Source organism: Amblyraja radiata, chromosome 9 (genome assembly GCF_010909765.2).
Source record: "Amblyraja radiata isolate CabotCenter1 chromosome 9, sAmbRad1.1.pri, whole genome shotgun sequence".
NCBI classification, from domain to species: Eukaryota; Metazoa; Chordata; class Chondrichthyes; order Rajiformes; family Rajidae; genus Amblyraja; species Amblyraja radiata.
The window spans coordinates 71,107,266-71,251,444 of NC_045964.1; the positions used below are offsets into that span (position 1 = coordinate 71,107,266).

Genomic DNA, 144,179 nt, shown 5'->3' on the forward strand with positions numbered 1-144,179 from the left:
AGATAACAGGATACAAGGGAGCATGCTGTGATTTTCAGCACAGGGAGAACACAGAGACTATACAAGTCTAGCTTTGTAAAAACAGATGAAGAGGAAATTCGAAGAAGCAGCAGGCTTTTAACACCGTTGAAGCTGGCAGACATAATGCAGAGTACATCAAATGAAAGGAGAAGGAAGAAGTATGATTTAGAGAATTAATAGTTAGGTAAGAGTGAACATGCAGCAATTTTCTTTTGCCAAAATTATCAAAGTATCTTGGGAAAAGGCAACAAGCTAATGGTGCAGAAGTAAAGCCAGTTTGAAGTTGGGGCTACAGCAGATCTTTTGAACATAAGAACTGTTAACTTCAGTTCCACACTGCACTATCCTACCTCAGTACCATACTACTTAGAAATTTACACTAAGACTTGAGACTTTAGAGATATAGCACAGAAACAGGCCCATTGGCTCACCGTCCGCGCGGACAAGCAATCACCCTGTAGCCCCCCCTCGGTCATGACTGACCAAGGGTGATGCATCCTGGTTGTTGGCTGCTTGCTCCAAACCTCAGCTAGAGCAGCGCCGCTTGTGGCTGAATCACCCTGTACACTAACACTATCCCTACACACTAGGGATGATTTATTATTTTACTGAAGCAAATTAATCTACAAACTTGTAAGTCTTTGGAGTGTGGGAGAAAACCTATGTGGTCATGGGGAGGTCAGGATCGAACCCAGGTCTCTGGCGCTGTAAGACAGCAACTACCGCTACGCCGTTGTGCCCGCCCCAAACGTTGTATTACATACTTTGACTTGCATTATCATTGCCTAGTTTATCTAGAATAACTGATAATTTATTTATTGTATATTTATTTGCTGCAGAGGACATTTACTGTGCTCGTAAAGCATCAGCAAGAAAGAATGTCATTGTTCTGATCCCGATGCAGGAGACAATTCAACATTCTTGACTCAGTACTCTTGGTATTCACCTGACCTGACAATACACAAGGCCAGCTCATTTCCAAAAATAAAAGTGTTTCATTCCTTAAAAATAATGTCCTTCACCTTGACTAAAACACGCACACACTCACAATAAAAAAACATGAGTCAGTAGACAAAGAAAAGAAAATTGTGTTTCTCATGCTGGCACGGTGGTGCGGGGGTAAAGTTGCTGCTTTACAGCGCCAGAGACCCAGGTTCATTCCTGGCGATGGGTGCTATCTGTACGGAGTTTGTATGTTCTCCCCGTGACTGCGTGGGTTTTCTCTGGATGCTCCGGGTTCCTCCCAGACTCCAAAGACGTATAGGTTTGTAGGTTAATTGTAAATTGTATGTAGGATAGTGTTAAGCCCCTGTCCCACTTAGGAAACCTGAACGGAAACCTGAACGGAAACCTCTGGAGACTTTGCGCCCCACACAAGGTTTCCCGAAGGTTCCCGGAGGTTTTTGTCAGTCTCCCTACCTGCTTCCACTACCTGCAACCTCCGGCAACCACCTGCAACCTCCGGGAACCGCACGGAAACCTTGGGTGGGGCGCAAAGTCTCCAGAGGTTTCCGTTCAGGTTTCCTAAATGGGACAGGGGCATAAGTGTACGGCGATCACTGGTTCGGCGCAGATTTGGTGGGCTGAAAGGCATTTTTCCATGCTGTATCTCTGAATTAAATGAACCTATATTTCCTCCTCTCAAAGCACTTTCATCCCAACAAAGGTAGACAAAAATGCTGGAGAAACACAGCGGGTGAGGCAGCATCAATGGAGTGAAGGAATAGGCGACGTTTCGGGTCAAGACCCTTCTTCAGACTAATGTGGGGGGGGGGAGGGGGGGGTGGAAAAAGAGTAAATATTTCATCCCAACAAAGCACTTTAAACGTGTTTGCCGCTGTGGTAAAGAAGACATTGCAGCAGCTAATTTACACTCTTGATGCTCCCACAAGGATTAATGCAGTAAGATGAACTTCATCCATATATGCATTCATTTAGAGAGGTGCAACAAGTCAAGTGCTGTACAATATGTATTGAAAACTGAGGAACAGTATGTATATCCACAGACCGTTAAAATCAGGACAGATCAATAGGATAGTTAAACGGGCACATGGAATGCTTTTTTTATTAGTCAAGCAGAGAATATGAAAGTAGGAAGTAATATAACACTGCACTGACCACAGTTTGAGAAGTGCGTACAAGTAACGCTAGCACATTACTGGGAAAATTGCTAGAAGGTGCAGTGAATATTTATGAAGGTCTTTCTGGGAGTGGAAAACCGTAGCTCTGAAGAAAGACTGGTTAGTCTTGCATTATTCCCACTTTGGAACAAAGTAGGCAGAGTGAAGACTTGTATAAAATCATGAAGAGTCTGCAAAACGTCAACAGGGAACCCCCAATTTTCTTCAGCAGAGGGGAGAAAACCAATGAGGCATGGATTTATAGTAAAGTTAGAAGATATAACCATATAACAATTACAGCACGGAAACAGGCCATCTCGACCCCTCTAGTCCGTGCCGAACACATATAGAGTGGATATAAGGGAGCAAAGCTTCACTGTGAGTGTGGCAGGGATTTACAACTCTTCATCAAAAAAGTTTGGTGTCGTCAGAAACCCGCATTATATTTAAACAGTACCTGTATATATATATCAAAAATAGACACGGTATGCTAGTATAACTCAGTGGGTCAAGAACCATCTCTGGAGAAAAAAGATGGGTGACGTTTCGTGTCGGCACCCTTCTTCAGACCCCTGGCTGTTGTTCTAAACATTGGTTTAGGCTTGTCCTTTCTTGCTTGTCTAGTACTTACAGAATGGTGTGAAAATCCTTCATCTTCACTGCAATATCATTTTATGGTTATGAATTAATGGACTGATAATCTGCTTTCGGTGATATTATTTCAAAGATAAATGGCCATATTGGCTATGAAAATACTGTGGGATCATTCACATTCTCCTGAATTAACAAACAATTCATTGGTTCCATTTTTGTCTGAAAGGATGGAATCTCCAACAGTGCAGCACTGACGTACTAGCCGAGATTTTGAATGCTCTAATCTATGGAGTGGGAGTCAAACACAAAACAGTTGTATTCAGAGGCAAGAGCTCCATGTACTGATATTATATATATCACAGAGAATGGCGCAGCTGTAGAGTTGCTGCCTTACAGCACCAGAGACCCGGGTTCGATCCTAACTACGGGTGCTGTCTGTACAGAGTTTATACGTTCTCCCTGTGACCTGCGTGGGATTTGTCGGGGAGCTCCGGTTTCCTCCCACACTGGAAAATGTGTAAATTGTCCCCAGTGTGTGCAGGATAGCGTTAGTGAACGTGGATCGCTGGTCATCTTGGACTCGGTGGGACGAAGGACCTGTTTCCGCGCTGTATCTCTGAACTAAACTAAACTAAACTAAATGTTGGAAGATTAGCTCACTGATTTCTCTCTGGTGAAACCAAAAGCCATTTTCTCGTAATTGTGTTTTTGATTTAACAAGATAGCACAGATGCGCGTATTACAGGGTCACAAACGCTTACAAATTGTAATTAGAAGCGTCAAATTGGATGAACTGCAACATTTGTTTCGAACTTATAATGTGCCAAATACATATATTTACGTGCCAGATTTACATGTTGCTTTTTAACATGAGTATACCATTGCTGAATGTTAATTACAATGGCAAAATTAATGTTTATCTCTGATGAAGCATTAATGTTAATGCCTTTGTGATGACGGAAGATTCAATTTAATAAAAAGACGAGTTCCAAAAATTGGAAAGTGGACAAAAAAAAGTTGGATAGAAAGTAAGAGATCCATGTAGAAAATAGATAAGGGGATCAGAAAGAATGTCAGAGGATTTGTCGAAACCGCTGCAAAGAAAGTCTATGATTTTTACCCTGTCTGGCCTGAGAAAGGTTCGAGAAATATCAGTGTTGTTGACTCTCAGATGCCTACTGATTTGAGTATAAGAGCAGGGAGGTTCTACTGCAGTTGTACAGGGTCTTGGTGAGACCACACCTGGAGTATTACGTACAGTTTTGGTCTCCAAATCTGAGGAAAGACATTCTTGCCAGAGAGGGAATACAGAGAAGGTTCACCAGACTGATTCCTGAGATGGCAGGACTTTCATATGAAGAAAGACTGGATAGACTTGGCTTGTACACACTAGAATTTAGAAGATGGAGGGGGGACCTTATAGAAACTTACACAATTCTTAAGGGGTTGGACAGGCTAGATGCAGGAAGATTATTCCCGATCCCGAATAACTGTGCATAGTTCCTTGAAGGTGGAATCTCATATAGATAGGGTGGTAAAGAAAGCTTTTGGTATGCTAGCCTTTATAAATCAGAGCATTGAGTATAGAAGCTGGGATGTAATGTTAAAATTGTACAAGGCATTGGTGAGACCAAATCTGGAGTATGGTGTACAATTTTGGTCGCCCAATTATAGGAAGGATGTCAACAAAATAGAGAGAGTACAGAGGAGATTTACTAGAATGTTGCCTGGGTTTCAACAACTAAGTTACAGAGATAGGTTGAACAAGTTAGGTCTTTATTCTCTGGAGCGCAGAAGGTTAAGGGGGGACTTGATAGAGGTCTTTAAAATGATGAGAGGGATAGACAGAGTTGATGTGATCAAGCTTTTCCCTTTGAGAATAGGGAAGATTCAAACAAGAGGACATGACTTCAGAATTAAGGGACAGAAGTTTAGGGGTAACATGAGGGGGAACTTCTTTACTCAGAGAGTGGTAGCGGTGTGGAATGAGCTTCCAGTGGAAGTGGTGGCGGCAGGTTCGTTGGTATCATTTAAAAATAAATTGGATAGGCATATGGATGAGAAGGGAATGGAGGGTTATGGTATGAGTGCAGGCACGTGGGACTAAGGGAAAAAAGTTGTTCGGCACGGACTTGTAGGGCCGAGATGGCCTGTTTCCGTGCTGTAATTGTTATATGGTTATATGATGTTGGGGAAGTCCAGAACAAGGGGTCACAGTTTAAGGATAGAGGGGAAATCCTTTAGGACCGAGATGAGAAAAACATTTTTCACATAGAGAGTGGTGAATCTGTGGAATTCTCTGCCACAGAAGGTAGTTGAGGCCAGTTAATTGGCTATATTTAAGAGGGAGTTAGATGTGGCCCTTGTGGCTAAAGGGATCAGGGGGTATGGAGAGAAGGCAGGTACAGGATACTGAGTTGGATGATCAGCCATGATCATATTGAATGGCGGTGCAGGCTCGAAGGGCCGAATGGCCTACTCCTGCACCTATTTTCTATGTTTCTATGTTTACTGAAAGGACCAAGTGAACCATTCCGTTCAGCAGCTAATTATGGATAGAAAATAAACGGCGGTCTAGTGAGCAAGGTCCATCACTCTGAAAGAATAAACAAAAAATGAACAATGTAGGGAGATAGCGACACTGAGAAAAAAAACAGAGGAGAACGCTGAGTCAAAGAGAGGTTTATGAAAAAAAAATTACAATTGGATGTAGTGGTTGAAAATGTAATTAAACCATTTTGGAAAATAAAGAAAAATGTAAGGAGAAAAATGCAAAAACAGTATATTTTGTATAAAATGTTTGTGATTCAAAAACACACAGGAATACCGGGAAACCAAGGAAATGCAAATTTAAATCAAGACATTTGCAGCCACAACGATATTAAATATCAATTATTTTTCAGCATTTATTACAGCGATGTTTTTTTGCGAAGAGTTATAGCAGGATATAAGCAGAATTCCGGCATGAGTGCTTGGAACTAGAAGAAACCACCCACCGGTTTAAACAGGGCTGGCTTCACATCCATCTGTGTTTCAAGTCAGCGGAGTAGCAGTGCATCCACACATTTACTTCCCACAGGAATGCGGTCAGACCAAAGGGGAAGCTGATCGGAGAGCCAAGAGTTCCTTTCAAACATACAGCACTGGCTGGCAGTCAACACAGGAGGAAAATCAAATTCTATTGCATTTGGCTGCAGGGAATCTCATACGCACTATTTACTCCACAATTGTTCAATGCAGCGCATCTTCAGGGGACCTGTCCAATAACCAATTGCTCTTCATCACTCCATTTTAAGATCAGGTTTAGACTGGTGCCCCAATATTAACTACTGGAATCCTGCACAGGGGGGGGGGGGGGGGGGGAGCTCTTGAGTTTTAAATTTGTTTAAGCTGTCTAGGAGACTGAAGTTCATGATCAATTAAGAAGCCATGACATGAACTAGTACGAAGTAGTGTAGCTGACAAGATAGTCTTCATGCAAGAGTCTTCAAGCTCTAAAGAAGCACCATATAATAAAACTGATCTTCCCAACTCACTGACCCGATTGAGCATTAATTTGCAAAATACATAAACTGATTAACACAGGTATTGTATGAAATATTTGTAATGAAGTGTTTTGTGAACTGAATCATTGCTGATTTTGTTTTGTTTTCCCCAAAGATGTGAATCCATGATGAGGTATAAGATTGTTGAAACAACCATTAATTGCTCTGAGATCATACTTCAAAGACTGTAATATTTGCTGGCTATTTGACCATGAAGCCGGGTTGAATCCCCTTCACACCCTAAATCCACCTCAGTCCCATTTACAACAGGAATAACAGTAGATTTGTCAGTCAATGATTTCTCTCATCATACAAAATCCGCCTAAAATTTACCTCCATATGACAGGGACAAGAAGATCAGTTTTAGCCCGTCTGCTCCGATCCCAAGTGACATTAGTTAATTCAGCACAAACCTGGATAATGGAAAGCTGAGGCTTAGTTTAGTTTAAATTAATTTAGTTTAGTTTAGTTTAGTTTAGTTTAGTTTAGTTTAGTTTAGTTTAGTTTAGTATAGTTTAGTTTAGTTTAGTTTAGTTTAGTTTAGAGATTCAGCAGGGAAACAGGCCCTTCGGCCCACCGTGTCCGCGCCGACCATCAACCCTCGCACATTAACACTATCCTATGCACACTAGGGACAATTTACAATTTTACCAAGCCAATTAACCAACAAACCTGTATGTCTTTTGGAGTGTGGGAGGAAACCTGTGCACTCAGAGAAAACCCACACAGGCCATGGGGAGAAGGTACAAACTCCGTGCAGAAATTGTGTCGAACTGGCTAATGTTTCCCTTCAAGAACTGCCTCTACCAATGGTGTCATTGCTTAACTTTGAACAGATGTAGTTAATAACTTTTTTTGGCAAATAATGGTGATGGTCATTTGTGTATGAATAGAATGCTTGTAGTTAAACAAATTAAATAACTGCTGATATATCGTAGAATAAACACAAAGCTTTGACCATTATTGGTATACGAGAAAGTCTAAATAAAACAACACTCTTAGTTGATCCTGGTCAATTCATCCACGTTTTTACCAAAGGGCAAAGGTTCTTCGGCATGTAGCAAGTCTCTAATTGATGTCGGCATCAGAAAAGCAAGTGAGACAACCTGAACAAATTAATTTACACCATTGCGGCACACACTCTCCTCTCCCAAATGACACCAAGCATTAATCAGTCTGGGCTTTGCCGACAAAACTGTTTGCAGCTATTACACCCTGAAACTGATAGCAACCTTGGGGGATATGTGCATGTGGTCAAACATGAAAATCCAGAAGCTGCTGTAAGAGATTCCCAGCTGGTCCACAGGGTGTGCTGTTCTCCAGCCTTCTCAATCGCAATCTCCTGAAACCAGAGAATGGATAAAAACCTCAGGAATGTATGAACTGAACTCACTGTAAAATGCTTTGAGTTTTAATGTATTGGAACATAGCAGGTAGAACAGTACAGCACAGGAATGGGCCCTACGGGATCACAATGTCGGTGCCTTACATTATCCAGGTTTGTGCAGGTTCATTACTCCCTTATCGTGTATCTATGCACTGTAAATTACACGATTGTAATCATGTATTGTCTTTCCGCTGACTGGTTAGCAGACGACAAAAGCTTTTCACTGTACCTCGGTACACGTGACAATAAGCTAAACTGAAACTGAACTGAACTGAACTGAGTTAACTTTCGGCCTAGTTAAACTGATCTTATTTGCCTGTACATGATCCTTATCCCTCTTTTCCTTACACTTCCATGTGCATATCAAAAAGCCTCTTAAACACCACTATCGTATCTGCCTCCTTCACAATTGCAGGCAATGTCTTCCTGGCCCCTGCCACTCTCTGTGTAAAATAATTGCCCGGCACATCTCCATTAAACTTCCCCCTCTCACCTGATACTGTAGCTATGCACTCTAACATTGGACATTTCCACCCTGAGAGAAAGTTTCTGACTGCCTACCCTATTTATCTGTCTACCCTGTTAATATTGCTATAGTTGAAATGAAAGCTGTTCAATTAAATTTTGGGCCATTTCCTTATTCCTGCCTTTATTCTGCAATCTGTAAAACATTTGTTAAAAAAGTGCTTTTTCGTGCTTTTGGTATTGGTTGTTGCGTGTACTGGGATGAAGTTAAACGCTTTGTTCGGTGTGCTATCCAGGCAAATCATACTAGACCTGAGAACAACAGCGAATGCAAAAAGGGAAAGGAAACAGAATGAAGAACATAATGTGTAGGAACGAACTGCAGATGCTGGTTTAAATCGAAGATAGACACAAAATGCTGGAGAAACTCAGTTGGACAGGCAGCACCTCTGGGGAGAAGGAATGGGTGACGTTTCGGGATGAGATCGTTCTTCAGACTTCTTCAGGACAATTTAATGTTGTTACTGTCTCTGAGAAAGTGCAGATTAGAAAAAAAGTGCAAGGGCAACAATGAGGTGAATTGGGAACCTTCAAGAGTCAGATCACTCAAGCATCTGATAACAGTAGAGGATAAGCTGTTCTAGTTACTGTGTGTGAGAATTCTTAAATGCAATTGCCCTTGCAGCTTGATGATAGCACTTGCATAAGTTCATAAGTGATTGGAGTAGAATTAGGCCATTCGGCCCATCCAGTCTACTTTGCCATTCAATCATGGCTGATCTATTTCTCCCTCCTAACCCCATTCTCCTGTCTTCTCCACATAACCCCTGACAACCGTACTAATCAAGAATCTATCTATCTCTGCCTTAAAAATATCCATTGACTTGGCCTCCACAGCCATTTGTGGCAATGAATTCCACAGATTCACCACCCTCCAACTAAAGAAATTCCTCCTCTGTTGGTACTGTTGCTGAATTGCAGTCGGCTCCCTTTGAACTAACAACTAGTAACAAATTATGTCGGAAAACTGGAGGTTCATATGCCAGACATCGCTCAGCTTTACAGCTTTACGAATTATCTCAAAATACAGGTCATTGTAGCCATTTCAGTGATCTTTCTTGAAAATCTAATACCACTTTCACTGCCTACATGTTGTCAGGATGGCCTTTCTAATACTTGCCTTTGAAAATGTGCAACAAAGATTGGTTATTTTTTGCCATTTTACAAATTTGCCATTCGAGGCAAAGTTGTACAGGCTTTACATTCTCTAGAGTTTAAGGGAATGAGAGGTGATCTCATGGAAACTTAAAGGTGGACGCTAAGAGGATATTTTGTTCTTTTGGTTTTGAAGAACTAGAGGTCTCATTATATAAAATTATGAGAATAGATAGGGTGGACAGTCTGAAGTTTTTTTCCCACGGAAGAAATGTCAAGGGCTAGAGGGCATAGCTTTAATGTGAAAGGGGCAAAGATTAAATGAGATGTGTGGGGCAAGTTATTTTTTCACACAGAAGGTGGTGGGTGCCTGGAATGCACTGACTGCCAGTGGAGGTGGTAAAGGCAGATATGATAGTGGTGTTTAATATGCTTTTAGATAGGTACATGGATATGCAGGGCATGGAGGGATATGGATTATGTGCAGGAAGAGGAGGCTATTTTAACTCAGCATCATGTTTGGCACAGGCTTCATGGGTCATAATAGGGCCTGTTCCTGTGCTGTACTTTTCTATGTTCTATGAAGCAGGGGCATCCCATTTATGGTAGAGTTGAAGAGAAATAACCATATAACCATATAACAATTACAGCACGGAAACAGGCCATCTCGACCCTTCTAGTCCGTGACGAACACGTATTCTCCCCTAGTCCCATATACCTGCGCTCAGACCATAACCCTCCATTCCTTTCCCGTCCATATAACTATCCAATTTATTTTTAAATGATAAAAACGAACCTGCCTCCACCACCTTCACTGGAAGCTCATTCCACACAGCCACCACTCTCTGAGTAAAGAAGTTCCCCCTCATGTTACCCCTAAACTTCAGTCCCTTAATTCTCAAGTCATGTCCCCTTGTTTGAATCTTCCCTACTCTCAGTGGGAAAAGCTTATCCACGTCAACTCTGTCTATCCCTCTCATCATTTTAAAGACCTCTATCAAGTCCCCCCTTAACCTTCTGCGCTCCAAAGAATAAAGCCCTAACTTGTTCAACCTATTCCGTTCTTTGTGATTCTTGGGAATTCTCTATCCTGGAAGGTTGTGGCTGTTAACTCATTGAGCTGATTCTAAGCAGAGATGGAAAGATTTTTGAATATTAAGGTTATCAAGAAATATGAGAATAATGCAGGAAAATTGAACTAAGTTAGGAAACAGCCATGATCGTAATGGTTGTTGGAACGGCCTCAATTGCCAGATCGTTTACACGCGCTCCTAATTCTTAAGCGCCTGTCCCACTTGGCGATTATTTGCACGTCATATATGCGGCATAATTTACGCGTCACGATGCACGACACAACATTATTTACGCGTGTGGTGCACGCATGGCGCGTGGTGAGACGTGGTGGCCTAGGCAGAGACGCGCGGTCGCGTGCGGCGCCCCAGGATTTTGGGCTTCACAAAATCTTCGTGCGCCACCTGTATGACGCTCAAATGACACCCAAGTGGAACACGCCCTTTAGGAAACATTACAGCCTGAGGCAATTCTGAGTATGGAATTAATTGCCACAGATGGCTGTGCAGGCCAGGTCCTTGTTCATCAGTCAATGAAAGTAAGCATGCAGGTATAGCAGGCAGTGAAGAATGCGCATGGCATGTTGGCCTTCATAACAAGAGGAGTTGAGTATAGGAGCAAAGAGGTCCTTCTGCAGTTGTACAGGGCCCTAGTGAGACCACACCTGGAGTACTGTGTACAATTTTGCCTCCAAATTTGCGGAAGGAAATTTGAAGAAGGACATTCTTGCTATTGAGGGAGTGCAGCGTAGGTTTACAAGGTTAATTCCCGGGATGGCGGGACTGTCATATGCTGAGCGAATGGAGCGGCTGGGCTTGTATACTCTGGAATTTAGAAGGATGAGAGATTTAGAAGGATGAGATTTATTGAAACATATAAGATTATTAAGGGTTTGGACACGCTAGAGGCAGGAAACATGTTCCCGATGTTGGGGGAGTCCAGAACTAGGGGCCACAGTTTAAGAATAAGGGGTAAGCCATTTAGAATGGAGAGAGTTGTGAGTTTGTGGAATTCTCTGCCTCAGCAGGCGGTGGAGGCCGGTTCTCTGGAAACTTTCAAGAGAGAGCTAGATAGGGCTCTTTAAGATAGGGGTGTCAGGGGATATGGGGAGAAGGCAGGAACGGGGTACTGATTGTGGATGATCAGCCATGATCACATTGAATGGCGGTGCTGGCTTGAAGGGCTGTATAGCCTACTCCTGCACTTATTGTCTATTGTTTATTGTCTAATGGATATTTTTAAGGCGGAGGTTGGCAGAGTCTTGATTGGTCAGGGTGTCAAGGGTCATGGATCATGGGGAGAAGGCAGGAGAATGGGGTTGAGGGAAAGATAGATCAGCCCTGATTGAATGGCGGAGAAGACTCGATGGGCCAAATGGCCTAATTCTGCTTCAATAACTTATGACATGACTTTGCTGATGCTGAGAAAATGTTTTCCATGGCGACGCAGTGTGTAAATAGGGTACATAGCTTGATAATCAGGAGTCATCCATTAAAATATAATTTTTATTCTCTGATAGTTGCGTCTTTGGAACGTTGTACCCCCAGGGAGTTGTGGAGGCCAAATCATTTAATATATCCACTGGGAAGCGGAGCTGAGGCTAAGATCAGATCAGCTGTGATGTCTAAATTCAGGTAAACATCCCCACTTCTTATCTACCCTGTCACTCCACACTCTTACACACATCTTTCTCCCACTACCCCCCTCATCCAGTTCCTTTCCCCTCCTCCTTCCACTCTTCTCCCACCTCTCCCTAAATATACAACCATATCTGCAAACAAGAGGCCATTTAATACACAATAAGGGTCCATGTTAGTTAAGTTTAGTTTATTGCCACGTGTACCGAGGTTCAGTGAAAATCTTTTGTTGCGTGCTACCCAGTCAGCGGAAAGATCATACATGATTAAAATCAAGCCATCCACAGTGTACAGATACATGATGAAGAACATTATAACGTGAATAACATTAAGTGCAAGATCAATTCCAGTAAAGTCCAATCAAAATAGTCCAAGGTTCTGCAATGAGGTAGATAGTAGCTTTGGACTGCTCTCTAGTTGTTGGTAGGATGGTTCAGTTGCCTGATAACAGCTGGGAAGTAACTGCCCCTGAATCTGGAGGTGTGTGCCAAGGGACCCGATAATGTTCACATTATTTCATTGTGATAGACACAAAAAGCTGGAGTAACTCAGCGGGGCAGGCAGCATCTCTGGAAAAAAAGGAATAGGTGAGGTTTCTGGTCGTGATTCTTCTTCAGACTGAGAGTCAGGGGAAAGGAGAACGCTGATCTAGATGGTACTTAAGAGAAATAGAAACATAGAAATATAGAAAATAGGTACAGTAGTAGGCCATTCGGCCCTTCGAGCCAGCACAGATATTCAATATGATCTTGGCAGATCATCCAAAATCAGTACCCCGTTCTTGCTCTCTCCCAATATCCCTTGATTACATTAGCCCTAAGGGCTATATCTAACTCTCTCTTGAATATATCCAGTGAATTGGCCTCCGCTGCCTTCTATGACATTGAATTCCACAGATTCACACCTCTCTGGGTGAAAACGTTTTTCCCCATCTCAGTCGTAAATAGCCTTCCCCGCATTCTGAAACTGTGACCCCTGGTTCTGGACTCCCCCAACATCGTGAACATTTTTCCTGCATCTAGCCTGTCCAAACCCTTAAGAGTTTAATTGAATATCATTGAATAGTCTGAAGAAGGGTTTCGGCCCGAAACGTTGCCTATTTCCTTCGCTCCATAGATGCTGCTGCACCCGCTGAGTTTCTCCAGCTTTTTTGTGTACCTTAAGAATTTAATATGATTCTATAAATTCCATCTCATCCTTCTAAATTCCAGTGAATTTAAGCCCAGTCTCTGGAAATGAATGGAAGACAAGCAAAATGCAAAGATGACAATTGTGATGTCGGGTGTGAAATGGTCACTATGTGGAAGTCACAAAGTGGAGATTCCTGAAAGCAGATCAGGAGACGTGAGTTTGAATCCCATTTTTGCAGCTGAGGAATTCAACTTGAAATTCATTTTAAGTTATTTATATTTCAAGATCTGGCAATTGCAACATTTATTGTTGGTCATTAATAACCCTTTTGAGAAAGTGGTGATGAGACATGCTATTGAATTTTTCAACCCTGTTTGAATGAACCAGTAATAGTATAACTGTGTGGCTCATAGGCATTTTAAAAGCCAACCGCATTAGTGATCCTAGACTTGTACTTGGTTCAGACTTAGTAGAAATGGCAGAGGTCCTCCCTGTGAACCAGATGCGTTTTTATAACAATCCATACATTTTTTGCGTTATTCATGGCAAAGACTATTTATTGAATAAATTCCAGGCTATTGACTGAATTATTATGAAACTATTAACTGCTGTGGAGACACAAGAGACTGCATGGATTCTTGAGCAAAAATTAAACTGCTGGAGGAACTCAGTGGGTCAGGCAGTTCCTGTGAAAGAAGATGGACAGATGACATTTTGTGTCTGGACCTCTTTTAGACTCATGAAGTGCCCTGACCCAAATCATCATTTCCCTCCAAAGTTCTGCTGAGTTCCTCCAGCAGTTTATTATATTTTTGCTGTTGACTGCTGCGGTGGGATTTGAACTCATGACTTTGGATTGTTGGTCCAGGTTTCTGGTTTGCTAATGAGGCCACAAAATGCTGGAGCAACTTAGCGGGTCAGGCAACATCTCTGGAGGACACAGACAGGCGACATTTCGGGTTGGAACCCTTCTTCAGACTCCAGGGTTTCTAGTTAGACAATTTTCTGGGTTGCTAGTCTGGTGGCCTATGCAATTAAATACATATTAAAACAAACGTGGCACAGCTGTAGAGTTGCTGCCTTACAACGCTAAAGACCCGGGTTTGATCCTCATTGTGGGTGCTGTCTCCATGGAGTTTGTATGTTCTCCCTGTGACTGCGTGGGTTTTCTCCGGGTGCTCAGGTTTCCCCTACACTCCGAAGACGTACGTGAAATTGCTAAAAGTAGTAATATTTGTAGCTAATACATAGGATAGTGCTAGTGTATGGGTGATCACTGGTTGGTGCGGACTCGGTGGACTGAAGGAAAGGTGTTTTCACGCTGAATCTCTAACGTAAAGTAAAGAAAAGAAAAAATAAATCTGCAATTCTTGCTCAATTTTGCTTACATGTGATTCCAGACTAAGTAAAGTAGTTGCCTCAGAAACTTTGAACAATGCAGATGTGACAACAGCTGGATGGCAACAAAAAGACAACTTAGTGATCAATGTCTATATCTGTGAAAAATAAATACAAAATTCATTAGTGAATCTTGAGGAAATTTCCCTTGTTCTTCCCTAAATCATCAAATGGGATCTAATACAGAGGTCTGCTTAAGTCTGTGCGGGACAGTGGCGCAGTGGTTGAGTTGATGCCTCATGGGCCTGTCCCACGAGTATTCGACTCCATGCGGCAAGCGCGACCTAAAGAGCCTGTCCCACGAGTATTCGACTCCATGCGGCAAGCGCGACCTAAAGAGCCTGTCCCACGAGCATGCGACTGCATGCGGCAAGCGCGACCAAACCAGAAGCGGGGGCCGCGCGGAGGTCGAGTGAGTGACATGAAGTTCGAGCGAAGTCCGCGGGAAGTTCGCGCGTGGCGTACGGCGTCGAGGCGGCTGCGGGCCGGCAGGTCGTTGCCGCGCGGAATTTTTGAACGCGGTCAGATTTTCGGAGCCCCGCGTGATGTCGCGACCAGCTCCGCACAACTCCATATGGCTCCGGCTATCGAAGTGGGACCGGCCCCGCGAGGCCGTACGGCTCAAGCGACCACGTTAGGTCGCGCTTGCCGCATGGAGTCGCATGCTGGTGGGACAGGCCCTTTACAGCGCCAAGGACTCAAGTTCTAACCTGACCACAGGTGTTGTCTGCATGGAGTTTGTACGTTCTCCCTTTGACCGTGTGGGTTTTGTCCGGATGCTCCGGTTTTCTCCCACACTCCAAAGAAGTGCAGGTTTGTCGGTTAATTGGCTTCTGTAAATTGTAAACTATCCCTAGAGTGTAGGATAGTGATATTGTACTAGTCGGCGAGGACTCCTAAATACATAAGTGATAGGAGCAGAATTATGCCATTCGGCCCATCAAGTCTACCCTGTCATTCACTCATGACTGATCTATCTTTCCTTCTCAACCCCATTCTCTCCATAACCCCTGACACTCGTACTAATCAAGAATCTATCAATCTCTGCCTTAAAAATATACAGTGGGTTGAGGGGCCTGTTGGCACTGTATCTCTAACACTCTATAAAAACTCCTCTATATTTTAGTGTGCAGGAACATTTTTCCTCAGTCATCACATTTTCTTGTAAATCATTTTGTTTTCTAGCTTCATCCCAAAATATAACTTCTCCAATAATTTGCTGCGAAGTGCAATAGTTCCTGCAGCATGCAGGGTGTAATCCTTTTGTATCCAGCAGACATTTACACTGCGCAACAACACTATGAACAAATTGAGCTGAACTCACAAGAAAACACTTTGCTAGTTTCTTGAGCAGATGGGCCTGATATTGCTGTCCTCTCCCAGTCTGTCTGCTATGGAATGTACAACCATTTCTGCAGCTATTCCCTGTCCAGGGCTGTGGCTGGAACATTTACCAGGGTATTGCATCTTTTCTCTGCTGTTTAAATTCCTTTTCTTTCAGTTGCACCTTTTCCACCCTACATTGCCACCCCTCCATTGCCAAGCTCAAGAAATAGGAACCTAAACCATGACACTTACTCCATGCACCTTTATCTCAATCAGATAACGTCTTCAGTGTTGGGAGACAATTTTTGCCTTTGATCCGCTAATTGACTGTCCGTTAACTTCAATGGAAGAGATGTAAACTAATACTGAATTGATATTGCTCATTTTATTGTGCAAAGCGAAAATCTGACCCCCATCTATCCTTCTGTCCTCTGACTGGGTCGGGCATTGTGATGTTTGAACAAGACTTAGGAAAATATCATCATAGCCCTTAGGCGGTAAACACTGATTTATTTTCTGCAGAGTGTTTTTACTCCAACATTTTATTGCATTATTTGTGTACATTCAGTGTTATTTTAGTTAGATAAACAACTTCAAAATAATATCTCACCACGGCACTTCCCAGCCACATCCTCAATCTGAGCCTAAACCTGCCTTTCACGTTGTGTTGGTTGGAACAGGCACAGCATCCTACAGGGCGACTTGTCATTAAATTACAGCAGGAAATTCACTCTGAGTAAATGTTGGAGCATTGACTAAAAGTGATATGTTAAGACCCGAGGCTAATAATGCCAAATCTGGCAGTGACTCACTCACTGAACTCACAGGTTATCAGAGATGAAACACAAAAGACACTGGAACATATTTATTCATTCTCTCGGAATTACATCTTGTCTGGATGAAGTCTTCAATATGAAACATTAACTGTTCTTGTTTTCACACGAGCTGCCTAACCACCTGAGTGATTCCAAGATTTGCTAGTTTTAGTTCAGATTTTCAGCATCTGCAGATTTGCATCTCCGATTTCTGGATTTTCTCCCCATTTAGAAAATAGTCTATGCCTTTATTCCTACTACCAAAATGTGTGACTCAGCACTTTGCTACATGATATTCCATCTGCCACTTCTCTGCCCACTCTCCAAACCTGTCCAAGTCCTTCTGCAGTGTCCCTGCTTTCTCTACACTACCTGCCCTTCCACCTATTTTCGTATCATCCACAAACTTGGCCACAAAGCCTTCAATCCCCTCATCCAAATGCTTCATTATCACCTCTTGCCCAGCCAACAAAGGGGCATGATGGACCCCACCCTTAATTGGTCATCTGTTGCCAGCCCTGATTTGTTCTGGCCTTTTCCTACCTATAGTTCCCCGCCCCCTCTCCCCCCCCCCCCCCCCCCACCCGCTCCCTACTTACAATCTGAAGAAGGGCTCTGACCCAAAATGTCACCCATCCTTTTTCTCCAGAAATGCTGCCTGACCCGCTGAGTTACTCCAGCACTTTGTGCCTATCTTTGATGTACATCTCCTCTAGACCTTTTTGTTATTCATCCACTCTTCACCACCCTCTTTTACTTGGCTCCATAATTTCATTTGCTGCCTCACAGCACCAGAAAATCCGGGTTTCAACCTGACCTCAGGTGCTGTCTGTGTGGAGTTTGCAAGTTCCTGTAACCTCATGGATTCACTCCAGTTTCTTCCCACATTCCAAAGTTGTGCAGGTTTGTAGGTTAATTGGCCTCTGTAAATTGCCTCAAATGTGTACAGAGTGGATGTGAAAGTGGAATAACATAAAACTAGTGTGAACAGGTGATCAATGGAATAGTGTGATCAATGGTTGCCAAAAGGGCTGTTTCCATCCTCTGCATCTGCCAACGATCTCTCGATTTGCAGAATGGAGTTTTGAGTGAAGAAATATGTATCTCAGATTCTGGTCCCTTGTTCTGGATTCCAGTATCTAAAGAAATTAATTGTAAAAGAAAAGAAGCATTATGATAATGATTAAAGAATCCTCGCAACATCACATAAAAAGCTGGATACGGTTTTGGGAAATTCAGAAAGTCTACGGAAAATTCACCAGGGATTTAGAACTGAACTGAGTGTCTGAAGAAGGGTCTCGTCCCGAAAAGTCACCTATTCCTTCGCTCCATAGATGTTGCCTCACCCGCAGAGCTTCTCCAGCAGTTTTGTCTACCTGAGAGTTTTATTCCCTAATATTGAGGTACAAGTAAGTTGATTAGTAAGGATCTCTGTGGATATGGGGTGAAGGCAGGAGAATGAGGTTGAGAGGGATAGATAGATCTGCCATGATTGGATGGCGGAGTAGACTTGATGGGCCAAATTGCCTTGTTCTGATCCTAGAACTTTTGAATAAGGAACTACTGATGCAGGAATCTTTCGCAAAACAAAAAGTGCAGGAGGAACTGGATGGATCAGGCAGGAGCTGAGGAGGGAATAGACAGGCAATGTTTACCTGACCCATTTTCTCCACAGATGGTGCCTGGTTCGTTGAGTTAATCCAGACCTTTGTGTTTTCCCCTGATGTTGAAGTGAGGTCCATGGCTGTGGGACTGAATTGAAACAAAGAGAATGTAACAGTAAAGGTGTATTGAACTTTTTTTACTTTATAGTGAAACCAGAACACGATAATGTTGTTTAAACTAATTAAAATCTAACACAGCGAATATATCTCCATTAAATATTGTGTTGAATTGTGGTGGCACCAGAAGTTGTGATTGCCAAGTCTGTGAAGTTATTTAAAAGAATGATAGATCATTAACAGAGAAGCATTGTTATAGACACAAAATACTGGAGTAACTCAGCGGGACGGGCAGCATCTCTGGAGAGAAGGAATGGGTGACTCAACAGGGAAGTAATAGTGGTAGTGGAAATTGGAGATATAAAGGCATAGAACAAGCAGGGAGGAGAATGAGCAACTTCAAGGAATTAATTTAAAAAAAAATTAAAGTGATTAGAATAATTCACTTCCTTGCCATTCTTTAGACGTTAAAGTTAGAGCATGGAAACAGTCCCTTTGGCCCACCGAGTCCATGCTGACCAGCAATCATCTCGTACACTAACACTATCCTATGCACGAGAGACAATTTCTACCAAAGCTAATTAACCTTTGGAGTGTGGGGGGAAGCCAGGGCACCCAGAGAAAACCCACACAGTCACAGGGAGAACGTATGAACTACAACCAGACAGCGCGTACAGTCAGGATTGAACCTGAGTCTCTAGCGCTGTAAGGCAGCAACTCTACCGCTGCGCCACCATGCCACCCTGAATATGTTAGAACTGGATACTAAAATATAATAAAACTTATTTATTGGTGTTTTAAAATTTCATTTATTTTTGGGGGGGTAACTTCGTTTTCTAAGTAAATTATAGCTTAAAAAGTACTTCGACTACGGGCAACAAAGTAGACAATATCTATCAAAACCCCAGATGCTGGAATCTTGAGCAAAGCACAAAGTGCTGGAGGAACTCAACGGGTCAGGCAGCATTTGGGGAAGTAAAGGACAGGTAACATTTTGGATGGGGACTTCAGACTGAAGAAGTCTGAAATAGCTTAGTTTAATTTAGAGATACAGCACTGAAACAAGCCCTTCGGCCCACCGAGTCCACACCGACCAGTGATCCCCCAAACATTGCCATTATCCTACACATACTAGGGACAATTTACATTCATAGTAAGCCAATTAGCCTACAAAGCTGTATGTCTTTTGAGAGTGGGAGGGAACCGAAGATTTTGGAGAAAACCCACGCAGGTCACGGGGAGAACGTACAAACTCCGGACAGACAGCACCTGCAGTCAGGATCGATCCCGGGTCTCCAGGGCTGCAAGCACTGTAAGGCAGCAACTCTACCCCTGCGCCACCATGCCTGCCATGACCCTGACCCAAAAGGTTGCCTGACAAATCCTGCCACAGATGCTGCCTTAAGGATAAGGGGGAAATCCTTTAGGACCGAGATGAGAAAAACATTTTTCACACAGAGAGTGGTAAATCTGTGGAACTCTCTGCCACAGAATGTAGTTGAGGCCAGTTCATTGGCTATATTTAAGAGGAAGTTAGATGTGGCCCTTGTGGCTAAAGAGATCAGGGGGTATGGAGAGAAGGCAGGTACGGGATACTGAGTTGGATGATCAGCCATGATCATATTGAATGGCGGTGCAGGCTCGAAGGGCTGAATGGCCTACTCCTGCACCTATTTTCTATGTTTCTATGTTTCTATGACCTGCTGAGTTCCTCTAGCACTTTGCAAAATTGGACAGAAAAAATAAATGGTTTAATTGCATGCCAATGCAAGTGGTTGTGTTGAGGTTGGCCACAAACAGGAGCGATGGGCATAGGGGAAGTGTAGTGTGATTTGAGCTGATCTATTTTCACAGGTGTCGACTGAATGGTTCAGTGTTTCCAGCACTTTCCGGTTTAATTTCCAAGCTGTTCTCAATTTCATAGTCGTGACAGTGAATGGTAATAGTTGCATCGTTAGTACCACAGAATCATGGAAAATATTTCTCAATGAAATATGTAATTAAGATATATTTTCCAAAACAATAGAGCAGAGGGCAGCACGGTGGCGCAGCGGTAGAGTTGCTGCCTTACAGTGCCAGAGACCCAGGTTCGATCCTGACCAAGGGTGCTTGTCTGTACAGAGTTTGTACATTCTCCCCGTGAATGCATGAGTTTTCTCTGGGTGCTCCGGTTTCACCTCCTACACTTCAAAGACGTACAGGTTTGTAGGTTAATTTGGCATAGATAAAAATAGTAAATAGTGAAAATAATCAATTGTCCTCGGTGTATAGGAGAGTGCTAGTGTTCGGGTGATCGCTGGTCAGCATGTACTCGGTGGGCCGAAGGGCCTGTTTCTATGTTGTACCTCTGAAGTAAACTAAAAAAAGAACAAAAATGATTGAGAGAAAATAGCTTTCAACGCCATTCCCCTTCACCATAGGATCTGCCTCGCCATAAAATCTCACTTTAAACACCCCTCGCTAAAATATTAATCTTATTTTCACTCAGAAACTCCAGAATATCTGTTTCATTCTCATTGGTTTATTCCTCTTTTTTTGTTTTGGTAACTTCAGATCATATCAAGTCAAGCATAGTATGTGAAAACTATAGAACAGAATAGAATGTACAACCAAAGTTAGCTATCCATAAGAGAGGATGCATGGTCAATAATGTGTTCAGATGATAAATTGTCCATTGATGCAGAACAGATAATTAGAAACAAGAAACAGGCATAATTGCAATGAATGATTAGACTGCAGAGAAAGGAATCATAGTTCTTGACCTGCCAAAACCAGACACAAAAATCAGCTACATATCTGTACTATATAGACACAAAAAGCTGGAGTAACTCAGCGGGACAGGCAGCATCTCTGGAGAGAAGGAATGGGTGATGTTTCGGGTCGAGACCCTTCTTCAGACCCTTTTCAGTCTCGACCCGAAACGTCACCCATTCCTTCACTCCAGAGATGCTGCCCGTCCCGTTACTCCAGCTTTTTATGTCTATCTTCGGTTTAAACCAGCATCTGCAGTTCCTTCCTAAACATATCTGCACTTCCTACTCAAATTGGCATCAAGAACTTTGAGCCACTTCAAAAGCAGCCAGTGCCGCATCCCACTTGCATGGCTTTACAATCCAAATGTATGAACATTGAATCCTCCAATTTTACAATTCTGCTCACCTTAAACCTATGTCCTCTGGTTCTCGAGTCCCCTACTCTGGGCAAATGACTGTGGGTTTACCAGATCTATTCTCATGATTTTGTACAGCTTTTTATTTTCTTTATTTTCTACCGCTGCACCACAGAGAGCATCCTAACATATGGCATCTCTGTGTGGTATCTCAGCTGCACGGAGGCGGAGAGGAGAGCTCTTCAACGCATCGTCCACAGAGTGCAGAAGATAATTGGGACACCGCTACCAGCCTTGGAGGGCATCTACAATACACGGTGCCTCAGGAAGGCCGTCAGCATTCATAAAGACTCCTCACACCCTTGTAATAGTCTGTTCGAACTTCTACCATCCGGCAGACGTTACAAGGCCTTCTACGCCTGCACCTCCAGACTTCGGAACAGCTACATCCCCAGAGCTATAGCTGCTCTGAACCGGTCCTGCTGAGCGCCCCCCACCCTATGAACTGTCTCCCTCAGATGGTCACGTTGCACATCGACCTGACACAGACCTACTGTATTTGCACGTTATACTGCTTTAACTGTTTTTTTAATCTTGGTTTTCTGGGTGTCTAAATATTTAGCTAATTAAGTTATTACATCGGATGGAAGTTGCATTCCAAATCTCGTTGTACCTCTGTGCAATGACAATAAATATATTATTATTATTATTATATCAAGCCTTGTCCTGGCCCGTGTGGGGCCCCATGCACACTGCCAGAGGAAACTCTCCTGAACGCATTTGACAAGTTCCACCCCGTCTAAAGCTTTGGCACTGACAATGACATTCCCAGTCAATATTGTAAAAGTTTAAATCCCTCTACTCCGACAACCTTATTAGACAGACAGGATCGAGTAGAGATTTACAGGCGAAAGAGAGTGATGCATGCATGTAGCGCATTTCAGAGCGTCCCAAAGTAGTTAACAGCCGCTGAAGTATTTGTAAGAAAGAGCGAGGCACCTAAAGTGCCACACACACATGCTAGACTTCATATCTGGCGTCCGGCCAATTCGGCGAGCGTGTCATCTTTCATTCACGTCAGGTGAAAATTCCTCTCACTCAGTTACTGCTGCCTCACGTTTGTTACAAAAAACTCTCCCACAAATAGCCCCATTTAACTAGAGTGAAGAACTATTATCACCCCTAGCCACACACACACACAAAGCGAACGCGCACTCTCTCGAAGCGGAGGGGCTCTGCGAATACATAGCGTTTAAAGCTACTTTGACCGGTTTGTTCGTAAACTGGCAACAAAGTGTGTTGTGTTGTGAATTCTTGGCGCGGGACCTCCTTCGCCGAAAGGAGAAAAAGGGAGGTGGGTGTTTGATGGCTTCTACTAACACGGACTGACTCGTAAGTGCTTCAAGAGCTCGGTCCTTCTGCGGAGCCGTGACATTCTCCAGCCCAGCCTGAGCGCCGGGTAACGCAATTCCACCTGCGGATTCGCCAGAGAAACACCCTCCACTCGGGGCTGGGCGAATGGCTGGGAAGAGTTAAATTGCACTCTGGAAGCCGGTGAGATCAGCAAGTGGGCGTTTTCACATTGCAGGCTCATGAGGACAGCGCTGCTTAAACTTCGCTTCCCAAGAATTCAACAGGTTACTCACACTCTTCGGAAGAGTAAAATGGATCTGTGTGTGACCGGCTTGTGCAGAACCCGCTGCCAGTCCCAAATCAGAATCGAGGTAAGTGTAAAAGGCTTGTGAATTGCAGCGAGTTGTAAATTCGTTTGACGAGTGAAAGGGGGTTGTTGAATCTGCTGAATTGCAAACTCCTCGACTGGATCAAGAGAGTCCCAATTTTTTCATTCATGCGAGATGTTTGAAATTTCTGCGATTGTTCGTTAAACAGCTTTCTCCCCTTTCCGTATTAAACGCAGGGAAAGGCGATATACACTTTGCGCGCTTCCTAATTCAACTTTGGGTTCGTTTACATCTGGCTGATCATAAGATCAGCACATGATTTTCGCTGATATCCAGAATGGAAGTGGAGGCATTGGGATCGCTAGCAGGCAGAGGAGATTTAGTTTATCTTGGCAAACGTGTTCGGCATAGAAGTTTTGGGCCGAAGGTCCTGTTCTTGTGCTGTACTGCTCGCTCTATGTTCTAATCACGTTGTATAGAGTACCTTCAATGTTACATGAGTTTTGACTAAATAATGTTGGTTTAATTAACTCCTTCGATTGATTTTCCCCTTCCCGCATGCGCCCTATCTTTCTCGCCCCATGGTTTATGTTCTCAGTGCCGTTTAATGTCCCGTCCCGATTCCTGGTTCGATTTATATTCACAATTATCGTGAATTTCAATTCTCCGGTGTCGCTTCTACGATTTATGTGGACCTTTGCAAAATCGCCACTGGCGTTTAGATGATGGGCCATTGGTGAAATGTTGGCGAGTTTTCACAGATAGTTTTATTCGTGAGCTCCTCCCGAAACCTCCGCCTTTCGCTGGAAAACATAATTTGCATTTTTTTTTCAGGTTTCAAAGCTTCGACCCTGACACACCGTTAACATAAAGCAAGGGAAATATTGTTCAGTTGCTAAGACCCGGGACAACATTTTCATTCAAATCATACTATGTAGACCAAGGACTCTGTTTAGTGGGCTTTGGCAAATTTTAAAAAATGGGTCTGAAGAAGGGTCTCCAGAGATGCTGCCTGACCCGCTGAGTTACTCCAGCCTTTTCTGTCTGTCTTCGGTTGAAAGTAAACCAGCATCTGCAGTTCCTCCCTCTACACAAAAGAAAACTGGTCAGATGACTTTTCTTCCGACTTTTACTCTACAAGGCTTTTTTTAAATTAGAATCGGATCTTCAGAATAGAGGAAGCTTTAAACTGCTACGCTGTACATTATTTTCTGAAGCATACGTTGTCAAACTGCCCTCATATTCACCCAAAGTCCCGGCATAAATAAACGAAGGATTTAATTAAGACCAAAAACATTCAATATTTTTGTGTTGATACTTTCACTTGTACATTGTTTTTCTTTATCAATGGTTAAGCTTTTCAGATCGAGGGAGAGTAAACACTGAAATAAATGCCTTTATTACCGCTCCCTGGAGATCATTGCAACACGACAGCTTTAAATAGGAGGGGAATACAAATAAGCGATGGGTTTGAAATCTGGCCCTGGTTTTTTTTTTTTCACTCTCCAAATCCCTGGCTAATACGAGTCTTTATACAGCAAGCATGTTTCTTAATTGCTGGTGAGAATGATTGCTTGGCAAAGCAAATGAGCTGATCTTGCAGTCACGGCTTGTTCAGAAGCAGACGCGGCGCTGCTGGGGTTTTAGCTGTAGGACTGACTGAGAGGCTTAATAGTCGGGAGTTTCTTCTCCCGAGACGGGGTTATGCGAGCAGGCAGGTCTTCGCATCAGGTGAGCGAGGAGAGGATCTCTCCACTTGGCGGAGTACAAAGTTCAAAGAGCCAGACCCTGAGGCCAACTCAAAAAAATGCAATAGATTCAAACGAAGCTTTGAGCTGAAAAGTGGTGAGACTCTGGCACTTGCTACCGCGAATGACAAATGCATTTAAGGGGACTGTGTGTGTGTGAGAGAGACTGGCGGTGGGAGACAGAGAAGGATGTGTTGTTGGTGTAGGAATGAACTGCAGATGCTGGTTTACACCGAATATAGACACAAAACGCTGGAGTAACTCAGCGGGACAGGCTGAGTTCTCGGGATATAATGAATGGGTGACGCTTCGGGTCGACTCGACATCCTTCTTCGGACTGAGAGGCGGCACATACTCGCTGGACCGAATAGGCTCTTTCAATGAGAGGAAGCGGTTCCCATGCAACTAACTTGATCAGACTTGGTACCGGGACATGCGGGGAACTATTTTAGACAGAAAAGAAGATGCGCGCTTTGAGAGGGACGGAAAAATAAAGACACAAACTCCCTGGTAGCGAAAAGCAAATAAACCGACTGTCTTTCACTGCCCTGGCTTAAAAAAAACAACATGTTTAAGAAAGAAATGCAGACTAATAAACAGACACAACGGGGAGGAAGTCAATCTCTCCGGCCATCATTCATTGTACAGGGGAGTTTGATTAAAGATGCAGACAAAAGATCTTCGGGTTCAAACCCAGAAACTTTCGTACCCTAATTCGACGCTGAGACAAATAGTTTACGTGCTAGTTTTAAGACCTGGGACGGGATCAATTGGCACTTTGCAATCACGGAATCAGCAAAAAAAAATCTTAATTCCCATGCTTACACTTAATTATGGATATTGAGTTGTAAAAACACTCAAGTATTTAACGAAAAGGTGTAATTTCGAGAAAGTCGATTACTTGCCCGCCTTTGCAACCCTTGCGTTCTTCAAACTAGTTTAATGGCAATCTCCCCCGCCCCGTGTACAAAGGTCTGTTAACGACTATGACGTGCTGTGTTGGTGAAATGTTCCGATTATCCCCACCTATTCAACATTAGTGCCTTATTTAGGTTCGCCCATAATTGGGGAAAGGCATTTAATTTGTCATTAGTTGTGGGTTTTTTTTTTAACAGAAGTGAGTCAAACAAACACTTCACACTCTCTCTGTGGTCATGTAGCAGATGGGGTTGTTGCAATCTGTACACGGGACAATGTGTCGGGGTGACCCCGGCTTCAGAGACGCGCTTGGGTGACGCCAAGATCTGAAGGGAAGGCGCCGGACGAGATAGACATCATTATCAGTCGGGCGCTTGGGCTGGTTTATGTGTGAGGTCCCGCGACACGTAGAAACATTTCCAAAGACAACAAGCCCGTCAGTGTGTAGAACTCGTTGATGTGTGAGCACTGTACAGAGATGCTTGTCTCTCCCCCCCTCCCGTACACTGCTGGCTTGTTTATTCACGAACCCGACACGCACTAACAGCTACGCGGCGCGCTGCACTCTTGAAACCAGAATCTCATCAGAGGTTTGTACTCCTGTCGTCCCTAAGTGTGTGGGTTTCGAGAGAGCTTGTAACGTTGGCACGTTCAACCTCGAGCAACTCTTTCCCTTCCTATCAATCTTGTTTCTTCCCTGTCAACGCCCTTATCTCGATGGCTTGCAGGCACTTGCTCACACTCAATCCCTACGGTCTCCAATTGAATTGGCAAGACTGGCTGGCGGCGCATTGCACAGAGCCGCAATTATTGCCCTTCCCAGACCAAACGCCGAAGAAGCTCGAGTGCTTTTCGGGTGACTTCTGGTGGTTTTCCGCGAGTAACTTGGTTGGCAGCAACGATTCCACCGAGAAACTGGCATTACAACCTGTAAAACCCACCCATTCTCTCCGCAGATGTTGCTTGGTCCGCTGAGTTGCTCCAGCACCTGAAGTTCCCCGTGTCTCTGTACAAACCCATGGTTGTTGCCTTCAGAAATTGCTTTTTGAGCTGCATTACTCTGTAACATGAGATGACAAGTTTAGGTGTCTGTTCAGACCAAGATTGTTCACCTCAAATTTTAATATAATGTACAAGCGTTTCCTATTTTTCCACTAATTGGACTAGTAGATATCTGATACTGTACATGCTAAACTTTAAGAAAATTAATGTTTAATAGTCATGTAAAATACATTGCTGCCGTTCAGGAAGCTACTTGTGATAAAAGATTAGGAACGTTGCTGGCTTGGTAGTCTGTTTAATGCCAGATGCAAGCAAGTTTCATTCCTTAGTTGACATCTGAGATGTTAGACATTCTTCCACAGCCAGCGTAGCCTTCCCACCCTCTGGGCTGTCCACACAGGCTGTTTTGGGTGGAGATAACACAGTTTAGAGCAATGTGAATGTAGGAGTTGCATAGAATATCAAAAATGCACAGCTCAGGAACAGGCACTTTGGTTTACAATGTGTGCTTAGAAACATAGCAAATAAGTGCAGGAGTAGGCCATTTGGCCTTTCGAGCCAACATCGCCATTCAATGTGGTCATGGCTGATCATCCAAAATCAGTACCCCATTCCTGCTTTCTCCGTTATTCCCTGATTCTGTTAACCCCAAGAGCTATATGTAACTCTCTCTTGAATACATCTGTGTGCTAGACATAATATGTTCATAAGTTCACAAGTTATATGAGTAGAATTAGACCCATTTGGCCCATCAAGTCCCATCATCAGGTCCCTCAGATCGGCTGACTTGGGGCTGCTGAATATCCCGCGGTCTAGGCATAAGCTTAGGGGCGACCGCGCCTTAGCGGTTGCAGCTCCTAGACTATGGAACAACATCCCCCTTCCCATCAGAACTGCCCCCTCCATCGACTCCTTTAAGTCAAGACTAAAATCTTATCTATACTCCCAAGCCTTTCCTGACGTCCACTGAGCGAGGGTTATATGTATATATGTATGTAGTTTGTTTGTTTATACTATTCTTATAACAAATGTAAAGCACTTTGGCCAACGAGAGTTGTTTTTTATATGTGCTATATAAATAAATGTGACTTGACTTGAATTCAATCCTGAATAATCTTTCTTTCCCTCTCATCCCCATTTTCCTGCCTCTCCCCAGAACCCTTGACACCCGTACTAATCAAGAATCTGTCAATCTTCACCTTAAACATATCCATTGACTTGGCCTCCACAGCTTTCTGTAGCAATAAATCCACAGATTCACCACCCTTTGACCAAATAAATTCTTCCTCATCTGCTTTCTAAAGTAACGTCCTTTTATTCTGATGGTTCTAGACTCACCCACTAGTCGAAATGCCCTCTCCACCTACACTAATCCGATCCCAAGGCAAACTAATCCCATCTTCCTGCACATGTTCCCTATCTCACCATTCCCTGCAGATCCAGTGTGCCTATCGAAAAGCCTCATAAACACCACTATCATATCTGCCTCTATCACTACCACTGGCAGTGTACTTCAGGCATGCACCACCCCTCAGTGTGAAAAAACCGTACCCCTGTACATCTCCTTTACACTTTGCTCCTCTTTACTTAAAGCTACGCCCTCTAGTCCTTGACATTTCTACCCGGGGGTGGGGGGGGGGGAGAAAGGTTCTGATTGTCTACCCTGTTTTGAAATGGCTCATATATGACACCGACGGTACTAAATACATTGTGAATCATGGATCAGATTTCTACTCCGAAAATTTTCCTCGGCTTATTATGTTTATGGTAAAATGTATTTAGTGTGACTTGTAGCCTTTTATTGGTATGACGTATGACTGTATAGTAAATCAAATTCCTTGTATGTTGCAAAACATACTTGGCTAATAAAGTATGATCATGATTATGACTATGACCTCATTAATGTCCTGAAAAGGATAAGTATTATTTAACAAGGTTTTGTTTGTTTTCTGACATACAGTACTGCTGGAAAATGAGATTTATCAGCACTTGTTGCAAATGATTATTATTGCCACAGGAGGTGAATGAGATCAATCCTCCTTGTGCCAGGACAGACTAGATGGGCTCAATGGCATTATTCTACATCATAAGACACAGTGGTGCAGCGGGAGAGCTGTTGCCTCACCATGCCAGAGACCGAGGTTAAATCCTGACTATGGGCGCAGTCTGTGTGGAGTTTGCACCTTTACCGTTTGCATGTGGGTTTTCTCTGGGTGCTTCAGCTACCTCCCACATCCCAAAGACGTGCAGGGTTGCAGGTTAATTGGCTTCTGTAAATTGCCCCTAGTGTGCAGGACATAGAACTAGTGTGCGGGTGATCGACGGCCTATGCGAGCACTCACTGGGCCCCGAAGGACCTGTTTCCGCACTGTGTCTCTAAACTAAACATAAAAAAGGCAATATAAGCCAATCATTCTGTGTCTCTGTTCAAATTCAATTTCCATCAGCTGGCTTCCCACCTATGAATCACCAACACTAGACTTTCGAGATACTGTGTGGAAACAGGCCCCGTCGGTTCAACGAGCTGGCACCGACCGCCGATCCCATTACACCAGCACTATCCTACACACTAGGGACAATTTACTATTTTACCGAAGCCAATTAACCAACAAACCTGCACGTCCTAGGGTTGTGGGAGAAAACCGGAGCACCCAGAGAAAACCCACATGGTTGCAAGGAGAATGTACAAACTCCATACAGACAGCACCCATGGTCAGGATCGAACCTAGTATTGTAAGGCACCAACTCTACCGCTGCCCCACTGTGCTGCCCTAAGTGCACTATGGAGTCATTGAGTCATATGCAGTATAGAAATAGGCCCTTCAGCCCATCATATCTATATCCACCATCTAGTATTCATCTATACTCATCGTATTTACTAGCACTTGCTCTGGAGCCCTCCATGCCATGGCAATTCGAGTATTCATCTATTGTGGGGGTCTCTCCCTCCATAGCCCACTCATTGTATTTCAGATTCCAACCATCATCTAGAAGAAAATCTTCCATAGATCCAGTTTAAACCATCCTTAGTCCTACGCTAAATGTATTTCCTCCCAGTTTTTTTTACAATTTTATATGTTATGGAGAAAGGTTTCCTTGCATCTACCCTGTCTGTGCCCCTGATAAATTTGGCTTTGTTGGCTTTTCCCTTTGAGAATAGGGAAGATTCAAACAAGAGGACATGACTTCAGAATTAAGGGACAGAAGTTTAGGGGTAACATGAGGGGGAACTTCTTTACTCAGAGAGTGGTAGCGGTGTGGAATGAGCTTCCAGTGGAAGTGGTGGCGGCAGGTTCGTTGGTATCATTTAAAAATAAATTGAATAGGCATACGGATGACAAGGGAATGGAGGGTTATGGTATGAGTGCAGGCAGGTGGGACTCGGGGAAAAAAGTTGTTCGGCACGGACTTGTAGGGCCGAGAAGGCCTGTTTCCGTGCTGTAATTGTTATATGGTTATATGGTATACCTCAATCACTAAGGTTTCCGTTGATACAATATGTGTTTAAATGTGGTGCATTCATCTTTCATTCCTGACTCTTTATTTTCTCTCTACCACTTTTTTTGGTCAAAATATTGGACTCAACTCAGTATTACTGGCGAAAATAGACAACAAATGCTGGATAACACAGCGGGTCAGGCAGCATTTCTGGAGAAAAGGAATATGTGACATTTCAGGTCAAGACCCTTCTTCAGACTGAGACTGTTAATGGTCATGGATAATTGAGTTTTGTGGTTACCGTGTCTGGCATTACATGGACCAACACATTCCTTAATACCTTTCTTGATCAAGTGCTTTTACATTATCGAGATGACTGTTCCACCTTTCCCCCTTTCCCCCCCCCCCTCCCCCCTTCCTGATCCCTATCAATTATCCTTGTGAAAGTGCTGACATAGTGGCAATTGATATCTAATTGCCTTACTAGCCCCTAGCAGACTGAGACTGGCTAATCTCATTTTCAAGTCATAGAGTGATACAGTGTGGAAACAGGCCCTTCAGTCCAACTTGCCCACACGAGCCAACAATGTCCCAGCTACACTAGTCCCACCTGCCTGCGCTTGGTCCATATTCCTCCAAACCTGTCCTATCCATGTACATGTCTAACTGTTTCTTAAACGATGGGATAGTCAAGAATGTTTTATTGTTATATGTTCCGAAACAGAACAATGGCATTTTTACTTAGGGGATATGGGGAGAAGGCAGGAACAGGGTACTGATTGGGGATGATCAGCCATGATCACATTGAATGGCGGTGCTGGCTCGAAGGGCCAAATGGCCTACTCCTGCGTCTATTGTCTACTTTCAGCAGCACATCGCACTCTGTATAACCCATAATAAACAACAAAAAAACTTTAGTAAATATATAAAAAAAAGAGACAGATAGATAAACAATAATTCTGCAAAGTCAAAAATAATGCCCTCAAGTCTATATAGTTCAGAGCCTATTTGGAGGTTGTAATCTTTAATAGCCTGATGGTTGTCAGGAAGAAACTTTGATGCCTTCTTCCCGATGGCAGGAGTGAAACGAGTCTGTGGCCAGGGTGGTGTAGGTTTCTGATGATGCTGACTTTCTTTATTGCGTTAGCAACTCTTGTAGATCCCTTTGATGGTGGGGAGGTCAGTACCCGTGATGGACTGGGCAGTGTTCACCACTTTTTGCAATCCTCTTTGTACCTGGGTATTCAAGTTGCTGAACCAGGCCGTGATGCAGCCAGTCAATATGCTCTCATCTGTACACGTGTAGAAGTTCAAGAAAGTATCCGTTGACATACCGAATCTCCTCAATCTTCTCAGGAAGTGAAGGTGTGTAAGTGGTGTATTAAGTTGTTTACAGATGAGGTTTTTCACTCCAAGTGAGAATGAAAGACCAGTGTCCATTTTTAGGTACTGCCGTACCCCAGCATTTTTTCTTTACTATGCTAATTTCAGGAAATTTATCATTTTCCTGGCTTCTCAGCCCAGTTTCAACATTAAGCAATCTACAATCTGCAGTGGGACGTATCACATGTAAAGTAAGACTTCCTCTATATTGTGCATTGGCCTTAACCTCAGAAAATGCTCCGTTATTCAATCAGTGTGACTTTTTCAAGCCTGCACACCATCCACCCTGTGGCCTCTGGAAAATAGTGCCAATTTATTATTAGCAGCAGAGAGAGGAGGCTTTCATCTCATGAAACCAAGTTGGATTCAATCCAAGTCCCGAGATGAAAGGGCTTTAAGTTAGTATGTTATTACTACATCATCCAATTTTAAAATTGCATTACATCTGAAGTAGATATCATCACATAATCTTGTTCAGTGTTACAAATGCAATTTAATATTTAATATTCCAATAATTTTCATGTTTATTCAGTCATAAAATAGCTAGCAATCTGCATTAGATTTTGTTGGTGTTCTTGAAGCAACGTTATAACTATGATGTATGCAATATTTAATAAATATACATGTCGGCACTTTAAGCTCTTTCTTCCTAATTGAACCTTATAAGTGCTCAATATAATTAAACAAGAAAATTAAACGTGAATATCGCTCTGAATATTTCACAAGATAACTCCAAATATTGGTCAAATGAATCTCAGCAAGTCCCACTGACAATAATAAAACTTCCTGTTAATGTTTCCACAGTTAACTCCAGCTGTAGAAATCTAACAGGAAGAAATTGTCTTTATTATACCTAGTGTGAAAGATTAACTGTAGAAGCTGTGGGGATGCAGTTTCCACAGGGCAAATGCTGGTGAAGCGGTTCATTCAGACTTCTCCATTTGGACTCCATCCAGTGAAGGAATAGAGTCTGGAACATCTTAGCTCATTATGCAGTTATTGCCCTAGTCCTGTTTGTGAGTCTTTGTGTGCAAATTAGAAGTACTTTGTCATAGATTGCCACAGTTTGTTTACTTCAGAAGTGCTTCATTTTCTGCAAAGAGCTTGACATCAGAGCCTGTTAAGTATTTAATAAAAATATTAATTTACAATCAGGCTGGTTTAACCTCTGTATTAGCTATGATCTCTTAACTATGAGATAAATTCAGACAAAAGAAGGCCTAAAGAATTAGCAGCATTAAAACGACCTGAAAACTGTTTACAATTCGGGATTATGTAAGCAGGCTTCTGCACCCTGATCTATCTTTGTTCTTTTATGCAATCTTACCAGGCAGAAATATAGGATTGATTAGGCTCAACTATCCTTTCATACTGAGCTCAGATTGTGTTATAATTACACTTTGACCATATGCCCTTCAACATGTGAAATGCTAATTCTAATTATGTTGCACATGCATAGAAAAATCAATACAATGCAGAATCAATCTGGTTTAGTTTAGGTTTTTTTTTGTTTCGGATCACCGAGTCCGCGCCGACCAGTGATCTCTTCATATTAATACCATCCTATACACGCCAGGGACAATTTACACTTAAGGGCCTGTCCCACTTGGCCGTCATTTGTACGCCATTTACGCGACCTCCAAAAATTTGGTTGTTGTGTAGTGACGCACGGGTAGCGTGTGGATAGCGCGGGACGGGCGCATGGAGAAGCGTGGAGGAGTATGGAGTTGTGCGCGGTATTGCGGGACGCTCCAGGATTTCGTGCTGCATGAAATCTACGCGCGCCACCAGCGTGGCGTATCGCTTACGCACGTGGACGTACTGCGGTCGCACGCTGACGTCCTGACCTTGTACGTGTAGTGCGTGGAGATGCATTATTACGTCACCATGTGTAATCATGCGCCGCCGCGCGCCGCCCATACGCAGTCGGCCACAATGAGAAAATAATTACGCGGTAAGCATCAATGCTTTCAGAGTAATGCCTTCAGATGAACACCTTAATAAGTATTTTTGAACCATCCTTAGTTAAGGATGTTTCAAAAGTTAACATCCAGGTAAGGATTGCAGATTTTATATCCTAAAAGAACACTAGTAACTAAATTAGTTTTTTGTTTTTTTTAAATAACCACCAACAATTTTACTAACACCATTTAAAAAAAAAAAAAAGAAAAAAAAAAATTAAAAAAATTAAAAAATTTGCAAACTAATTCTTAAGCTGGTTTCAAATCATCAAACGGCTCTAATGGAATACAATTTTGTGTTTGTTGGGAGTATTTCAGAAAGTTTAAAAATAAATACATTTTTCCAACAAACAATAATTTTATCAATGTTTCATTTAACAAATGATGTCAATACGCTGACTAAATCTACTTGCAGAGCAGATAACATATTTGAAGGCGCTTGATGACGTGCGTGACTGTCTTGCGTCAGTCACTACCGGCCTGTCGTGTAAATGATGGCCAAGTGGGACAGCCCCTTTATACCAAGCCAATTAACCTACAAGCCTCTACGTCTTTGCAGTGTGGGAGGAAACAAAAGATCTCGGACAAAACCCATGCGGTCACGGGGAGAATGCACAAACTCCGTACAGACAGTCGGGATCGAACTCGGATCTCTGGCACTGCAAACGCTGTAAGACAGCAACTCTACCGCTGCGCCACCATGCCACCCGTTGTCCAACCAACTCGCACTGGCATTTGCCCTCCACATAATCATAATAATGGTTTCATGTCACTTTATATCACATTCATAATCCCATCCAACTTTCTTACCTTCAAACACCTATCCAACATAACTTTGTGTTTTTAGTAAGGAATTATAGATGCTGATGGCTCTACCCTGCATTAAACGTTAGTCCCTTATCATGTATCTGTATGCTGTAAATGGTTCGATTGTAATCATGTATTGTCTTTCCGCTGACTGGATAGCACGCAACAAAAGCTTTTCGCTGTACCTCGGCACACGTGACAATAAACTAAACTGTAATGCTGGTTTACGATGAAGATAAACACAAAATGCCAGAGTAACTCAGCGGGACAGGCAGCATCTCTAACATTTTGTGTGAATGTTGATAGTTTCTTTTATCAGTCAAACTAACTTCATCTTGTTCGTGTACAACCTGCCAATGTTCAATTCCAGGGCTTTTGTTTGCTTCACCTCATTACTTGATCAGTTTATACGAGGGTGGGACGGTGGCGCAGTGGTAGAGTTGCTACCTTACAGCGCCAGAGACCCCGGTTCGAGCCCAACTACAGGCGCTGTGTATGGAGTTTGTGCGTTCTCCCAGTGACTCCATGGATTTTCCCTGGGTGCTCCGGTTTCCTCCTGCACTCCAAAGACGTACAGATAGTTTGTAGGTTAATTGACTTTGGTAAAAATTGTAAATTGTCCCTAGTGTGTGTTAGTGTAAGGGGTATCGCTGGTTGGCGAGGGCTCAGTGGGCCGAGGGGCCTGTTTCCGTGTTGTATCTCTAAAACTAAAATCTATAACAGACCCAGTTGTTCAAGAGAAACATTCAGGGTTGTGGCTAGTATTAAATTTGGTCCACTCTTCATTCCATGGGAGCCAAGGGCGGAGAAGATCAGTAGAGCGTCCTTGAATGCAAGATGGCTAAAGAATAACATGCCTAGCTGTAGATGCCTTTGTAATCTGTCTGCTGTCTATGACGTGTATGTCTAAAAGGTTGCGGACAAACTGAACCGATTCACCAGTGAGTTATGAATGTACATCCCTAGATGGGATTCTTCCAGCTACAAACCAGACAAAATTGTAGGTGATAATACCCTATCAATCCTAGGTAGATGGGCGACAGGTAGCTTACTGATGCCCTGTTTCAGGCACCTTTTGAGTATTGTGCAGTTGTGTTCAAGGCACTATCAATGTTGGTGGCAGTACAAACCTTGCCTTTCGTAAAAAAGGAGTCCAGGTTGTCTAAGACTCACCACATGAGATGCACCATACAGGCAGAGATTCTACATCAAATTAAGCCTGTGGAAACGTTGTCTGAGATAGATGAATGCTCCTGAGGCAACCATGGGTAAATAATGATTGTACATTTGTTTTCATCCATCAGCTCAATACAGGAAGATAAAGCCAAATACATTCATCATCTGATTTTTTGCTCACAGCTTTTCTCAAACAAAGTTGACCACAACCTGTTTCTGACTATAATTCAACCCCATGAAAACATGCATCGATGTGAGTTTATTGATGACTCGTATCACCTGGAATCCCAGTGGTTCCATTTTTTCACAGCCTCACCGTTTCCTTACCTCTGTGGTTTTGTCTATTCTACCTTGCACCAAGATCTTTTTGTTCCTGCATGTTTGTGCTTGTGTCCACACCTTTCCGTTTTGGTATGTAATTAATTGTACACTTTCACACAGAGAGTGGTGAATCTCTGGAATTCTCTGCCACAAAAGGTAGTTGAGGCCAGTTCATTGGCTACATTTAAGAGGGAGTTAGATGTGGCCCTTGTGGCTAAAGGGATCGGGGGTATGGAGAGAAGGCAGGTACGGGATACTGAGTTGGATGATCAGCCATGATCATATTGAATGGCGGTGCAGGCTCGAAGGGCCGAATGGCCTGCTCCTGCACCTATTTTCTATGTTTCTATGTTTCACCCATCTGGGGACTGTACCCACTGAATTCAGTCTAACACACTTCTTTTGATTCTAAATCTTTCTTTCCTCATTTGATAATCTGGTTAAAACCTACCCATTTGACTACAGTTTCAGTCTTTGCCTCTAAGGATCATTTTCAGAAAATCGACATCCATTTGTGTTTAATGGTGTTTATGCAAAGTGCCTTTAGGATGGATTCCTACATTACAAGGCCCTACATACACTGTTATTAAAGTGATTGGTTGTTTCAGTTAGTGATGTCAGTATTGTGTTTTTTTGCAGGCTTTGAAAATACTGTGAGGAAATCAGCTGAAGAAGTTGTATTTGCGAAGGAGTTTGATCACCATAAGAATCTTCCCGGTTCGTGGAGTGAGTCGATATTGACCGGTATTAGACTCGAGGTACGTTACTGAAATGCGATCAGAGAAGGCGGCTCTGAGAACATGTCTGAACATGGGGAAAGGGGATAGAAAGATGAAGGAATCTGAGAGATGGGCATGAAGTATATGAGTCAGCTGTAGAAAGGTGGAAAGGCAGGACAAAAGGAAGCAAAGGAGGCGAGTGAGATGAGTGAGGATATGGATGGCAATCAATGGAAGCAATTGGGCAAAGGAGTGGAAGACATTTCTAAATTAAGACAACATGGGAGCATAGACACAACTTAGGTCCGTTGATCCCTCAGGCCTGCTCTTCCATTCACCAAGATCATGCCTGATCCGATCATGGCTTCGACCCCACCTTTCCATGTTCTCCACATACCGTTACATATTTAAATTTCAAGGGAGTCAGTCAATTTCCACCTGGAATGTAACTCCACCTCCACAACCCTTTCGGTAGAGAATTCCAAAGATTAATGACAGTTTGAGAGAAAAAAATCCTCCTCATATCCAGCTGAAATGGACAACCCCTTAATCTGAACGCAAGCCCCATTGTTCTAGATGGAGTCTAGATAGTCATACAGCAGGGAAACATGTCCTTCAACCCAACTTGTCCACAACGTCCAAGATGCCCCATCTACACTGGTCCCACCTGCCCACACCGTCCAAGATGCCCCATCTACACTGGTCCCACCTGCCCACGTTTACCCCATATCCCTCTAAACATTTCCTATCCATGTGCCTGTCCAAATGCCTTTTGAACATTGTTAATAGTTCATTCCTCAACTATGTCCTCTGGCAGCTCATTCCATGTATCCACCACCAGATTTCCTAGCCAGGAAACTTATGTATTTCAATAAGACTACTTCTCATTCTTCTACATCCCAATGAGAATAGGTTCAGCCTGTTTAACATTCCTTTATCCCATAAATCAACTTAATGACCCTTCCCTGATTGTTTCCAATGCAAACACATTCTTCCCCAAATATAGAAAGCAGAAGTACTCCAACACTGGTCTCACCTGTGGCCTGCAGAGATATATTAAACTTTCCTGCACTTATACTCCATATCGTTTGCAGTAAAGATTTATTCCATTAGCCTTTCCAACTGCTGTATCTGGTTGCGGACTTTTAGCGTTTCCTGTTCCCTTTCCATCCCCTGACCACTCCCCTATCCATGTCAATATGTTACCCGAACCATATGCACTTTTATGTCCTGCATAATCTTTCACATGTCTCCTTATGAAACCACATTTGTAAATCCAAGCACAATACATGCATTGGTTCTCCTTTCTATGCTCTACCCCCTCCTCCTCATAAGAAGCCTTATGAAAGATCGCTGCTTAACATAAAAGTGCATTGGGTTCAGGTAATATATTGACATGGTAAGAAAGAAGTGAGGGGATAAAATGGGATTGTGAAGCACAGAAAATGTCAACAACGGCACTTCTTAAAAGAGTTCCACCATATTTGTCCAACATAATTTCCTTTCATAAAACCACATTGGCTATGTTTAAATTCCTGATGATATTGGATTTGGCGAGCTGGAGGTCAGAATCGACAAGTCCCCAAGCCTAGGTAATAATTTAAATAGGGATTGTGGAAGAATTTAAATTGTGTTAGACTGTTATCAGTTACCCAACCTCTAACCGATATAAAGGGATATTTGGATAAACTGAACCTGAAAGAAAAATGCTGCCTGAGCCGTTGAGTCACTTGAGCATTTTGTGTCTTCCTCTGAAAGAGAGATAGCTTAAATAGATCTGAAGAAGGGTCTGGAGAAGGATCTCGACCCGACAGGTCACCTATTTTTTTTTTTTCTCTCCAGTGATGCTGCCTGACCTGTTGAGTTACTCCACCATTTTGTGTCTATCTTTGGTACATATAACAGCTATAACAGCATCTGCAGTTCCTTCCTACACATAGCTTAAATGGAAGGTATTTTTGGTTGGAAAAGTGTACACAGGTCGATGATGCAGATAAGGATATAGAGTTATTTGGAGCCAACTATGTCCCATTTCTTAACATCAACTGAAACTGAAATGCAGATGCTAAGATCGTGCCAAATCAGGAAAGATTTTTATCGAAACTCCACACAAGGTAGATGTTTTCCTAATCTGAGGAAAGACATTCTTGCCATAGAGGGAGTACAGAGAAGGTTCACCAGACTGATTCCTGGGATGTCAGGACTTTCATATGAAGAACGACTGGATTGACTCGGCTTGTACTCGCTAGTATTTAGAAGATTGAGGGGGGATCTTTTAGAAACGTACAAAATTCTTAAGAGGTTGGACAGGCTGGATGCAGGAAGATTGTTCCCGATGTTGGGGAAGTCCAGAACAAGGGGTCACAGTTTAAGGATAAGGGGGAAATCTTTTAGGACCGAGGTGAGAAAAACATTTTTTCACACAGAGTGGTGAATCTGTGGAATTCTCTGCCACAGAAGGTAGTTGAGGCCAGTTCATTGGCTATATTTAAGAGGGAGTTAGATGTGGCCCTTGTGGCTAAAGGGATCAGGGGGTATGGAGAGAAAGCAGGTACAGGATACTGAGTTGGATGATCAGCCATGATCATATTGATGGCGGTGCAGGCTCGAAGGGCCGAATGGCCTACTCCTGCACCTTTTTCTATGTTTCTATATTTTCTTGCCAAAGTACTTATTTTCTTTTATTCCTCTGTAAACTATTTCTCCATTTCTATTGTTTCCTGTGTTAAATGGTGAACAAAGGAAGTGTCCCCTGATTTTTATTTTTGTGACAATACATAAAAGCACGTTATATTTTAGCCTGAGAGGATTTCATTCCCGGACAATAGACATGATTTGTCATGTTTAAGTTTTACCAACCTACCTATGGACTTTGAGGCTGTGGCCAATTGTGTAATCGAGAAAATGCCGCACATTAACATCTAAAACATCAATGGAATAAACAGATCACAACATTTCAATGTGAAAAGTTGGTGTGATGTTGTGGCACAATTGGAGGGTAGATGCTGCTATTCTGGAAGAGTGGAGACAGATGCCTGCAATGCAAAGCCAAACTACTTGTGTAAAATACCGCTCTGGTTAATTAGAAAGATGATTTTAGCTTTACCCAAGTTTTGTTTTTAAAGAATAGTTTTAAGTTTGGATTTATTATTGTGATAGGTACAGTGGAAAACCTTGCTTTGCATGCTATCTACTCAGATAACTATACATAAATACAACCAAGCCAACATAATCAATAACCTTTCCCAACCCAGTCATTGCACTTTCTCATTGTTCCCATCGGGCAGGAGGTACAGAAGCTTGAAAGCACTCTCCACCAGTCTCAGCATCTGCTTTTCCCCAAATTATATCAGGCTTCTGAGTGGTCCTTCTATAAGATGGCGCCCAACACAGGTGACTATTTGCCTGCTAGTTACAGAAGCAGAATAGCAAACTCCTATTACAATCGATCCTCACTCTTCAATCTGTATACCTACAGAAACATTTTTTACTTTAACTATGATCAAAAGGTACAGAAGTGTGAAAACGCCCACCACCAGATTCAGGGAGAGTTTCCTCCCACCCGTTATCAGGCAACTGAATCATCCTACCACAACCTGAGAGCAGTGACTATCTACCTCTTGACTGGACTTTGCTGGCTTTACCTTGCACTAAACGTTATTCCCTTATCATGTTTCTATATACTGTAATTTGATTGACTGTAATCATGTGTTGTCTTTCTGCTGACTGGCAGCATGCAACAAAAATCTTTTAATAAACAAATCTTTTAATAAATCTTTTAATGACAATAAAACACTCTTAACTCTTGAGAACTATATTTTGCATCCTGTTTCTTTCTTTCCTCGATCTATTGGACGAGTTTGGCTTGACCGTTTGGATATGCATTATCTGATTTGATTGGGCAGCACACAAAACAAAGCCTCCCACTGTACCTTGGTTCATGTGATGATCATAAAACAAAATCTAAACCTAAAATGAAGTGGAGCATTGATGCCCTGAGAAATGAATCTAAACACACTTTGCAGTGAGCGTTGTTTGCCTTTTATACCAGGGCAGGTTGGGTTTACAAATAGTGGCCCCATCCATTAAAATGGTAGGTGTTAGAATTATTTTCATTCAAACTCGTTAATTTTTTGTTCATATTTTCAGTTGTTTTTGATTATAATTTTCAAAGCAAATTTTCTATGTTGTTTGATGCTTTTGAATGCCTCTGCAGGTCAGACATTTGAATAACAGTTCTGAAACATTTTTATCAAGCTGTCAGCATCTGCCAGGTTACTCCAGGTGCAGAGCCTCGGGCTAGATAACTGGGGCCGATTTGCCTCTGGGGATGCCTCCTGGTATGGAAGGTTAATGGCCTGTCCCACCAGCATGCGACTCCATGCGGCAAGCGCGACCTAACGTGGTCGCTTGAACCGTACGGCCTCGCGGGGCCGGTCCCACTTCGATCGTCGGAGCCGTATGGAGTTAAGCGGGGCTGGTCCCAACATCACACGGGGCTCCGATAAACTGACACTGTCCAAAAATTCCGCGCGGCAACGTCCCGCCGGCCTGCAGCCACATTGAGGCCTTACGCACCGCCTAGACAGGCGTGCATAGCGTTTTGACGCCGTACGCAGCGTCTTGACACCGTACATCACGCGCGTATTTTCCGCGGACTTCGCTCGAACTTCAAGTCAACTCGTACGGGATCACTCGACCTCCGCGCGGTCCCCGTTTCCGGTTTGGTCGCGCTCGTCACATGCTGGTGGGACAGGCCCTGTACGGGGATCACTTGACCTCCGCGCGACCCCCGCTTCCGGTTTGGTCGCGCTTGCTGCATATAATCGCATGCTCGTGGGGCCTGTTATATCTGGCAATAGTGAAGCTGAACAACGGGCATGTTACTGCCGAGTTTGGGAGTGGCCATGTTACCGGCGAGTTTGGGCAGTGGGCTACATCCAGTTCAGTTTAGTTTATTGTCACATGTACCGAGGTACAGTGAAAAGGTTTTTGTTGCCTGCTATCCAGTCAGAAGAAAGACAATTCACGATTCCAATCGAGCGGTTTCCAGTGTATAAATACATGATATGGGAGAGAAGTTTAGTGCAAGGTTAAGCCAGTGGTAAAACAGTTACCCCGCAGGTACCTATTAAATCTTTCCTCCCCTCACAAACCTATGTCCACTGGTTCTCAATTCTCCTATTCTGGGCAAAAGACACTGTGCGTTTACCCTATTTATTCCTCTCATGATCTGATACACCTCTATAAGATCACTCCTCATCCTTCTGCACTCCAAGGAATAAAGTCCTTGCCAGCTCAACCTCTCCCTATAGTTCAGGACCAGGCAACATCCTTGTGAAGCTTCTCCGCACCCTTTCCAGCTTGAGAAGATCTTTCCAATAATGTGGTGACCAAAATTGAACACGATACTCTGAATGTGGTCTTATACAACTGTAAAGGGGCTGACCCACTGCGGCGACCTAATCCGCGAGTTAAGAAGAGTGGCTTCGACCTTTAAGCTCGAGGGCACTCGCCTGGAAAAACTCGAGCTGGATCGACCGTCCGCGTTGAAACCGCGAGCTGGATCGACCGACCGCACACAAGCAAAGGCGGGGGCCAGGGAAAGTGGGGGAGCGCTGTCTAAAATTCACACCCGCGATGAAAAGGAAGGTAAACGGCTGCCATAGTGTACAGTAAGTCCTTTAGAGAACACTGGGGAGGGGGGGTGGGGGGGGGGGAGAGAAGTAGAATAATGTTTAGCGGGCATTTTACTTACCGGTCATTTTCCTTGGTCCTGAAAACTCCAATGAGCCAATTAAAATGTCCGGTCAGCAAAGGAGATTGCCTACGGCTGCCCTCGACTGCCTGTAACTACATAGCGACCACACTCCACGGCACTACGAGTCTAAAGAACCATGCCGACCAAATTTTACTCATGGAAAATTTTTCAACATGCTGAAAATTTTTCTGCGACTTAGCTGAGGCCGCGAGTATTCGAGAACTTCCCTCGAGCATGAAGGAGAGTTCCAGTGACCTCATAGGACCTCCTAGGACCACGTGTCGACCATGCTGCGAGTTTGAATCAAGGGCAAACTTGTCTAAACTCGCAGATTAGGTCGCCGCAGTGGGACAGCCCCTTAACATGACCTCCCAACTTCTATACTTAATACTCTGACTGATGAAGGTCAAAGTGCCGAAATCTTTTTTGACCACCTATCTACCTGTGAGGCCACTTTCAAGGAACTATGTTGCTGCCCTTCTGGATTCCTTTGCTCTGCAACACTCGCCAGAGCACGATCATTCACTGGATAAGTCCTGCCTTGTTAGACTTCCCAAAATACAACACCTCACACTTCTCTATATTGAATTCCATCAACCATTCGTCAGCGCACCTGCCCAACCGACCAAGATCGTGCCGCAATTTTTGACAATCATCTTCACTATTTACAGTACCTCCCCCACCCAAGTCGCACCAGCTTCTTGTTTTCACCCAACAAACAGCTAACAATGGCCTGTTTCCTTTATCATCGTTCCATCTTTGCATATCTTTCATTCATTGTTCTTTATCTCTCTACATCATCTATCTCTCGTTTCCCTTATTCCTAACCAGTCTGAAGAAGGGTCTCGACCCGAAATGTCACCCATTCCTTCTCTCCAGAGATGCTGCCTGTCCCACTGAGTTACTCCAGCTTTTTGTGTCTATCTTCTATCAAAAGGACTACTTTATTTTGTGTATATGGGGAGTCTGTAACAAGATGCAATGGGGAAAAGCTGGTGAATGTGGTTAATATTGATGACCTGAATGGTTGCACTACCATTATTCTGTTATTGTGCCTACTTTAGGAATGCTACATGTTTATCCTTTAAGACGACATGGTTTAGCTGCAAGCTGTTGCAGAAGATTGCAAAGGAACCAAGAAATAGTATGGCACGCCTACATTTGTGGAGCCACATTGTGTGTATTTGATAAGTGATAAAAGGGGTAGACAGCTGGAGGTTACAGTTGGATGAAGAGAGGAAAATGCAGAGGAATGAGAGTTATGCATTTGCAGAGTTGTGGTGTTTGTGACCTTATCATGGGGTAACTGCTGAGGAGATGGATGAAGATGAAATGGAGTTTCAATCGAGGTTATTAGGCTGGGAATCTAATATTTGAGCTATTGAGAGCTATAAACTAGTGAGTTGCTATGCGACTAAATAGTCGATGATCAGGGAATGATGAAGGTGCAAATGAAGACATTTCTTGACACTGATATGGAGCAGATGACATATCTCTAGTCCTGGAAAATATTTGCCATTCCATTAATGTCACAAAGTAAAAGAAGAAGAATTGATCACTTTCTCGTCCATTCCAGTGGAAACTTGTGTGTAAATTAGGTGCTGTGTTTAGTCTGTGTTTTTCAGACAGATTGCATGTCCTAATGGAAGCTCAACTTGCTGATGAAACTTCAGCGACTGATTCGGCCTGCAGCACTGATTCAGGAGTAAGATAAAAACTGTGACTCAAAGTATTGGGCAGATGTTGTGCCAAAGACAGTGGATCTCTTTGATTAACTATCATAAGTGATAGGAGCAGAATTAGGCCATTTGGCCCATGAAGTCTACACCATCATTCAATCATGGCTGATCTATGTCTACCCCCTAACCCCATTCTCATGCCTTCTCCCTACAACCTCTGTCACCTGTACTAGTCAAGAATCTATCTTATCTGCTTTAAATATATCCACTGACGACCTCCACAGCCTTCTGTGGCAAAGAATTCCACAGATTCACCACCTTCTGACTAAAGAAATCCCTTCTCATCTCCTTCCTAAAAGAACATCCTTTAATTCTGAGGCTGTGTCCTAGACTCTCCCACTAGTGGAAACATCCTTTCCACATCCACTCTATCCAAGCCAGGGTGGTCTTGGAGGTTTTGGCAGATGAGAATGTGGCCCAGTAGTATTTGATGTCTTGTTGTATCATTTACTATCTTATCTGATCTGTTTGTGCTTTGTCAGTTGCTCTGTACTTGCCTTGAGTTGGAAGATTCTAGGTTTGAATCCCACTGAAGAATAAAACACAAAAACCTAGACTTGACACTTGAGTGTATTCCAAGGGAGAGCAGTCATGTTGGGGAATTGATCTTTTCGATGATGACATCCAACTAGGCCGTCATCTGCTCTTCAGTGAGCAGACCAATATCCATTCCTCAATCGACATTATTAAAAATGAATTAACTCGTCACACGCACTTATGTGCGTGGGATCACAGGCTATCATGCTTCTTTGAAACAAAATCACTTCAGGATATCATGTTAACTGTACAGATGTTATCTGCAAATCTGTTTGTGGCCTGAAACTTCTTCGAGTCCGTTGCAATCTCAGATGTCGTTCTGCCAGTATCTGGCGCAGGTCACAGCTGGTCGGGTCGGTTCAGCCAGGTCCTGGGGGCTGCACTGGGGGGCGTGGTCACACTAGGTCCAGTAGGTGGGACATTGTCTGTACTGCTCCACAGCTGCATGTGTCTTCTGCCTGGTAGTTCCATGCTTTCATAAGTGCTTTGCACCTCCCCTGCTCCACTCGTAATCTGTTGAGGGTCTTCCAGGTTGGCCATGGGAGGTCGTGCCCGCTGGCGAGGCATTCAGTCGGAGTGATTCCTCTCTCCATCCAGTCGTGGGCTCGTGTGTTGAGCTGGTTCCATTCATCTTTCCAGATGTTGGTCCTTGCTGTTTCTTTGGTTGTCTGGAGAGGTGGGACTGTCTGCAAGAAACTGGCTCTGGATTTCAGTCGGGGTGGAGGTGCTGTGTGCCCGTGCAGGGGGGGTGCCTGGTATCGATCTCCTGTGCTCTCCGCTCGTCTTGGGCGACGATGGATCGTCTGATATGGGGGGGGGGGGGGGGGGGCAATACCAGCTAGGGCGTAGAGGCACGGGACTGGCGTTGTCTTTATGCATCCCGTGATAATGCGGCAGGTGTCGTTGAGGGCTGTGTCAACCAGTTTGGTGTGGTGGGAGCGGCTCCAGCTTGAGCACGCGTATTCAGCTGTGGAGAAGCACAGGGCTAGGGCAGTTGCACGGATGGTTGGTGGATCAGCACCCCACTTTGAGTTTACCAGTTTGCGCAGGATGTTGTTGCGAGTGTTGACCTTGGCTTTGAATGAAGTGACCTCTGCCACAGCCAAGAAATGAGAAGGATTCTCATTGCACTGACTGCCAAGTAATTTGAGAGGTCCATTGGCATGGGGCTTGAAGCATGCAGTTCCTGTAGGCAGGGACTAGACACTGGCACTCAATTCCATTAAACGAATGCCAGAACTATTGGGAAGTTAACAGCTGCGTGTACAGGAGCAACTCACAGAAGGTTTTCTTCAGGCCACGAGGAGAAAATGCCAACTGGGCTTTATTTGGCCACCACGCAGAACACCAACAAACTCAATTGTTCATTCTAATTTGAAGGTCGAATACCTAAACTCCTCGACTGAATGATCTCAGCAACGAAAATATTTTTCCTGACCACCAATAATCAGAAAGTGTTGTGCACATGGCAATTAAAAAAAAATGCATTGAAAGGTTATGGGCAGCACAGTAGCACAGCTGTAGTGTTGCTGACTTTCAGCGCTAGAGACCCGGGTTCGATCCTGACCATGGGTGCAGACTGTAAGGATTTTGTACGTTTTGCCCGTGATCTGCGTGGGTTTTCTCCGGGTGCTCTGGTTTCTCCCCACACTCCAAAGACGTACAGGTTTGTGGGTTAATTGGCTTCTGTAAAATTGTAAATTGTCCCCAGCGTGTGTAGGTTATTGCTAGTGTACGGGGATCGCTGGTCGCCAAGGACCCGGAGGCCGAAGGGCTTGTTTCCACATTGTATCTCTAAACTAAATTAAAACTAAAGAGTTGGTGTACAGATGGTCTGAAATGCCTGCTTTGCAGTATCGCACGTATGTCCCGGTGCCATGCTATTCAGTTCCTAATGATGAATTGTTTAGATTTGAGATTTTGCTGTGTAAGGTTACCCATGGCCTAAAGGAAAGGTGTTCATTGACCCGTGCTTAACAATAAGATCTTGAAACGGGCATGCCGAGAAAGTTATCTGCAGTAAGAATCAGCATAAATATCAAACTAGGGTTCTCTCAAATTGTCAAGGATCCAGAAATCAAAGCTCACTGTCCCTTTGCTAATGTTCACAGTAGCTATTTCATATGGTACTTCTTCACAATTCATTAAGAATTAAGTCTATGGGTCTATATCCGCATGGATGAATGCAACTGCTAAGAGAAAACAGAGTTGCAATGCAAACTTTAACAGTGGAATTCCTCACAAGCAAGTCCCTGCTTTTCTTAATATAGATACAAATAAATATAGGTAAGTGACTTGTACGAGTGCACAGGGCACAGTTTTCAAATCTGCAGGTTCACAAAATGTAGGCATGTAGTCAACTGTGAGAACAGTGGTAGATGTAGCCAGGTTGATGAAATTGGTGGATAGCTGGCAGATTAAATTTTGACACTGAGAAACATGAAGTGTTACCATGGTTTAAAAAAAAAATAATAAGGAAAGGTAGTAGAAATGAGAGGACTTAAATGGGTAAGATACGCTAGCAGAGGGATCTAGGAGTAATTTGGAAGCAGTGAGGGAGGGTGTTAGAGAACTCTCATCGGAGAGAGGAGGAGAACTTCAAAGTCAACATACCTTGAGGAGATTTCGCAGTGGAGCAGACAAAATGTGTAGGAAGGAACTGTAGATGCTGGTTCAAATCGAAGATAGACTCAAAAAGCTGGAGTAACTCAGCGGGTCAGACAGCATCTCTGAAGAAAAGGAATAGGTGACATGACAAACTGAAACTAAAACATTTACAGGCCTAAGGCGAGAGAGTGAGTGAGTGGGATCTGTAGAGTCAGCACAATGTTAAAGATCAGATTACCCTTTGCCAACATGTAACTTTTATAATTCCCATTTGAATATTCTGCAGCCTAATCCATCTAATTTGCATTATATATCCTGGTTGAAACTAACCATTTATTTAAAAAGGCAGATGTGTAGATTATAGTTGATATCTAACCTGGAGGTTTTGCATATTAGGAATCGGACACACATTCTGTGAATTCGCCCCACTTTCCTTTTAACTATATGACCAAGTTTTAAGAACTATCTTAAATTTTAGTTTCTCAGTTGATATCTCAAGTATTGGGGATAATTTTTTGGTGGTAATATTTCTGATAATTGTGCCATTTTGATACAGCAAAGCTGTTATTTAAATGTAAGATCATGTGTGTAAAGCCTGCATGGAAACCTAATTTGTAGAGCAGTCAGCAAATTTTTTTTTCTTTAGCGTACGTCAATTATTTTAATCAAGCACATTTGGTTGGCAAATTTTAATCCTGCTCTGTTTTACTAAGCTTGCTGCATTCCAGTATTTTTAATACTTGGCAAATCTTATTTCTACATCCGCAAATCCACCTCTGAACTGCTTAATCTTCTTTTCTGCTCAGTCTGTCTGAGGGCAATGAAAACATATTTTGTCTTTCGCGCTAAACCACACATGGCATGAAAGTACAGCAAGGTGCTAATCCTCTAGATATGAACAAACGGAATAATTCTTGATCAGCAGATTACATTAAGACTTGATTTGGGTTATGGAGCCATCTGCAAGACATAAATGTTCATAACCTATCAATGCAAAGTCCAGAACGTAAGCACATCTTGGCTTCGGCTGGTGAAACTGTGGAATTCACTGCCACAGACCGGTGTGGAGGCAAAGACAATGGGTATTTTTAAAGCCAGAAATTGATAGGTAGTTGATTAGGAAGGGCATCAAAGATTATGGGGAGAAGGCAGGAGAATGGGGTTGAGAGGGAAAAATAGATCACCATGATTGAGTACCAGAGTAGACTTGATGGGCCGAATGGCCTAATTCTGCTGCTAAGACTGATGGTCTTTGGTTTTGATCCCTTAATTTAGATTCTTGGAGCCTATTGTCCTAATATTATCATTGCAGCCTGTTAGAGGTTTTGGAAGTTACATTTTTTAGCAAGGGCCATATTTTAGACCAGGGGTGGGCAACCTTGTTCTGCATAGGGGCCAGGATGCATGTCTGTGAGCGGAAGGCGGGCCACATCTGTCACGTGTACACATGAATCCTGACCCGGATGGCAGGCAACAAATCACGTGTTCACAGAAGGTAGACAAAAATGCTGCCTTGCATGTTTCACCCGCTGAGTTTCTCCAGCATTTTTGTCTACCTTCGATTTTTCTCAGCATCTGCAGTTCTTTCTTAAACGTGTTCACAGAAGGTGCATGGCCATCCCGGCGGCTTTGCGCAGGATGCAGTACAGACAGTGCTCGGCGCTCGGCGGGCTGGATGATTACGGGGAAAAAATCCGTCTGCGGGCCGGATGATTTCGGGTTATGGGCCGCATTCGGCCCGGGGGCCATAGGTTGCCGACCCCTGTTTTAGTCATAACATATAATTGGTAGCATGAAGTATTAAGTGAATAGGCTGTGGAACCACAGGTGGAATAGCTTAATAAGAGTTCTTTATTTTATTTGATGGTGGTCTTGGACATCAAATTCTTCCAAAGAAGGATCCCAGCCCAAAACGTCACCTTTCCATTCCCTTCCCAGAGTTTATCAGATCCACTGAGTTCCTCCAGCACTCTGTGCTTAGCTCAAGATTCCAGTATCTGCAGTTTCTTGAGTCATTGAATGCTACCTGATCATATTGGTTAAGGCTTGGATTGGGCGGCAGTAACTCTACCTGTTCCAGGTAGAGTTGTGGCCTTATAGCACCAGAGACCCAGGTTCGATCCTGACCATGGGTGCTTGTCTGCACAGAGTTTGTACGTTCTCACCTTGACCTGCGTGGGTTTTCTCCGGGATCTCCCACACTCCAAAGACATAAAGGTTTGTAGGCTAATTGGCTTGGTATAATTGTAAATTGTCCCTCGCCTGGGGAAGATAGTGTTAGCGTGCGGGACTCGCTGGTCGGCACAGAATCGGTGCGCCAAAGGACCTTTTTCTGTGCTGTATCTCTAAACTAAACTAAACTAAAACTAAACTGAATTCCTGCCGGCGAAGTACATCTTTGGTATTACACTGCACCTATTGAATGCAGAAGCAACAATGTTGTCAACAACAGCAGGGTGAAACCTTGAGGGTGTTTCTTGCCAAAGGGATCTGGATTGACCACAAAGAGAACCCACTGAACTGGAGATTGAAAATAATATGAGTGACCAAATCTGGAAGTACAAGGTGAATCTGTGAACCATTACATGCAGATCTGACAACCTGCTCTGCAACCAAATACAAAGAGCCCATTCATATGTTCTTATGGTATAGGAGCAGGATTAGGCCCTTCAGCCCATCGAGTCGACTGCCATTCAATCATGGCTAATCTATCTTTCCCTCTCAACCACATTCTCCTGCCTTCGCCCCATAACCCCTGACGTCTTTACTAATCAAGAATGTTCCTTTGAATGGTGTTACTGATCATGTGAAATATTGCATATGTTCAAATTATTTTATCATAAGTGATGGGAGTAGAATTAGGCCATTCGACCCATCAAGTCTATGCCATTCAATTAATGCTGATCTATCTCTCCCTCTTAACCCCATTCTCCTGTCTTCTCCCCATAACCCCTGACACCCATACTAATCAATAAATAAATTATGTTATGTTAAGTTATTTGTTAGCCTTTTAAGTTGAATATTCTTTGAATATCTATCTGGGTAGCTTTACATGTTTTTTCTGATTACAAGAAACATTTAATAAGGTCTAATCCTGCTCCTATACCATAAAAACATGAATGGGGTCTTTGTTTGGTTGCAGGGCAGGTTGTCAGATCTGAAGCCATGTTCAAAAGCTATGTTCCAGGTTGGGACCTCGGGGTTCAAGGCCCAAGCCTCGTTCAAGGGTCTTTAGGGAATGTGGACTTGTTGAGCCAGTTGTCTACATCTGGACAAAATAAGCTTGCAGATACAGTGGTCAGGTAGTGGGTTAGATCAGCCAGGTGTCCCAGGCCAGCTAGGCGAAAATGTCAAAAGTTAGAAAGAACTCTCACTGTCTATTGAATAGAACTTGTTAATATGAAAGGTGTGATTTATCAAATATTGGGATGGATCTGAGATCATGTAAGATGAAGCAACCATTATTTTGGTCCCATCTGAAAGCTCCACTGGTGGGAGAGTCTAGGGCCAAAGGGCACAGCCTCAGAATAAATGAATGTACCTATAGAAAGGAGGTGAGGAGGAATTTCATTTGGCAGAGGGTGGTAAATCTGTAGAATGCATTGCCTCCGACAGCTGGGCAGGCAAGTATATTATGTATTTTTAAAGCAGAGAAGGACATGTTATTGATTAGTAAGAGTGTCAAAGATTATGGGGAGAAGGCCGAAGAATGGGGTTCATTGGGAAAATAGATCAGCCATGATTGAATGGAGGAGTAGACTCAATGAGCCGAATGGCCTAATTCTGTTCCTATGGCTTATGAACTTATGAAAACGTCACCTGTCAATTCCCCTCCACTGATGCTGCCTGGCCCGGTGAGTTCCTCTGGCTATTTGTTATTGTTAGCTCAAGATTCCAGCATCTGTTTAGTTCAGTTCAAACTAGGATAGTAGGCTCTGTATAAAGGGAAGGCCGGAGATAGGATGGAAGACATGAGAGATTAATTGATAGAAAGCACAACGTGGAAACAGACCCTTTGGCCCACCAAGTCTATGCCAACCATTGATCACTCCTTCACACCAGTTCTATGATCTCCTGCTTTCTCATCCACTCTCTACCCACGAGTGCGAATCTACAGAAGCCAATTAACCTGAAAACCCGCAAATCTTAGGTATATGGGAAGCTCACGGGGAGAACATGCAAACTCCACACAGGCATTGTGTTTTCTTTATTTTCATGATCCACTGGTCATTGACCAGGCTGTAATTGGAATACTTGAGGCATTCAACTCTATAAAAGGGCATTGATGTGGATCCGCTGAAAGGTGTCACACAATCACAGTTGTAGCTCTGGATGCGAGATCTGCTTTAGCCTCCAATGGAGGGAAATAGTTCACTGGTTTCTAAACACCAACAGGCATTGATAATAATGCACATTTGTTTAACTTGGAATGCAGCCCTTGAAACTAAAACTATGAAGGGGATCCCAGTTTACCTCAAATCCCCCTAATAATTAGTATTCACATTCCACCGACCTCATCGCACCTCCACCTCCCCACCCCCCCCCCCCCTCCAAGAATAGTAGTGGAGTTTGTTAGTTCTGAGGTTGCAAGCGAGAGAGCTAGATAAATACTTGGCTGCAAGTACTATTAATAATATTAGCAACCTCAGGGTAGAAATGGTATTACTTTGAGATCAAAGAAATTCCACAACCTGAAAAGTAAGTCAAAGTTGAAAATGTTAAGCTTAATACCACTTTATTGCTTTCCACAATCCTGAAACCAAGGCCAATTGTGGTCACTGGGGATATATTGGGGATTTTTGAGAGTCAGGTGGGTGTAAGGCCTCAGACTCTTTCATGTTCTGCCACAAAAACATCCACTCTCAACAAAGAATGTTGCCGTTTCCTTGAGAATTCAACATTTAGCTGACGTCTACAAAGACCCCTCTTCCCCTCCTCAAACTGACTCTTCCTAACTCCACGCCTGACTTTTATCGACAAAAAGTCCTGGCGAAATGTTGCAACATTGATTTGATCTTTGGGAGACAATAGACAATAGGTGCAGGAGTAGGCCATTCAGCCCTTCGAGCACTCCAGCACCGCCATTCAATGTGATCATGGCTGATCATCCACAATCAGTACCCCGTTCCTGCCTTCTCCCCATATCCCCTGACTCCGCTATTTTTAAGAGCCCTATCTAGCTCTCTCTTGAAAGCATCCAGAGAACCTGACTCCACCGCCCTCTGAGGCAGAGAATTCCACAGATTCGGCACTCTCTGTGAGGAAAAAGTGTTTCCTCGTTTCCGTTCTAAATGGCTTACTCCTTATTCTTAAACTGTGGCCCTGGTTCTGGATCATGCAAACATAAAACTTTTGGATTGGTCGTTTCTTAACAACGTTTGCCTGAATGGAGCGGCACGGTGGCGCAGCGGTAGAGTTGCTGTCTTACAGAGCCAGAGATGTCCACTGGGTGCTGTCTGTACGGAGTTTGCACGTTCTCCCCATGACCTGCGTGGGCTTTCTCCGGGATCTCCTGTTTCCTCCCACACTCCAAAGATGTACAGGTTTATGGGTTAATTGGCTTTGATAAAATTGTAAATTGTCCCTCGTGTGTGTCGGGTAGTCAGAGAGTCATAGAATGATAGTGTGGAAACAGGCCCTTCAGCCAAACTTGCCCACACCGGCCAACATGTCCCAGCTACACTAGATCCACCTGCCTGCGCTTGGTCCATATCCCTGTAAACCTGTCCTATCCATAGTGTTATGACCCTGTCCCACTTACGTGTCCTTGGCACGCAAATTACGCGACCTCGTCATCGAGTTGAGGCGCACGGGCATCGTGTGGCCACGCGAGGTCGGTCCCACTGAGAAGCGCGGAGGGGTATGTAGTTGTGCGCGATATCGCGCGGCGTCCGGGATTGTAGCGAACAAAATCTTCGCGCGTCAACGTCCTGTCGGGTAACTGACGGCCAAAGTGGGACAGGCCCAAGACCCTGGCGCGGTGCAACGTCTCACCTCCAACAGCAGCAGAAGCAGGCAAGCGATCATCCGAGCTCGGCCTGGGGCTCACGGCCATTGCGGTCCGGATCCGCCCCCACTTCTACTCCCAGAGCGGGGCCATGAAAATTGAAGAGAGACACAAAATGCAGGAGTAACTCAGCGGGACCGGCAGCATCTCTGGAGAGAAGGAATGGATGATGTTTCGGGTCAAGAACCTTCTTTCAGACTGAAGAAGGGTCTCGACCTGAAACATCACCCATTGGTTCTCTCCAGAGATGCTGCCGGTCCCGCTGAGTTACTCCTGCATTTTGTGTCCATCTTCAAATGATGTCATGCGCTCCAGGCGGCTGTGCGGACGCATGAAGTCGCGCGCGACCTTCGCGGGACCGTCGCGCCTCAACGTGCCCACGAGGTCGTGTAATTAGCGTGCCAAGGACACGTAACTGGGACAGGGGCTTTAGAGTTGGTGTGACAGTGTTATACTCTGATAGTGTGAGGAGATCGCTGATCGGCGCGGACTTGATGGGCCGAAGGGCCTCTTTCCGTGTTGTATCTATAAACTAAACTAAACTACAGAATTATTTGCCAGTCTATACCTCTGTTTACATCCAACCTCATTGCTTAAGTTAAACCATTGTTAACGAGTTCACGGTGATTCCTTAGATGAAGATTACATAGAACTTGGAAAAGTACAGCACAAAAACATGTCGTTTAGACCTCAATGATTGTGCCAAGATAAGTTCATTTCTTCGGGCTGCATGTGATTGATATGTGTCGGACGGAACTGCTGGTTTACACTGAAGATAGACACAAAATGCTGGAGTAACTCAGCAGGATAGGCAGCATCTCTGGAGAGAAGGAATAGGTGACGTTTCAGGCCAAGACCCTTTTCAGACTATATTCCATTCTCTGCTTATACATGTGTAAAGTTAATGCCACTATCTCCACCACTACCACTGACAGAGTGTTCTAGGCACCCATCTCCAATTTGCATCCCTTTTAAACATTGCCCGTTTCACCTTATAGCTATGACCTCTGGTCTTTGACTTTTCCACCCTGGGAAAAAAAAATTCTGACTGCCTAGTCTATTTATACCTCTCATAAATGTATTTACTCAACCTCCTCTCAATCTCCGATGCTCCAGATTAAACAATCACTCCTTATAGCTAATAGCTACTAATCTGGGCACCTCCCTGGTAAACCCTCTTCTGCACCCTCTTCAAATCCTTCACATCCTTCTGTAATATGGCATCCAGAACTGCATGAAATGCTTTACCTGCAGCCTATCCAAAGACCTATAAAACGTCATTCTGTCTTGGCTTGGAATTCTTAGATGCAATCATTAGTTTGGAGTTCATCCCTACTGTTTCCAATTAGGTCCAAAGAGGGACGTTCTCAAAGTTCTACTTCTGTAATCAAAATCATTGTGGCAATGGATTATAGTGTAGAGGGAGTGATGTTTATTCAATGCTACTTCGAATGGGGAAAGTGCATTTGAATGGAGTTTTGATCACAGACTTGTATAATGCCAATTCCCGATTTCCATAGTTGTTGATTGAAGGTTTAAAATAAGAGCACCAATCTCAAAGGATTCCACTTAACATATTGCACAGTGTGATAACTATTCCCTTTCAGCTTGCTGATATAGATCTATAATCTGCAGCTCCACCACTCTTTCTGTAGGTTTAGGTCTAAATAGCAGGTTTAGAGATACAGCATGAAAACAAGGCCCTTCGGCCCATCGAGTCCACACTGACTACTTTACTGGACTTTGTCTTGCACATTGTTCCCTTGTATCTATACACTGTGCGTGATTGTAATCATGTATAGCCTTTCCGCTGACTGGATCGCATGCCACAAACAGCTCTTCTCTGTACCTTGGTCCCTGTTATAATAAACACATTAAACTAAATGAAAATAAGCCATCGATCACCTGCTTACACGTGTTCTATGTTATCACATTTTCGCATCCATGTCCTACAAACTAGGGGCAATTTACAGAGGGGAAATTAACCTACAACCACACATGGCTTTGAGATGTGGGAGAAACCAGGGCATCTGGGGGAAGCAGGGAGAATGTGCAAACTTCATACAGACAGCACACAAGGTCAGGATCAAACCCGAGTCTCTGGTGCTGTAAGGCAGTAGTTCTGCCACTGTGCCATCACTGAGTCATGACTTAATAATTATCAGTGGGAATAGGAGAAGAGGCACCAAAACAGTCTCCAAACATTCAATGACTTGCACGGAATCCAAAGCATGGACAACAGCCCGTTTAGCACGACAGGTCTGTGTCAGCCTTTATGTCCTATAAGTACATGCTTTCTTCCCCTCTTCATCTTGTCTATTGGTGTCTCCCTCCCCGCCCTTCCCTTAAGCTTATTTATGCTTTCCACTTCTCAATCTGGCAGCAAATTGCACATTATAGTCAAAGACAGGAGTAATAAGAATAATTTTCAAAATCCATATTTGGTGCTATCGAAGATTTCTAGACCCTAGTTCATCTCGCTACCATATCGGACCTTTTTGTAACCTTAAAATATTTTATACTTTTGTACTGCAAATGGTATTTTACAAAATAAATTAAAAGACAGACGTTATTAAAATAAGTTGGAAAGAACAAGGTGACTTTTGCAGAGAAGGAGTTCGCCACTTGAATCACTTTTATTCTGTGACAAGGCAAAATGTTCTTCAGTTGATCACACGGCAGATAAAACTTACACTGTATTACATTATTAGCTCCATGTGCAAAATACACGCCTTTGATATTTGATTGAAAATAAAGACCAAGAGAAAGTTGAAAACCAGAGATATCAGCAAAATATATCTACTCAAAGGTGATGTAGTTCAGTGTGAAGAAGGGTCTCGACCAGAAATGTCACCCGTTCCATCGCTCCAGAGATGCTGCCTGTCCCGCTGAGTTACTCCAGCATTATGTGTCTGTCTTCAGTGCAAACCAGCATCTGCAGTTCCTTTCTACACGTAATGTTGGCTGTGGCACATTGCCCATTGTCTCTCGGGGCAGATTTGCCTTTTGCATGCAACTCACATCATCCTCGTAATGTACAAGACTTATTCAATGCTGTTAACCTAGACAAGTGCATAAGAAAATAAGACAAAGAGCAGGTTATCTGGCCATCAAATCTGTCCCCAACATTAGATTGACTGAAAATACAGTAAAGACAAGGAGGGAAGACAGTCAGAACCTTTCCCCCCAGGATGCCAACATCAAATGCTAGAAGGCATAGCTTTAAGGTAAAAGGGGAAAAGTTTGAAGGAGATGTGCAAGACAACTTTTTATACACAGAGGGTGGTGTGGGCCTGGAATGCACTGCTGGGGTTGGTTGTTGAGACAGATACAACAGTGCCATTTAAGGCACCTTTAGATAAGCATATGGATATATAGAGAATGGAGGGATATGGATTGTGCGCAGGTAGATAAGAGATGGCCTTGGCTTCACGCTCGGCACATGCATTGTGGGCCGAAGGGCCTGTTCTTGTGATGTGCTATTCTATGTTCTATAGTAAAGAAAAGAGGCCCTTTGGCCCATCGATTCCATGCTGACCACCAATCACCCATTCACACTAGTTTAGTTTAGAAATACAGCGTGGAAAAGGCCCTTTTAGCCCACCGCGTCCCCGCCTACCAGTGATCCCCGCACATTAACACTGTCCTATACCCATTAGAGATGATTTTTACATTTACCAATCCAATTAACCTACATACCGGTACGTCTTTGGAGTGCGGGAGGAAACCAAAGATCTCGGAGAAAACCCACGTAGGTCACGGGGAGAACGTACAAATTCCGTACAGACAGCACCCGTAGTCGGGATCGAACCCGTGTCTCCGGCGCTGCATTCGTTGTAAGGCAGCAACTCTACCGCTGCACTACCATGCCGCCCAAACTATGTTACCCATTTTCTATGTTACCCCTATGTTCAATCTTACCCCATTTTTACATAATCTCCCTACACACTAGGGGAAATTTAATAACCTGTACATCTTTGGGTTTTGGGAGGAAACCGGAGCACCCAGAGGTAATGTGGAGAACATGCAAACTCCACATACACAGTGCTGGAGATCATGATTAAACCCAGGTTGCTGGTGCTGTGAGACAGCACCTCTACCAGGTGCGCTACTGTACCACCCATTTATGCTGGCCTCGGCTCTTCTTCTCTGCCCTTCCATTCCTCAATCTAGCCAACATTTGTCTACATTCGCTTCAAACACACCCAGTGATCCAGCTTCCACCACCCACCTGGGCAGAGAATTCCAGAGTTCACAACACTCTGCAAAGACACATTTCTGCGTACTTCAGTTTTAACTAGCCATTGCCTTTTCTTGCAGTTGTTTGAGACCTTCCTCCTGGTGAAATCTAGTCATTAGTTTGTGCAGAATGTTTTCGTTTTGGACGTTATCACTCTGACACTTTGTCAAAAGGTGAAAGATGAAAAAAGGAATTGTACACAATTAATGTGGTGATGAAAAGTAAAGACCTGGGTCACCAGATCATGTCGAATCAGGTCAACAGGTCCTTGCAAGTAATCCAAGGAAACCTTCATGTAACCAAGAGACACCTGAATGATGTTGACAGTAACTCTGGACTCTTTTATGTAAGCGGCGTTAATGAGTTAAACTGCTTCAGTCTTTACATGCATCCAAACAAAGAATCCTATGCAAGCAATAGCTGACTCATGAATTAACAAGCCAAGATAATTTAGCACTGTTAGCATCAAATAGTGCAAACTTGAGTTTTGGTACAGGAAGCTGTGATTGTACATTATGCCAGAGAGTGCCAGGCAACACAATTATGCACACATTTACAGACAAGAGTCCGACTCATCCTAATGAATCATCACATCCAGTTAGTATCAATGAGGAATACCCAAGAGGTTTTTTTTTTCCACCCTGATTGGGACTGAACCGAGCTTGTCTTTTTTTCTTCCCTCGGGACAATTCTAAACACAAATATTATTAGAATGAGCAAATTAATTGGGAAATGATTTAAAGCACATAATCAAAATTGGATGGTAGCATGGTGGCGCAGCAGTAGAGTTGCTGCCTTACAGCACCAGGTGACCCAGGTTCGATCCTGACTACGGGAGCTGTCTGTACGGAGTTTGTACGTTCTCCGTGTAACCTATGTGGGTTTTCTCCAGGCACTCTGGCTTCCTCCCACACTCCAAAGACGTACAGGTTTGTAGGTTAATTGGCTTGATAAAATTGTAAAAATTGTTCCTAGTGTGTAGGATAGTGTTAGTGTGCTGGCTTTTGTTGGGAATCGTGGACTCCGTGGTCCGAAGGGGCCTGTTTCCACACTGTATCTCTAATCTAAACTAAACTAAAAAGCCAATTTTGGATGTGGCAGCATTGTGTTGGAATGTCAGGTTGGCATGCTACCACCAAATCAATAACATTATTACTCGAACAATATGTTTGCACTGATCCTTTTTAAGTGAAGGCAGTGTGATTTACAAAACAGAAAATTGACTGAATATTGGTCATCCAGACAGTAAGACACATGCAATTTTCTAAAGGATTATCTGCATTGTCCACTGAGTACTCGGCTTAATGACATCAGCATAATGCTTTTATTATATGGAAGATGCTGATGCTGTAACTGCACAGCATTGGTGTCAGCAAGTGGGCTTGCAAATGGAGACACCAGGAACTGCAGATGCTGGTTTTAAAAAAAAGACACAAAGTGCTGGAGTAACCCAGCCAGTCAAGCAGATTCTCTGGATAAGCAGTGTTTTGGGTCGGGACCCAACTTCGTTGGTTGTAGTAGGGGGAAAAAGCTGGAAAGGACGTAGGCTTGTGGGGGGGGGGGGGGGGGGGGGGGGGGGGGGGGGGGGGGTGGTGATTTGAAGATCGGTGGCCAAGAAGCAGAGATGCGAAGAAAACAAAAGGGTCGGAGATAAGGAGAGAGGGGCTGCAAAATATGAAGTCAGAGGAAGGGATATAGATGGAAGAGGATGGAAAAAAGAGTTGTTGTGGGTTGGTTACCAAAGATTGGAGCATTTATTGCTAATGGCTTGTAACGATACACAATATTGTAGAATATAAAGCAAATAACCAGACAATTTGCCCTAAATGGCCTGTATTGATTTCTCTGTTTCATATGTGATGCAGGACAAACATGCTACACTTTGAGTCAAATGGCAGAGCCTCAAATATGATTGCATAAACCATGATTATTGACTATATCTCCTTTGGCGTTATACATTCCACCAACTGTAAAGAGCTAACAAAATCATTAATTACTTTGAGCCGGAAGAAATCACCAGAGAACATCTGATTTTTTCTTTCTTTGCAAAAGGTAAAATAAAGTGCACATTTTCAGCTAGCTGGCTGCATCTGCCCTGCGGCAATACCTATTGAATGCCCATTAGAAAGGGGCTTGCAAGAATCAATGGCAGTCTTGTGTCTGCATTATGTTTTATCTGATCTGAAAATGCTGGTCTGGGATGGGAGATATTTTCCATCCATGTCCTTCAGACATTATCTTTGCCCGGCTCCTGTTCATGAACTGAATCCACACTAACTAACAGTCAGATGCAGTTATGCCCAACCTTGGCTGCAGAGCAACCAAAGCCTGAGATCAGTTTAGAGATAAACTAATCTATAGCGGCCTATCGAGTCCACACCGACCAGCGATCCCTGCACATTACCTCTGCCACCGTGGCCGCCCTTAATGCCTAACTCTGTAGGAAAAAAATTTGGGGAAGTTTTCTGCAGTGCTTAGGTAGCCACATGCTGTAAATATTCAGTGCCCATGGTGACTCTAATTATTATTTATATCCTAATGATATTAATCTAACATTCACCTCATGCTTCACAGTCTTAAGAAGTGGCTGATTTAGAGGCATACCTTTTTATTGGTTTCTTTTCATTACCAATGGCTTCATGTGCCATTAATAATATTTTGTTGCCTTGTAAAAGCTTTAAATCAATTCGACATTTATCTGTGGGTCCCTTCTGCGAAACAACTGCAACTACACAGTAAGGGACTGTGAATTAAACCAGATAGAAGAGATTGAACAATAATTCCAATAAAGTGGATGGAGCTGCTCAAGATGTTAATTGGAAATCTTAATTACAGTGGAAGAAATTTGTGCGACTGGAGTCAATTATAAAAGATGAGATAGCCGCACATTTGGATAGCAGTAACAGGATCGGTCCGAGTCAGCATGGATTTACGAAGGGGAAATTCTACTTGACTCATCTTCTGGATTTTTTTGAGGATGTAACTAGGAAAATGGACAAGGGGAGAGCCAGTGGAGGTAATGTACCTGGATTTTCAGAAAGCTGTTGATAAGGTCCCACATAGGTGATTAATTGGCAAAATTAGATCACATGGTATTGGGGGTAGGGTGCTGTCATGGATAGAAAATTGGTTGGCCGACAGGAAAACAAAGAGTAGGGATTAAACAGGTGATTAGTGGGGTACCACAAGGCTCGGTGCTAGGACCACAGCTATTTACAATATACGTTAATGATTTGGATGAAGGGATTAAAAGTAACATGCAGATGACACAAAGCTGGGTGGCAGCGTGAAAGGTGAGCAAGCAGGGTGACTTGGACAGGTTGGGTGAGTGGGCAGATGCATGGCAGATGCAGTTTAATGTGGATAAATGTGAGGTTATCCACTTGGGTGGCAAGAACAGGAAAGCAGATTATTATCTGAATGGTGTCAGGTTAGGAGTGTATATCTGTCACTGAAAGTAAGCATGCAGGGACAGCAGGCAGTGAAGAAAGCTAATGGCATGTTGGCCTTCATAACAAGAAGAGTTGCGTATGGGAGCAAAGAGGTCCATTTGCCGTTGTACAGGGCCCCGATGAGACCACACCTTGAGTATTGTGTGCAGTTTTGGTCTCCAAATTTGAGGAAGGACATTCTTGCTATTGAGGGAGTGCAGCGTAGGTTCACGAGGTTAATTCCCAGGATGACGGGGCTGTCATATGTTGAAAGAATGGAGCGACTGGGCTTGTATTCACTGGAATTTAGAAGCATGAGAGGGGATCTTATTGAAACATATAAAATTATTAAAAGATTGGACATGCTAGAGGCAGGAAACATGTTCCCGATGTTGGGAGAGTCCAGAACCAGGGGCCACAGTTTAAGAATAAGGGGTAGACCATTTAGAATGGAGATGAGGATACGTTTTTCACCCAGAGAGTTGTGAATCTGTGGAATTCTCTGCCTCAGAAGGCAGTGGAGACCGATTCTCTGAATGCTTTCAAGAGAGAGCTAGATTGAGGTCTTAAGGGTAGCGGAGTCAATGCATATGGGGATAAGGCAGGAATGGGGTACTGATTGTAGATGATTATCTATGATCACAGTGAATGGCGGTGCTGGCTTGAAGGGCTGAATGGCCTACTCCTGCACCTATTGTCTATTGTCTATTGTCAGGAAGGAGTGTGGGGAATGGAACTCATTGGATAATGTTTGCTAAGAGCTGGTAGAGACACAACGGGATGAATGGCCTCCTTCTTTTCTGATTCATGGTTGCAGCCAAAGGCAGTTGCACGGAGCTTTCACATTGCCATCGTGCATCTCCTCACCTCCACAAAAAAATCCAATGAATAAAATTGAATCAGACGTCACGATTTGATGCAAATTAACGTGGTTTGTTAATTCATGAGTCTGGCACTTTTAACATTGAACTCTGAAACATTACTTGCCTCAGAATCAATTCTAATTTTGGTTGCCTCTAATATGGATGGCACGGTGGCTCAGCAGTATAGTTGCTGCCTTACAGTGCCAGAGACCATGAGCTTTGGTTCCCCCCCACACTCCAAAGGCATACACGTTTGCTAATTGGTGTGGTAAAATTATAAATTGTCCTGAGTGTGTGTAGGATAGTGTTAGTGTGCGGAGATTGCTGCTCAGTGGGACGAAGGGCCTGTTTCCACGCTGTATCTCAAAACTAAACTAAACTAAACTGAAGAAGTCGTGGGCAGGCTGCCGAACCCATTGTTATTGCAATGAGAAGGCCATTGGGACTCATCTAAAGTACCCACTTATCCAAGCTGGACACAAAAAGCTGGAATAACTCAGCTGGTCAGGCAGCATCTCTGGAGAAAAGGAGTAGGTGACGTTTCAGGTTGAGACCCTTCTTCAGACAAAGTGGTGGGTCCCTTTAAATGAGGGTTTCAAGCACTTGAAGGCAGAGGGAGGAAGGGCGATGCCATATTTGCATTGGAACTAATCACATCCCCTCAGGCCAACTCTTCATGAATCTCGGAGCTGAGGGAGCACAACAAAGATTAATTTGGAGGTTGTTTTTGCTGGTGAGAAGCCACTGCAGAAACATTGCTTTTCTTGGACCTCTGATTTTTCTGCCACAGAGGGTGGTGCAGGCAGGATCATTAAAAACATTTAAGATGGAAAGATAAATATTTGAAAGATTGAGATTTATGGGGTACTGGCACAGGAGTTGAGGCCATGATCATATTGAATGGCAGGGAAGGGTTGAGTGGTCTGATAGACAGACAAGTGGGGCAGTAGGACCTGCTTCCTTGCCTTGTGGATGCATGACTACCCCTTCTCCTCTTTCCTGGTGTTCTGTGCATCTTTACCACAGAATCACCATTCCACTGTAAATAAATAAAATAGGGAGGAATAGAAGCTTAGATTCTTGCATGCCACAAATGAGGAAAAAGATGCAAGAAAGATAGCATGGTTAGGATGCGGTAGAGTCGCTGCCTTACAGCACTTGCAGCACCAGAGATCCAGGCTCGATCCCGACTACAGGTGCTGTCTGTACAGAGTTTGTATGTTCTCCCCGTGACCGTGTGCGGTTTTCTCCAAGATCTTCAGTTTCCTCACACACTCCAAACACATACAGGATTATAGGTTAATTGGCTTGGTATAAGTGTAAATTGTCAAATTATCTCGAGTGTAAATGTGCGTGGATCACTGGTCGGTGCAGACTCAATGGGCTGAAGGGCCGGTTTCCACGTTGCATCTCAAAACTAAACTAAATGAAAAAAAATAAAGCAGAATCATAATGCGCGCAAATACTTGTATAAAAATCGTAGTGAATCGTGGAAAAGGTATTCCGTCTATTTCTAAAATGCAAAACTGGATTTGATAATTTTTTTAAAAGAGGATGTTGCCTGGGCAATACAGTTTCTCAACACTAAGCATCTCTGACCTCAGCATTAGTGTCTTGTATGCCAACACAATGAGAGATATTATTTACAGTGACACAGCACAGGAGGCCAAGGACACAAACAACATAAGATGACTGGCCTCTATTGAAGTTCTTAAAAGCTGTTGATTTTGCTCAGGGCGAGCAGCAAAATGCAGACATTTGTTGCAAGTTAGCTTCAGGCTGTTTATAAGTTTTCCCATCATCATTTTTGTAGGAAAAATGCTTGGTGTCCACCACATTAAATATTGTCTTTTATAGCTGAGAATGACTGTTATGGAAATAAAGACGTTAGTTTGGCTCAGATCTCCATGGCGACTTGGTATGTTTACTGTATGGACCTAATGAGCCTTTATTTAAACCATATAAATACTCTGGCTACAAGAGCAAAGCTGAAACCCTGAATTCAGCAATGAGTTCAAGTTCAAGTGAGTTTATTGTCATGTGTCCCTGTATAGGACAATGAAATTCTTGCTTTGCTTAAGCACACAGAAAATAGTAGGCATTTACTACAAAACAGATAAATGTGTCCATATACCATGATATAAATATATACACACATGAATAAATAAACTGGTAGTGCAAATAACAGAAAGTGGTTGCTAATAATCAGAGTTTTGTCCGAGCCAGGTTTAATAGCCTGACGGCTGAGGGGAAGTAGCTATTCCTGAACCTGGTTGTTGCAGTCTTCAGGCTCCTGTACCTTCTACCTGAAGGTAGCAGGGAGATGAGTGTGTGGCCAGGATGGTGAGGGTCTTTGATGATACTGCCAGCCTTTTTGAGGCAGCGACTGCGATAAATCCCCTCGATGGAAGGAAGGTCAGAGCCGATGATGGACTGGGCAGTGTTTACGACTTTTTGTAGTCTTTTCCTCTCCAGGGCGCTCAAATTTCCGAACCAAGCCACGATGCAACTGGTCAGCATGCTCTCGACTGTGCACCTGTAGAAGTTAGAGAGAGTCTTCCTGGACAATCCGACTCTCCGTAATCTTCTCAGGAAGTAGAGGCGCTGATGAGCTTTTTTGATAATTGCGTTAGTGTTCTCGGACCAGGAAAGATCTTCAGAGATGTGCACCCCCAGGAATTTGAAGTTCTTGACCCTTTCAACCATCGACCCGTTGATATAAATGGGGCTGTGGGTCCCCCTCCTACTCCTTCCAAAGTCCACAATCAGTTCCTTGGTTTTGCTGGTGTTGAGGGCCAGGTTATTGCGCTGGCACCATATGGACAGTTGCTCGATCTCTCTTCTGTACTCTGACTCATCCCCATCAGTGATACGCCCCACAATAGTGGTGTCGTCAGCGAACTTGATGATGGAGTTCGCACTGTGGTTCGCTACGCAGTCATGGGTATAGAGTGAGTACAGCAGGGGGCTGAGCACGCAGCCTTGAGGTGCTCCCGTGCTGATTGTTATTGAGGCTGACACATTTCCACCAATACGAACAGACTGTGGTCTGTGGACGAGGAAGTCGAGGATCCAGTTGCAGAGGGATGCGCAGAGACCCAGTTCTGCGAGTTTGGTAACCAGTTTGGAGGGGATGATTGTGTTAAATGCCGAGCTGTAATCAATGAATAACAGCCTGACATATGAGTTTTTGTTGTCCAAGTGGTCCAGTGCGGAGTGGAGGGCCAGCGAGATCGCATCCACCGTTGATCTGTTGTGGCGGTATGCGAACTGCAGTGGGTCCAGGTTTTTGTCGATGTAGGAGTTGATTTGCTCCATGATCAACCTCTCAAAGCACTTCATCACCACCGGCGTTAGTGCTACTGGTCGATAGTCATTGAGGCACGTCACCTTACTCTTCTTGGGCACCGGTATAATTGATGCCCTTTTAAAGCAGGTGGGGACCTCAGACCTCAGAAGTGAGAGGTTGAAAATGTCCGTAAAAACTCCCGCCAGTTGGTCCGCACAGGTTTTTAGAACACGGCCGGGTATACCATCAGGTCCAGGTGCTTTTCGGGGGTTCACCCCTCTGAAGGATTTCCTGACATCGGCCTCTGTGACTGAGACTGAGATGCCATCACAGCGAATGGGGGATCGGGAAGGAACATCAGTATTCTCCCTGTCAAAGCATGCGTAAAACGCATTGAGCTCGCCAGGGAGTGATGTTACACCGGCATTCGAGCTGCCTCCTGGTTTTGCCTTGTAGGAGGTGATTGCATTCAGACCCTGCCACAGCTGCCGAACATCTGTCTCGTCCTCCAGTTTGGAGCAGAAGTCCCTTTTGGCCTTTTTGATGGCCTTACCAGGGTCGTATCTGGTCTTCATGTAGGCCACTGTATCGTTGGAAGTGAATGCCCTGTGTCTGGACTTCAGGAGAGTGCGGATCTCAAAGTTCATCCAAGGTTTCTGATTGGGAAACACTCGGAAGGTTTTTGTAGGGATGCAGTCCTCCACACATATCTTTATGAAGTCTGTAACGACTGTGGCGTATTCGTTCAAGTCTGTTGCCGAGTCCTTGAACATTGCCCAGTCTACAGACTCCAAACAGTCCTGGAGTTGTTCTTCTGCCCCCCCCCCCCCGACCAGCTCTGTGCTGTCCTCACTTCTGGGGGTGCGCTCTTTAATTGCTGCCTGTAGGCAGGAAGAAGCAGCACCGCGGTATGGTCGGACTTACCGAAGTGAGGGCGAGGGATAGAACGATAGGCATTCTTGATGGTGGTGTAGCAGTGGTCGAGGGTGTTAGGTCCTCTGGTGCAGCCGGAGACATGTTGGTGGAAGTTGGGGAGTGATTTCTTGAGGTTCGCCTTATTGAAGTCCCCAGCAATGGTGGTAAATGCCTCGGGGTAAGACGTCTGGTGTTTGTTGACCACGGCGTGCAGCTCCTCCAGTGCCAGACGGACGTCTGCCTGGGGTGGGATGTAGACCGCGGTCAGGATAACGGAGGTGAATTCTCTCGGGAGGTAGAAGGGACGGCACTTCACCGCCAGATGTTCGAGGTGTGGAGAGCAGGAGTTGGACAGGACTGCCTCTGAGGCGATCAATGAATGCCTCTCCTCAAAGCCTTTCTATCAACTGCGTGAGTGACAAATGTGATAGGATTTCTTCACTTACCTGCTTCGCCACAGCTCCATCGATACAATGGCTCCCCGGTTAATGAATGACCCGATTCACGGAAATCCAACCATGCAAGTACTTCCATAGTTTTGATTGATTGATTATGTGAAAGATCGGGCATGGAAACAGGCCCTTTGGCCCACTGAGACCACGCCAGCCATCGATCACCTGTCCATACTATGTTATCCCACTTCCACATCCACTCCCCCCGCACTTGGGGCAATTTCCAGAGGCCAATTCACCCAGAAACACGCACATCTTTGGGATGAAGCAGAAAATTGGAGCACCTGGAGAAAATTCATGCTGAACCAGGGAGAGCATGCAAACTCTACACAGCCAGCACAAAAGGTCAAGGTCGAACCCTCTTTGGAGCTGTGAGGCAGCAGCTCTAATAGTATTAAAGTATTTTTTGAAATACTTTAAGCTAATAGTAATAATAATAATAATAATAATAATAATAATAATAATGTTTCATGGTAATTCATTAATGACTTAATACCGGATATATTCCATTACTTTAATCATAGGTTGTGATAGGGTGATTATTCAATGAAGTAAAATAATTATAGTAGGTGTATGTAGGGTAATGCAATATGGGTATGACTTATGAAGAAATGGTCTTAAGAACAGTCCTCAGGAACTGAACCTGGCTCAAGGAACTGCCCGCACGCACGAACATAAAGAAGTTTACTTTTGTCTGATCTTCCAAAGTAAACTTTCTTTCTTGCACCATTCCCTTCACTTCTTTATTGGTGTAAAATGGCTACAATGTGAACCGTCAACAAATTGTCAAGGCTTCTGCACCAATACTTTCCAAATCTGTAACCTCTACCACCTAAATGGGCATTGTCAATAGGACATTGATAACAACAACCAACTCGATATTTCCTCCAAGCCATGGGTCATCCTGACTTAAACATCACTTACCTGCTTAGCTACAACTTCACCCTAAAAGCTACAGCTTTGATACTTCAGTTTGAGATCCTTATGCAGGATGTCAACCCAAAATATCGACCATACCTCTGCCATTACAGATTCTGCATGACCCCCTGAGTTCCTCCAGCGTTTTGTTTTTTGATCTGAATTACAGCATCTTCAGTCTTTTGTGTGTATGTGTTGCTGTTTTATAATTGCCGTTGGTTCTAAGTCTTAAATCCAGCAGTACTGGAATAATAAAATGGATACACAAGAGGACATTCTTTTAGGAAGGAGATGAGGAGAAATTTCTTTAGCCAGAGGGCGGTGAATCTGTGGAATTCTTTGTCACAGGTGGCTGTGGAGGCCAAATCAGTGGATATTTTTAAGGCAGAGAAAGATAGATTCTTGATAGATAGATATGTGTCAGATGATATGGGGAGAAGGCATGAGAATGGGGCTTGGAGGGAGAGATAGATCAACCATGATTGAATGACGGAGTAGACTTGATGGGCTGAATGGCCTAATTCTACTCCTATTCATTATGAACTTATGGCAAGAGACTGCAGATGCTGGAATCTTGAGCAAAAGTCAAACTGCTGAAGGAACACAGTTGACTGGCTGCCTTCTGTGGAAAGAAATAGACAGATGACGTTTTGGATGTTTGGGGCTTGTCTTCTGACTGTACTTTTAAAGGTACCTTCAGCACACAGTTTGAGGAGTGGCCTGTCCCACCTTTTCATGAATGATCTCTTGAGGATCAGCATTTCTTATATCCTGTGAAAGAATCCTAAAACGAAAACAGGCCAAAAACAAGGTTTGCGATTCAGTGCATATTCCAATCAGGCTACCTATTGCTGAATCAGTTCACAAGGAATGAGGGAAGGTTCATGGTGAGTCAGACTGACTTACTAATAGTGCCTTGAATTCAGATCCGAGGATTAAAATCACTTTTTTGAAAGATTGAAACGTGGTCTGTGTAACAAAAGGTTCCCTATCTATATTTCCCAATCTTCTGTAAAATTTATGGTGGTATCATTGGATTTATTAATTGACATCGCTCCAGGTAAAATATATTAGTGTTTTCTTACATAGACACAAAGTGCTGGAGTAACTCAGCAGGGACAGGCAGCATCTCTGGAGAGAAGGAATGGGTGACGTTTCGGGTCGAGACCCTTCTTCAGACTGTAACGTCACCCATTCCTTCTCTCCAGAGATGCTGCCTGTCCCGCTGAGTTACTCCAACATTTTGTGTCTATCTTCGCTTTAAACCAGCATCTGCAGTTCCTTCCAACACATTAGCGTTTGCTTAAGCAGGTTTAAGTTTATTATTGTCATGTGTTCCGTGGTACAGTGAAAAGCTTTGTTTTATGTGCTGTCCAAATAGAGCACATATTTACTATACATAAATATAATCAAGTCAAACTCGTACAATAGATAGAGCAGAGGGGAAGATACAGAGTATCATGTATCTATACACTGTAAATGGATCGATTGTAATCATGTACTGTCTTTCTGCTGACTGGATAGCACGCAACGAAAAGCTTTTCACTGTACCTCTGTAAACGTGACATTAAACTAAACTGAAGAAGGGTCTCGACCGGAAAAGTCGCCAATTCCTTCTCTCCATAGATTCTGCCTCACCCGCTGAGTTACTCCATCATTTTGTGTCTACCCTGTCATTAAACTAAGCAGAACTACAGAATATATTTCTCAGCTTGTAGCGTATCATTTCCATCGACCAAGACCAATGTCACATGATAAGGTAGGAATAAACCATGCAGTACACCAGCTTGTGAAAAGACCGTTCGGGAACCCTGATAATAGAGGGGGAAAAGATGTTCCTAAGTCTGGTGGTTCATGCTTTCAAGTTTCTTTGCCTTCTGCCAGTTGGGTGCAGGGAGAAGACGGAATGACAGGGGTGGGACAAGTCTCTGATTATGATGGCTGGTTTTCCGAGGCAGCGTGAAGTGTAGATCGACTGAAATGTTTATTGAGATGCTGAGAAAATTGTAGGTGCAGTTCTTAGGGAATCTGTATCTCCAAAGGCTGACATTTGTTTCATTATTCTATCTCTCAATGATGACATGAACCTTCCCTGACTAAGGGCGGCACTGTGGCGCAGTGGTAGAGCTAATGCCTTACAGCGCCAGAGACCCAGGTTTGATCCTGACTACAGGTGCTGTCTCTACTGAGTTTGCATGTTCTCCCTGTGACCTGCGTGGGTTTTCCCCGGATGCTCCGGTTGCCTCCCACACTCCAAAGACGGCCAGGTTTGTAGGTTAATTGGCTTCAGTAAAATTGTAAGTTGTCCCTAGTTTGTAGGGTAATGCTAGTGTACGGGGTGATCACTGGTCAGCTGGGACTGGGCGTGCCGAAAGGCCTGTTTCCGCACTGTATCTCTAAACTAAACTAAACTAAAAGATATTTTTTAATGAACATTTTCCCTGTGGCATTACTCAGGTGATGAACTGAAAGTTAATCTTGTGTCAAGCATTTGTTAGACTAAGAACGAAATGTAAAGGTGGTCATCGAAGGAATCAGCTCTGATCAACAAAAGAGTTTGTTGCTTAATTCCTCAAAATTAGTAGAGTAACATTTTATCTATATGCACATTCACATTTTAATTGTGGAGAGTTTACTGGGAGGATTGGATAATTACAGGTGCACAGATTTTGCCTGGAGAGTAGATGCAAGACCATTTGCTGCTTTATTTCTGTTCTGAGACCTTTTGCAGGTTTGTCAGTGGAGATTTCCGGGGCTCAGGCATTTGGATCAATGCAGCACTCGCGACAGTAGAGCAAGCAAAACAAGTGGCCGGGAAGCTCTCCAAACAATTAGTTTGGAGAATCTTCTCTAAGACCTGTTTCAACACGCTGCCTCAAAAAGGCTGGCAGTATCATCAAAGACCCACACCATCCTGGCCACACACTCATCTCCCTGCTACCTTCAGGTAGAAGGTACAGGAGCCTGAAGACTGCAACAACCAGGTTCAGGAATAGTTACTTCCCCACAGCCATCAGGCTATTAAACCTGGCTCGGACAAAACTCTGATTATTAATAACCACTTTCTGTTATTTGCACTTAACCAGTTTATTTATTAATGTGTGTATATATTTATATCATGGTATATGGACACATTTATCTGTTTTGTAGTAAATGCCTACTATTTTCTGTGTGCTTAAGCAAAGCAAGAATTTCATTGTCCTATACAGGGACACATGACAATAAACTCACTTGAACTTGAACTTGAACTTGAGTCGTCTCAGGATATGTTAATTGTATTTTGAATACAGGAAATGAAACAGACATGCAAGATGAAGGGGGAGAAATGAAGGGGGCAGCACAGTGGCACAACAGTGGCATCGCTGTGTTTCAGAGCCAGAGACCCGGGCTCGATTCTGTCCTCAGGTGCTGTCTATATGGAGTTTGCGCGTTCTCCCTGTGACCACATGGGTTTTCTACGGGTGCTCCAGTTTTCTCCCACACTCCAAAGACGTGCAGGCATGTAGGATAATTGGCTTCTGTAATTGAAAATTGTCCCTAGTGTATAGGATAGTGCTAGTGTACGGGATATTGCTGGTCGGCCCGGACTCAATGGGCTGAAGGACCTGTTTTGGTGCAGTACCCCTAAAGTCAAAATTCTAAATGGAAAGTTAAAACTAGAATTTATTTTTAAGTCTGCAGTATTAATTTTCCTTTACCAGAATAAAACAACAAACCTGTAAGATTGTAGAAGCAAGGAAGTATGGATGCTGGTTAATACACAAAAGGACCGAGTGCTGGAATAACTCATCTCTGGAGAACATGGATAGGTGACATTGCAGATTGAGATGTCTGAAGAAATGCCACCTATCCATGTTCTCCAGAGATGCTGCCTGACCTGCTGACTTACCCCAGCACGTTGAATACACTTGTAAGATTATTATTTTCAGGTCACGTGAAGTTATCGAGTGATGATTATTATACTGCTTTAAAAAGCCAGTTAATCCTGATTGAGCAAGCCCTAAATCTTAACATCAGTGAGAACAAGTGTAGACTGGGTGACCACTTTACTCTTGGAGTCTGACTCCCATGTTCAGCTGGAGCTCCCACTTGTGAGCCACTTCAATTCCCCTTGTCGTTCCCATACCGACCTGTCTGTCTCGTCTTCCTCCATTGACAGTGTGATCCACATGCAAAATGCAAGAACAGCACCTCATCTTCCACTCGTGTAATCTCCCACTCAAAGGTTTGCCACAGATGGCTGTGGAGGCCAAGTCAGTGGATATTTTTAAGGCAGAAATAGATAGTTTCTTGATTAGTGCGGGCATCAGAGGTTATGGGGAGAAGGCAGGAGGATGTGGTTAAGAGGGAGAGATAGATCAGCCATGATTGAATGGCAGAGTACACTTGATGGGCTGAATGGCCTAATTCTACTCTCCCCCCTTCTCCTGATTTCCCCAGATCCTCTTTCCCACGCCTTTCCTTTCCTATTCTCTTTCTTCCAGTCATCCAGGCACTTCCCCCTGCTCCACTTCCTCCTTCTGCTCATCGCCCACCACTACCCTCTCTGGGTTCCCGATCCTCCCACCCACCTCCTGTTCCCATCAATGTTCCATCCCTAACTCTGGCTCCACATTTCACTCCCACCTTCCTTTCTTAATCAAATTCCACCATCTGCAGCCCTCCGGCTTCTCCACATCGCTTCCAGCCTTTGTGATTATATCCACTCTTCTCCCTCCTACCTAACTCAACTGCCCATCAATGCCTCCCCTCACCTTCCTTAACCTATATCCATCCAACACTCTGTAGCTCTTGCCCCACCCTTTCTCCTCACTCTTTTCTACCATGTATTCCAGTTTAGTTTAGTTTAGTTTAGAGACACAGCGCGGAAACAGGCCCTTCAGCCCCCCGGGTCGGCACCAACCAGCGATCCCCACACATTAACGCTATCCAACACACACTAGGGACAATTTTACATTCACACCAAGCCAATTAACCTACAAACCTGTACGTCTTTGGAGTGTAGGAGGAAACCGAAGATCTCAGAGAAAACCCACGCCGCTCACGGGGAGAAAGTACAAACTCCGTACAGACAAGCACCCTTAGTCAGGATCGAACACGGGTCACTGGCGAGCGCTGTAAGGCAGTTGTTCTACCTCTGCGCCACCGTGCCGCCGCAGTCGTGAAGAAAGGTTCCGAACCGAAATATCTTCTGCGTATGTCCTACCACATATGCTACCATATACGCAAGACCCAACAGCAATTTGCTGTTTGCTTAGGTCTTTTGGGATTCATTTAAAAAAGTGTGGATAATCTCGCATTATTTCCTCGTGCAACTACAAATTATTTGACTGATCTCAGGTGCTGATAGTTTCAATATTATCATTATATCAAAAATTGGGCCAGAATTACTTTTAGACATTTAAATACATAAAGAGATGGGCCTAGTATTGATGCTGATTTGTAAATGTCAGCACAAATGTGGAGTGGGACCTGTGGCTAGACCAATACTGAGACTACTATGTCTTTGATAAGTAGCAGTGACAGGACAGGGCTGCTTATCAGCATTCTTTACATAGTAAAGCACTGTGATGTGGAGGGATAAAGTCTTTACGTTTGAAGAAACAGAAATGATATGCCCTGAGAGGTTTAACTGGTTTTACTCTGGTGTTGGAACCTGTCTGTGTGTTGTATGTGACCAAAAACTTCATGCATGTATTATTCAAAGATGAAACACGAGTAAATAGATGGTATTGATTAGATGGCACAATTAATAAAGAGAGAGACATGTACTGATTGGAATCCCTTTGTCTATATTTATGAATAAACGATATTTTTGGAAATTTAAAAAAAAACTTCTGCTTCTGAGACCCAACACTATCCAGACAAGTGTGGCAATCTAGATGCTAGACATACAACAAGGCATATATAGATGAATGATGTAGTTGTAATGTTGAGGTGAATCATGTGGCCCACAGGGACTGTAGGCTAGACACAGTGCTTTGGTCAGTGGGTCAGGCAGTATCTATGGAGGGGCAGCTTACAACCCAGTGGTATGAATATTGATTTCTCTAACTTCAAGTAAGCATCTCCTCTTTCTCCGTCCCTCCCCCACCCTAGTCGTTGTACTAGTTTCACTGTTGTCCTGTTGAGTTTCACTGTCTGTCTCACCCCGCAGCTAACAATGGACTATTGTGGGCTCCACTCCTTGATCATCTTTGCTTTTTGCATATCTTTCATTCATCAATTCTTTGTACTGTCTAAATCTCTTGTTTCCTTTTCCCCTGACTCTCAGTCTGAAGAAGGGCCTAGACACGAAACGTCACCTATTCCTTTTCTCCAGAGATGCTGCCTGTCTCGCTGAGTTACTCCAGCTTTTTGTGTCTATCTAGGCTAGGTGACATTTCAGGTCGGGACCATTCTTCAGATCAGGGAGCCCTCTTCAGACCTAGTCAAATCTAGACCGTAAGACCATGAAACATAGAAGCAGAATTAGGCCATTCAGCCCAACAGACCTGGGCATATTCAGAAGCTGGTGTTCTATTAAGATGGTGTCTCTGCTTATCTGTGCTGCTCAGTCTCTTGGTTTCCCACCAATCACAGTGAATGTTAGAACACGTCAATATATTTGAATGTTCCCTTAATTTAATTGAACTTTTTGCCTTTAATTTCTCTCACTTTTAAAAATTCTCCTTAAACCCCTGTCTCACGGTGCGAGTCCACCCACGGGTGATCCCGAGTTTAAAACAAATCAAACTCGTGGTAATCACATTGAATTAACGTAGCGAGAACGTCGGAACTCGTAACGCTAACGGCAGGTACTCTGGAAGCTGTGTGTTCACTTTTTGTCAACCAGCATCTGCCAATAGTCCGATTATTGAAGCGGAATAGCAAAGACATCTCTGCTGTCCGTTTTTGCTGTTTCACATATTTGTTCTCCCCCCCCCACCTTTCCCTCCCAACTCCAGTCCCGTCCCGACCCCCTGAGAAACTGAAGAGAGCGACAATCAACTGCCACGGATACAAATAATGTCATACACAAGAAAGGGCAGATGCTGGTTGACATAAAGTGAACACACAGTGCTGGAGTAACACAAAGACGCAGCAGAATTTTGGAAACGTCATCCCGTCACCCATTCCTTCTCTCCAGAGATGCTGCCTGTCCCGCTGATTGCCCACGGTAGACTCACGAGTCACTACGGTAAACTCACGGGCTACTACGTTCTTACAACGAGTTTAAAAGTTTAAAAGTTTAAAATTTTTACTTCAAGAGTAAATTTGACTCGTGGAAAATTTTCATCATGTTGAAAGATTTTCACGAGTTAACAAGTTTCCCGAGTACCTGCCTTTAGCGTTACGTGTTCCGACGTTCCCGCTACGTTAATTCTACGTGATTACCACGAGTTTGATTTGTTTTAAACTTGGGATCACTCGTGGGTGGACTCGCATCGTGAGACAGGCCCATTAATCACCTGAATCCTTTTGAGTTGCTTTTAAACATTGGTTATCATAGATGTACATGACACTCTTTGACTGCAGCGAATGGTCAAAGGGCAGTCATTGTTCTGAAGTTTTCACTCCAGTTCATGTGATAGGAGCAGAATTAGGTCATTCGGCTAGGGTTGCCAACTGTCCCGTATTGGCCGGGACATCACGTTTTTTTGGGCTAAATCACGGTGTAGGTCACGGTGGCGCAGCGGTAGAGTTGCTGCCTTACAGCGAATGCAGTGCCGGAGACCCGGGTTCGATCCTGACTATGGGTGCTGTCTGTATGGAGTGTGTACGTTCTCCCCGTGATCTGCGTGAGTTTTCTCCGGACCTTTGGATTCCTCCCACATGCCAAAGACGTACAGATTGTAGGTTAATTGGCTTGGTAAATGCCAAAAGTGTCCCTAGTGGGTGTAGGATAGTGTTAATGTGCAGGGATCGCTGGTCGGCGCGGACCCGCTGGGCCGAAGGGCCTGTTTCCGCACTGTTATCTCTAAACTAAACTAAATTGGTTTGTCCCGTACGGGACCGCCCTTGTCTGGTATTTGGCTGCTATTACTCGGGTCGAGGGGACTGTTGGGTCAGAGCGCCGCGTTCGGCCCCGCCTCACCCGTCCCGACGTTATCCAGCCCATGGAGTGCAGCAGCAGCGCCTCTTCCATGGTCCCGTTGGTCGGCAGCTCGGTCAGTTGTCCGACCTTCGCTTACCACCGACACCACCACCCCTCTTTCTGATGGCTGATCATCAGTGACATAGCGCAGGCCAAAACTCCTTAGCTGGCCCGCCGACTGGGCTTTGTGTGGGCTTTGTCCAGCACCCGGGCCAACTCATCATTCACCCAGCCACGGCCGAGTCAGCCAACGAATTGCCGTTGGGAATTTGTCCCGTATTTTGACCTTTTGCCCCTTATTTGGGAGTGAGAAAGTTGGCAACCCTACATTCGGCCCATCAAGTCTACTCCGCCATTCAACCATGGCCGATCTATCTCCCCCTCCTAACCTCATTCTCCTGCCTTCTCCCATAACCCCTGACATCTGAAGGCCAGGTTATCAAAAAAATACTGTGGATGCTGGAAATCTGAAACTAAAGCAGGACATTCTAAAAAAACTCAGCAGGTCAGGCAGCATCTATGGAAAGAGAACCAGTTAATGTTTCAGCTCTGGGACCTTTCATCAATATTGAAAAGGAGCGAAACAAGTTAGTCTTAATAACAGAGAAGTTGGGGGGGAGGGTAATGAGTAGAACCAAGAATTTCCTGAATAGAGTGAGATAATTTGGCAGTAAAGGGGTAGTTCAAATCAAATTACGTTTCTTTGTAAGACGCTGCTAATTTAACAGTCTGTGCTACTGTTGTAAGGTATGCCAGATGATACAAAATAAAGAAAATGTGTACAGAATTATGAGAGGAATAGAGTGGGTATATGCGCGGGTATATACAGAGTATCATGCACAGAGTAGGGGAATCGTGAACCTGAGGGCATAGGTTTAGGATGAAGGGGGAAAGATTGAATAGGAATCTGAGGGGTAACATTTTTACACAAAGGGTGGTGGGTGTATGGATCTTGCTGCCAAGGGAGGTAGTTGAGGCAGGTCCTATCGCAATGTTTAGAAACTTTTGACAAGCACATGGGTAGGACAGGTTTAGAGGGATATGGGCCAAACATTGGCAGGTGGGACTAGTGTAGATGGGACATGTTGGTCGGTGTGGACATGTTGGGCCGAAGGGGCTTTTTCCACACTGTATGACTTTATGACTAAATAATGATACAAAAAATGGCCAGTTAGTTATCGAAAGTTGATGAATTCACTATAGAGTTCTGCAACCTGCTATGTGCCCAGTCAGAAGATGAAGATGAGTTGTTGCTCTAGCTTGCATCTGGCCTTGATGGAACAGTGGGACTAGGATGGCAAATTAATGTGGCGGATAAATGTAAATTCAGGGTCACTCCTGCAGACTGAGACTACAGATACTCTGGAAAGCGACCACCTATTCTATAGAACTGCAGATGCTGGTATATACCAAAGATAGACACAAAGTGCTGGAGCAACTCAGCACGTCAGGCAGCATCTCTGGTAAAAAAGGACAAGTGTTATTTCGGGTCGGGACCCTTCTTCAGACTGAAAGTAGGGGGGTGGGGGGGAGAACTGGAAGTGAGAAAAGACTAGGACCAATCAAGGTTGACAGCAGGGTAGGTACGGTGTGATCTCAAGAGGGATATAATGTGGTTGACTGTGGAACTGGTTAAATGTCTAGGGTGGAGGAAGGAGGTAAGGGGTGGGAAGTGTGAGCAGAAGTTACTTACAATTTGAGAATTCAACATTGAATTCAATGCTGCCTGACCCACTTAATTACTCCAGCGCTTTGTGTCTATTATTGATCATCCATTCTGCATTTTGTTTCACAAGCGTAGATGAGGCCACATTGTGAGGTTTAGTTTAGTGTAAGATACAGCGCGGAAACGGGCACTTTGGCCCACCGAGTCCGCGCCGACCAGCGTTCCCCGCGCACTTACACTACCCGACACACACGAGGGACAATTTACAATGATACCAAGCCATTTAACCTACAAACCTGTACGTCTTTGGAGTGTGGGAGGAAACCGGAGATCCCGGAGAAAACCAATGCAGGTCACATGGAGAATGAACAAACTCCATACATAGAAACATAGAAAATAGGTGCAGGAGTAGGCCATTCGGTCCTTCGAGCCAACAGCGCCATTCAATATGATCAATGCTGATCATTCAGAACTAGTACCCCGTTCCTGCTTTTTCCCCATATCCCTTGATTCCTTTAGCCCTAAGAGGTAAATCTAACTCTCTCTTAAAAACATCCAATAAATTAGCATCCACTGCCTTCTGTGGCAGAGAATTCCACAGATTCACAACTCTCTGGGTGAAAACGTTTTTCCTCATTTCAGTCCTAAATGGCCTACCTCTTATTCTTAAACTGTGACCCCTGGTTCTGGACTCCCCCAAAATTATGAACATTTTTCCTGCATCCAGCCTGTCCAATCCCTTAAGATTTGTATATGTTTCTATAAGATTCCCTCTCATCCTGTTGAATTCCAGTGAAAACAAGCCCAGTCGACCTATTCTTTCATCATATGTCAGTCCTGCCATCCCGAAAATTAACCTGGTGAACCTACGCAGCACTCCCTCAATAGCAAGAACATCCTTCCTCAAATTAGACCAAAACTGCCCACAATACTTCAGGTGCAGTCTCACCAGGAGTACAACTGCAGTAGCATCTCCTTGCTCCTAAACTAAAATCCTTTGCAATGAAGGCCAACATGCCATTAGTTTTCTTCACTGCCTGCTGTACCTGCACGCTTACTACAAGCTCCCGTAGTCAGGATCGAACCCTTGTCTCTGGCGCTATAAGGCAGCAATTCTACCGCTGCTCCACCGGGCCGCCCAGGTCTGGTCGTTACTTGTGTCCCATTATGCTTATAGGAGCGAGGCTTTTGTTCAATCGGACCCTTGGGGATGGAAAAATGCCGACATGAGGACACCATACTCTGCTCCAACCCGTTGATTTTCTAAGTGGCGGGTTCTGTTTTGAGTTTTGCACCTTTTGAAGTTCAAAGCCAGGCCCATCAAGTAGTAATAATGAGTCTCCATGTTCAGACAAGGGATTGCTTCTCAGGGTCAAGGAAAAATAACAGGCCAAATTGTACAACAAACAGAAAATGACACTGATTACAAAAGCTAAATACAATGTGCAACACCATCTGTGTCCTGTCACTTGAACTAGAGAGAACATAATTGGATTAGATATGAGTTCTGAGAGATTGGCGGGTGGAGTTCACCTTTTGATGCTTAAAAGATCCTTGATTGGAGAGCACTGGTTAATTTTCATGCATTTGGCTCAAATGTCGACAATGGCGTTGAATTTGCAGGAGTTTCCTCAACTCAAGGTCGAAATGGCGAACACACAAAAGGTGCGACCAATCAAAGAGTTTGTCGTTTATTGTCACGTGTACAGAAGTACAGTGAAAAGCCTTTGTTGCACACTAACCAGTCAGCCAGGATGAATTTCGCAAAGATGAATTTCTCCTCCCCTTTATAGCTTACGTAAATGTATCTATTTGTTGATTCAAGTAAATTAAAGAACATAGAACAGCATAAGGGAAGGCACAAAGTGCTGGAGTAACTCAATCTGCCAGGCAGCATCCTTGGAGAACATTGATAGGTGATGTTTCGGGTTGGGACACTTCTTCATCTGTCTGAGGAAGAGTCCCGACCCCGAAACGTCACCTATCCATATTCTCCAGGGTTGCTGCCTGATCCGCTGAGTTATTCCAGCATTTTGTGTTTTTCCTTGGTAAACCAGCATCTGTGGTTCCTTGTTTTGACATAGAACAGCACAACACATGAGCAGACGCTTCCGCCCATGGCGCATGTGCGAAAAATGATGTCCAAATTAAACAAATCTCCTCTGCCTACACATGATCATTATCCCTTCATTCCCTTCATATCTATGTGCCTATCTAAAAGGCTCTTAAATACCACTATCGTATCTGCCTCCGTCACCATCCCTGGCAAATGTGTTCCAGGCCCCAACTACTCTCTGTGCAATAACAACTAGCCCCGCACATCTCCATTAAACTTTCCCCCTCTCACCGTATGGCTGTGCCCTCTAATGTTGAAAATTTCAACCCGTAGAAAATGGTTCTGCCGGTCTACCGTATAATTTTCATACCTCTCATAATTTGATATATTTAATATTAAATATTTTTCTATATATATACATAATTATATAATATTATATTTAATTTTACATATTTAAACCTATACTTACACTTATTTAATCTCCCTAAACTGATTTTGCGTTATGTTTTGGGGTAATCGTCAATGGTTGGAGGGAGAATGGCCAAGGATGTCAGTGTGTGGCATTGATTATGCGTGATGATGGTATTACTGCAAGAGTACATAAAAAGCCTAATAAAACAGAGAGGTAACTTCCATTTAGCGAGCCATTTAGAGGAGCTATTATTCTCCCCAATCAGTTTAGTTTAGTTTAGAGATACAGCGTGAAAAAAAAGCCCTTCGGACCACCGAGTCTACACCGATAAGCGATCCCTGAACTTTAACACTATCCTACACACACTTGGGACAATTTATACATACACCAAGCCAATTAACCTACAAACCTGCACGTCTTTGGAGTGTGGGAGGAAACCGAAGATCTCGGAGAAAACCCACACGGTCATGGGGAGAACGTGCAAACTCCATATAGACAGCACCCGTAGTCCGGATCGAACTAGGATCACTGATTCTATAAGGCAGCAACTCTTACCACTGTGCCACCGTTGCCGCCCATACACATGATTCCAATGAACTATTTTGAAGAGAGCTGAAGAGAGAGATGTTATCCCAGGTATACTGGCCAGAATTTATCTTCTTATCTTGGTTTTGATGATCTGGTCACTTGCACTTTGCTCTGTTTGGGTGCTTGCTCCAAGGCAAATTAGTTGCTGAGTTTCCAACATATCATGAATTGCTCCATTTGGAAAGCAATTCATCGGCTTTTAAATGCTTAGACTGCCTTGATAGGTGCTCCGATATGCATTCATTTTGTTTTGCTGTGTGTGCACAGTTTCCAAATGTTTTCAAGAAGGTTTCACCGCCACATAATTCATTCTGGTATGTGATTGCTACTAGTCACTTGGTGACCAATTTATGTACAGCAACACTCCACTCATAAAATTAAAATGTAATTAAAATAAACAACCAGAAAATTGGTTATTCTTATATTAGTAAGGTGGTAAACATTGGCCTGAATAATAAAGGACCTTCCTGGTTTGACTTAAATCCTCTTAAGCACCATTATCTCAGTTGCCTCCACCACCACCTCTGGCAGTACGTTCCAGATTTCCATCACCCACTGTGCAAAAGAAACATCTCCTTGATGGGGGATTTCAATATGCAGGTAGACTGGGAAGATCAGGTTGGTTCAGGACCCTAAGAAAAAGAGTTTGTCGAGTGCCTCCGAGATGGATTCTTAGACCAGCTTGTAATGGAGCCGACCAGGGAGAAGGCAATTCTAGATTTAGTATTGTCCAATGAACCAGATTTGATAAGAGAACTAGAGGTAAAGGAACTGCTTGGAGGTAGTGATCATAATATGATTAGTTTTAATCTGCAATTTGAGAAGGAGAAGGTTAATTCAGAAGTGGCAGTGATGCAGTTGAACAAAGGGGACTATGAAGGCATGAGGGAGGAGCTGGCCAAGGTAGACTGTAAAGGGATCCCAGCAGGAATGACGGTGGAATGGCAGGAATTTCTGGGCATAATCCGGAAGACGCAGGATCATTTCATTCCAAAAAGGAAGAAAGATTCGAAGGGGAGTAGGAGGCAACCGTGGCTGACAAGATAAGTTAGGGATTGAATAAAACTAAAAGAAAAGATGTATAACACAGCAAAGAGTAGCTGGAAGCCAGAGGATTGGGAAACTTTCATAGGACAACAGAAGGAAACAAAACAGGCAAACCGGGCTGAAAAGATGAAGTACGAGGGGAAGCTGGCCAGGAATATAAATAAGGACAGTAAAAGCTTCTTTAGATATGTTAAGGGAAAAAGAATAGCAAAGTCAAATGTGGGTCCCTTGAAGGCCGACACGGGTGAAATTATTATGGGGAACAAGGAAATGGCAGAAGAGTTGAACAGGTACTTCGGATCTGTCTTCACTAAGGAAGACACAAACAATCTCCCAGATGTGCTGGAGGACAGAGGATCTAAGGGGGTAGAGGAACTGAAATACATTTTCATTCGGCGAGAAATAGTATTGGGTAGGCTAATGGGACTGAAGGATGATAAATCCCCTAAGCCTGACGGTAAGGTCCCGCACGGGAGACTGGTGACTAAAATTAGAGCACATGGTATTGGGGGTAGGGTGTTGATGTGGATAGAAAATTGGTTGGCAGACAGGAAGCAAAGAGTAGGAGTGAACTGGTCCTTTTCAGAATGGCAGGCAGTGGCAAGTGGAGTGCCGCAAGGCTCGGTGTTGGGGCCGCAACTGTTTACCATATATATTAATGATTTGGAAGAGGGAATTAGGAGCAACACTAGCAAGTTTGCAGATGACACAAAGCTGGGTGGCACTGTGAACTGTGAAGAGGATGTTTGGCGGTTGCAGGGTGACCTGGACAGGTTGAGTGAGTGGGCAGATGCATGGCAGATTCAGTATAATATAGATAAATGTGAGGTTATCCACTTTGGCGGCAAAAACAAGGGGGCATATTATTATCTCAATGGGGTAAGGTTATGTAAGGGGGTTAGGTAAGAAGGTTCTGACTGTCTACCCTATCATAATTGAATAGGGCACACATAAAATAGCATGACTGACCAACTGATCATAAGTTACAGGAGCAGAATTAGGCCATTCGACCCATCGAATCTACTCTGCCATTCAATCAAGGCTGATCTATCTTTCACTCTCAACCACATTCTTCTGTCTTATCCTCATAACCACTGACATCCTTACTAATCAAGAATCTTATCAATCTCCGCCTTAAAAATATCCATTGACTTGGCCTCCACAGCCTTCTGTAGCAATGAATTCCACAGATTCACCACCCTCTTATATCTTTCTTCTATGAGGCTTGGCTAGCTTTCTTGTACCAGGTCGAAGGATCTAACACTCGATTAAATTAATAGACCGGTCCTTAATTCTTTATTTTGAACATGAACAGGTTGATGGAATAAAATGGTTACTGGGGCTCACATGTTGCATTGCCTGGGCAAGTTGGAAAAACAAGTCCAAATCAGATTTCATGTTTTGATGATGAAATGTGCAATACACAATATTTAATGAATGAAATAACCAGTTACATCTGTTAATGTATACAATTGGCGAGACCATGAAATAAAACAAGAGGATTTTTGCTTTCAAAAGCTGGCTTGACTTGTTCCTCTGTTGTTGTGCTAATTTTCCATGGAATGTTGGCTCGCAAAGTGCATTTATTTTATTTGAGTCAAAACTCTATGGAAACTTCGGTGAGAACGGCTGTAGAATGCAAATCAGAACCATTTGGATAATCTTACTTGGAGCACTGGCCAGCCCATGATCAGATGGTTTAAAATCCAAAATCCCCACCCAAAGCCCTGTGTGTTCCACTGTGGTCACAACATAATGTTTGATGTAAGGTCAGGAGCTGTGCCTTCACCCCCCCCCCCCCCCCCCCCCCAAATCCCTTAAACTCAAGCTGATCTGCACCTCCTCTCCGATGCACAACTTTGCTCCATATATTTTAAGAATCCAACAAAGTAAAACATACTATTCTCTGCCTTAAATAAAACCAGCAGCTGGGGCTTTTGGGAAGAGCTGCTTCCAGATTTCCACTACGCTTTGGGCGAACATGACCAGAGGAAATGTTTTGTCTGTATGTAGTCGGTCAAGTCCTTTCATCATTTGGAACATTGCACTTGCAGCAAGTCTTGAGCCACATTTAGGCACTTTGCCATCAGTTAACGCCAAGTCCTGGTAATATTCAACCTGAGAAACCAGAGTGTCGAAGACAAGCGGAATGAATGAGCTGACATTTATATGGTGCCTTTCACTACCCAAAGTGCAAGCAAACAAGTAACTCTGCAATGTGGTCTCTACTGTAAAATTTGTAGTGATTTTTTTCAGATGTGGACATTGTTGGTAAGGCCAGCTAATGTTGCCTGCCCCTAATTACTGTTGAATCATTGAATTTCTTCTGGCAACAGTCCTGTTGAACAAAGAGCAGCAGGATATTGAACGAGCAATGATGAAGGAGTAGTGATGGTTTTAGCTTGGTTACCATGTTCCAATTGTATTGATTCCCACCAAAATGAGTCTGGTTTGGGTCAGTTTAGTTAGTTTAATTTAGTTTAGTTTAGTTTTGAGATACAGCGCAGAAACAAGCCCTTCGGCCAAGTGAGTCCACGCTGACCAGCGATCCTCGCACACTAACACTATCCTGCACGCAACAGAGACAATTTACAATTTTGCCAAAGCTAATTAACCTACAAATCTGTACGCCTTTGGAATGTGGGAGGGAACCGGGGCACATGGAGCAAACCCACACAGTCACAGGGAAAACGTGCAAACTCCATGCGGACAGTAACTGTGGTCAGGATCGAACCCGTGTCTCTGCTGCTGTAAGGCAGCAGCTCTACTGCTGCGCCATTGTGCCATACATATCACTTAAACCTAAAACTAAGTTAGGAATCACAGCCAACAATTTGAGTGCACAAGGTCCCACAATCTGTTATAGGACAAATGACTGAATAATTGATTGTATAGTCTTTGGTTGTGGGGTAAATTTTGTAATAACCCAGAGAGTGAACTTATATCTGAGGATGTATCATTGAGGTGATTAATATCCTATTTGAAGAAGAGTACATTGTGTCAGCGTCACTTACACTCAATGCTACCTTGGAGCATCAGCTCTCCATTAACTCTCCAAGTGTTGGAGTGTTGTATGAGGCACAATCTTTGACTCAGAGGCATGGATGTGACTGCTCTGCCAAGAAATTCTCCATAACGAGCAACCGATAAAATCACATCTCTATAACTATACACTGCAAAGCCATATGTTGCCTATTTGTTGTTGATTCTGTTGGTGAGTCGTTGGACAAGAAGAAAAAATGCACTTCTGTTTGCAAATTGAAATAATAACCGCATTCCCTGCTGCGATTCCATTCCAAAGGCAATTTTTTCTCATCTCACCCACGAGGTTTATTTGAGTTTGCCTCTGGCTGGTGAGGTCACAAATGAAAGAACTAAGAGCTCAAGGTTGAGACTGATGTTAGAATTATTGGTTCCCTGGTTGGCTTAGTTTAGTTTAGTTTATTGTCATAAAATATTGATTTCTCTAACTTCAAGTAACCCCAGCATTCCCTCTCTCTCCATCCCTCCCCCACCCAAGTCGCACCAGCTTCTCGTTTTCACCCAACAAACAGCTAACAATGGCCTGTTTCCTTTGTCATCGTTACTTTTTTGAATATCTTTCATTCATTGTTTTATATCTCTCCATATCACCATCTATATCTCTCTACATCTCGACCCGAAACGTCATCCATTCCTTCTCTCCAGAGACGCTGCCTGTCCTGCTGAGTTACTCCAGCATTTTGTGTCTATCTTTAGTTTGTTATTTGTACAGTGGTACAGTAAATCTTTTGTTGTGTGCTAACCAGTCAGCAGAAAGACTACATGATTACAGTCGAGCCGTCCACACTGTACAGATACATGATAAAAGGAATAATGTTTTGTGCAAGATAAAGTCCAGTAAAGTCCAATTAAAGATAGTCCAAGGGTCCCCAACGAGGTAGATAGTAGCTTAGGTCCGCTCTCTAGTTGTTAGTTAGATGGTTCAGTTGCTGATAACACCTGGGAAGGAAGGCACTATCTCTTGAGGTATGCAGAGGGAAGAAGAGGAAGTAACCAGGGAATGGTAACCTCTGGAGACTTTGCGCCCCACCCAAGGTTTCCGTGCGGTTCCCGGAGGTTGCAGGTGGTTTCCGGAGGTTGCAGGTGGTGGAAACAGGTAGGGAGACTGACAAAAACCTCCGGGAACTGCACGGAAACCTTGGGTGGGGCGCAAAGTCTCCAGAGGTTTCCGTTCAGGTTTCCTAAGTGGGACTGGGGCATTAAGGTTACTGGTTGCATGCGTGATAAAACACTGCATTTGTCCATCTTCCTCCCTTCCCCTCTACCCATTAAAGCAGGCCAAAGACTGTGCAGCCATTCTTCATTGTCGGAGCATGCGTGTTGAGCCTTAATGTAGTGAGTTAGCAGCATTGTCACATATTGTTGAGGACTGTCCTCTCTGTAAATCTCAGGGAGGTCTGATAACACTGAGCTCAACAAATAAGGAGGCCGTGGGTGGCTCAATGGCTATGTGAAAGCAAAATAATATATTGTGTACAAATGACGGGAAAATACAATAAAGAGCCAGCTCCAATACTTAAGTAAAACTACAAAATGGTCGCACTGCCAAAGTCCTTGATGATGAATTGACATTTATTTATTGCCAATGCTTTGTGCAGAGCCATGCCATGTGAGTTTTTCATGCTTGAACTTTAAATTTGTAATCGTAAAAACTTTGAGGAATAAGACTATTATTTTGTCTGATTACAAATCTGGGGTGTGCATTTGTGCTTTTAAAAAGAATCCCGGTTATCCTCAATGTCTCGTATTTTGCTCGGATACCGTTCAGTAGTTGTTGGTGAGGTGGGGAAATTGTCCGAGCGGTGATTTCCACCAGCCTTGGCACATTTCCCAGGGCATGAAGAAATTGGCCATAAATCAATACAGGCATCCACAAACATCTTGGGAAATCCTTGAACAAGCCTGTACAAATCAACAGCTTGTACAGATTTCCTGTCACACCTTCAGCCCTTACCAAATGGCTGTACTTTACATGTGAGCTAGAGCACTTTTACAAATCTAGCTGTTCAAATAGACTGTAGGTACAGGCTGCACGTTCAAGAGGTGATCGTGTCAGAACTACATTTATATTCCATTACTTCCTCATTGAATACATTGATATATATGCAGCACACATGAACTATTGCAAAGCTTTCAGATTGCGTTTTTTAACCATTTACATCTTTACGTTTAGAATCACACAGCAGTGGAAACAGGCCCTTCGGTCCACTCTGACCAACATGCTCCATCTACACTCGTAGCACCTACCTGCATTTGGCCCATATCCCCCCAAACCTATCCCATCCATGTACCTGTCTAAATGTTTCTTCAGCATTGCAATAGTCTCAACTGTCTCAACTACCTCCTTCGGCAGCTCATTCCATACACCCACCACCCTTTGTGTGAAAAAGATTCAGATTCCTATTAAATCTTTCCCCCTTCACAAACCTATGTCCTGTGGTTCTGGATTTCCCTCGACTCTGTGCCTCCACCCGACCTATTCCTCTCATGATTTTATACACCTCTATAAGATCGCCCCTCATCCTCCTGCGCTCCAAGGAATAGAGTCCCAGCCTGCTCAACCTCTCCCTATAGATCTGGCCCTCGTGTCCTGGCAACATCCTCGTAAAGTGAGTGATGTGTCTTATCTAAAGGATCGCTCTGTTATATAAATTCACACCCTGATCAACCACTCAACTTGTGAGACACAGGAGATTGATCCGTAAATCTTAATTCGTAGAGAAGGGTGAACACTCCTACATTTGACAGATATCGTGCTGGAATAGGTGGCTGATGGTGTTCCACGTGTGAGAGAGAAGGCTAGGCATCAAAAAGAAGAAATTCAGCCATTAGTGTTGTGTTGCATGAGAAAGTCATCTGTCTCATTGTGTGAGTGATGTAACTCTGGATCAATATGAGGTGTGGGCCATGTTTAGTTCAGTTTAGAGATACAGCATGGAAACAGGCTCTTCGGCCCACCGAGTCAATGCTGGCCATCGATCACCCATTCATACTTGTTCTATGTTAACCCACTTTTGCATGTACTCCTTACACACGAGGGGCAATTTACAGAGGCCAATTAACCTCCAATCCCACACTTCTTTGGGATGTGGGAGGAATTTTACACGTGGAAGGAATCACTCAGAGGAAACCCACGAGGTCACAGGAAGAACATGCAATCAACGCAGACATCGTCCATGTTCAGGATCGAACCTGGGTCTCTGGTGCTGTGTGGCAGTGGCTCTATCACTGTGCTGCCCTGGTTGATGGCAAAAGTCCAGACCTCCAGGTAATGGTGGGACTGGATATGTGGACTGTTAATAAGAGTCACTGAGTCGTACGGAACAGAAAAAGGCTCTTCAGCCCAAATCATCCATAAACTTGTCTAAGCTAGTACCATTTGCTCTCATTTTGCCCATATATCCCTTTAATCCTTTCCTATCCATGTATTTGGCCACATGTACTTTAGTTAATGCTGGGTAATTGGAGAGCGTAAAGTTTAGTTTAGTTTAGAGAAAAAAGCATGGAAACAGGCCTTTTGGCCGACCACATCCAAGTTGCCCGTCGATCACCCACTTTGGAGTTAAGAGGCAAAGGCAGAGCAAGCTGGATAGAAGGTGGCACAGTAGTATATCTTTGATGTGCCCCTTTGTAGATTACAAGGAAGCACTGCCCCCTAGTTTAGAACCCTGTGCAGGACGTGCTAACGTCATGAAGGACATGGGCTCTGAATTTTCTCAAGATTCAATGATTCAGTGATTCAATTATATTTTACTGTCACATGTGTCCAACTACAGTGAAATGCTTTGATTGGCGTACAACCCAGTAAAATCATACAGCAGACGTCACGTAGGCGATGTACCAGTGTCGCCACATGTCTGTTCATTGAACAGTCCTATCTTCTGCCTGTCTCCACACATGGCAGCAGCCATCCCCCCCATCCCGCCCCCCCCCCCCCTCATTCTCAAAGCCCCCTTCCCCCCACTGCCTGGTCCCACTTCGTTCTCGATGGCCCCCCCCGCCGGGTTCCTTTTTGTTCTCTGTGGCCCCCTACTGGGTCCCCCCCCCCCCCCCCCCCATTGTTCAAGATTCCTGAACTCCCAAAGGAAAAAACTTCAAAAGAATGCCGGATGCAAATGAGGATAATCTGCTCCAATAATACAGTATTTATGCCATTTCTTTGGGGATCCTGTTATCAGCTCCTGTAAACCCCAATGGAGGTTCCAGGGGAAGTCAACCTCTGTCGAAACAAGGAACTGCAGATGCTGGTTCTCTAATTCTCTAATTTTAAGTAACTTATACTTATACTCCCCTCCCCTCTCTTCTCCTCGCGCCCCCTTTATCCACCCTAGTCATTTTCCCAGTTCCGCAGTTCTCCACCATGTTTCTTGAGATCCCAACCTCACTAGCAAACAGTGGGTTTACCAGGCACCATCCTGCCTGAGGTCATTTGTGACCAGCCTTGATTGGTCCTGGTCTTTCCTCACCTCCACTGCTTCACACTCAGGTCAGGTCGGGGGGAGTTCTCCCCGCCACGAGTACCATGTAATCACATGCTACCTGCTCCATGGTCGGATAGTCGACGACTAAACCGTCTCCCCCACCTGGTTTGCCAGGTGAGGAGGGGGCTGTGGACCCCCAGCAGGACCAAAAACAAGACCTGTCAAAGGGCGGATGAGCTCCTAGTGAGCCAAAGGCCATCCACACTTCAGTAGAAGTTGCAATCACTGTCGTACATAGCATTGTATTCAGATTCAGATTCAACTTTAATTGTCATTGTCATGTTACAGTACAGAGACAACGAAATGCAGTAAATGTAGAGATGCTATCTGGCCCATTGAGTTGCTACTGCATTCTGTGCCTATCTCTGCAACGGGAAGTGTGCAGTGGAGATGCATCTGTATAGGAGAGTTTTTTATTACCAAAAATAAATGTAATCAATTATGTAGAATAATATATACAATACAAGATAAAACAATGGGATGTGGCTGGCCTGTCAACTTGCCCATCTCAGCGCACAGCAGTATTTTCAAAAGTTGATCAGCTCCGGGAGTAGAATTACTCCATCCTTCCCCATCAAGTCTACGTCATTCAATCATGGCTGATCTCACTTTCCCACTCAACCCCATTCTCTTGCCTTCTCCCTGTAACCCACAACACCCTTACAAATCAAGATTATATCAATCTCTGCCTTTAAAATATCCACTGACTTGGCCTCCACAGCCGTCTGTGGCAACAAATTCCACAGATTCACCACCCTCTGACTAAAGAAATTCCTCCTCATCTACTTTCTAAAGGTGCGCCCTTTTATTCTGAGGCTATGGCCTCTGGTCCTAGACTCTTCCACTAGTGGAAACATCCTCTCCACGTCCACTCTATCCAGGCCTCCCAAAATCTCCTGACCAAACTGGACACAACCTATCTGAGGAATTCCAGTTTTATTGTCCAGCTGTTCTGAAATAACAGTAAAATGACCCGCAACAATCAGATCGATATCTCGCTGAGGTTCCACACAGGCACCAAGACTCAGCGGCACATGCAGATTTATTAGTGACCTTGGTGGGAATGCTGAAAAGACCACTTCCTGAGCATTACTCTTTCTCGGTTCCAGATATCCCCCACACTCAATGACCTTTTGCTGGATTTTCACCACACTGTCTGCCCAACACTGCCTTTTTGTTCTCAGTCTAATGTTTTCACAGCTTGCTGCAGACGACCAGGATGCAATCAGCTGCAGCACTGTTCTGAATTTCTTTATGCCTTTAATTTGCTACTGACTGAATTATTTTATTAAGTAAATAACACCAAGCAACTTTGGACAAACTCCATCTATTTGGCAAAAAACAACTCCTCTATTTCTTTTGAACTATAACTATTTTGACCTCTCACTTTACATGTCATGCATGCCTTTGATACATTTTGTAGATACGTAGAACAATATTAGAACGACTAATCTAAAAAAGCAGTGTAAAAAATATATCACTTTTGTACTGGGAACTTTGCCCCTGTTGTTCTACGTTAATGATTTTTGTTGTTGTTTCTCGTTAATATTTGTTGTAATTAACAGTTCCAGTGGATCTTATTTGTCATCCAGGCCTTGCCTGTTGACTGTTTTCCACCTCCTTTGGTTATATTTCTGCTCGCTGCTTCTTTCTGATTGCTTAGTTTGCTGTTTTTGAATGAAACAAACATATCATCCAAAATAGTTTTCAAAGTTCAAATGTTCCAATCAAATTTTGCAGCATGATTTCACGCTTCCTCATGGAACAATCTTCAATCCAGAACCAGCGTGATGGTACTCAGAAATTGGATGCATGTAGAAGGCTCAACATTTTGTTTGGACACTCCACCGTTTTGTGAATTACAGACGGTGGCTACTTTGTACAACTGTACTTCACCAATTCCTACAGCTAAAGCCTGGGACTTAGAATTCTTTCCCCTCTCACCTTATATCTATCCATGCCTTCTAGTTTTAGACTCTCCTATTCTAGACAAAGGATTAGAAACATAGAAACATAGAAAATAGGTGCAGGAGTAGGACATTCGGCCCTTCGAGCCTGCACCGCCATTCAATATGATCATGGCTGATCATCCAACTCAGTAGCCTTCTCTCCATACTCCCTGATCCCTTTAGCCACAAGGGCCACATCTAACTCCCTCTTAAATATAGCCAATGAACTGGCCTCAACTACCTTCTGTGGCAGAGAATTCCACAGATTCACCACTCTCTGTGTGAAAAATGTTTTTCTCATCTCGGTCCTAAAAGACTTCCCCCTTATCCTTAAACTGTGACCCCCTTGTTCTGGATTGTTAACCATTCAACTTATCTGCGCCCCTCATAATTTTGTAAACCTCCACATGGTCATCCCTCAGCCTCCTTTGCTCCAGGTAAAACAATCCCAGTTTATTCAATGTCTTCTCATAACTCAAACCTGACATCACCCTTGTGAATGTGTCGGGAGGAATTGCGGATGTTGATTGCAACTGAAGAGTAACTCAATGGGTCAGGCATCTTTGTGAAGCTTCTCTGAACCCTATTGTGTGCCGACCTGAGCAGGAGTAATACTCCTCACTTGTACAGTTTTAGACTATAGACTTTAGAGATGCAGATAGGGTATGGAAACAGGCCCTTTGGCCCACCGAGTCTGCGCCGACCAGCGATCAGCCCGTACACCAGCACTATCCTGCACACGAGGGACAATTTACAATTTACCAAAGCCAAATAACCTACAAACCTGTACATCTTTGGAGTGTGGGAGGAAACCGGAGCACCCGGAGAAAACCCACGCGGTCGCAGGGAAAACGTAAAAACTCCGTACAGGCAGCACCTGCAGTCAGGATCAAACCCAGGTCTCTGGCGCTGTACGGCAGCAACTCTACTGCGGTGCCACTGTTCTGCCCCTGCTGCATCATGACATTCCAACTCTTGTACTCAGTGCCCTGTCTGATGAAGGCAATTGTGCCTTCTTCACCAGTTTGTCCATCAGTGTCACCTCTTGCAGAGAACGATGGGCTTGTACTCTCAGTCTTTTTTCTTCTGAAACACTCCCCAGAGGCCGGCCATATACTGTCTACATCCTGCCCGAGCTCTATCTTGCCGAAAAGCATTACTTCACACTTGTCTGAGTTAAATTCCATTTGCCATCCTTTTGCCCACTTTCTCCCTTGATCTCGATCCTGTTGCAATATTAGACCATCTGCTTCCCTGTCCACCGGACCATTACTTTTTGTAGTTGGCACAAAATTACTAATTGTGCCACCTACATTCTCATTCAAATATATATATATATTGTTATATATATATAACAAACGACAGGGTGCAGAGCACTAATCCCTGCAGCACACTGCTGCTCCTAGAACTCCAATCTGAAAAAACAACCCTCCACTACCAGCCTCTGACCTTCCAACAAGCCAATTTTGTATCAAATTGGCCAGCTCACCATGTAACCCAGGTGTTCCAAACCTCTCGACCAGCTTGCCTTGCTGGACCATGTCAAAAGTTTTGTTAAAGTCCATGTAGGCGATGTCTACAGTCTTGCCCTCGTCAATCCTCTTGGTCACCTCTTCAAAAAACTCAAATCAAAATCATAATACATTATTTCCAACACACAGGGCTATGCTATCTCTAATCAGTCCTGAGCTTGGCCCATACCTCTCTAAATCTATCATATCCATGTATCTGTCTAAATGTTTCATCAACGTTGTGATAGCAACTACCTCTTCCGGCAGCTTGTTCCATACACCTATCACCATCAGTATTAAAAAATTGCTCCTCGGGTTTCCATTAAATCATTCCCCCCTCACCTTAAACCTATGTCCTCTGGTCCTCGATTCACCTAATCTGGACAAGAGACTCTGTGCATCTACCCGATCCATTCCGCTCATGGTTTTATATACCTTTATAAGATCACGCCTCATCCTCCTGCGGAATAGGGTCCCATCCTGCCCAACCTCTCCCTATAGCTCAGACCCTCGAGTCTTGGCAAAATCCTCGCAAATCTTCTCTGTACCCTTTTCAACTTGACAGCATCCTTCCTGTGACATGGTGCCCAGAACAGTTGATCAAGCGCAAGGAACTTATCATCTTTATGCACCTCGAGACTGCCAACATTTTCTCTTCCGTAAATTTAATATGTTTCAGGACTTCACCGTACTCTTCCCTTGGTATCAACTATGCTGTTAAATTCTATGATAAAATGATGACAACTCTGAGCAGTCACTGCATACACAAGGAACGTATTTCTTTGTAGGACATCTATTCCTTGCATATATTTAAATTGTCAACCCATCTTTAGTTTAGTTTAACTTAGAGATACAGCACAGAAATAGGCCCTTCGGCCCACCGAGTCCGTGCCGACCAGCGATCCCCGCATATTAACACTATCCTACACACACTAGGGATCATTTTTACATTTACCAAGTAAATCCACCTACATACCTGTACGACTTTGGAGTGTGGGAGGAAACCGAAGATCTCGGCGAAAACCCACGTAGGTCACGGGGAGAACGTACTGAACAAAGACTTATTTTAGATTGAGACTGAGAACAGGGAGACTGAAACAGGCCACACTTGATGAAATATAAAAAGTGAAAAGACACACCAAAGACCTTTTTACCTTATTTTAATTTAGTTACACTTAAGCTACATGCTTGATGGGAGAGATGAAAAGAAAGCAGCATACATGTACAAAGTGGAAAGGGAGAGGTAAAATAATAATGACAGAGTGCAGCAGAAAGATTGGAGAAAGGGAAAGGGGGGAGAAAGGAGGAAAAACACCATGGATAGAAAATCATATTCAAAGAAAGAGTATACGTAAAGGGCAAGAGAAAACTGAAGTGCTAAAGATGTTCCAGACAGACAGGCAAATGCCATGGGAATGGAAGAAATAGAAATACACAAATTGAAACAACAGAGATGGAATGAGAAGATGGTAGGTGTGGAAATAATGTTGGCCTGGATTCATATATGGGGACACTTGAGGCAAGAAATAACCAGTTAAAGATATGAAAGAGAAATAGGGAACTTGTGGGCATAGAGACAGAAATGGAGATTAGTTTAGTTTCGTTTAATTTAGAAATACACCATGGAAACAACCCCTTCGACCTACCAAGTCCACACCAACCATAGATAATAGACAATAGACAATAGTTGCAGGAGTAGGCCATTTGGCCCTTCGAGCCAGCACCGCCATTCAATGTGATCATGGCTGATCATCCCCAATCAGTACCCCGTTCCTGCCTTCTCCCCATATCCCCTGACTCCGCTATTTTTAAGAGCCCTATTGAAAGCATCCAGAGAACCTGCCTCCACCGCCCTCTGAGGTAGAGAATTCCACAGACTCACCACTCTCTGTGAGATTCCACAGACTCACCACTCTCTGTGATCACCCATTCCCACTTTCCCAACCATTCCCTGCACACTGAGAGCAATTGAGAGACCAAAAACCCTATAGAGCTGAGTGCCTTTGGGATTTAAGAGGAAACTGGAGCACCTGGAGGAAACCCACGTGGTCACAGGGAGAACGTGCAACTTCCTTGCAGACAGCCTCCCGAGGTCAGGATCGAACCCGGGTCTCTGGTGTTGTGATGCCGCAGCGCCCACTGCACCACTGTGCTGCAGTCAAAGGAATTTTCACCCGGAGAGTTGTGAATCTGTGGAATTCTCCGCCACAGAAGGTAGTGGAGGCCAATTCATTGGATGTTTTCAAGAGAGAATTAGATAGAATCTATGACAGAATCAAGGGATATGGGGAGAAAGCAGGAATGGGGTACTGATTTTGGATGATCAGCCATGATCGTATTGAATGGCGGTGCTGGCTCAAAGGGCAGAATGGCCTCTACTCCTGCACCTATTTCTATGTTTCTATGAGTGCTAGTGGAATAGAGTAAAGAGAGAAAGTAAAGAAACTAAGGCTGTTTGGGAGATGAAAGCCACAGAAAGTAAAGATATTTAATGAACAATAAAATGATGGATACAAACATCCTGATGGCAGAGGGTGCTCAGAAAACAAATGAGGAGGGATTAACGCTTTAAAAGAACTACAGAGGCAGAGTCATCCTGTTAGCACTTCTGGCTTAGTATTGAAGATTTCTTGAAGTTTAGTGAGTCAGTTAAGGGTCTGTCCCACTTAGGCGACAGCCAGCGACTGTCATAGTCGTAGCAGGACACTGAAAAACCGGCGACCGGACTAACGGGCCTGTCCCACGTAGGCGATTCTTTAGGTGACTGCCAGCAAATATGACAATGGAATTCACTGAAGGCAGCGCCAGCGACAACCTACGTCACCTGGCAACAACCTACGACATCCTGGCGATAACCTATGTTAACCTGGTAACAACCTACGGCGGCGCCTACGTCAAGCTACGTTCATTGGCGTCAAACCCACGGTCGCCAAAAAAATTTCAACATGTTGAAAATCCAGCGGCTATCAGAAAGACGCTACGACTCTTTGGGTGACTGAGGAGACTACTCACGACCATACAGGCGACACCCCGGGGACCATGTGGCGGCAGCCTAGTCGCCTGCAGTCACCTAAATAATCGCCTAAGTGGGACAGGCCCATAAGTAAAACAGCAACTCCCTCGACTTACTGTGATCAATACACTGGGAGATCTGACACCATAAAATAAGAATTCAAAATACTTCATTAGAGATGTGCTGTTACAGATTTAATCTGCTGTGAATCATTCAACTGTTGCAAGGCAAATTAAACTTTAAATATTAGAAACAGAATTATAATGAAATAGTAAGAGTCGCATTTTTTTTTTCTCTGTGGAGGTTATTGCTAATTCATGTACCACTGCAGATGTCACAGCATAAAATAAACTCCACAATAACAGAATATTTGAAAATATGTAACTTGAACATTAGTTTAGAAATATTCACCACATTCATAAAAATTGCTTTGCTCATTATTTAAACAAAGGATTAGTCAACTTGACGCTTAACTCACGGTGGCATGGTGGCACAGCAGTAGAGTTACTGCCTAATAGCGGCAGAGAGCCAGGTTCGATCCTGACTACGGGTACTGCCTGTACGGAGTTTGTACGTTCTCCTCGTGACCTGCGTGAGTTTTCGCTGAGATCTTCAGTTTCCTCCCACACTCCAAAAACGTACAGGTTTGTAGGTTAATTGGCTTGATGTAAATGTAATATTGTCCCATGTGTGTGTAGGATAGTGTTAAGATGCAGGGATCACTGGTCACTGTCGATTCGGTGGGCTGAAGGGCCTGTTTCTGCGCTGTATCTCTAAACTAAAGTCAACAGGTCAGGCAACACTGCTGGAGGACATGCATCGGCAAGATTTCAGGTCAGGATCTATCTTCAGACTCTTGCATCACCCATTGAGTGACTCAAGCACTTTGTGTTCAGGCAAGATCCAGCACTGCAGACCCTTGTACCTCCATGAGTCAACAAAAAAACAGTTTAAGTAGCTATGTTTGCATGTTGAAATTTGCAAAATAAAATGGTTAGGCATTCTAAACCAGAATCTTACCACTTTCTTGGTTTCTTGGTCCTCCAAAATATTCCAAATGGAATTTAAACTGGAGGTTTAATGCAATTGCTGACATTGGGAGAGTCTAGGACTAGAGGTCATAGCCTTAGCATTAAAGGACATTTCTTTACGTAGGAGATGGGGAGGTATCAGCCATGATTGAATGACGGAGTAGACTAGATGGGTCGAATGGCCTAATTCTGCTCGTATCACTTATGACCTTTTGACATTGTTAGCAAGGGAACATGGGAAAGAGTTTGCTATATTCCAGCTAGATATTGTAATTTTGAACTGGATACTGGTTGCAGCAAAGCTAACAGAGCCAACCCCATTTCTAAAATCCAATCAACTCCAGAAACACGGAGAAAAGTAACTGACACAGTGAATGGAAATATAAACGTAAATGTGAAACCTGAGTGTAAAATGAGCAAAAAATATGTAAAGAATGATCAACATAAACAGCACAGTCATAATGTACCTTTGACGGCAATCCTTTCCGTTCAGCTCCACGCTCCAAAAAATAATCTATTTCAAGAGTTAAATAGCTGACCTGAAGAAAAAAGGCAACTGACAACATTGATTCTGAGTTGCAAAATTGCTCAGACATTCGATCTTGGAAAAGTTCTTCATCAGTCAGGGTATTGAGTGTATTAGTTAAGACATTATGTTACAGTTGGTGAGGCCACATTCCAAATACTGTGTTCAGTTTTGGTCACCATGCAATTGGAAGAATGTCATTAAGGGTAGAAAGGGTGCAGAGTAGATTTATGAGGATGTTGCTGGGACTCAGCTGGGGAAGGGTTGAACAGGATAGGACATTATTCCTTGGTGTGCAGGAGGCTGAGGGTGATATGATGGAGGTGGATACAATCACGAGGGGAATAAATAAGAGTGAACGTGCCGAGTATTTTACCAAGGGAAGAGGAATCAAGAAGCAAACAATATGGGTTTAAGATAAAAGGGGAATCTATGTAGTACTTTCAATTGTATTAACAAATGTCTGGCATTTAACAAACATTGATGTATATGTTGTAGGCTTTCGTCCCAAATATCTTTCGTTATGGAGATGTCGGAGACCTTACATTTGGAACAAATTAGATTTGTCTTAATGGACAAACCAGAATTATTTACTAGAATATGGTCTCCATTTATAGATTATTTGAAGGGGTAGATTTGACCGGCGCGGAAGCCTGACTGAAGCCTGAACCCAGGACTAGATGATAGTTATGTTTCCTGACCCACGGACCTATCTCCTAAGTTGTATTATTGATAGTTTATCCTACTTTTCTAATTTCTTTCTTTCTTTATTTTTCCTATCTATAAATATAAATAAATAATTAGAGGCAATGTTAATATGTAACCGATGACGGAGGACCCCAGCTACTTTGGTCACTGGGTCCCTGGAATCCTGGATATTAAATATGTAACCGTTAAACAAAGTTTGTATTGGTTTGGACTATGATATGCAGATGCCTCTAATAAAAAATGTATTAAAAAAAAAAAAAAAAGATAAAAGGGGATAGATCCGGGAGGTGGAATGAGTTAGCAGAGGAGGTAGTTGATGCAGGTAAAATAACAGCATTTAAAATACATTTGGATGGGTACAGGGATAGAAACGATTGAGGAGAATATGGTCCAAAGTAGGCAAATGGGACCAGCTTAGATGGTACAACTTGGTCAAGTGGGGCCAAGGGGCATGTTTCCATGCTGTATGTGTCCTTGAGACTCTTGAAAGGCGCCCATAAATAAAATTTATTATTATTATTATTATTATGTCTTTGTGCTTCTATGACTTTCAATCAAAGGCCATCATTGCATCCATTATGGCGGCATGATGGAGCAGCAGTCGAGTTGCTGCCTTATAGTCGCAGAGACCCGGGTTTGATCCTGACCAGCAATGCTGTCTGGACGGAGTTTGTAAGTTCTCCCTGTGTCCACGCGGGTTTTCTCCGGGCACCCTGGTTTCTTCCCACACTCCAGAGACGTATAGGTTTGTAGGTTAATTGGCTTTGGTAAAAAATTGTAAAATTGTCCCTCGTTTGTAGGGTAGTGTTAGTGTGCAGGGATCGCTGGTCGGTGCTAACTTGTTGTATCCACGCTGTATCTCTAAACTAAAACTAAAATATCTTTCAAAATTGTCCATCGTGACATAACAATCAATGTCCACATTTTTTCAATGCTATGTCAAATCTATGAAACAATTAGATTAATGCTAAATATGGACACAACAATACTGGAGTAACTCACTGGGCAAAATCTAGTCAGGCTACTTCCTTCCACTAAAATGAAAACTCACAGTTAACATTACTATTGCACCTTTTATAATGTCAGTATATTTTGCCACCTTGTTCTGCTCCAACCACTGTCAAAGCTTCCACCCACCATGACTGTACCAACAGCAATTTGGGTATCACGGGTGTCAGAGGTTATGGGGAGAAGACAGGAGAATGGGGTTAGGAGGGAGAGATAGATCAGCCATGATTGAATGGCGGAGTAGACTTGATGGATCGAATGGCCTAATTCTGCTCCTATCCCTTATGGTTTTATTTAGCATTTATTTATTTTTTTGACATCGGTTGGAAGCTGCATACCAAATCTCGTTGCACTGATGTGCAATGACAATAAAATATATTATTATATTATTTTTATTTTTTATTTTTATTTTTTTATTTATTAGAAGTGAGTACAATGCATTGGTATAAAAATTATCTTAACATATTACATTCTCTGTACAACTTCCCCTTTTTTTTAAAGAGAGAAGTGAGAAAAGAGAGAAGAAAAAGAGGCTGTGAAAAGTGAAGAATAGACTAGTGAGTGTGAGTGAAAAACAGATAAAGAAAAAGTGAAAGAGAAGGAATAAGTGAAGAAGGAAAGCAGGAGGGAGATTATTCAATCGTCACAATGAGATGATTGTTTTTAAATATTCTAAATCATCTTTCACCCATACCTGAAACTTTTAGTTTTCATGATACTATGTCACCACATGAATCCAAGAAATCAATAAATGGGGACCAACTCATTAAGAATTATTATTATTAGTATTATTATTATTATTATTATTATTATTATTATTATTATTATGAATTCCCCTCCTTCCTTCCAATCCATCACAATCCAACTGACAACATTGCCCCTCCTTTCTCTCCAGAGATGCTTCCTGTCCCACTGAGTTACTCCAGCTTTTTGTGTCTATCTTCGGATTAAACCAGCATCTGCAGTTCCTACCGAAACATTGTTCCTCAACTGAGCTCTTGATAGGTTCAATATCTATTTCCCTCCCACCATCCTCCCCCTTCTCCATTCTCCAGCTTCAGGTTTCTGCTTGATATCTCCCTCAGTCCTGCCCTGTAATGCATTTTCTTTTGATCAGAAGAGTGCAGCAGAAATGCAAAACAAAATTCTCGATGCTGTGCTTCTCACTCTAATTAATGGCTGCTTTCATTAAAATTTCTTTCAACTCATGACATTTTTTTCTGGTAAAGCTTCACAAGTGCAGGTTAAGGTTGCGATTTTGGAGCCTGTTTTTGAGCTTGGGGCAAGAGTGAAGTTAAAAGTCTGGTCATTAACATGCCCATATCTAGATTGCAACACTAGCTTTCTTCTGACAATATCAGTGAGCATTTGTCCATCCACCAACTCTTCCAGCTATGGCAACCCTTCCTTGAAAATTTCTAGCTGTGAGTTTGTTTATCCACTTTAAAATTCTCTTTACCAGCCCATTTAGGTAGCTTCGTAAATAGCTAGGTTGCATAGTCTTATTAATAAACCACTGTGGGGTATGTTCTGGTATGTTTAAAGTGCCATGTTATTCCATCTTCATATTATTTTTGCTTAAATATTGATTAAAATCTTATGAGACCGATCAAATTGTAGCTGACTCATTGAATTGGATTTAGCAAGACCAACCTGGAATTATTACTTTAGACATTTAGGCTAAAGCGATACAGCACAAAAACAGATCCTTTGGCCAATCGAGTCCGCACCGACCAGTGATCACCCCGTGCACTACCACCATCCTACAAGCTAGAGACAATTTTACCGAAGCCAATTAACCTACAAACCTGCACGTCTTTGGAGTGTGGGAGGAAACCGGAGCACCCGGAGAAAACCCACGCTGTCACAGGGAGAACGTACAAACTCCGTACAGACAGCACCCGTGGTTAAGATCGAACCAGGGCCTCTGGCGCTGTAAGGCAGCAACTCTACCGCTGCACCACTGTGCCACCTTTCTTAGTTGAAAAATGTATCGCATCGATAGACAGCATGATCAGTGTGGTTGGAGGACTTGAACAACAGGTTATTCAGTCTGCAAAATGAGTAGTCAACTAAATTAAGAATCCAACTGGGTGTTACTTCAGCATTTCCAACATGTGTACGTATGGAATGACAGAAGCCCAATTGGGCCATTTAACCTATTCCATTGATGTACCCAGATTGCTTAACTGGAGACTCTAGTGCATTTACCTAACCTCCTGAAGGATTATGATCCAAGATAGTTCTCTTCAGGAGCAGATGGGAATTCTGCCAACAGCCATCTTCCATGGATACGGTATGACCTGGGAAGACACTATAATAGCAACATAAAAATTGAGGGATATACTATTTGTTTGCTGAGATCAGGTATAATTTGAGATAAAAGATGCTTCCAATATTATTGGCAGTATTCTAACCACACTGATGTTTGAAGTACGATCATATAATCTCTCTGCTGCATAACTATAATATGTCTGGCAGGCAACATTCTAGGCACGCTATCAACAATTCCCAATTACAGACCATATTTAGTGTTTATTCTTAATTCCAAGGCACCTAGCTTCCAGTCAGTCTCTGGCAGCATCAAACACGTTGTGCAAGAAGTCGTCTGCTTGAAAGGAGAAGGAGAAAGTTTAAAAAAAAAAAAAAATTGGGGAAAATGGAAAGAGTATTTGTAAGGAGAGAGGGAGTCAGTGACTTCGGTCACGGTGAATCTGTGCATAAATCATCGGGGGAGAGCTGTTGACTGATACGAAAGAAAGTGAGAGCACGAGATGAAGCGGGAGAGAAACCAGAAGACATGAACAGTGTATTGGAGAGAAGAGAATTGAGAAAAATACAGCACAGGACGGCACGGTGGCAGAGAAGTAGAGTTGCTGCCTTACCGCGCCAGAGACCCGAGTTAGATTCTGACTACGGGTGCTGTGTGTACAGAGTTTGTACATTCTCCCATGACAGCGTGGGTTTTCTCCAGGTGCTCTGGATTCCTCCCACACTCCAAAGACATGCAGTTTGTAGGTTAATTGGCTTTGGTAAAGAATGTAAATTGTCCCGGGTGTGTGGGATAGTGCAAGTGTGCGGGGATCGTTGGTCAGCGCGCACTCCGTAGGCCGAAGGGCCTGTTTCCGCGCTCTATCTCTAAACTACACTAAACACAGCAACGGACCCTTCGGCCCACAATCTCCATGCTAAACTTAATGCTAAAATAAATTAATCTCATCTGCCTGCATATGATCTATATTCTTGCATTCCCTGTGCAGCCTAAAAGGTAGGAAAAGGTGGGATCAGTGGTTCGGAAGAGGAAATAAATAGTTCAGCATTTTTATAAGGAAAATAAATCAAATAGTGTCTCTGGAACTAGAATGGACCGTACGAGAATCTTGCTCTGGCTGTATGGTGACAGGGTGAGAAAATTGTGTACTTACATGTCTATATCAAGCATAGTGTGCAACTGAGTAAAAAGCTATGATATCAGAAATGTTTTATGGGAATGGGACATTGAACTATGTTGCTCCATTAGGCGAACAAGAAGACGATTCAGACCCTTGTACCTGCTTCGCCAATTACAAAGATTCAATCAATTCAATGATTTAATTATGCTTTATTGTCACATGTACCTAGGTACAGTGAAATTCTTCGTTTTTGCTTGTAATCCGGTAAAACCTTACAACACACTTCACCTGGGCTGTACACAAAGAGTCGCCGACTAAGTACCGAAGGTTCTTAGTACAGTCTTATCATGGGGCCGCAGGCTAACTGCCGGGTCCCTCTCTGTTCCCGACGGCCGCTGACCAGATCCCTCTCCACTGCGGCACCCCACTGGGTCCCTCTTCATTCTTGGCGGCCCCTGGCCAGATCCCTCTCTGTTCTCGGCGTCCCTCCACTGGGTCCCTCGTTCTTCGGTGGCGCTGCCCACCAGGCTGTTCTCGTCCGGTTCACTGCCCGTCCAGCTGCTGGTTTGTCTCGGAGGTCTGCTCCCGGTTGCTCTAGGCCCACCGGGTCACTCGGCTTTGCAAAGCATCCCGGGCGCCTTCTACCTCCATGCAGCCCATCCATCATGGATGAACACAGATATCAGCCTCACTTTCCTGCACCAACTCCATTTCCTTTTAATCCCTAATATCCCAATAGCTAATAATCTATTGACCACTGTCTTGAATATACCCTGCGACCGAGCTTCCACAGTTGTTTTGGATAGTGATTTCCAAAGATTCACCCATACCTGGGTTCAGAAATTTCTTCTCACCTCATTCCTAAAAAGCCAACCCCTTTATTGAGATTGTGGTGTCCTGGTTATACACACAAACCATGGAAAAATAACCCCTGTATCAACCACAGTACACAGGTGGACAGTAATTTGATATTTTTCCATTAGATCACCACCATGTTCTCAACATAAAATAACGTCGATTTTTGTTTAGTCTCTCCTCGTTCATGCTATTCCATTAACCAATCTCATCATCCTTCGCACTAGATAGATAGATAGATCCTTTATTGTCATTCAGACCTTTCGGTCTGAACGAAATTATGTTGCCTGCAGTCATACACAGAATCAATAATAACAAAACATACAATAAACACAAATTAAACATCCACCACAGTGAGTTCACCAAGCACATCCTCACTGTGATGGAGGCAAAGTCTTAGTCTATTACTATAATAACTATTTTACTATATGGCAAGTTGATTAGCAAGGGAAACCAACCTTGTACCAATTATTACACTTTAAAAGATCCCAAGGCATGATTGTGGCTGGAGTTCTTTTGGAGTGCTGACCAATATTGAACCCCCCAACTAACAACACAAAGTAACACATTATCACATTGCCGGGCAGGGGACTGAGCTGTGTGCAAATGGACTGCTCTGCTTCTTAAGGAAGTGAACATAACCCAGGATATCTGAAAGCCATTTCCAGCTCATGATGTTCTAAAAGGCAAATGTAAATTAATGGATTCGCTTGTTCAAGGTATTCTCGTTTCTGATGCACAGTCTGTTTGCACAGTTAAGTTCTGGAGCGTGATGTGCAATGCTACACAGATACGTGGTTTGAGAAGGTTTAAAGGGAAATGAGCCAAACGCGGGCATGGACTAGCTTAGATGGGACATCTTGGTTGGCATGGATGAGGGGCCAAAGGGTCTGTTTCCATGATGTATGACTCTATGCTGCCTTGTTCAGCATCATCCTCCACTTTCTAGGAGCTTATTGGAGCTGCTGAAGGTGAAATGGTGGAGGGTTGGAGCAGAAGGAGATAGAGGTACACGTGTTAACTCTTGGTGATGTGAGGAGCAAAGACCGATGGTTGGTTTCTGGAAGTAGCTGTAAAGTTGTGCATCGTATTTAATGAAGACAAATAAGATGTTAGATAAAATCATACAGCACAGAAACTGGCCCCTCGGTGAGTTGGAGGGGAACGTACAGGTTGTGCAGTTGCAGTATATCACCCTACCTTTTCTTTGTTCATGATGGAGACCACAGGTTTGCAGGTATTTTCGGAGCAGCCTAGCTCACTGAACTGCAGCGAATCCTCAGAATAAAAGGACGTACCTTTAGAAAGGAGATGAGGAGGAATTTCTTTAGGCAGTGGGTGGTGAATCTGTGGAATTAATTGCCACAGACGGCTATAGAGGACAAGCCATTCGGTATTGTTAAAGCGGAGATTGACAGGTTCTTAATGAGTAAGGGTGCCAGATTGTTATGAGGAGGAGCATGGGATTGAGAGGGAAAGATAGATCAGCAAAGATTGAATGGTGGAGTATACTCAATGGGCCGGGTGGCCTAATTCTGCTCCTATGAATTATGAACTTATGAATTGTGTAGATGGTATTCCCAGCTGCCATAGGGAGGTGGTTGGAGAGGAAATCATGTATTAGCTGGTGCATTGAGTTTAAGTCACGCGGGCTGCTTTATCCTTCATGTTACCAACAGTCTTGCCCTACAAGGTGGAAGGAGAAGGTGGTTTGCAAATTATTTTGAGCATCTATTTCTCAGGGTAGAAAATTGTGAATGAAGACTAATGTGAATGTAAAAAGGGAGGGGGGGTGTGAGGGGTACAGGGAGAATGGCTGTTTTAGATGGCTGCATGGTGAGCTGAAATTCGTAGACAGTAAGGAAAGGGCACAGAGCATAATTACAAGGATGTTGGCAGGACCCGAGGGCTCGAGCTATGGGGAGAGGTTGAGCAGGCTAGGACGCTATTCCATGGAGCGCAGGAGGAAAAGGGTGGTGGATGTATGGAACGAGCTGCTGGAAGTGGTAATTAAGGCAGATACTATCACATTGAGACAGGTACATGGATAGAACAGGTTTAGAGGGATATGGGCTAAATGCAGGAAGGTGGGCCTAGTATAGATGGGAACATGTTGGTCGGTGTGGTCAAGTTGGGCCAAAGGGCCTGTTTCCCCATTGTAAGACTCCATGACTGAGAAATAATGCAGTAATGTCACCAATATGCAGAGTGTTGGGGTGGGCAGTGCAAAAGCAGTGAGCTCACCACAATCAGAGATGCACAGGAGAATGCTTACCTTGACTGTCCTGGTGAGGTCGTTATGTTACAGGGCACCGTGGCCATGGCATCTTCAGCGTTCACTTGCACCGTCTTCTGCTGCTTTCTGTCGCCCACTCCTCCCGAGCGTCTTCCCGATGAGTAGAACCGGTGTCATCGCCGCCGGGACATTAGCTGGGTCTTGTCCTCCTTCCTCCGCCTCGTCCACACGTTGTCCGCAGCGGGCATGAACCACGACTGGAGCAAGAGCGGTCAACCCGGGCACTCGGCGATCTGAACTTTCGGGGAGACCGCAGCTCGCTTGGTGCCGAGGCCGAAAGGTCCACCGTAGAAATGACCCATACCGTTTCAACCCCAAACTTGGTTGTTGGGGGGGGGGGGGGGTTTCTCGCCCTCTTTGAAAATCAAAACGCTTCTTCCTCCAAATCAACAAAAAAATAAAAATCAGCGAGTGGCTTCTACCAAGCAGGGCACGGAGCCGGGAGATGATTGCGTCCTAGACTCTACACTGCAGCCGCGGCTCACCCTGACCATGGTGGAAGTGGCACCGGTCACAGGTAGCTGCCTGCAGGACCACCCAGCAACCAGAGAAACCCTTAGCTTCCCCCCCTGACCACGGAGAGATGCTGGGGATTTGTGCAGTCTGGGGGAGGGGGTGGGTGGAAGGACATTCAATCGCCACCGCAGACTTTCTAGCTTTCTCTTTTTAACCCTTTCGGCTCCCCGCAGATTCCAAGAGGGGGTGAGAGAGAGAGATGGAGAGAGATAATGTCAACCAGCCTGCCGCCGCCGCCGCCGAGTTAGCACCTCCTGCACTGTCCAGCCCCGACCCCAGTCTCCATCCAGCCCTTCCCGCTTCCAAACCGCTGGCGCTCCTGGTAAACTACACACTACTCCCGTCTTGCTTCCAACCCTAACCGCTAAATAACGGACCTGCCCACACGGTAAAGAGTTTATTGGGGGGTAAATTAAAAAAAACACACCAAATATTTAAAGAGAGCGGAAGAGGCCATTTTTCCACAAACCAAGCGCTTTCTGCAACACGTCTTAAAATGAGGGGGGGGAGGGGGGGGCCAAGACAAAACTCCTTGGCCAGCCTTCCCCTTGAATTGAATGTCCTCCCTCAAAAGCATTCTGCCTGTTTATTGAGCTGTTTTTCAAGTACTTTATTTGTCCCCCTCCCTCCCTCCCCTGTGCAGTAGTGTCTGTGCGTGTCATGTGTGTATATGTGTGTGTGTGTGTGGTTAGTTTGCCGGCGAGACTCAAATGGTTACGAAAGCGGTGGGTTGTAACGCCTCCTGTTACTGTGCAGCACCGCCACCTCGCTAGAAGCCGCAGCATCGCTCCAGCGCCTTCTCCACACTGCGATCACTTGTCAAGCGGGGCTGCGCACACGTTAACCCTAGCGCTGACCCACCGCTCCCCTAAACACCCCCTTATTGTGTGTTTAACCAACAAAACAACAACAACAAAACCGCTTTTTTACAACGCACGCTCGCTTTACTGGAAGACAGACGAAATTGCAAAAAAAATATATATTGTTTCCCCCAATATCAACACTAACTTGAGGCGAGGATTTCCTGCAGTTTCACGGTATGGATCAGAAGAGCTGGTTAAAAAATAAGATCTCCATCGGAGGATTGCAACTCGCGAGTTAGCAACTTCGGGGCGATGCAAGGTTGCGAATAACGTCGGCAAGCGATCTTCCTGGGAAAAATAAAACTCGCCGCAAATCCTGTAATGAGATGCGTACCATTCTCCGCAGTTTTTGACCACCGCTTCGCCTTTTTGGTTTGGGCTTTTTTTTTTTTTTTTTTTTTTTTTGCAGAGATTTTGTTTTAAAATCTTTTTCGGAGTGAAAAATCCGTTCCGGCATAGAAGGTTAGAAAGAATGGTTAGAGAGTCTTGCTCGGTTTAACTGTGCTGGCTGTTCCAGTGGAAAGGACTGTTGAAACGGAATGCACGGGGGCCGGGACTGGAGCTCGCCCAGTGCCATCAGTATGGGCATTAGAGAGGTTTGGGTGTCAGAAACTCCCCGAGTAACGCGTCCATCTTTCGGGTTCGTGCAGTAAAGTGTAGCTCAGAGATGTCCCCTTGAAAATAACAACATTAACAACAACAAAAACGCGGCGAACTGCCTGGTTGTCGGCAATGAATTGTCTGCGCAAAGCTTTGGCAAGAACCGTCTTATCCGTTACAGTGGGATTATGGAAAGCTTGGCTTTTTCACTGTTCAATAATGATCAGCGATTGATAGCAGGGGGGGGGGGGGGGGCAATCGTCCAATTCATTTGCAACTTTCTTTGGATCTTATCGTTTAATACACCAGGATTTTGACTAGTTCTTGGAGTGTAGGATAATCTCTGACCGGCCATCGAAGCTTTGCGCGAGTGTTGTTTCAACAACAACCAAAAATCCCGAAGCAGCTAAACGCAGATTTTAAATAGTCTCATCAGCTATTTCACTGCGCGAAGGATCATATTTTGTTTGTACGGGCTCAAGGTCAGTAAACAAGAAGAGGGGGTGGGTTGTGAGGGGTGTTGGGGACAGATTAGAAGGAGAGAGAAAAAAGACCAAGTGCGTTATTTGTCGAACAAATCCAGAATTTGTCAAAGGGGCTCCGAGCCGTTTGAGGAACCGGGCATTCGCTCCAGCGAGGTAGAGTCTCTTCTGAAACGGAGGAGGAGGAGGAGGAGGGGGTGGGGGTGAGAGAGAGAGAGAAAGCGAGAGAGGGGGAGAGATAGAGAGAGAGAGAAAGGTGGGAGGGTCTGTGTGAGAGAGAGGGAGATCGCTGTCAGCTGAATTCATAATTGTATACATCTCCCAGGGGGTTTAAAAAGGGAAAAGGGAAGACTTACATTATCAATATACAGCCTGATCAGACGCATTATTACTGGCATTTCGCTGTGCGCGCCCAGCAATACAGGCTAAGGTATTGGATCTGGGGTGGGGGGTTGGGGGGGAGGGGGGGGGTGGTGGGGGGGGGGTGGTGGGGGGAGGGGGGAGGGGGGGGGGGGGTAATAAGTGGCAGTGGCTTGTATATATATAAATTTTTTTACCCTCCTCGCTAATGGTTGCCTAACGTATAAAATCCTCTCTCGTCTCTAGAACCGGCTCCACAACAGAAGCGAGACTTGAGGGGGCTCCGGAGAGAGAGGGAGAAGAGTTGAAGCATGGTCAGACTGGGAAAACTGAAGCATCCAGCTGGGCTGAGCAGAGACCCAGTTCACTGATGACAGCAGCCGAGGGGGGAACAACTCAGTCGACACCAACTACTGGGACAGTGCGACTCTCGCTCTCTTAAGGCAGGGGGATAGCCGTCAAACCCGAGAAACAAAAGCAGCGGATGGACACAGATTCTTAACAGCAACGAGAAGGTGGTTATGATTCACTTTACCGTTCCACTGTTTGTTTGCTTTTAGCCTGATCAGATTCTCTAGTGCAAAATTGATTTGACTTTGTATTCTCTCTTTCTCTCTCGCTAATTTTCTGGTAGTAAATTCGGTCCGGTGATGATCGCCACCGTTTCTACCTTAGCCAGTCTCAGTGTTGTTTCTCGTTGTACTCTCTCACGCTCTGCCTTTCCCCGCACGGTTTTTTTTTTTAATAGTCTTGTTTTATTAACTGGCATGGAATAAACTGAAGGCAGTTAATGCTGCACTGACAGCCCATGGATCTGTCCACCAGAGGCAGATCGAGGTTTGAAAAAAAAAAACGCAGCTCTCTAATAGTGTGTGTGAATCCAAACGAACCGTTCATTTATTTCTCGTGTCTGTGTCTCTCTTTTTTTTAAAATTAAATAGGATTGTGAATGTGTACGGCGAGCCGCAATGACACCGCTCCTTCACTTGGATCACCAGTGCGCGATGAAGCGACTTCAGATTTAATAGACCCACCGAACGCTTGCCAGGCTGTGTGCATGCATGTATATATATATATGTGCAATTTCAAATTGCCAATCACCAGCGGAAGCAGTATGTGATGTGCTTTGGTTATCACCGAGGGTCCTGGTTTGGATGAAAGAATTTGCAGAGACCGTCTCCAGTTGACAAGTCGCTGCTGCTGCTGCCGCCTCCACCGTTGAAGCGTCAAGAAACTGCACACACGGATTATTCTCGCCAGGCGTCCAAGTCACCACTTCTCCCGGGTGGGTGGATGAAGCAGATACCTCTGCTCTTGCTCGACAATAACTGGAGTTGCTCCTGTGTGGATTTCTTAACAGCCTGCTTGCTGCTTTGCAATTAGAAAACCCTTAATGGTTAGAGTGATGGGAGTGTCACAAACCAGACTCTGTTCCAAGGACTGGATTACTTTATTGTATTTATGGATCATGTTTCTGTTGGGACTGTATGCACAAATAACTTGGGCAGATTTTTGCCCTCCGGAGTGCCGCTGCGATAAGAAATACGTGTACTGTAATGACCGTGGCTTGACATCAGTGCCTTCTGGGATACCACAGGGTGCCAGCATTCTCTACCTCCAAAACAACGTCATCAACAACGCTGGATTTCCACTGGACTTACGAAACGTGCTCTCCGTCCAGACTGTGTACCTGTACGGCAACGAGCTGGACGAGTTCCCTGTGAACCTACCCAAAAACGTGAAGGAGCTCCACTTGCAGGAAAACAACATCCAGACGGTCTCCAGGGAAGCTCTGGGCCAACTGCAGAACCTGGAAAAGCTGCACCTGGATGATAACTCCATCTCCACCGTTGGCATCGAGGACGGCGCCTTCAAGGAAGCTGCCAACCTTAAGCTCCTGTTCCTGTCCAGGAACCATTTGAGCAGCGTGCCGGTCGGCCTGCCGCTGGGGTTGAAGGAGCTGCGGGTGGATGAGAACAGGATCTCCACCGTGTCCGAGCAAGCCCTGCGCAACCTAACTCTCCTTCAATGCCTGGTTCTGGATGGGAACCTGCTGACCAACAGCGGCATCGCCGATGGGGCCCTGGAGCAGCTGCCGCAGTTAGCCGAGTTCTCCATGGTGCGCAACTCCCTCACCCTTCCCCCGGTGAACCTCCCGGGCGACAACCTGGTGAAGCTGAGTTTGCAGGAGAACCAAATCAGCCAGATTCCTGTCACCGCCTTTAGGCAGCTGAAACGCCTCGAGAAGCTGGATCTTTCCAACAATCAGCTCCGGATGCTGGCAAAAGGAGCATTTGATGGCATGACCAGCTTGAAACAAATTCTGTTGAGGAATAATCCGTGGTATTGTGACTGCAACATAAAATGGGTGACCAAGTGGCTGCAGTCGCTGTCATTCTCCATCAACGTGCGAGGTTTGATGTGTCAGGGGCCCGATAAGGTCAGGGGAATGGCTATAAGAGACCTGAATATGAATCTGGTGTCCTGTCCCTTTGCCACTACACCTCCCAAAGTGACTCACGCGGCCCCTGCCCCCTTGCCGTCCGCCTTGCCCACCGTCTTTGTCACTGTTTCGACTCCCGCTGCCAACGCCACCGCCCTCCCGTTCATGCCAGGCTCGAGCGCCCTCGTGCCCGGCGGTGGCGGCAGCGACGACGGATCCACGGACCCCCCTCCGGCGGGCCCACTGCATCTTGCCATTCAGTTCGTGAACGACACCTGCATTCAGATCAGCTGGCTGGCCGTCTTTGCGGTGGCCAAGTACAGGATCACATGGGTGAAGCTGGGCCACAGCTTGGCGGGCGGCATCGTGCACGAGCGGATAGTCGGCAGCCACACCGACAGGCTCAGCCTGCCCAACCTGGAGCCCAGATCCACCTACAGGATCTGCATGGTGTTGCTCGACGCCTCCAACAACTTTCACCCCGAGGACGACACAGTTTGCTCGGAGGCCACCACCAGGCCGTCGTCCTTTAACACAAACACGGCCGCCAACCCCGAGCAGGCCACCCAGCAGGAACTGAGCTCCCCGCTCTTGCTGGCAGGCCTGATAGGGGGAGCGGTGCTGGTCGTTCTGGTGGCCCTGCTCAGTGTCTTCTGCTGGCACATGCACAAAAAGGGGAAGTACGACTCGCACACGTGGAAGTACAACCGCGGGCGCCGGAAAGACGACTACTGCGAAGCCGGCACGAAAAAGGACAACACCATCCTTGAAATGACTGAGACCACCTTTCACATAGTCTCATTAAATAATGAACAAATGCTGAAGGAGGACTTCCGACTCCAGTCGATATACCCTCCGAATGGCGCCATTAGCTATACGGACAGCCATGCCAGAGGCAACAGTAGATACTGTACGGGTGGGGCTCCAGATTTGGAACAGTGTCATACATGACCATGCAGTCTGAACACTCCCCTCCCCCCCCCCCCACACTTACAATAGGACTTTCTAGAATATATTTGTGAAATATTGTCCAGACAGATTGTGTCTGCCTACTGTGTAATTTATACAGTGTAAAAAAAACGCTATCTTTTCTATTACAAAAAAAATTAAGTAGCAACAATTTTGTAAAGCAGTCAAGTGATTTAAAACAGAAAAAAAAGAGATTAAGTATGCTGTATAGTTGTTGCTGTACAATCAAGGCCTATGTTCATAAATGGCATTTTCGTTAACCATATGTCGGCATTTAATGACATAATTTCCAAAATGGGCTCATAGCATCTGCATAGTTGCACTGGCACATAATCTGGGAAACCAACATAGACTGATGAGTTTCAGGCCCTTTCCTCCACTTTCCTTCAATTTGCTTCTCGTAAAGGTATTTGATCTCTTGCAGTGGTATGATTTTTTTTCCCCTATCATCTTCGACTTCTGGCATCACTTTGCCTCACCACACCCCCCCCCCCCCTTTCCCCCACCACACCCTACCCAACCCCTCCTCCTCTTGTATCTCCCAGTCGTGTTCACAAAAATCAACCCATGGAGTGAAGAGCTGAGGCCACATTCATCACATTTCCAGCAGAGGACACTGCATACAAATCTGGAGTAGCATTTGCAGATATAATTGAAACCCAGAACCCTTGGCCCAGGGACAGAGAATCATTTTACCACCGCAGTCGATGGCCCCGTTAACTCAGCCGAAGCTGAAAGTTTAATGTGGACGAAACATACCTTCCGTGAACGAAAGCCTAATCAAGCAGGTATCTAAAAGCCAGTTCTGGTGCTTAATCCAATACTTTAACTGTATGTTCAGTACTTTTAAGACACCGTGTGTACAATATAATGTGAATTGGCTCCTTGTCGTAATCTTAAAACGATTGATAAATATTCTTTTAATTTAATTAATTCCCTTACACATTCTGGACTGTATGTTGTTCCAGATACGCTGCAATGCCGTTGTTCTTAATTGTTGGCCATTTCATGATTCAAGGGCAATTATGGTGAGGCATTAAAAGCCTGCCTTGCCAATAATCCCCACATTCTGTCAAGGAATAAAATTGCCATAATTAGATTTCCCAACACTAATTACACCTGTCAGTACAGGAACATTGTAGTCTCATAATAATAAGGATCATTTTCACTAGGAATGTCTTTGTTGCAACACCAGCCCAGAGCAGTCTTTGATTAGCAAAATAAAGAAGGTTTATTCTCCAACAACAAAGTAATTAATTTATTGAGCGCACACTTCTCCATGCTAATGTTAAAACATTGTTGCTGACTTTTTTTTTGTGTGACTGGACAGTTTTCAGGAACACTTTTGTTTAACTAAAACAAAAATCATTTTAATCAAAGCTACCTTTCCGTGCCAAAAGAAAAAAAAACGAATAAGGATGTCAGATAGGTGTCTTTGAGATTAATCATGCAGGAAGATCAAAATTGTCATAAAATGAATTGAGTGGAATTCCATAATATCTGCAAGTAATATGGAACATTACCAGTTCCTCCATTAAAATAGAAGCTGTTTATTATATTTCCCGACTGCTGTACAGCTGAGTAACCCATGATCATCACATCCAATTACTTTATTATAATCAGATATCCAGCAGATTGTTGGGACAATGAACGGAATATTCAGCTGCATTACATTTTATTTGACAAATGTGGCACAATTTCTTCATTGGTACATCACCGATATCTTTGCAGGAAAGCATTGCTGCTGACCATACATTATACCCAAATATTTCAAGTTGGCTGTTTTTTTCCCACCAAAATTTGACTTTTAAGCATGAACATTTGTTCTTTTGTCTCAATTTGTTCCCTTGTGCCTTCCATGCCACACAAAGGAGAGCCTACTTGGCCACTTGCCAGCACCACCCCATCCACCCTCATCTCATCTCAAAGCCCTTGTTTCTGGCATGGATAGCTGTGGGAGTGGAACCGCATGCAAGAGAAGACCCCAATGGGAGGGTGTAAACTGGACAATGGCATGGCCGAGATCAGGAACATGCCATGCATAAGCACAATCTCGTAATCGTGTACCATTCCATGACATCTCCTCCAGCACCCTCACCCCACTCAATTGTACCATTGTATCACTTCAGGTTTACATGAGGGACATGCTGTTAATTGAAGGGTGAGACTCCATTTTAGGGCGAAATGTTCTGCGTTAGCAGTATTCTGTACAATGAATGAATGATAATGATAGATAAATACTCCCATAGTACCTTTACCTGGGTGTGTTGATGTTACTGACAACTGAAGGGTTAGCTGTTCACTTGAATCTCAGATGATTGTAGGTTTAATCGATTTAATTCGATTAATGCACACAAATGTTGAACCCATTGAGATGTCTATTCTTTCTCTCCTCTACTTGGCAACTGACAGCTCTGATTTGGAGCCAGTTTTTGGAATAAGCAATACTGGTTAAACTGGCACTAAATCTAAGAAGAGAATAATGATTCTAGATTCTAGATTCTTTTTTTTTTAAAGAAAATGCCTACAGCAAGAATGCTGAAAAACTACATTAAAATAAATTGCAACTTTTGTAATACAGATGTCAGTTCATGTTTGTGTAGATGGCAATGTCAAAATAGTTTGGTTTTATTCTATTTTTGTCCTAAATTTTCCATTGTGCAAGGAACCAAAGTTCCTAATCTTGCACCGTCTTGGTGTATCATGTATGTGCCTTGAATTTTAATCATAAATATTTAAGTCCTTCATACTTATTCATTGCCACTCCCTTTTTCTTTTGCAGAGCATGTATGAACACTTGGGTGCACTGATAATAATGTGATTAAGTTAACTGGACTAATAACCCGGGGGCCCGGATTAGTAATTCATAGACATGTCCAAAATCCTACCATGGCTATGGAATTTGAATTCAGCCAATAATTGTGCGTTTAAATAAAAAACAGCCAGTGTTGGTGATGATGAATGTAAAATAATCAGCTCGTAAGCTACCAGAACTGGTTCATCAATGCCCTTTAGGGGAAGAAATATAGTTTATCCATTAGTCCAGACCCTGCAGAAATGTGGCTGTCTCTTAAAATTACCCCCTGAAGTTGACCAAGCTAATACGTTTCTCAGTTGTACCATGTCGAAGCTTGCTCGCCACAACATTCTCAAGGACAATTAGGGATTGTTAATAAATGCTGGCTTTGCCAGAGCCACCTAGTTATTGAAAGCTAAGGACGCTCTAAAATAAACAAACAAAGCTTTTACAACACATTACAAGATGTGGGTTGATTATTTAATAAATGTCAGGTGAATCTTTTAATTTTTTGGCCAAGTTGACTGTTACCTTTGTGTTCATGCATTCTTTGAGATTTTGTTATGAATAATTACAGAAGTGTTAAACAACTCTTCTTTTGTGATTTATCAACTGCTTTCTACCACTTTAATGTACTACTACTAGAATGAAAGGAGTGTGCTTTCTTTTTTAACAAAAGCAAACATTGTTTTTTTTCCTTTGTAGTAATGTAATCAAATACAGTGGCCAAGCAGTTTGTCTGTGAAAAGTAAGCATTTGTATGGAACATCGTGGGATAACTTCAGAGGTAGTTATTTATTCTCCTTGAAAAAAACAGAGGATTTATTGAATTGGACTTTGTTACTTTGCAGTGCAGTATATGCTTAAACATCCACCATGCAAGTACCGATTGATCACAATTAACAACCAATTAATCCTTATTTTCTAACTGATCAAATGCACTGCTAGCTTTTTATTTTTTTACGTAGCTGCTTCAGAGCCAATGTTGTGATAAAAATAAATCCTTTCAAAATATTTTTTCTACTTCAAAAGTGAAATTAAGGGGAAAAAAATACATTTTTTTAATGAATGGGTGAAAAGAAAAACCTTTCTGAACCATAGTGTGCTAAAGGGAGCAAGGTCACTTGTACTCAATTTTCCTGTTTAGCCTTATCTAGATAAAGAAATTCTCACGTTGAAAGTGCAACAGTACATTTTATGTTTTGTATATATTTTTGTCTTGTCAAGGTGAGAAAAAGAGATCTCATGCTTTATATATAAAATAGCTACTTGATGTAACTTATAATAACGCACAGATTTACTTGTTATACTGACAGGTTGCCGATTCCAGAGATACTCTGTACCTCACTTGCATATTCCTTACTTTCAACAAGTTTTCTGTATTTCTAAAACATTGTTTGAAGGATGTCCATAACCAAAATACAAAAATAAAGTATGGTCACAAAGTATAGAGCACTGGCATTAAAAAACTTTGACTTATTCAGAATAAACGGAAGATAATGTCTGAGGAGAATTGCTCATGAATGATCATTCACATCCTCTTGAAAATAAGCAAGTCTGCTGCCTTTCAAGACAAAGTCAAGCATTCGGTTGCATCTTGTAAGTAAATATAAATATATGTTGGAATTGCAGATGTCGTAATACAGTGGATGACCAGTCTTATAAAGAGGTGGCGATCTAATACAAAATACTTGTCCATTGGAGGGCATCAGTATATGTAAAAACTACAAGAGTATACTATCTTCTGTTGGTTTATGATCAAAGATGATCACCTTTTACATCTGCTGCCCGCTGAATAACTTTTTTGCCCAGTTCCGTTGATTATCCTTCTCCACTGACAGCACCACAAATGTCAGCATTATTGAAAGAACGTTTGGATTTTTCATGGGGCTTGAATGCCATTGCACCATTACAAATGCATAATTGAAACTTGCCTGCTCTATGGCACTGGCGAATCTCCTTTCATTCTCATCACAAAAGGGAGGGAAAGGCGTATTTGGGTCCTCCTTCAAGATGCTACTCATTTAAATAGAGAGGGAGGGAGTCATACAGTAAGTGCAATTCCTTTCCTTTTTTGCCTGCACTTGCTTCTCCCCAAATAAAGCTGACCTGCACACTCGGAAACAAAGTCCTTTTCATCCATCATGGTTCATGGAAGTGGAGGCAGGAAATCCCAGTGACCTTTAACCCCAACCTTCGAACCTTGACATCGCGGGCAGGACCGACCTGACATTGTCAGGTTGAATGTCATCTATTCCTGGTACAATTACCCACCTTGACCCGGAACATCACCTATTCCTTTTCTTCAGAGATGCTGCCTGACCCGCTGTGTTATTCCAGCACTTTGTGTCTCTCTGTGCTCCCAAGGACATGTCTTTGAACCACAGCGGATACATTACTTCCTTCCAAAAGCAAAGTTGCTGGAAATCTGGAATAAAATCAAAAACTGCTGTAAATACTCATTAGACCAGGAATTGTCAAGGCAGAGGGAAACAGTCTTAACATAGCGGGTTAATTTCTGAATCTGAAAATATTTTCTCTGATCGTGTCAACTGGCAATGCAGTGTAGCAGATTGGAATTATAGTTATCAACATTAAAAAGCTATACATTTGGAGAAGGATGAATGAAAGATCTAGATTTTTTTTCTTCCCTCCATTGATGGTGCCTGCCAAGGTAAGCATTTGCCAGCATTTGCTGTTTTTATTAAATCTTCACAGAGTAAGAGGCTCTTTAGGACAGGATGTTTCAAATGACTTCAACCTCCACACATCAAGCAAGAAGTACTTAGATACATAGATTGAAGCCCAGGCCAGCAGCATTATCCTTTGCAATATGGGAAGCAATGGATCATTTTGCTGACATTTGAAAGAATAAAAACGACAATTTAATTACCATTTTTGTAAATTTTAATAACATTTGCTTTTGTCTCTCGCTTTCTCTGAGGATTACTTATAATCTAACAAAGGTCACCTATGATCTTTCTGATAAATCCCTCTAGGGTGCTAATAGATTATTTGACTAGTTACGGTTATATTACTTGTCTGAGCCAATATTTTAATTTCCAATGATGTCCCAACACTGCTCTCTCCATGTGTTCATGGATGCATCCACACAGGTAGTAAAAACTATTTCGTACATTTTTCTTCTTATATATCTTCATACGGGGCTTCACAGGTACTGTAGCTATGAGGGATGATGTTCCCTCTGGTTATTGTGCCCAGAATCATCAGTCACAATCTCAAAGTAGCCATTTACTTGAATTTTCAAGACTGAATTTTCTTCACCTTGGGCGGAGTGGGTGGCACAGTGGCACAGCTGGTAGAGCCAATGTCTCATGGCTCCAGAGATCCTGCTTTGATCCTGACCTCGGGTGCTGTCTGTCTGGAGTTTGCACATCTCTCCAGGTGCTCCAGTTTCATCCGCCATCCCAAAGACATGAGGGTTTGTTTCTTGGCCTCTGTGAATTGCCCCTAGTGTGTAGGAAGTGGATACGAAAGAAGGATAGCGTAGAACTTGTGTGAATGTGTGATCAATGGTCAGTGTGAACTCGGTGGCCCGAAGGGCGTTTCACTGCTATATCTCCAAACTAACAAAACTAAATCTTGGGAATTATCCACCTAAGAGGGCCGAGGAGATTGAGTTGCAATGTATATTCAAGACAGACCCCAATAGATTTTTAGATATTAAATGGTTATGGAGTTACTGCAGGTAAGTGTCACTGAGGTAGAAAATCAGCCATGATCTCACTGAATGCAGAACAGGCACACTGTAAGTGTTCTACTGTCCTACTGAGGCTTAATGTCCTGTGTTGTCCAGTCACCATTCTGAAGAAGGGTGTGCTAGCACTGGAGAGGGTCCAGAGGAGGTTTATGAGAATGATCCCAGGGTTGAGTGGGTTAACATATGATGAGCGTTTGAGGGCACTCTAATCGCTGGAGTTAAGAAGGATGAAGAGGGACCTCATTGAAACTTACCAAACAATGAAAGGCCTGGATAAGGTGGATGTGGAGAGGATGTTTCCACTAGTGGGACAGTCTAGGACGAGAGGTCATAGCCTCAGAATAAAAGGATGTTTCTTTAGGAAGGAGATGAGGAGAAATGTCTTTAGTCTGAGGGTGGTGAATCTGTGGGATTCATTGCCACAGAAGGCTGCGGAGGCCAAGTCAATGGATATTTTTCAGGCAGAGATAGATAGATTATTGATTAGTACGGTTGTCAGGGGTTATGTGGAGAAGGCAGGAGAATGGGGTTAGGAGGGAGAAATAGATCAGCCATGATTGAATGGCAAAGTAGACTGGATGGGCCGAATGACCTAATTCTACTCCTATCATTTCTGATTTTATGAACTTATTCTTCAAGTAGAAAGACCTAGAGAAAGGAATGGGAGGATTTATTTTCATGGAGTGGATCGCAACCGAATCTGATCATGGCCATCTAATGTTCTTGCATTTCAAAGTTAATGTCTGATCATCAGAAACCGGAACCTCCAATGTTGGAAATTCCATCAATACTTGCATCTCCACCTGCAATGCAGACATCAACTAACCGGACAATACATTGAGTTTGTGTAGGACAGAACTGCAGATGCTGGTTTACACCAAAGATAGACACAAAATGCTAGAGTAACTCAGCGGGACAGGCAGCATCTCTGGAGAGAAGGAATGGGTGACGTTTCGGGTCGTGACCCTCCTTCAGACTGAGAGTCAGGCGAGAGGGAAAATAAAGATATGGAAGGCTTCAAAGAGAATGTAAGATTTGAAAACAACCGATCAAAGCAGACGATGATCAAGGAAGTGTAGAATGGTTCATTGTTGGCTGAGGGGAAGGTGACAACGAGGCATACAAAACAGTAGAATTAATCAGGAGGATAATTAAACTAATTGGAGGACTAGGGTTGGGGGCGGCACTGAGAGAGGGGGAAAGCAAGGGTTACTTAATGTTAGAGAAATCAATATTCATACTGTTGTGTTGTTGGTATCTCTGCTACTTACTTTGATCTGATCAATACATTTACCAATTGAATGTGACAGGACACGGTGTACATATGAGAAAGGAAGGGGGGACTTCTCTCAGGATAAGCACTTGACCATTTGAGGAGGAATTCCTGCCTTCACTATTCGCCAGATCTTTGAAATTTCAAACCAAAGGAAACTTTTGGAGATAGAGTAATTAATTCTCTTCAAGGTTGTGATGGGGGAATCAAGAGGATTGGATATCTGGCAAAAGAAAGGCGACGTCTGAGATTACATTAGCCATGTGTAGGAAGGAACTGCAGATGCTGGTTTAAACTGAAGATAGACACAAAATGCTGGAGTAACTCAGTGGGACAGGCAGCATCTCTGGAGAGAAGGAATGGGTGTCCCGCTGAGTTACTCCACCATTTTGTGTCTGTCTATTAAGGGCCTATCCCTCTTGGGCATAATTTGCGCGCCATTTACGCGACATCATTTACGCATCACGACGAGCACGTCGTAACACGTGCATGGCGCATGGTGGAGTAGGCAGTGACGCACGGTAGTGTGCGGTGTCCCAGGATTTTGGGATTCTCCTCCGTGACGCGCAAATGATGTCCAAGTGGATCAGGCCCTTTACATTTACCATAGTATACTGTATTTGAATGGTGGAGCCATTACTCATTAAGAACATTTATTTAGTTCTTATACCATTATGCAGCAGCGTCTGGGTGATGGAACTGAATGATTACGTCTTGTAAACATTTGTCCCCTTGTTATGGAGAGAATCATTTGCATTTATACAACATTTTTGATGACATTCCAATGAAGTACTTTTAAAGTGTCATAATGAAGTCAACTGTAAAGTGCCTGCTATCGCCAATCTGTCAGATCTGTTTCATTAATGTTGATTGAGTTCAGGATATCACGGAGGGATCCAATGTTCTTTCTTGAAATAGGGCCATGGGGTTCAATTCACATCTAACTGCAGAAGCAAATTGGGCCTTGATTTAAAGCCCCATTGAAACAACAGCATCTCTGACCATGTAGCACTCCCTCAGTGCGCCAATCAGTTTTCTGAGCTGGGACTTGAACTCACAATCTACTGTATATAATGTAATATAATTTTCACTGATTGCTAAGTTGGTGACAAGGACAGGTGGGTCAAAAATGATCTTTACAAACGTGATGTTGGAAAACATATTTCACACATTAGGAAAACAAAGATCTTTAGTTTAGAGATACAGCACATAAACGTCGAGTGTTGTGCCAATACACCATCCTACACACTAGGGACAACGTACAATTTTACCGAAGCCAATTAACCTACAAACCTTTAGAATGTGGGGGGAATACGGAGATCCTGGAGAAAACACATGCGGTCACGGGGAGAACGGACAAACTCCGTACAGACAGCACCCGTAGTCAGGATCGAACCCGGGTCCCTGCCACTCTACTGGAGTGCCATGGGGCCGTAATTGTAATTCCAATGAAAACTGTACCAATATTCAAATTGTATTTAATAAGCCTTTAAAATAAAAAAATAAAAATGAAAATGGGACCATGGTCCAAAAATCCTTTGTGTTTATAAAACATTTTTAATAACCCAAAAATCTCATCACACTCAATTAACTTTTTGAAACCAAAGGTACTGTAATCATTTAGCAAAACATGAAGCCAGATTTGCTCAGTGATCCCACGAAATTTCAATAAGAAGCACAGTGTGATACTGTGGTTTAGCAGTAGTGTTCGAGGAATAAACATATTCATCTGGTTTTGTGTCTTCTTGATACAGTGGCTCAATGATAGACTGGTGGCTGCCTGGATTAACATGTTCTACTCAAAGGGGAGGGTTTCAACCATAATCTTCAGATTCACAGATATTCAGCTAAGAACAATCATAAGTTTAGAGATTAAGCCATTCGGCCCATCAAGTCTACTCCGCCATTCAATCATGGCTGATCTATCTCTCCCTCCTAACCCCATTCTCCTGCCTTCTCCACATAACCTCTGACAACTGTACTAATCAAGAATCTATCTATCTCTATCTATATCAACTGACTTGACCTCCACAGCCAATGATGCTCAGATGATTTGATAGCTTCAATTATCGAGTAAGGCACAAAACATCTCCATCGCTTACTGAAGTTGCATTGATTTGTGATGCAAAGCCATTACGTAACAGGTCACACAACATCTGACTTCCTCTGTTTTACTGGGCCTCAATTTAGCTGGGTTATTGTAGAGATACAGGCCCTTCGGCCCACTGATGGTCCCCGCACATTAACACAATCCTGCACACACGAGGGACAATTTTACATTCATAACCAAGCCAATTACAAACCTGTATGTCTTTGGAGTGTGGGACGAAATCAAACATCTCGGAGAAAACCCACGCAGGTCACAGGGAGAACTTACAATCTCTGTCCAGACAAGCGCCCATAGTCAGGATTGAACACGGGTCTCAGGCGCTGTAGTGAATGCTGGAACATTTTACTCAACATCACTTTGGAAATATCTTCACAGTGGTTCAAAAAGGTAGTTCCCACCATCTTCTCAAAGATAGTTAGAGTTGGGTGATAAATAATTATCTTGCCAGCAATGTTCAGATGTGAAAGTCTAGGCTAATTATAAATAATTTTCATTCCTTTTCATTCAGAAATAATTATTCCAAAATAATTATGCTGCAAGATTAATTATTTCTTGTTTCAGGTTAGTTTCTCAAAGCCATAAAAGACACCATTTAAGGAACGTTTTTCAATGTGTACTCAAGAGACAAGAGGGTCAATGGACAATAGGTGCAGGAGTAGGCCATTCGGCCCTTAGAGCCAGCACCGCCATTTAATGTGATCATGGCTGATCATCCACAATCAGTACCCTGTAACTTTCTCTTGCATGCATCCAGTGAATTGGCCTCTACTGGCTTCTGTGGCAGAGAATTCCACAGATTCTCCACAGATGTGGACGTGTGTTCAAGATGGCGGCGCTGCCTTAGCAGCTGCGGCTCGCCTACAGTCCATCTGTTTTTTTCTTTTTTGTGTTCTTTTGTCCTGTTTTAGTTCATTTTTGGTTTATTGTGTATGTGTGTGGGTGGGGGGGAGAAAACATGTTTTTGGTCTCTTATTTCGGGGGGATGCGACTTCTCTTGTCGTATCCCCCTTCTCCGCCTGGGCCGGGGCCTAATAGCAGAGCTGGCGGCCTCGGAGCTGGGGCAGCGGCGACCCGACCCCGGAGCAGGCAGCGGCAGTGGCGACCCGACCTCGGAGCGGCAGTGGCGACCCGAATTCGGAGTGGGCAGCGGCTGCGGCAGCGGCGACCCGACCTCAGAGCAGGCAGTGGCAGCAGCCACCAGACCTCGGAGCGGGCAGAGGCAGCGGCAGCAGCGATCCGACCTCGGAGGATCGGCCACGGACCCGATGGACGACATTGTCGGGAGCTCGCAGGTTGGTGACCTGTTCTCTGGCGCTCCCGCGACAACAGCAGCATCCTCTGGACTGGAGGGCCGCAGTTTCGGCAGCTTCGACCACCCCGGGCCGCGAGGTTGAACTGGCCCGTTCGCGGAGCTTGGATTCAGCCGCGGGACTGACATTGCTTATCATCACCCGGCGGGGTCACAACATCCGAAGCCTGGATCGCCTCGGCGCAGAGGGAGAATAAGAAGGGAAGAGACAAAGACTTAAGACTTTTGCCTTCCATCACAGTGAGAAGTATTCAACTCACTGTGGTGGATGTTAATTTGTGTGTTTTGTGTGTTTTTGCCATTTTTTACTATATGTAGGACTGCAGAAATGTAGAAATTTTGTTCAGACCGCAAGGTCTGAATGACAATAAAGGCTACTTTGACTTTGACTTTGAGATTCACAACTCTCTGTGTGAAAAAGTTTTTCCTCATCTCAGTTCTAAATGGCCTGCCCCTTATTCTTAAACTATGGCCCCTGGTTCCAGACTCCCCGAACATCGGGAACATGTTTCCTGCATTTAGCATGTCCAATCCCATAATAATTTTATCTATATTACTAAAAGTTTGATCTTGACCACTTCCTGGTGTTCTGTATATTGATTTTAGAAAAAACGCTGCCACTTACGGCTGTGATTTTTGGCCATCTTACTCCGCTGCGCAGGACAAGAGGATTTTTCACATCGATGAAAAATAAAGGAGTTATTAGCATTTAAAAAATGTTGAAATTTTTTGCACAATTATGCCTTGACTGTCACTGTCTGTTATCATTGTATGTATGCAAATTGCTGTGAAATTCAAATAAAAAGATTTAAATCACAAAAATGTTGAGATTCTCTCTCCTGAAGGCCACGCCCCTTTTGGAGGGACTATAAAACCCGGAAGTGTTGAGTGCCTCAGTCAGTCTCTACAAGATGGGGGAGTGAAAAGGTCACGTGTCTCAGTCTGAGCTGTGAATAACACTGAACACATTTTTACTAAACAGTGAGTGTGGTTTTACTGACCCTGAGTGCCCTTAATGTGGTTTGAAATTGAAAATGTGGTTGGTTTTAAGTAAAAGAAGTTGTTGGTGGTTGGTTTGAAATGGCAAATGATTAAAAGTCTAAATTTGACAACTTCCTCTTTGAACTGTATATTGATCTTAGATAAAAAGCTACCACTTACGGCTGTGATTTTTGGCCATCTTCCTCAGTCCACCTCCACTCATCAGGTGCAGTGGATTCTTCCCATCAATGAAAAATAAAAGTGTTATTAGTGTTTAAAAAATGTTGAGAATCTTTCTCCTGTTAATCACGCCATGAAGGCCATGCCCCTTCTGGTGGGAGAGGGAATGGATTATAACATCCGGAAGTGTGGGTGTGGCTCAGTCTCTTCAAGATGGAGGAGGGAGAGGTCACGACTGTCTGAGCTGTGAATCAACTGAACACATTGAATGTCTACTGAACTGTGAGTGTGGTGTTTATGTGGTGTTTTGTGTGGTTTTATGGTGGTTTTACCCTGCTTGAATGGTATGAAACTGCATTTGAATGTGGTGGCGTTGCACCCTGCTTGAAGTTGTCCGAAACTGCACTTGAATTCGGTGGCCTTGCACCTGCTTGAAGTGGTAGGAAACTGTACTTGATTTTGGTGTACTTGCACCCTGCTTGAAGTGGTAGGAAACTGCACCTGAATTTGGTGTACTTGCACCCTGCTTGAAGTGGAATTTCAAGGAATAGACGTGAGTCAACTGCCAGCCCACCAGCCATGCGTGAGCTGCTAGCACATCAGGCTTGAGTGACTGAGCTGCCACCCCAAGAATCCATTTGGCCCACAATGTCCATACTAGCCCTCTGGAAACTAGTCTCTTCAGCCCACAACACTCATACTAGTGCTCCAGTTCACAAACGTCCTTCAGGGAATGAATTCGGACAACCTTATCCAGCCTGGCCAATATGTTCCTTCAATCTAGTCCAGTGGTTGACTATCAACTACTTTCTCAGTTCAGGATAATTACAGAGGGATAATGCACACTGGCATTTTCAGTGATATTCCTTCAACGACTAACTAGAAAGAAAATATATTAGTTAAAACAAAGATTTGGAGAACAAAAAATGTGATTCTATTCTTTAGTTCCTTTGCCCTGGAGGTGAATTAAGATTGATTATTCTTTTGATTTGTTTGTTAATATGCTGCCAATCCCCTTTCAACTCAACCAAGCTGTACTGAACTAAGGTCGTTGAACTCCAGCAGTCATTTTGCATCATGTAAACATTGCTTTGCTAAGTATAACTATAACAAAACTATTCTTGCTTTGTATGTTGATGCCATATATGTGAGTGGATTGTTAAAATATCTGACATCCGTGCAATTTAGTGAAGGCAATATAAACTGTTTGTGCACTCTGTTTATTTTCTCGTTTGCATTACCTGATGTTCACATGTATGTGATGATTTGCCTGGATAGCAGGCAAAGCGAAGTTGTCCACCATATCTCCGTACACGTGACAATAATAAACCAGTAGTGCCAATAAATCTTGAATGGGTGCCATTTTAATGTAATTACTATTAACATTAACTGATGTCAGAAACTCTTGACAATTATGTTATCTGCTCTTGTTCAAAGATGGCAATTAAATGAGAGAAAATGACTTCAGAGGGCAGCCTTTATTTGCAATATTAAAGACTTTGGATTTCCCATCCAGACAGACTCAATGTGGTAGAAAAGTCAAGATTTCCTTCGGTTTCAGCTTGGCAATGCAGTGATTGCAGCTGGTTGGACTAAATGCTAAATGCATCCCGAATTGTCAGTGTATTAGCATTCCAGAGGTTTGGTGTTAGTGTGAAGCCAATACCACTTTGAACCAATGCCAGATTTAGGGTGGATTTTGAATGAGTACACGCAAATTGACCCTAGGGCTAAACCTGCAGAATCTCTCCCATGGAGTTTGACCAGACTCAGGCCAACCCATAATTTCAGATGTAAGTTAGGTTACCACTGGTTTTACACCCAGTGGGGGGAGTTTATCAGGTAGCATGTAGCTGCAAAAGTTGAAGATGTTGCTACCACTGTCTACTGATAAACCAACTCACGCTGAGACAACAACAAGGGAATAGGAATGTAATCTGAAAAACATTGCCATAAATAGGGGTTGCACAGTGGCATAGCTGTAGAGTTGCAGCCTTACAACGCCAGAGACCCACATTCAATTATGACTACAACTGCTGTCTGTACGAAGTTTGCACGATCTCCCTGTGACTGCGTGGTTTTTCTCAGGGTGTTCCTGTTTCCTCCCAAACTCCAAAGACGTACAGGTAAAAAATTATGAATTGTCTCTAATGTGTATAGGTTAGTGTATGGGGTGACGGCTGGTCGGCAGGAACTCAGTGGGTCGAAGGGCCTATTTCCACGCTGTATCTCTAAAGTCTGAAGTCTAAATCAGCAACCAGCGTCTGTGAAATTCTCTGCCTTAGGTTCTCTGGATGCTTTCAAGAGAGAGCTAGACAGGGCTCTTAAAAATAGCGGAGTCAGGGGATATGGGGAGAAGACAGGAACTGGGTACTGATTGGGGATGATCAGCCATGATCACATTGAATGGAGGTGCTGGCTCGAAGGGTCGAATGGCCTACTCCTGCACCTATTGTCTATTGGTGCGCCCTATATGACAATTATTGAGGAAAATGAAAAATATTATGGAAAATATAGAAAGATCATTAATGTCTAATTCACTTCATTATTGCTAATGATTCAAATACACGTTTGCAGTCGGAATCCTATCACATTCCTTGATTTGTTTCCTATCATACAAAATGGAGCCAATAAGCCTCAGAAATGGAAAAATAAGTTTCCAAGAAACTTAAATGTTTAGTCACAAAATGTCAGTGTTGAACAGAACAGAAACATGCCTAACGCCCCTCCGTGAAGAAACACGAGGCACTGCAGATGCTGGAATAGAGTATAGAACAAAAAGTGGTGGAGTAACTCAACAGGTCAGGCAGCATCTGTGCAAGATATGGATATGTCCCCATCATACATACTCATAAAGTCGTACAGCTCGGAAACAGACCCTTCAGTCCAACATGTCCATGCCGACCAAGGTGCCCATCCAAGCAAATCTCATTTGCCCACCTTTGGCCTATATCCCTTTAAACCTTTCCAATCCATGTCCCTGCCCAAATCTAATAATCAATCAAATTATGTGTCATCCACAAACTTACCAATATAATTTTCTGAATTTAATTTATAATTTTTAATTGAGGCAATTTGATCTTCAGGCAATACTTATAATATTCCATCTCATCCTACCACCCTGCAACTAAACCAAAAGTATTAGGACATGAAGTATGGCCTGTATCTCAGTTATATTATTAGTGCAAGTTAACACCTTGCTTGTCCATTAAGGAATACAAGACGAGAGAGCATTGTTTTAAAATGAGAGGATCAAAGTATAAAGGAGATGTGCAGGGCAAGTGTTTTACACATATATGTGCCAGGATGGGGATGCAGGGGTGGCGTTAGAGGCAGTTATAATAGTAGCATTGAAGACGTTTTGAGATAGGCACATGGATATAGGAATGGAAAGATATGGATCATGTGCAGACGGATGAGATTAGTTTGTCTTGGCATCATGGCTGGCATAGACATTATGGACCATAGGGCCTGTTCCTGTGCTGTACTTTTCTGCCTTCTTGTTCTGTGTAATTGGAATACAAAGAGATAGGAAGAAACTGTAGAGAGTCACATTTTTTGAAGGAAGCAATCCATCTGATGGTGGCAGAAAGATCAAACATGATAGAAAATAGATGCACATTCACGTCAAATAAATGGGAAGACAAATGGGGTGTTGGCCTTTGGCAAGAAGGGCAGGACATTGAGTTAGGAGTCTAGAAATTGTTTTATAGCCTTTTATTCATGTTAAAACAACATTGTTGGTCACCTTAAGGAAGAGCATTATTCAAATATTGTAAAAATGTCCCCTTATTTTTAGTTTATTTAGTTTGGAGATACAGCGTGGAAACAGACCCTTCGGCCCACCGAGTCCGCATCGACCAGCGATCCCTGCACACTAACATTATCCTACACACGCAAGAGACAATTTACATGTAGACCAAGCCAATTAACCTATATGCGTTTGGAGTGTGGGAGGAAACCGAAGATCTCGGAGAAAACCCACGCAGGTCACGGGAACAACTTACAAACCCCGTACAGACAGCACCCGTAGTCGGGATCGAACCCGGGGCTCTGGCACTGAAAGGCAGTATCACTACCGCTACGACACCCTGCTGCACCTGATATTCTTTTCCACAAACTTTAAGCAAGGCGTACTGAGCTGACATTATCCATGATATATCATTTTTGAACGTGCAAATTGTGGCTTCGAGGGTCACAAGTCACTGTGCAATAAAAACAACACTGCGGCTAAAATTGATGAATTTAATTGTCCCCACTGCAATAACATCACACAAATATGTTCAAACTATGGATAAGCTTGTTTGAAATTTGTGCAAAGCATTTCCAGCTGGGAAGATATCAGGAAGGTTGTATTTAGACGGTAGACAAAAATGCTGGAGGACCTCAGCGGGGGAGGCAGCATCGGCGGCGGCCTGGAGCTGATGCAGCGGGGCTCGGAGCTGAGACTGTGGGACCCGGAGCTGGGGCAGCAGCCTGGAGCTGGGGCGGCGGCCCGGAACGGAGACTGCGGGACCTGGAACGGCGACTGCGGGACCCGGAGCTGGGGCGGCGGCCTGGAGATGGGGCGGCGGCCCGGAGCGGAGACAGCGGGACCCGGAGCTGGGGCAGCGGCCCGGAGCTGATGCTGTGGTGGGCCGTCTCGGAGCGGAGACGGCGTTCCGGTTTTCGGCGGCGGCGACATCGCCACGGAGGTCCGCTGGGCTGGAGAGCGGCATCTTCGGCCTGGATCAATCGCCTCAGCGCAGAGGGAGAACAAGGAGGGAAGAGACGGAGACTAAGACCTTGCCTCCATCACAGTGAGGATGTGCTTGGTGAACTCACTGTGGTGGATGTTTAATTTGTGTTTATTGTATGTTTTGTTATTATTGGTTCTGTGTATGACTGCAGGCAACATAATTTCGTTCAGACCGAAAGGTCTGAATGACAATAAAGGATCTATCTATCTATCTATCATCTATGGAGAGAAGGAATAGCCAACGTTTCTTGAAGGGTCTCGACCCGAAACGTCACCTATTCGTTCACTCCATAGGTGCTGCCTCACTTGCTGAGTTCCTCCAGCAATTTGTCTACCTTCGATTTTTCCAGCATCTGCAGTTCATTCTTAAACAGGAAGATTGTATTACTGAGCTGACAAATTCCCTGTGTTTATAGTTTATATTATTCGTTATCTACATGAAGTTTTATATCACACCTTTCAAAACCCTCTTTTATAATAGAAATATTATATATTACAAGAGACTGATTGAAAAGAGATTGCAAATAAAACTACTGAGTGTATTACAAAGTTGTTACTTATTTGATTTGATATTTGAGCAAAGCAAATTGAGAAATAAATTTCTATAATCAAGGGATATGAATAAATTTATGGTTTAATTTTAAACACACTTTAGCTGCCAGTTTGATTTGAAGAATAAAAGGTGCGTGGGAGTATATTGTCTTTCAAGGGAAATGTGTGAGCCAGGTAAAGTTTACATGTACAATTACATCTGAGATGAAGCACAATGGGTATATGGGAACATCAGCAAAGCGTTACACTATACATAAATAACAACAGGGACGAGTGACTCTGTTCGGACTGTCGGCAGCAGCAATTGCGGAGGGTTCAGCCCCGACCACGGGTGAACAAAGGAGGAAGATGACTGAAATGTATTGCCTTCCATCACAGAGAGGAATGTTGATTCCAATGTAGAGGATGTTTATGTTAAATTTCATTTTATGTGGCAGTGTGTATTGTTGTTTTTCATTTAGTATGGCTGTATGGTAATCCAAATATCACTGGACCTTAAATGATGCATGTGATAATAAACACAAACTTGAGCTTGAACTTGACTTATTAAAAAGTTTTGGCCGTGGATTTTAATTGCTGGATTATCATAAACAATCCAACTGTATGTTCGAGATTTTCACTGGCAGATTTGGCTTTGTGTCAGCTTAAAACGGGTAACAGAAGATTTGGAATTTGGTTTCCCAACTGTCTTAATCTATATCTGCTTTAACGAAGATCCACTCCATTGTGTTGAAAGCTTCATCTTATCGATCAGCCGCAGGGATGGGATATATGAGACAGAATCACAACTCAGTTAAAAGGTTGTGATAGCTAGAGTCACGGTTGGTGGTGTTGGCTCTGCAGTCGCATATTAAATAGAGATTTCAAGAATATTACATTTGCTCACCCAAGCAATCCGTGGCTGCAACCAGACACCCCCCAATCTTAAATAAGCTGCAGTGTGCAAATATCACTTGTATATACATCTTCCTGAGACTATGCTCCATCATTGTGTACTTGGTCGCAGAATCATTAATCATCTGCAAAACAAGGTTCTCCAACAATGATGTGATTTGTAGGTTAATTGGCTTCTGCCCATTGTCCCGAGTATGTAGGATAGGACCAGTGTATGGGTGATCACTGGTCAGCGCAGACTTGGTGGGTCGAAGGGCCTGTTTTCACGCTGTATCTCTAAACTAAACATACCAGAAACGCTGGCTCCACTGTATCACTCCATTGGCCAGATAGGAAAACCAAAGTTAGCATTCTTTCCTCGTTCAGCACCCTCAGCATTAATGCCCAAATTACACACAATCGGCTCTGTGTGGAGGCCATATTATTTGCATTCCTAAGACTAGACACCCACCTGATCCTCAAAGATGAACTGGTTCTGTGCAAGGGTGGAGGAGCCACAAGACACAATAAACTGCAGCTGCTGGAATTTGAGCAAAACACAAAGTGCTGGAGGAACTCAATTGGCCAGGCAGTATCTGTGGAGGGAATGTGCCCATATCCTCTACAAGAGATGGTGAGAACATATTTGAGAATAACATGAATGAATCAATATGAATGAGTACTTTATTGTCACATGTGACAAGTCACAGTTAAATTCTTTGCTTGCACACCCAAGGTATGCAAATAGCCGCCACCTAAAGGACACCGACAAAGTTACAAAGTATCCCGCACCAGTTCCACCAAAGTTACAAAGTATCCCGCACCAGTTCCACCTTTGTTCACCCCCCTCCTCCCCCTAATGACGGTCCCCCCATGCCGGGTCCTCCCCCCACACCAGATCCTCCTTTGTTCCTCCCCGGCAGTGTCATCCTCACTCTTACGTGGTCCGTCCTCGCCCTCACCAACCTCTCCACTATCGCCGCCGTGTCCCCTCCTGATGCCTCCGTGGCGCCGACTCAGGCTCCAGCCGTGGGCTCCGTCAACCCAGGCTCTGACCTGCGAGGCTTCGGCTTCGACCCGCGAGCCCCGGGATCCATCGACCCACAAGGTTCATCAAACCCGTGTGACCCCGACCTCTCCATGGCCCTCCGCGTGGCTTCTGCCGTGACGGCCTTCCGGCATGCTCGCAAGCACACAGAATAAAGAGATGTGAAGTATTTAGGAATGCAATTGATGGGGATGCATAATCAGAAGCTTAATTTACCTGTTCCGTTAAAGAATAATTGAGCAATAGAAACATCCAGGTTTTCAACATACAAAGTGGGAGAACAACCATCAGACAAAACTTGGATCAATTGCAAATTCAATAGAAATGTTAAAAGTCAAGGAAACAAAAAAAAAAGGATTTGAATTAGGTCCGGTGAAGTTACTTTTATTTCACTCTGTTCAAAGACATCATTTTTAAATGGATCCTTTGTAAACAAAAATAATTAAAAATAAACATTCAAATTATATCCAGTTAGATATCATACATGTAGCACTCAGAGAAGTGTACAGTATTTCAAGAGTTAAGAGTCAAGAGGGTTTTATTGTCATATGTCCCGAAATGAAACAACAAAATTCTTATTTGCAGCAGCACCACAGATATGTAAACATATTACTCTGTAAACCCCAAAATAAACAACCAAAAAATTTAGCGTATATATATATATATATATACCAGAGGTGCTGCCTGACCCGCTGTTGTAATAAATAGACAATAGCAGTGGACAATAGGGGTACATTTCGTGGGATTGAACTTTGGAATCAGTTTTTAATGACAATCTAAGGCAATTTTTCTCACATTTTCAGGTTTGAATACTAAATCCTAATAAGCTCGAAAATTCTATGTTTCTTGCAAACCTCTGACTTGACGTTAACTAACCCATTGAAAGAAACTGACAGATTATAAAGAGCTAATGTTGATCCCTTCACCCATTATATAATCAGAAAGATTGATCTGGAGAATCTTCCAGTGAAATTAAAAAAAAAACCTTTCCCTGTACCTCAGTACATGTGACAATAAGCTAAGGTAGACAAAAAAGCTGGAGAAACTCAGCGGGTGCAGCAGCATCTATGGAGCGAAGGAAATAGGCGACGTTTCGGGCCGAAACCCTTCTTCCTTCTTAAACACTGACAATAAACTAAACTATACTGGACTAAACTGAACTGTACTGAACTTACCTGAAGATGGTGGAAGCCCCTCGCAATCACCCAACCGTACTTTTCTGGAGATGGATCACTTCCAAGACGTTGCTACTTCCCAGATGTGATATGTGTGTATCACCAAACATGATTTTTTTTAAAGGAAGAGATTTCAGAGGAACCATGTGGGTAGGCATTTTCCTCAAGAAATCGTTTTTTAAAAATTGGTGTTACAAAATAAAAATGCAGGAATTATTTGGTGGAAATCAATAAAGAGTGATTTTATTGATCATAGATGTCATGGATAACAACCGTGGGAGGATGTGACAGAGTGCTTGTTTAATGGGAATGTGCAATGTGTATAGTTACATTTAATTTGCAGGCCAGGTTCAGAGATAATCAGTGTAGGAAGTAACTGCAGTAGCTAGTTTACATGGAAGATAGATACAACATGCTGGAGTAACTCAATGGTCATGCAGCATCCCTGGAGAAAAGGTTTCGGTTTGAGATCCTACTTCAGACAATCACTGACTATGGCCTGACCAGGGATGTGTGGTATATGCAGAATAATATGTAAGGTGGCCAGATTCCTATCTCATTAAACAAGCTGTTTGCTCCCAGTTCTCCCTTTGTCAAAGATCCTCTGCTGGTCAGTGCCATGCTGCAAAGACGGGCCAAGGCTGTGTCTCAAGAAAACAGATCTAGATATCGCAAACTGGGACGAGACAGCCATCAACCATTGCACCGCATTGTCCATCAGCCAGTGGGCCTCTTCTGGAAGACCATCCTGCCCTTGAAGCTGAACAGAGAGAATGAAGCAAGGCAAGGAAGAGAACTCCTGCTATCAGTCAGTTGACCCAAGAGTAAATGTCTGTACTTTCTTTGGGTAACTCAGGACCTCTGTGGAAATCTGTGATGGAGATTGTGTTTGAATTGAAGGATCATCGATTGCTGATCACCAGACGAGTGATAGAAACAAAATGCTGGAGTAACTCAGCGGGTCAGGCAGCACCTCTGGAGAAAAGGAATAAGTCGAGACCCTTCAGTCTGGCGGTGCCTCCTGCAACCAACCTTGAAGGTGCTGGAGGCAATACATAGAAACATAGAAAATAGGTGCAGGAGTAGGCCATTCGGCCCTTCGAGCCTGCACCACCATTCAATATGATCATGGCTGATCATCCAACTCAGTATCCTGTACCTGCTTTCTCTCCATACCCCCTGATCCCTTTAGCCACAAGGGCCACATGTAACTCCCTCTTAAATATAGCCAATGAACTGGCCTCAACTACCTTTTGTGGCAGAGAGTTCCACAGATTCACCACAATGTTTTTCTCATCTCGGTCCTAAAAGATTTCCCCCTTATCCTTAAACTGTGACCCCTTGTTCTGGAACTGTGACCCCTTGTTCTATGACCCCCTCGTCGCCAGCAACTCCCTCCTCGACTCTCCTGTCTTTGGGGGGCCTCCGAGCTTCCCCATGCCGGCAGCAGCCTGCCAGGTCTTTGTTCTCACCGGCTGCCGTGTTCGCTCTTGCACGACTCCGCGCGGCCACGTGGGAGCTTCCCTTCTACACCTCGTGGTGCCCCCCTGGGAGCTTGGTTTGCATGGAAGGTGTTCAGGCCACAGGATTTCATCCCAATCACCGTTCTCCCCATGGTAATCAAACACACTGAGATCAATTGACACTGTGCACAGCCAGGGTGAATGTAGCATCGGTGGCGTTGACATGTGATGCAGAACTGACAGGATTTCATGGTAAGTTGTACCGTCACTTTCATAAGCAAAACAGAGAAATGTTCTTCCAGTGGAGTTTTAAATTCCAATTGAATTACACAAATCATGCAACAGAGGCCCAGACCCTTGTTCCGATGGGCCATGATAGTCCTTACATGGAGAATTAACCATCTCCCATTCCTTGTAATCTAATCCATTTTAGCTAATATTCTGTCCCTTCCTCTCATATAAGCTTATCCAGGTTCTCCTCAAATGTAAATAGAGGCAGCAATCTGATAGAAATGTGTCCCATTTCAGAAACATTTAGGCAGAGGAGTAACCCACTGAGACTCTCAATATTGTTCCAGTGATCAATAACTTCATAAATTCATGTTCACACGTTCTAGGAGCAGAATTAGGTCATTTGGCCCATCGAGGCTACTCTGCCATTCAATCATGGCTGATCTATCTTTCCCTCTCAATTCCCCTGCCTTATCTCCATAACCCCTGACGCCCTTACTAATCAAGAATCTGCCAATTTCTGCCTTAGAAATATCCATTGATGGCCTCCACAGCATTCTGTGGCAATGAATTCAACAGATTCAGCACCCTCTGACTAAAGATATTCCTCCTCATCTCCTTTACAAAGCTTTGTCCTTTTATTCTGAGGCTATGGCCTCTGTTCCTAGACTCTCCCACTAGTGGAAACATCGTCTCCACATTCACTCTTTCCAGGCCTTTCATGGCTAATTGTGAACTAATTTCATGCTTTACCTTTCCTCTATATCACCTCACTTTAATAAATGTATACCTCTTGCATTCAAAGCGAGCAATTTACCTCACATCAATGTTTCCTTACTTTGTTCCCGAATTGCATCAGGCCTACAAGTGAGATTTTGCAATAAATGGAAAAATTTCTCTCTACACTGCCTATTCCCTTTACATCTTGAAAAACAGATCAAATCTGTTCTCAACCTTCAACAGAGCAGGGAATGCAACTCTAGTTTGTGTTGCACCACCTTCCAACTTGTGCTGCTTGGTGGATTTACCTTGGCAACTTTGTTCTACGATCTTTCCAGGTTCAATATTTTCTTTTTCTGGGACCATAGAATTGCTCCCACTACTGGAGTACAAGTATGTGTAACCACTGCATATCTTCAACTCACTTTCATTCGATATAGAGTCACACAATATAACATGGAAACTGCCTCTTTGAGTCAGCTTGCCCAAACAGACCATCTACACCAGTCCCACTTGCCTGCATTTAGCCCCAATCCCTCTAAACATTATGAAACATAGTGATAGTACCTGCCTCAAAAACCACCTCTAGCAGTTTGTTCCATACACTACCAACCTCTGTTTAAAAACATGGATGAGGAGGACCATTGAATCCAGCCTGTTTTGATTCATTTCTACGTCTAGTCATTGCATATTATTATAATGATCTATGAGATGAATCCCTATCTCATTGGTCTTCACTTTTAACCTTTTAACTATGCAGAAAGTGCCCTATTCTATCCAAAGAGTTTGACCTCATCTTTTATTGTATAGAAATCCAATTACCACAGTTTTTCATATATTTAACACTTGCTGTACCACCTTTTGCAGATATAGCCACGAAATAAATCCTTTCTCGTAGACTGTGTGGATTTCAGCCCTGTGACAGCACAGTTATTTCACTGCTCTGGTATCATTGATGGATGACACGACTATGATTCATTCATTCTCATTTCAAAGGGAGCAAGGGAAAAATCAAGGACAGCACTTTTTCACCCAGTCTCTGGTGCTTGTCATGGCATTTTCATTTTAATTATGACTATTAAGTTTGATAAAGAAATTCCAATTTCGATTTGCAATCTATGATGCGTACAATGCGGACACCACCGTATGGACCCTGCAAAGAAAAGCAGACGATATTTCTTTGCACATTGTTTTAACGGGGAATGAACCTGTTTATTGAAATCATAAACATTTTTTAAATCAAATTTCACATTATACCTTCGAGGTTAGAAACCGAACCTTTGTTGCATTCAGGACTCAACTAAATTTAGGAATCAGGATGATTAAGTTCATACATTATTTCATTGCGCATTCAGTGCATTTGTTAGTCGATACATTTCTACATCATTTGATGTAGAATATTTGTAAATAGAGCACACCACAAGCTTTTGCAGGATGGAACTGCAGATGCTGGTTTAAATCGAAGGTGGACACAAAAAAAGGAGTAACTCAGTGGGACAAGCAGCTTCTCTGGAGAGAAGGAATGGGTCACGTTTCAGACTTCACACAAGCTTCTATGGTGCGTGTGCAGTCTGCAATGTCAGATTTATGTGCAGGCAGTTAAATCCTAGTTTACCTCCTGCAACATTGGACTGATGATTTCTGTGCCAATTTCCCTCCGGGGATAAATAAAGTTCTATCGTATTGTATCGTACTATCTCATTCTTGTGCACGGTACAGAATGGGCAGCACAGTAGCACAGCTGTAGATTTGTTGCCTCACGACACCAGAGACACAGGTTCGATCCTGACTATGGGTTCTGTCTGTACTGAGTTCATACATTCTCGCCGTGACCATGTCAGTTTTCTCCATGTGCTCCGGTTACCTCCAACATTCCAAAGACGTGCATGTTTGTAGGTTAATTGCCTTCCGTAAATTGTCCCTATGTGTAGGATAGTACAGAGCGCATGGGTGATTGCTGGTTGGCATGAACTTTGTGGGCCGAAGGGCCTGTTTCCATGCTGCATCTCTAAACTAAACTGGGATGGAGAGAGAGAGGGGATGCAAGTGCTACTTAAAATTAGAGAAATCAATATTCATACTGCTGGGTTTTAAGCAAAATATGAGGTGCTGTTCCTCCAATTTGCATGTGGCCTCATTCTGACAATAGAGGGGGCTCAGGACAGAAAGGTCAGTATGGGAATCGGAATGGTAGTTAAAGTGTTTAGCAACCGGGAGACCACGTTGGCCAAGACATCAGTATTTTTCAAGCCCTTTGAATGGGCCCGATGCTCTTTGCTGAAACATTAAATGAAATTACGTTTTTTTTTGGTTCAACCAAATTAATTATAATGTTTTATACGTTTATGCTGCATTTACTGGATTTTCAAATTAATTCATTATTTATTTGTTTTAAATTAATAGAAACATAGAAACATAGAAAATAGGTGCAGGAGTAGGCCATACGGCCCTTCGAGCCAGCACAGTCATTCAATATGATCATGGCTGATCATCCAAAATCAGTACCCCATTCCTGCTTTCTCCCCATATCCCTTGATTCCGTCAGCCCTAAGAGCTATATCTAACTCTCTCTTTAAAGCTTCCAGTGAACTGGCCTCCACTGCCTTCTGTGGCAGAGATTTCCACATATTCACAACTCCCTGGGTGAAAATGATTATTAATTATCCAGCTCTATTAAGCTGTTTCCATGAAACATCTGTGCCTTGAAACATCAGAAATATGTTGGAATCAGTTTTTAAAAATGTATTTAATGGCTTGGGCTATTATAAAGTCATCAGGCAAGCTTTGTGCTGTTTGACTTCCCGTCAATACTTGTAGTCCATTCCATTTCATAGTCATTGAGGCTAATAGGAACCATCCAGCCACAAGAGGTCAGTGTGGCCACAGGGCAAGCAGATAGGATGGTGGTAGTTGGACATTGCAAGCAGGACCCTACCAGATCCAACCCATGAAATTTGCATTAAACAATTGGCAACAGCATTCCTGATCGTTTACAAATCCCACCATGAGGGCTGCCTAACTTCTCAAGTGCATCTAATTGAATGACTAATTGCAACATTAGTACAACACTAAATGGCGTTAAGGGACCATCTTTGAGTTCCTCCACTGAAAACTGATATATTGCTGCAGGTTCGGTGATTTTAGCCTCATTTAAGAAACTGCTCAGTGTATTAAAAGAATTCCTGCATTTTGTACAAAATACTTACAATGCATTCCGTACGCACATAATGATGATTTAGCAGTATTTCATTTACTGAAGAAACTTGTTCATTAAATTAATTGCATATGATCTCAAGTGTTGCTATACGTTTCTCACTTGGAACTTTTGCAACAACAAATGCAAGTAGGATGGCTTTGCATCATCAAGCCCAAGTTAAATTATCAAACGGAAACAGGTACTTTGCCCCACCATGCTGAGCATCAAACTCCCAGTTACATTCAAATCCCACTTTATTCGCAGCAATTCACCTCAGAATTGACCATTCCCTTAAACTTGAGGAGCAAATATCAATGACCAATTGAGATCTTTCAAAGAAATGTAGAAGCAAGGATTTGCAGATGCTGGTTAATACACAAAATGACACAAAGTGCTGGAGTAATTTGCTGGGTCTGACAAAATCTCTGGAGAACATGGATAGACAATAGATAATAGGTGCAGGAGTAGGCCATTCGGCCATTCGGCCATTCGGCCCTTCGAGCCAGCCATTCAATGTGATCATGGCTGATCATTCACAATCAGTTCCCCGTTCCTGCCTTCTCCCCATATCCCCTGACACCGCTATCTTTAAGAGTCCTTTCCAGCTCTCTCTTGAGAGTATCCAGAGAACCGGCCTCCATCGCCCTCTGAGGCAGAGAATTCCACAGATTCACAACTCTCTGTGTGAAAAAGTGTTTCCTCCGTTCTAAATGGCTTACCCCTTATTCTTAAACTGTGGCACCTGGTTCTGGATTCCCCCAACATCGGGATCATTTCCTGCCTCTATCATGTTCAAACCCTTAATAATCTTATATTTTAATAAGAATACCCTCTCATCCTTCTAAATTCCAGAGTATACAAGCCCAGCCGCTCCATTCTCTCAGCATATGACAGTCCCGCCATCCTGGGAATTAACCTTGTAAACCTACGCTGCACTCTCTCAATAGCAAGAATGTCCTTTCCCAAACTTGGAGACCAAACCTGCACACACTACTCCAGGTGTGGTCTCACTAGGGCCCTGTACAACTGCAGAAGGAACTCTTTGCTCCTATACTCTACCCCTCTTGTTATAAAGGCCAACATGCTTGCTGTACCTGCATGCTTACTTTCATTGATTGATGAACAAGGACCCCCCAGATCCCGTTGTACTTCCCCTTTTCCCAACGACACCATTTAGATAATAATCTGCCTTCCTGTTTTTGCTACCAAAGTGGATAACCTCACATTTATCTACATTAAACTTCATCTGCCATGCACCTGCCCACTCGCCCAACTTGTCCAAGTCACCCAGCATTCTCATAGCATCCTCCTCCAAGTTCACATTAATTGTACCCACTAATCTCCTATGTGGGACCTTATCAAATGCTTTCTGAAAGTCCAGGTACACTACATCCACTGGCTCTCACTGGTCCATTTTCCTAGTTACATCCTCAAAAATGCCAGAAGATTAGTCAAGCATGATTTCCCCTTCATAAATCCATGCTGACTCGGACCGATCCTCTCCCTGCTATCCAAATGTGCTGCTATTTCATCTTTTATGATTGACTCCAGCATCTTCCCCACCACCGATGTCAGGCTACCTGGTCTATAATACCCTCTCTCTCCTGCCTTTCTAAAAAGTGGGATAACATTAGCTACCCTCCAATCCACAGGAACTGATCCTGAATCTATAGAACATTGGAAAATGATCACCAATGCATCCACGATTTCTAGAGCCACTTCCTTAAGTATCCTGGGATGCAGACCATCAGGTCCTGGGGACTTATCAGCCTTCAGTCCCATCAATCTATCCAACACCATTTCCTACCTAATGTGGATTTCCTTCAGTTTCTCCCTCACCCCAGATCCTCTGGCTAGTACATCAGGAATATTGTTTGTGTCCTGTTTAGTGGTTCTTGGTTCTTGGTTTCTTGGTCCTCCAAAATATTCCAAATTGAATTTAAACTGGAGGTGAAGAGTGAAGAGGGAAGACCTGTTCAACTCATCTGCCATTTCCTTGTTCCCCATAATAAACTCACACTTTTCAGTCCTCAAGGGTCCAACTTTGGTATTAACTATTTTTTTCCTCTTCACATACCTAAAGAAGCTTTTACTATCCTCCTTTATATTCTTGGCTAGCTTACCTTCGTACCTCATCTTTTCTCCCCGTATTGCCTTTTTAGTTATCTTCTGTTGCTCTTTAAACGTTACCCAATCCTCTGGCTTCCTGCTCATCTTTGCTATGTTGTACTTCTTCTCATTTAATTTTATACGGTCCCTGACCTAGGTGACAAAAAATGATGGAATAGTTCAGCATTTCTGGAGAAAAGGAATAGGTGACGTTTCAGATTGAGACCCTTCTCCAGATTGTGTCTGAAGTGTCAATCTGAAGAAGGGTCTCGACACAAAACGTCACCTCTTCCTTTCCTCCAGAGATGCTCCCTGATCAGCTGAGTTATTCCACCATTTTGTGTCTATCTTCGGTGTAAACCAGCATCTGCAGTTATTTCCTACGCATGGATAGGTGACATTTCGGGTCAAGTCTGAAGAAGGCTCTTGACCTAAAAAAAATCACCTATGCATGTTCTCCAGAGATGCTGCTTGACCCACTGGGTTACCGCATCACTTTGCGTCCATTTGAGATCTTTGGAATTTGGGAGGAAAGCAGAACACCCAGGGGAAACCTTGTCAATCACATGAAGATCCTGCGAACTCCACACAGACAGCACTTGAAGTCAGGATCAACATTGGGTTGCTGGAGCTGTAAGGGAGCATCTCTACTCGGTGTTGCTCTGTGTAACCAAACACATTCACTCGGATAAACCACGTTGCCTCACCACAGTGGACATTTGAGGAAGACCAGCCTTGTACTCTGACTGAGATGAAACTAAGCAACTGATCATGAATTGATCATGAACTGCAAAGCTGTTTTCCCACAATATCAGTGAAGTGACATGTGTAAAGAAATGTATTATCAGTTCACAAGCAGAGGGGTGATGGATGCAGTGACATTTTCCTTTGTTTGATAATGTACAATTTCCTACCATATGTTGTTTCTCAGACGATTTTAAAATGTGATCATTCAGTTACATGACAGCAATGATTCTGATATGCATAAAACCCTTTACAGCACCATATTTGTAGCACAGCTCCCCGTCAGATCAGGCTGAACATTCAAAAACCTTGTTGAAAGATGATTATCAATTATAATTGATAAAAGGAAATCATGTTTATAGGGAAGCTCTGTGTAAAAAAGAAGTGAATTCTTATCTTCTGAACATTTATCATGAATGAACAGCCTGTAGTACATTTGTTTTGTTTAGTTTAGTTTAGGGATACAGGGCGGAAACAGGCCCTTTGGTCCACCAATTCCGCGCCGACCAGCGATCCTTGCACATTAACACTATCCTACACACGCTAGGGACAATTTACATTTATGCCAAGCCAATTAACCTACAAACCTGTACGCCTTTGGAGTGTGGGAGGAAATCGAAGATCTTGGAGAAAACCCACGCAGGTCACGGGGAGAACCTACAAACTGCGTACAGACAAGCGCCCGTGGTCAGGATCGAACCTGGGTCTCTGGCACTGTAATGTAGCAACTCTACCGCTGAGCCACCAGGCCACTCACTTTGTCTAACTGTATCCATATATCGTGTAAACGTAATTACTGTAAGAAGTCACAAGATGCTGGAATCTTGAGCAAAGCACAATGAGCTGGAGGAACTCAGCGGGCCAGCCAGCATCTGGGAAGGGAATGGACAGGCGATGTTTCAGGTCACAACCCTTCTTCAATCCGGAAAAGGATTGCAACCCGGAAGGTTGTCAGTCCATTATTTGATAGTTCTGATGTGTATAATACACTTAACACATACATGCAGACTAGGTCCCTGTCTGGATCAGACAATGTACTCAAAAACCATATTGTAAAATGATAATCAAATATAAATGATAAAAAAAATAATGTTTGCAAAACAAAACCTGTATATTCCAAATCTATATAGTAAAGATGCTATGTTGGTCTTATTTAATTCACATGTTGTGACAACATAATTGCACTTAGCAACTGTAGGCATGGTTTACTATATTCTCTTCAATATCCCAATGAAGATGCAGATTTCCTTTCTTAATTCACTGACACACATTTTGCATAGATTGCATCAATTGCTCTGAAAATGAACCTTTAAGATGATCAAGATAAAACTCAAAGTGCTTGAGTAGCTCATCAGGTCAGGCAGCATACCTGGAGAACATGGATAAGTGACGTTTCTGGTTAGTACTATTCTTCAGGCTGATTTGGGGTTATGGGGGGTGGGTGGGAAGAAAAGATGGAAGAGAGGAAGAGCAGGACAAAGCATGGACAGGTAATAGGTGAACACGGGAGATGTTTTTAAAAAAAAATCGGTAGATGTTTTTTTTTTTAAATCGGTAGATGTTTGGACAAAGGTCAGAGGTAAAAAACACAGAAGCTGTGAGACAAAAGGATTGGTGCAAATTGTGAAGCCAGAGGAAGGAAGGTAGGGGAGAGGAATTGGGAGTGGAGAAATAGGTGCAAGTTCAGGTGGGTCACAGGGGAGTGGGGGAAAGAAAGGGTGATATGGGGAGAAAGGGTAGGGAGTTGTGTGTGTGTGTGTGTGTGTGGGGGGGGAGGGGGGGTGGCTACTGGATCTCCTGGTTGCTAATCATTTTAACTCCCCTTCCCATGTCCATACTGATCTTCCTGTCCTGGGCCTCCTCCATTTCCAGTGAGGCCCAGGGAGAAAGAAGAATATTTCGATGGATTTAGATGAAGAAAGGGTAGGAAGCATTTGGCTAAATGCCTTGTTCGTAAAAAAGCAAAGATTACAGATGCCGGTTTACAAAAAAAGTAACTCGGCGGGACAGGCAGCATCCCTGGAGAACATGGATAGGTGACGTCTCTGGTTGGAACCCTTCCTCTGCCTGACCCAAGACACCACCCATCCAAGTTCTCCAGGGAAGTTGCCTGACACGCTGAGTTACTCTTGCATTTTGTGTCGTTTCTTGCTGCTTTTGTGTGATGTCGATTCTAATCCATTCACCGCGGTACGCTAAACAATTATTTTATATTGTGCCAGACACTATGTACCAAACTAAACACAGTAGAAAATAAATACTTAAATCTGTACAACATGAAATCTCAGTCTCACATGCATAAGCTAAAAAAAATTGAACTATCCCTTCTTTTTAGATATTTCTTATGCATTAAAATTCTATGCCATGATTTTAGATATCAAGTTTTGTAGCAGATCTGTGTTCCCAGTGACACCAACGTTTCCCATTCATCTGCATTCACATCCCCACACAGAAGTGCTGTCATTATCATATGCAAATAGTATAGCCTGTGACACTGCCATCTTCAGTCATTGCAAAGGGAGGGGGATGGACATCGAGTGTTGTGCATTGCATTCCAGAATTTTCAAAAAAATCAATCTGAGAGAAATTCTGGTGTGGGTTTTAAGAAGATTAATTTGAGGTTTAGCAAATTTTAACCAGTCAGTTGAGTTGCATGTTGGGGAGGAACTGCAGATGCTGCTTTAAACTGAAGATCGACACAAAAAGCTGGAGTAACTCAGCATCTCTGGGGAAAAATAATAGATGTCGTTTCGGGCCAAGACCCTTCTATAGACCCTTCTTCAATCTGAAGAAGAATCTTAACCCAAAACATCACCTATTCCTTTTCTCCAGAGATGCTGCCTGACCCGCTGAATTACTCCAGCCTCTTGTGTCTATCGAGTTGTGTGTTAGTACTGGCATTTACTAGATTATTTGCATTTAAAATATTTTTCTGAACATGAAATTTAAAATTAAGTTGGTCATGTTTCTTTTTTTTTAAATTAAGATAATTGAGAAAATAAATACAAATAAGCATAAAATAAACAAAAATGCATGTAAATAAACCAAAAAATATGTAACATCATATGCAAAATTTTGGTTCAATACTCAGCCTCTTGAACGTACAGTCCATCCTAGAAATTGCAGAATTTGGATAAGATGGTTATTTCACCATTTCTGCGAAATGAGCAGCGATCCCTGTACGCTAACACTATCCTCCGCACACTAGGGACAATTTACAATTTTACCAAGCCAATTAACCTACAAACCTGGAAGCCTTTGGAGTGTGGGAGAAATCCGGAGTTGGTCACGGGGGAGAACGTACAAACTCCAGACAGACAGCACCCGTAGTCAGGATCAAACCCGGGTCTCTAGCGCTGCAAGGCAGCATCTCTACTGCTGCGCCACTGTGCTGCCCACAAATAACTGTGATACTTCACACCGATGAGGGTTTGATATTTTGCTTGAATTACAACATCCAGAACAGAAGATAAACACAAAATGCTGGAGCAACTCAGCGGGGAAGGCAGCATCTCTGGAGAGAAGGAATGGGTGATGTTTCGGGTCAAGACCTTTCTTCAGTCTCAACCCGAAACGTCACCCATTTCTTCTCTCCAGAGATGCTGCCTATCCCAATGCTGAGTTACTCCAGCATTTTGTGCCTATCTCCAGTTTAAATC

General features: G+C 43.6%; 1 protein-coding gene and 1 long non-coding RNA gene across 7 annotated transcripts; one reads left to right on the plus strand and one right to left on the minus strand.

Annotated features, from left to right (window-relative positions):
- The first annotated feature begins 23,089 nt into the window (after positions 1–23,089).
- On the plus strand, positions 23,090–115,550 carry flrt2 (fibronectin leucine rich transmembrane protein 2). Of its 6 annotated transcripts, XM_033027697.1 has the most exons (4): positions 23,090–23,219; positions 36,571–36,689; positions 108,135–108,403; positions 108,830–115,547. In XM_033027697.1, the coding sequence occupies exon 4, from the start codon at positions 109,282–109,284 to the stop codon at positions 111,280–111,282; it is 2,001 nt and encodes a 666-aa protein (XP_032883588.1). In that variant the 5' UTR covers positions 23,090–23,219; positions 36,571–36,689; positions 108,135–108,403; positions 108,830–109,281; the 3' UTR covers positions 111,283–115,547. The 6 variants fall into 6 exon arrangements, with proteins under 6 accessions (XP_032883588.1, XP_032883594.1, XP_032883589.1 ...); XM_033027703.1 differs by lacking the exons at positions 23,090–23,219; positions 36,571–36,689 and adding an exon at positions 96,062–96,085 and having other exon boundaries at positions 108,830–115,550; XM_033027698.1 differs by lacking the exons at positions 23,090–23,219; positions 36,571–36,689 and adding an exon at positions 106,333–106,620 and having other exon boundaries at positions 108,830–115,550.
- Positions 26,828–106,007, minus strand: LOC116977249. Its single transcript, XR_004413156.1, has 4 exons — positions 105,047–106,007; positions 90,991–91,002; positions 87,674–87,679; positions 26,828–26,884 (listed from the first exon to the last, which is right to left on the minus strand). It is a non-coding gene; the product is annotated as an uncharacterized LOC116977249 (long non-coding RNA).
- Positions 115,551–144,179: the final 28,629 nt, after the last annotated feature.

Excerpts from the sequence above, each read along its gene's own strand:
- flrt2 (XM_033027697.1), top strand. The coding sequence starts at position 109,282 with ATGGTTAGAGTGATGGGAGTGTCACAAACCAGACTCTGTTCCAAGGAC.